The sequence below is a fragment of the Pelobates fuscus genome, chromosome 7, assembly GCF_036172605.1.
Source record: "Pelobates fuscus isolate aPelFus1 chromosome 7, aPelFus1.pri, whole genome shotgun sequence".
NCBI classification, from domain to species: Eukaryota; Metazoa; Chordata; class Amphibia; order Anura; family Pelobatidae; genus Pelobates; species Pelobates fuscus.
The window spans coordinates 210,001,827-210,146,005 of NC_086323.1; the positions used below are offsets into that span (position 1 = coordinate 210,001,827).

Below are 144,179 nucleotides of genomic sequence, written 5' to 3' on the forward strand. Positions count from 1 at the left end.
AGCAAGCCACAGCCTGCCAGCCGCAGCCAGCAAGCCAACAGCCTGCCAGCCGCAGCCAGCAAGCCCACAGCCTGCCGGCAGTAGCCAGCAAGCCCACAGCCTGTCAGCCGCAGCCAGTAAGCCCACAGCCTTCCAGCAAGCCCACAGACTGCCAGCCAGCAACAGTAATTAAGGTAAGAGGAGCCAACTTGGCCTAGGTATCAGCGAGCTATATTGTGTTGCTATATTGTGAATAGGAAGTGTTGGAGAGACCCCCCTCCAGGCCCCATTAGACTCCATTGTAGTCTCTAATGGGACCTGGAGGAAATTCTTTCTAACACACTCTCTAAAGGACACTGAGATAGCCTCTGCTAGAATGCTCCCCCCCTCCATGGCCCATTAGCCCTCAATTGTAGTCTCTACTGGGGCCTGGAGGCGACTGTTTCCAGCAGGGACACTGAGATGGCCTCTGTTAGAAAGACCCCCTTTCAAGCCTATTAGGCTCCATTGTAGTCTCTAATAGGGCCTGGAGGGTATTCTTTCTAACACACTCTCTAAAGGACACTGAGATAGCCTCTGCTAGAAAGACCCCCCTCCATGGCCCATTAGCCCTCAATTGCAGTCTCTACTGGGGCCTTGAAGGGATTATTGCACTTTTGTTCCTTGTGTCTAAAGATTGTGTAGGGTGTGGCTGGAGGCGGTGCATGGAGGCGGGACATGGGTGGCGCTTGCTGCGGAGTATGGGTGGGGCCTGTAAGGGGGCCCTTGATTTATTTTGCCCGGGGGCCCTGAGGGTTCTCAGTCCGCCCCTGGTAACAGCCAGAACATACAACCACAATGTATCTGGATTGTATACTGGGTTGCCGGTGAGTCCACAACCAAGTGGAGCAGAAGGCACCTCTGGACAATAGCATGCGGATGCCACAATACCAATACATCATATGTACGTTGACTGCTACTATCAAAGTTACTATTTATTGTGTCAGCATTAGAAAAATTCACAATACAAGATATATTATTCCTATGTTTATCCATAGATGCATTATAAAATCACCTCATCTGTGTATTTGATGTTTGACAAGATTTGTTTAAAAGAAAGCCACATTCAGAACATGAGAATGGTTTCTCTCCTGTGTGAGTTCTGTTGACGGACAAGCTCTGCATTGGTGAAAAAAAATATTTTTTTACATTAATAACACAAGAATGGTTTCTCTCCTGTGTGAGTGCGGAGGGGCACTATGTCCCCCCATTTTAGTTATATAAGTTCCCCACTTATTTTATGGGTTATATGGGTTCCCCCTTATTGCACTAGCGACTGGGCAGTAATACCTGCCCAGTCACAAGTAGTTTTAAATGACAGCGAGCGCTGTTTAGGCGACATTCCCCTTGTGGTAGAACTTACCACCTATTTGTATGTTTTTATCTTAGTTTGTGCTTTACCCTTTTTACATTCGGGAGTACTTAAAAATAACAAAATCCATTCGTCTCCAGAACGAGGACCACCCCTGTACCCCATTAGAATGTTCACACTAGTAACTTAAGTGTGAAACCGCAAGGGAACTAATTAATGAATGCTTTCCCTTGGTGGCCGCCATTTTGTATAACCAAACACGTGGCAGACAGAAGAATGGTCGCCATCTTGTCTCCCGAACATGGGCAGCGGTACTTTGTCCCCTCTGATGAGCTGATCCAGCGAAACGTGCGTCAGGGGCTTTGGGGCATTGCTGTGTCACGTTATTTGACTGCAGCCTTTAGGAACAATTACTATATATATTTTTAGTTCTGTTTTTTTCTTGACATCTTTTACTATTCTCTCGATTATCTTTATTTCTGGTTTTCTCTTTATTTACCAAGTGGGTAGTTTCTATTGTACTATAAGTTAGGGTCATTTATTAGGGGTAAGGGTTGCCCTCGAAGGCACAATAGCACAATAGGGATAGTTAACATTTTGGTCTCTCTCTCCCCCCCCCCCCCCCGTTTTTCTGCCCTATACCTGTAATAGCTGCAAAAGGTTATCTCAGTTTGTTTCCTCCAGCATCAGATGCTTTACAAAATAGGCATATATGTAAAGGCGAAGCCTGGAGTTGTGGGAGGGGCCAGTGCTGATATAAATACTCACTCCCTGCCCTATACTCCTCCTAGGCTTTCGTTTCATTTCGAGTGTGACGTCACTTCCGGGTATTCACCAGCATGCAAACAGACGCGAGGACCGCATTTGAAGCCTAGCAACCGACCGGACTTTATTTCCGTTCTACAGTACAGTGAGTTGTTATACGGGGGTAGGCATCATTCTTTTGACTACGTACGGTCCAAAGACTCAGTGCCTTCGTTATATTTTCCCTTCCACGTACTTTAGGGGCGCGAATTATCACGGAACCTTCTAGACTTTGCTTACGCACTCAAGCTACAAGTCTTACAGGTATGTTCCACGACATCATGTATACAAACCTAAGAAACCTACACGTTTTCCTTTTCTGAATGCCCTAGAAAGTAAGTTACTGGCTGTTCAGAGCAATAGGAGCCATATTTAGTTTCTATAGGCCTCTACGCCTTCTATTAGTGGTCCCGCGAGGCCAACACCCATCCTCATACTCGGAGGTATTCGGCCCTCGGTCCAACGCATAGCTAGTCGCCTCACATGTTGCATAGAGAGGGACTCACCCGTCACGGCCAATTCTATATTTCTTCTACTACTCACGGAGAGGCCAACACCCTACCGCTACGTTCTGTGGTATAGCCCTCGGCCCAACGCATAGGTAGAGCCTCTCAAGCCGCTTGACCAATGAAGCTAATTTCTTTGCCGCTTGGCACTAGTCTGCAGCCAGTACCTACAGGTAAACATTCTAAATCTCAATTTTCCTTTGTAGTATGTCTCAAGCTCCAGAAGGTGGAGACGAACTTTCACTCCCTATACAAAACACAAAGATAAAGCACTGCGCTTACAGCAGCAGTAGCTTAGTATCCAACAGCTTAAAATACATAGTAAAAACAAAGAGAACGTTACCTGCGCTCTGGCCTAAATCACCATGTGCGTTTAAACAAAATGGAGGCTCTTTAGTTGTATTCCAATGGCCATTTGAATATATAAGCTCACCAGCCACGTCAAGGCAAGCCTCAATAGGTGAGTCCTACACTAGCCATTAGATATGCTGATATCAGCCAAGAATCTCCAATAAGACATGAAGGGGTATTTTAAAAACCCTTTAACATGTAACCCTTTATAGGGCTTCTACACATACAATAAACGTTGCTGGTATCAGACAAAGTGAGACAGAAAGGGGTGTTTTATAAACCCATTAACATTTAACCCTTTATAGGGCTTCTACACATTCAATAAACTATGCTGGTATCAGACAAAGTTTAAACGTCTCTAATGAGACATGAAGGGGTGTTTTATAAACCCCTACATACTTTACCCTGAATAGGGCTGATGAGACAGGAAGGGGTGCTGCCCCTACATACTTATAAAGTCTTAATAAGACAACGTGGGGAGGCTAGCAGCAATGTAACATAGCTGTGTGATACAAAATTCATATACAAAACACAAAGATAAAGCACCGCGCTTACAGCAGCAGTAGCTGCTGTAAACTTTCACTCCCTCACTCCCCAACTAGGTCTGGTTCACCTTCCAGAGGATGAGAATCTGCCATTCCATCATCAATTAGATCATGGACCATTCCGCGCATACAGGCCGAACTACGAAGAAGGAGTATTCCATTCCCGGCTACTGCCAGGAAGGCGGAATTGTTCAGATTAATGTATACGAACACCGATAACACCGGAGCTGGGGAAGGGTCAAGTGGCACCAGGAACATGCCTGATTTACAAACCATGATGGACACTCTTCTCTCCTCCATGGGCCAGATAAGGGATAGGATTGATAGATTGGAGGCGGGACATACAACAACTGGATTGGAGGCGGGACCCACCTTTGACCAACGCCATGTCCCTAGCGGCCACTACGGCAATCTTACAGGGTAATGTTGTGTCCCCAGTATCACAGTTAGACACACTAATGATCACGCCTGCCCACATGGCCATGCCCTTCAGCTACGTAAAGATATCCTGGAAGGTAAGGATGTGAATCTTATATCACTCCTCATTGCTTCCCAGGATATAGTGGAGAACAAGACCTATGCTTATGGGGATCTATCAGTAGTCCTCAAGGCCAGGGATCCCAGGCTCAATAAAAAACTGACCATTCCTGAGTTTGTACTGGCGTTTGGGATTTACAGAGATGTGGTATGTACCAATTCTCCCCAGAGAAGAGAAGAATTGGATACATACATGCACAAGCTGGTTGACTTGGGGCACAAGTACGGCGGATATGCTTTCTATGATTACCATAGGTCTTTTTCAGCTAAGGCGGCAGCAACTCTGGTCCAGTTTAATACAGTGATTAATTGGAGTAGGCTGGATACAGAGTTGTTTTGCAGGCATTTTGCCGGCCTCAGGACACCAGCTTGTGCCTTGTGTTCATCTACCTCCCACAGTACCAACTTTTGCCCCGATGACAAAACCCTGGTGTGCCTGTAAGATCATAGAGGGTCATAAAGGATAAGCTTGGCAAGCCCATTGTATTTCTCGGGAAATCCCAGATATGTAACAATTTCAATGCTGGGGTCTGCGGGTTTAGTGCTTGTAGGTTGTTACATGTGTGTACTCAATGTTTCCGTGCTCACTCCAAAACCATGTGCCCTAATAAACTAAATGCTAAACAGTATTTCACATCTGTTGATATTATCCAGTTGTCTCAGCTATTAGCATCTCACCCATCACCACAGTTCACCAACTTCTTGGTCTCGGGTTTTTCAGAGGGCATTCACACGGGTATTGTGGTGTTACCATTTGGTATCTCTGAAAGTAAAAATGTGCTATCTGCTATCAACGACCCAAGTGCAGTTGATTCACTGTTAACACAGGAACTGAATCAAGGGTTTGTCATAGACCCCTTTTCCACACCCCCATTTTCTAGTTGGCGTACAAACACGATCGGTATTGTAACTGGGAAACACTCTTCAAAGAAGAGACTGAAAATTGATCTTTCTGCACCGCACTCCTCCACCATTCCCAGTTTAAATTCATTAATCCCTTCGGAAGAATTCTCATTGCAGTACACCACGATAGATGACGCAGTACAAACCATCATAGCGGCAGGGATAGGAGCATGGTTAAGCAAAACAGATAATTTTAACGCCTTTAAACTGCTACCTATACACCAGTCGCTGTGGCATCTGCATGGTATTAAATGGAGAAACCAGTACTATTTTTTCAACAGGCTGACGTTTGGGTCTAAAAGTAGCCCGAGGATATTCGACACCTTCGCGGAGGCCTTGTGCTGGTTACTCTTAAATTAATTTAGATGCCCATCAGTTCTACACTACCTGGATGATTTTCTCTTTATAGAGAGTAATCATAACCCACCTTCAAGTCTTCAGGCCGCCAAACAGCTGTTTGGGAGGTTGGGGGTCCCTATTTCCCTCTCCAAAACTATAGGTCCAGATACTACGGTCAATTTTCTGGGTATTGAACTGGACTCAGTGGCCATGGAGGCCAGCTTGCCGCATGACAAAATTCAACATATCCTAACAGAAATTGGTAACTACCTGCAACGAGGTTGTTGTAGTCGGAAGGAGTTACAGTCATTGTTGGGGTCGTTGAATTTTGCCATGAGAATCATCCCACAGGGCAGGTCTTTTATTTCTAGGCTTTTATGTCTATGGTTAAGACAACTGGAAACCCCTTTAGTTATCCTTAATGCCTGAAACCAACTTGCTATCGGGAATGATTCCTTCAAATCTCTTTCCCATTTTAGAGCATATTCCTGTTTCTTGGGTTCCCCTTGTGTCAAGAGAATATTGTAGCAAAAGGACAAAGCTTTAGTATTAGGCAGTCTCCCTGTACATTTTAGAGCAAATGGTGTTAATCGCTCGATTTTTTGAATTGTATTTATTTGCAGAATGTTCCTAATTCGTAGGTATGTAAATATTTCCCTAGGTGGTAAAGAATATTCTTTAACCAAGTCCGGAAATGATTTCATACCTGAATCATTATATAGTAACCGTATATAGCGTACCCCTAACTGTATCCAGTAATCTAGCTGCAAGTCTGAGGTAAAAGCAGAGAGAGTCTGCAAGGGTGCTGCAGATAATAAGTCTTGTCCTAAAGAAAGTTTAGAAATGGACTCTCTCCATATATGCAAAAGAATTTTTGTAGATGGGAGCAAATCTACTGCCTTATTATATACTTTAATCCCCGACCAGAGAATGGAGGTTAGTGAGCCTTGTGGGAACTGAAAGCTTTCTAATGGTAGCCATAGCGGAAAAGAAGCCCTTTCTAAAGTTGAAAGGCCTTGGGCAAGTATAGTAGCCTTATAATAAATTCTAACATTTGGGACTCCTAAACCACCTTTAACAAATGGAAGCCACAGTTGGTCTTGCGCAATTCTTGGTGGTTTCCTTTTCCATATATGCGCATTAATCAATAACTGGAACTTCCGAAGTATAGTATTTGGGATAGTAATTGGCAGTGTGTGAAAAAGAAATATACCCTATCGTGGCCGCAGCAGCAACTTGGGGACACTCCTGGGCGGGACACACGGTCCATTGTTACGCAGATAACCAAGCAACATGCTACATTATTAACAAAGGCCGGTCCCTCTCTCTAGTTATTATGAGTTTCATGAGGAGATTAACTTGGCTCGCGGCAACTCATCAGTTCTTTTGGTATTGCACACACGTACCAGGTATTCAGAACATAGCAGCTGACCATTTGTCAAGATTTCGGTTTCAGGAATTTCACCTACTCCATCCCTATGCCTCCTTGATAGCAACTCCGGCCCCCCAGTTTCAAGACCTCCTATTGGATTGAGTCAACTCCTAGAGCATGGCAGATTATTATCACAGAGAGCGCTGTCCGAAAACACCAGGCGCACATACAAAAGAACACTTAATGTTTTTGTAAAATTCACAAGGGACTTCCAGGTGGCAGACGTATTCGCTATGGAAACTTTGGTAGCATTTGCCTCTTTTTGCCACTTGAATTTACATCTGTCTTACAATACAATAAAACTCTAACTCACGGGCCTTCAACACCACATGTTAACCTTATTTCCAAACAAACATACCTTCCTCTCATCCTACCAAATCAAGACATTATTAAAAGGAATTCAGAGGAGCAGTACTACACAGGCACCACAAAGACCGCCTACTACAGGGAATGTGTTTAGATCACTATCAGACCTATTGGATAACTCTCCTTTCGAACCCAAAACAAATCAGACTTTAAAAGTAGCCATATATTTAGCTTTTTACGGGTTCCTTAGGCCCAGAGAGTTTACCACAATCCTTACTACCGACACTAGATCCTGTCTTAACGTTGGGCAGCTAATTAAACAGGGGGACCATTTCCTCCTCTCACTGTTACATACTAAAACTACGCAACCAGGGCAAACCGTCACAATACCCTTTTATCCCACCTTTAATAAATGGTGTCCAGTTAAGACTTTCGACACCTATCTGTTTACTTTACAAGCACCTGCAAATCTCCCGTTCCTCACCTTACAAGGCACCATCCTCACGACTAGCAAATTCATGCTATATATTAGAATCTTGTTGATGAGGCTAAGCCTTAACCCCTCACACTACTCAGGGCATTCTTTCCGTATTGGAGCAGCTTCAGCAGCATCACAACGGAACACACCCGTTCATATTATCAAGTCTCTGGGGCGCTGGAAGTCTACAGCATACTGTAGATACATACCCCAACCTGAGAGAGAAATCAGACAAGCTTTCAGACATTTGGCATTATGATGTTATGTTGTATTAAGTTATTGTTGATGGAATAAATCTTTTTGGCATACATCTTTTGCCCAATTTATTTACAGGTCTACCAATACGTTGGTTTCGGCACACCTCAGCCTAATTAGTCATACTCCTACTAGTATGAGAAGGTATCAATTATACTTACGGCTGTTATTGTCCTGACCACAAATGTAAAGGCGGAGCCTGGAGTTGTGGGAGGGACCAGTGCTGATATAAATACTCACCCCCTGCCCTATACTCCTCCTACGCTTTTGTTTCATTTCGAGTCCCACCCACCACTCCACCTTTTTAAAATTATTATTATTTCACTTAATCTACCTTCCTTGGTGGGCCCACTTTATTTACAGGTCTACCAATACGTTGGTTTCGGCACACCTCAACCTAATTAGTCATACTCCTACTAGTATGAGAAGGTATCAATTATACTTACGGCTGTTATTGTCCTGACCACAAATATTTATTTCACAATTGAAACGCCTGATACTTTTCGTTATACTTATTTTGGCTACATGTCCAGTTACCTTTTTGTTACATTTTGACTCCATGCCTGAAGATAATGAGTTACATAGATGTCAAGTTAAGTGAGAGTTATTATTAACTATTTAGCAAGTACCTATCAACAATCCTCTCCTAGTTGTCACTCTGCTACCAAATTGCCAATTGACATCATATTGAATAATCTGCATTAAAACCTTTTTTAGGGGTACTTACCATTAACTCTGCAGTGTGGACCAGCCTCTGCTATTTTAACTATATGTTCTGTATAGTAGTGTACAGCACTATCAGTTCTATGTTGTAGTTGGTCTCTTATGTCTTTTGAGACTTTTTAGTGATTATTATTTTGATTAAAAGTTAAGTTTTATCTCATTGTTTTTCTCTAGCATTCCATTATTGTTATACCAGACATTGTTACCTATACGAACAAAGTTCGGGAGATATGAACTACTTAACAGGGGGAGCATTCATATACCAAAATGAAGAGATTCTCTTACATGGGGTTCGCACAGGAACCTCACGAACAGAGACCGGTCAGGACACCTATTTTCCTGGAACTTTTTAAGACTAGCGCCTCATGTCTGGCCAGTCCACACTTTGGATGGCATTCACGTTTCACCAAACTGATCTGAGTGATCTTTGGATATGTTATACACTCAGATCGGGGCTATCAGGGGAAGTACTTTTTTGGGGGGCACTTTTGTGAAACTATATATTTTGTTGGATTTTCTGTACCTGAGAGAAAATTAGATTAGAGTTTTTTTTCTCATGCAATTATCTCTCAGGCACAGAGGATCCTGGGATTGAAACCACAGTTTTAGTGCATTGTAAACCCCATTTAGGGGACTAGGCATAAAAGCCATGTGTGGTCTGAATAAACTCAGTTGACTCCCAGAACTATGTTTCGTCTGGTTACTGGCAGAATTGATATCTACTTGTGTTAATGGTTCCAGAGTGGCTGAAGGAAGGTGTGACGAGACCAATCTCTCCACTGTGCATTGGAGGAGCCTGGTTGCCCGCCTGCTGCCTTTAGACTATGGCCCCATGTTGAAACGCTTGATTTTCCCCTGCAAAGACACGAAAGCTGGGTCATTCGGTGCTTGCCCTGTTTGAGCGGTGATACCCCGGATAGCTATGCCATGGAGCCCATTCGTATAATGAAAGACTATGGGAAAGACTTTGGCTCCATGGCAATTGAACTGTATATGTGTCATCTGAGCGCCATTCAGTAATAATGTGCGCTCAGATCTGAGCTATCTGGGGATATGTTGAATGTACCTGTTTTATGCGATGGCTGCACAGTTATATATTTTTATGTATTTTGTCTTTTGCTGCCATGTGTTCAATGGAGTTTTGCCTCTGTCCTTGGAGATAATTGGATTACTTCCCAATTGAATCCAGGATAGAAGACTCTGTGGAACTGTTTTTGGGCAGAAAAGCCATGCTTCATTTGGTCACAAAGGACTACGATCTATCTTTTGAACCACTGGACCAATTTGTATGATTTTGACATATGTTTGTATTTGGAGTATGCTGATGTTGATGTGGGATTATTTAAAAAACCTTATTGTATTTGTATTCAATAATTGCACTAACTCCATTTTAACTTTATACTGTGACAATCCTCCATTTTGTCCCCCTAACCTGACTTCTTCAATCCTCTATTTTGTCCTCATAACCTAACTTGTTTATTTTAAAATCACCTTACATGACAGAATTTCCCAGCACATCTAATACAATAGAACAAAGACTGTATTTTCTATAAAGATATGATTAACACAGGAATTGCTGACTTTTCCTTAGATTTGCAACAAAGTATAATTTGAAGGCCATGCGAACACAGTAGTAATGAAATGTTCTATTCATAAGAGACCTTGCACCTGGCCACGAGGCCTGAGATCACCGACCGTGTAAAATGACGCTCAAGACCCCTTGTCCCCCACCCGTGTCCAGAACAATCCCACCTCTTGGTGGGTGGACACGGGATTAACCACTTAGTCTTTTGAGCCAATTAATAATATTGATAGGTGGACACTAATCCCGACACTTGACAATTAATCCAATTAATGATGTTTATTTACTGATATTCTAATCAGCAATGATGACGTAAAATGTCTCTTAAAAGGACCTGCGTGTCCGCTTTTTAATCACTTGCCAATAAATTTTCTCGAAGTTATTTTAACCTGAACCTTGTGTGTCAGACTTAATTACTTCAGCGTATATACGCAATTTATTTTATTGATTTGGACAGGAACAGATAGACATTTAAACATTTTGGTTTACTGCTAAAAAGTACCATAACAACTTGGCGCCCAACGTGGGGCACCGGGCTATGTCTGGCCGGTGAGCCGTCCTAAGGAAGACGCTGTTGGACGGAGGAATCCAGGGGGAAGGAAGGGAGATTGATCACCTCCAGATACACGGTAGAGACTTCTGCAGAGCCACCGGTACGTTCCGGCCCCTTTGATTGACCCGTCCACGTGTCTGTGACTGCTTCCCGGGAGGACATCAAAGACAGGTAATATCTTGCCCGGTGTCTCGTTACTCATTTGTTTACCTGCATTTTAGTCTATCTGTTGCCTGGGTGTGTTTGAATTGTGTTTGAATTGTTTGCCTGTTTCCCCATTTTGAGATAAAGGGGGGGTGGACCTGCAGGGGATTTGCCTGGGGTTCTGTCTTGCTTGTTTTCCCCTTTTTGGGATAAAGGGGGGTGGACCTAAGGGGATTTGCCTGGGTCTTCAGTATATCTGTCTATCTGTTTGTATTTTGCCCCTTTTGGGATAAAGGGGGGTGGACCCGAGGGGATTTGCCTGGGTCTTCTGTTGCCTGTTTTACTCCTTTTAGGAACCACGGTGCCGTGGTTGTAGGGAAAAAGGGGGGTTGACCTGTGGATGCGTTCCTGGGGGTCTTCTTTGCCTGTTTACCTCTTTTAGGAGCCTCGTGGCTGTGGCTGTAAGGAAAAAGGGGATTGTTGGAACTGTGGATTTTGTGTAGACTCATAATTTCCTGTGATCCTTCTCGTGACACTCTGAGAGCTTAGCTAGCCTCATTGTGCACGTGGTAACCCACAGTTTCGAGTACTGGGGCTAGTGGAATTCCAATTTTGGTAACCACTGTCCCGAGTACCGAGGCTGGGGGGATTCCAGTTTTGGTAAACCTCAGCTTCGGCTGGGGGGATTCCAGTTTTCTCTTGGTAACCGCCGCCCTGAGCGCTGGGGGCTGGTGGAATTCCAGTTTTTCTGTTTATTTGTGGTAGTGAGGCTTATAAGTGGGTTTTATAGGGGCACTACAGGGGTTGAGGGAGGTGACTTTGGGATAAGCACATGAGTAAAGGAAAGGAATTACTGTTGATTTCATTTGAACTGTGATGCATACACTGTATTTCAACTGTATTGTTGTCTTGCTTGTTTAATGAGGAGTCTCATGTACTCCTGTGTCTGTCTCTAAGGATTTTTCCTTGCCTTTCATCTTTTCTACACTTTCTATATTATTATACTATCCACTCCCATTCCTCTTAAAAGAGAAGTGATTGGTCACACACTTCTCACCTCGCTCCAATCCGTGTCTACCACCCCGGGTAGGCGGATTAAGTGACTAGTCTACGTTTTGGGAAGACGCACCTGAGAAAGTCCCAAGATTCTCGGGTGGCAGTCGAGCATTGTAGACGTTCTTGTTCAAATTTCCCTCTCTCTCTCTATATCTAGGACGCTGGTATAGGGGTAAAGGGACTATGGGACAGGATTTAGATAAGCCCAGCAAGGGCTGGTTAGCATGTGATTTGGTAGAGAACAGAGAGGGTGAAGAGATGGTTAAAGGTGTTGGAAAGATTGCAAAAGTATGTAAAATTGCTGTACCGACATGTGGGAGATTGCAACCAGAAAGTTGGCGCAAGTTACTAGCAGAAATGAAAGGCAAGCTTACAGATAATGGTTTATTAAAGACTGCTGAAGCATGGTACAGAGTAGCGAAGGCTATTCAGTTAGAAGGTTGGGTTGAGGAAGAAGTAAATCACAAAGGTGTGAAATTGTTTGTGTATCATAAGAATTGTGTTGCTGGGGTTTATCCTCAGCCAGCGCCCCAAAATGGCGCCCAGGGGATGTCTATCCCCAAGGTTCAGTCAGCCATAGGTGATAGCCAGCTGACTATGTTCCCCACTCCCGATCCTCCCGAACCCCATCTCACCACCTCCCCTGTCTGCCCGGTCCTGAATTCTGATGGATCTTTCTTTACCCCTTCCCTTTCTCTAACGGTCCCATCATCCTCAGCCATCCCCACGCTCCCTTCCATGCCTAATCCTAACATCTCATCTGCCGCCTCCTCCCTGCAATCCCTCTCTATGGTTAATCCCCTTCCATCAGCACCCGTCCAGCTAACTACCCCTCCCTCCCATGCTACAACTCCTCTTTCTGCATCCATCCCCACTAATCCTGTCCTGTCTCCTCCGATAATCAGCTCCGCCCCAGTCCAATATCCTACCTCCTTAACCGTGCCTGCCCACCCTACTCTTTTGCCCTCCCCTGCCTGGCCCTACCCCTTCCCATATCCCATGGCCCTGCCCTACCCCGGTTACCCTCCCTTTCCCCAAGCCACTCCCCAGGTTCCGGTCATGCCCAGTCCGGCCCAATCTACCCCGGAAGTGCCCATATCAAATATGGCCGCCGCTCCTTCCCTTAATCCTGAAGCAACTCCTTTCCCCGCCTCCAATATGGCGGCTCCCAGTTCAGCCCTGATGCCAGTAATTCCCGGCGACTACCTGACCCCAGGTTACGACTCGCTAGCCACCCCTGCATCTGGGGCTCATTCCCAGCCACCGACCCTTTCACCTCACGCGGGACCTGCACCGCGTAGAAGAGTCAATATCATAGAATTCGATGATGACGAGATGGACAGGGTGTCCCATGTCTCATCGGAACTTGCTGCGGGAGCCCCATCTCATCGTTCTATCGATGATCCCTTCGGCCACAAGGGTCGGGGAGAACAGGCCCCTCCTAAATATGTTGCTTTCAATCCCACTCAAGCTAGTGCTCTGATGAAATCACTCCCGGACCCAGAAAAGCAGCCCATGCCCTTCTACCGAGGGATAGTTCAAATTCAAAAGACTTATTCAGCCGCATGGCGTGATCTATTGAGCATTTGTGCTATTAAAGCAGGGGATGCATATTGGCCAAGTATGGCCCGACACCTCAGTACAGATCAGCTCAACAGTGATGTTGATTACCCCTCTGGAGTAACTTTTTGCACCCAATTAAAAGAATGGGCTAAGGACAAACTTGCAGATCAGGCTGCTGGCCTTACTGATGTTATTCAAGATAAAGGAGAATCAGTGGAAAGGTTTCATGCAAGACTGTATCAAATGTTTACAGATTTGGGGTTTGATCTTACTGACAAAATTCATTCACAAATGCTGTCAGGTGCGTTTGTCCAAGGTGTTAAGGACTCTATACGCAAGGGAATCATTGCTGCACGCCCTGAATATAAGGTTGTTCCCCTGGACACCCTACTTTTAGTTGCTAGAGGTTTGGAATCCGCTCAGACCCCAAGAAGATCCACTTCAGCGCCTCTCATGGTATCCCGCTCCACCCCAGTCCCAAAAGGTACTAGACCGGAGGAGGGGGGACATTGTTTTAATTGTGGAGCCAAGGGGCACTTTAGAAGTGACTGCCCAGAACCTAAAAAGGAGCCAAGGGAGCCCAGAAAGCCCTCCAAACCTGCCCCAGCTCCCAAAGCCACCAAACAGGTTCCGATAATTGAGGAACCAGATGATTAGGAAATTGGCAAGCCTGTGTCTGCAACCCCTGTCATGGCAGTGTCTACAGGGGATAAAGGGGGGCCACTTGCCACAGTGACTTTGCCCATTGAAGGCCACCCTACCACATTTCTAGTTGACACAGGTGCAGCCCGTAGTGTTCTGCGAGAACAAGACCTGCCAGACCCATCCTTTCTGTCAAATATTGACGTCTCTTGTGTTGGAGTGGATGGCCAGCCAAGACATAGCCCTTTAACAACTCCATTACGAGTTGGCTCTAGCCTGCTTGCTCGCTTTGTGGTATCCTCCACATGCCCAATTAACCTATTAGGTGCTGATGTTCTCTCACGCCTGCAAGCATCCATCACCTTTACCCCGGATGGGCAGGTAGAAATGTCCACGCCTCTATCTGAATCAGACACCTCAGCCTTGTGCTCCTTGCCTCTAATGCTGCATTTAGAAAAGCCCCGTGAGAAAGCAGCAGAATTAAGGTCCAATTTCCCAGAGGCATTAAAAACACAGGTGCCCGCCAAGTTATGGTCCTCAGGCCCAGAGGACATAGGTCACCTAAATGTTCCCCCTGTGGTGGTAAAGCTTATTCCAGGGGCTAAATTACCAAGAAAACCACAATATCCATTAAAACCAGCACAGGCTGCTGCCATTTCTACCCACATCAAGGCACTCTTGGAGAAGGGTGCCCTAGTGAAATGCAAATCTGAATGCAACACCCCATTATTCCCTGTGAAAAAGAAAACTCCAAAAGGTGAGCCAGAGAAGTACAGGATGGTTCAGGATCTCCGTGCTGTTAATGAAGCTACCGTCCTGGACACCCCTCTTGTACCAAATCCCCATACTCTGCTCTCTGGAGTCCCACCATCTGCAAAATTTTTCACAGTCATTGACCTAGCAAATGCCTTTTTCAGTGTTCCACTGGACCCATCCTGCCAATACCTGTTTGCTTTCACCCATGAGATGCAACAGTATACCTGGACTGTCATGCCCCAAGGGGCACAAAATTCACCAAGTCAGTTTGCAAAGGCCATGGCCACCATCCTTGACCCATGGCAAGCCGAGCACCCAGAAGTTGTTCTGCTTCAGTATGTGGATGATTTGCTGCTCTGTGGAGATGATATACCCACTACTGAAAAGTGCTCAATTAGCCTGCTTTGTTATTTGGCAGAACAAGGATGCAAGGCTTCCCTCATCAAACTACAGTTCTGCCAACCCTCAGTAATTTTCCTTGGACATTGCCTATCTCAAGGTACCAGACATCTTACCCGGGACCGGGTAAGAGCCGTACTGGATATTCCAACTCCAAGAACTTCAAAATCTCTCCATGCCTTCCTAGGCCTTATTTCCTACTGCAGAGCATGGATCCCAGAGGCCTCCCTGCTCATGCAACCTCTCTATGACGCACTTAAGTCTGACCCTTTCTGTTTAACTAATGAAGCAATAGACAATTTCAATGCTCTAAAACGTGCCATTGCTTCTGCTCCTGCCTTGGGCCTGCCTGATTACTCCAAACCTTTCAAATTATTTGTCTCTGAAAGACAAGGCCATGCAACAGGAGTTCTCACCCAAACTAATGACTTAAGAGGCCGCCAAAGGCCTATTGGATATTTCTCATGTCAACTGGACATTGTGGCCAGAGGGACCCCTTCCTGTCTCAGGGCTGTTTTTGCTGCAAGAGAGCTCATAGAAAGAACCTCAGACCTGGTCCTTGGCCACCCTCTGGTTGTTTTGGCCCCTCATGACATCTCTGCCATCATCAACCAAGTCCAGCTCAAGCACGTGTCTCCTGCCAGACACCTACGCCTACAGTGTCATCTTCTTCTACCTGACAACATTTCCATCCAAAGATGTCAAGTTCTTAACCCATCCACTCTTCTTCCACTCCCTGAGGGGGGTATCTATTATGGATTTGTCACAGATGAAACCTACATTTACCTGCTTTGTGGATGTATCAAGAAAGTCATGCATCCACATTTGACATTTTATGAAGATGAGAAGCCTCTCTGTGAAGGCCCAGATTACGCCTTCTGTACCATGTGGTACAAACCAAACATTACTCCCGAACCTTGCTATGAAGATGAGCTTTACCACTGGACTGATGTGAAGCTCACTGCTCAAGATTTCTATTGTGACTCTGAAGGCAATAGCATGGTCTTGGTCCAACTACCTCAACAACTTATCTACCTCTACCGCCATTGGGATACTGCTATCCCACATATTCCTGTTACCAAATTGAAGACAAGGTCATGGAATGACCTTGGGCCCATGGCAAAGCTATGGGCCACCATGGATGAAGAACAGCTACAGGAAAATGGTATTGTCAAATACCCAACAACTGACCTTCTGGAAGCATGGCCGCGCCACTTCCTAGAAAAGGAATTCCAAGATCTGGTCATAGTGAATGATTATGACCCCGAAACACCTCATGACTGTTTTGAACAGATGAAAATGGAGACAGTACACCTACCAACTGTGCATGAGAATCCATTACAAGATCCAGATTTTACCCTGTTTGTGGACGGCTCAAGATATGCTGATGAAGAAGGAAGATATCATACAGGATATGCCGTAACCACAACAGACGAAGTTATCAAATCATCATCTTTACCGCCAGCAATGTCTGCGCAAGAAGCCGAATTACAGGCTCTGACTTCAGCATGCAAAATTTCCGAAGGAAAACGTGCCAACATCTATACAGATTCAAGATATGCTCTGGGTGTGGCACATGACTTCGGCCTAATTTGGAAGACAAGAGGATTTCTTACCACCGCCGGTACACCAGTCAAACATAGTACTGCAATTAAGGAGCTAATGGATGCCCTCCTACTCCCTGAAGAAGTGGCCGTTTTGAAGGTAAAGGCCCATGGGAAACTGGATACAAATGAAGCAAAGGGCAACCATTTGGCTGATCAGGCTGCTAAGCTAGCAGCCAGGGATCTGCAGGAAGTGGATGAAGAAGTGTCCGGACAAGAAGAAGAAGAAGAAGAAGTCCCTATTTTTGCTCTGCAAACTCTTCCTACTGATTTGCGAATTTTGCGGGAACAGCAAGCTGCAGTCACTCCTGAAGAAACCCAAAAATGGAAAAATAAAGGAGCTGTCCAAAAGGACGGAGTATATTACAACAACTTCAAATTTTGCCTTCCAAAAAATTTATATCCAGCAGTTGTCCAATGGGCACATGGGCCTGCACACCTGTCAAAGGAATTGATGGCCGCCCTCATACAGAAGTATTATGAAGCACCCGGAATCACAACATTGATCAGCAGCTTCTGTAAGGCCTGTGTTATTTGTGCAAAATGCAATCCAGGAAGACCAATCAAGGTGCCTGCAAAACACCTGGCAAAGCCCATGTACCCCTTCCAGCGAATTCAAATTGACCACATCCAAATGCCCAAGAGTGGGCCCCATGAATATGCACTAGTCATAGTAGACATGTTCTCAGGATGGCCAGAGGCCTACCCAGTGGCCAATATCACTGCGAAAACAACCGCAAGACGCCTACTTACAGAGATAGTATGTAGGTTTGGACTCCCAGAAGTCATTGAAAGTGATCAAGGCCCAGCCTTCACAGCAACAGTGACTAAAGAAATTTGGACTGCTCTAGGGGTGACCCTAGCCTTCCACACCCCTTACCACCCACAAAGTAGTGGTAAAGTAGAGCGCATGAATGGCACTCTAAAAGCCAGAATGTTAAAAATGTCGCAAGAAACAAAGATGCCCTGGCCAGAAAGCCTGTCAATAGCTTTATTTAGTGTTAGGCACACACCTAGAGGGAAGCATTCACTGTCCCCATATGAAATTCTATTTGGGACAGCACCCAGACTAGGTTGTTATTATCCGCAGCAGTTACAGCTCCAATCAGATGTTTTAGTAGATTATGTAACTGAACTTACAAGTGCCTTGAACAAAATACATGCCCAAGTTTTCTCTTCAATTCCAGATCCCGATTTGGATACAGGTACCCATAACCTGCTTCCCGGAGATTGGGTTCTGGTCAAGAAGTTCGTGCGGAAAAATACCCTGGAACCAAGATTTGACGGTCCATTCCAAGTTCTCCTGATTACCGCAACCTCCGTCAAACTGGCCGGCAGGCCAAATTGGATCCACGCTTCCCACTGCAAGAAATCTCCAGCCCCTGAGGAAGCAGATACCGCACAAGCATGTACCTCTGGTACACCTTCTCCTTAATCAGCCTTATAAAGGCCCAACAAGTAGCCATCACCAAAGATATTAGTGGGTATACCTTCTGGTACAATTCATCATGCACCCATGTGGCTACTTATACCTTTGACTATTGTGACATTGTAGAATGCCCGTTCCCCACATCACAAATCCAGAGTATTTACAGAGATATCCCTCATTCAAAAGACCCATATGTTTGTGTAGTTGACAAACAATGGGGGCACAATTGTAATCATTGGGGGGCAGCGGGATGGAATGCCGGGCCTGCCTGGGGTTACAAACCAAAAAGTGCCTTATCTAAAGTAGATGAACAAGGTAGATCCCTTCTCCAGAGAATGACTTTGAGAAAGCCTGGGGGAGGTACACCAATGAAATTAATCCTTAACATTGAGCATCCAAGCCCAACGGATGCCGACCAGTATGTGATGGGAATGTATTGGAAAAAGGGTTCCTACCGTAAATTAGGGCATTTCTTCCTAAAAGATATGTGCAACTCTTCCGAGTGGCAAGGGGCCACCCATATGGTCCCTAACCCATTAAAACCTCATATCCAGACCTTTCAAGACATGATGGCCATTGCTAACCCCACCTTTGAAGATACCATGGCCGCTGAAACAGGTTTTAATGATGTAAATTTATGGTTAGAATGGATGAAATATAATGCTAATAAGCATAATAAGACTGCATGTTATGTGTGTGGTGGTGCCCGGCCTCACCTGGGTACCGTACCTCTAATCCTGCCAGTAGATATAGAGGAATGTGTTTTAAGCCTTTTTGCCTATCACTATGATTTTAACAGGTCCATATGTAGTGCATGGACAAAGGAGTATCCTCTCCTAACCAAGGATGTCAAACCCCCAGACGGTATTACCGTGTATAAAGGTAATTACACTTGTTATGCTAATTATGATGGAATTGGTAGATTCTTGGGTAACTTCTCTAAGGGATATTGTGCTACCTACAGGAGTGTCTCTATGGACTTGTTGCAGTTTCACACCAGGTCATTAGGGGATATCTACTGGTTGTGTGGGGATTTACAGCTGAGATCCAGAATGGACAAGGAGTGGTGGGGGGAGTGTACTTTGGCTAAAGCTATTATGCCTATACATATTATCTCTGACACACACCTCGTCACCCATGAGTCCAGGCACACTAAGGTTAAGCGTGACGCCCCAGTAAAAGGAAGTTTTGATCCTCATGTCTATATTGATGCCATTGGGGTGCCTAGGGGGGTGCCCAATGAATTTAAAGCAAGAGATGAAGTTGCTGCAGGATTTGAATCACTTTTTGCCATAGTTACCACAAACAAGAATTTAAATTGGATAAATTACATTTATTATAATCAACAGCGTTTTGTTAATTATACCAGAGACGCCCTCCAGGGATTGGCCGAACAATTGCAGGCCACATCCCAAATGGCTTTCCAGAATAGAATGGCCCTAGATATGATCTTAGCCGAAAAAGGAGGAGTTTGTAAAATTTTGCCCGACACCTTGACATGTTGTACCTATATCCCAGAAAACACAGGCCCTAATGGTAAAGTTACATTAGCCATAGAGAAATTAAATGACCTGTCTATAGAGTTGAAAAGGAATTCTGGGATACAAGATCCCTGGGAAAGATGGTTTGGCTGGATGACGGGATGGCAAAAGGCTTTAATGCATATTGGTATGGCTATACTAATTTTTCTTTTTCTCTTTGCTCTTCTCTTTTGTTGTATCCTCCCATGTCTGAGAAAATCCCTCCTGAAGACTGTTGACCAAGCGGCACCCACTTTCACCCATCTCGAAGTTGATGACCAAGAGCTCCAAGACATCAACTCACCCTGTCTGCCGCTGCAAACAATCCCTTTTGTTGATAAAGTGCAGGAATTCTAGGAAGGGACTAACTTAGGGACAGCATCTGTCAGTGAATGGTAAAGACCCCGTGTTGGAGAAGTGGTGGGTTAGCTGCCATGGGATACCCATGGGTGTGAAGTGTTCGAGAGCCATACTGACGGATGAGTTAGCCTATCAGGGTCAGAACTAGGGACAGCCTTGCACTTTGCATTAACACCTAGCTAGCGGCCACAGGGTTTCTGTGCCTTTGGGTTAACACGTCTTCCTGGTACTAACTTAATAAAGTTTTTTTATCTCTTAGAATCTAACATTTCATAGGGGGGACTGATGTGGGATTATTTAAAAAACCTTATTGTATTTGTATTCAATAATTGCACTAACTCCATTTTAACTTTATACTGTGACAATCCTCCATTTTGTCCCCCTAACCTGACTTCTTCAATCCTCTATTTTGTCCTCATAACCTAACTTGTTTATTTTAAAATCACCTTACATGACAGAATTTCCCAGCACATCTAATACAATAGAACAAAGACTGTATTTTCTATAAAGATATGATTAACACAGGAATTGCTGACTTTTCCTTAGATTTGCAACAAAGTATAATTTGAAGGCCATGCGAACACAGTAGTAATGAAATGTTCTATTCATAAGAGACCTTGCACCTGGCCACGAGGCCTGAGATCACCGACCGTGTAAAATGACGCTCAAGACCCCTTGTCCCCCACCCGTGTCCAGAACAATCCCACCTCTTGGTGGGTGGACACGGGATTAACCACTTAGTCTTTTGAGCCAATTAATAATATTGATAGGTGGACACTAATCCCGACACTTGACAATTAATCCAATTAATGATGTTTATTTACTGATATTCTAATCAGCAATGATGACGTAAAATGTCTCTTAAAAGGACCTGCGTGTCCGCTTTTTAATCACTTGCCAATAAATTTTCTCGAAGTTATTTTAACCTGAACCTTGTGTGTCAGACTTAATTACTTCAGCGTATATACGCAATTTATTTTATTGATTTGGACAGGAACAGATAGACATTTAAACATTTTGGTTTACTGCTAAAAAGTACCATAACAATGTGAATGTGATGCATACATTTAAAGTTATGAATAATGTATTTCTCTGCCTGTGATAATTACATTACCCATTGTGTAAGGTAATTGTATCACAGGCAGAGGGGAGGATTTTATGTGGGAGTGTCTGAATGTATTGTACGTGTTTATTGGTTGTTTTACAAAACCCTGTGGGCGGTACTAATGTGTATATAAGAACAATAAACCCACAGCTCTATCAGTTCACTGCTTGATCCTCAAAACTGAGCCTTGTCTAGTTCTTGGGGGGGGATTTACTGTATGCTGTTCCAGTTCGACTGCTAGGAGTGTAAACCTTTTCATATGGTTTTTCCTATTCGGCTGTTTACAGCATTCGTATATTTGAGAGCATTCAATGCTTCTCCGGTTCGGTGTATTGGTGTTTACAGTAGCTGTGCCTGTGTCTCTGGAAGGGAAGATCTACTAAACGGCTTTTAACCCTCTTTTATGCCTGGGGGTGCCGTTACAGAAGGAATTAGTGGAGGTAATTAGTCCGGTTACCCGTGGTCCAAGTAGGGGCATGCAGGTGGATTATTTTTTATTAATATGGGTGTTATAGTGACCCTGTAGATTTTAATGCAGGTGGCGTAGGAATTGTTAATATTTATTACAAGGAGGGAGCTGGTAGCGCTTCCGGCTCCCTCCTTGCTTTATTTTTTTGTGCATGTGCAGTGCTATTTTTGTCCTAATGGACGAAAAAATATTTATTTTTACATAACTTTGTCCGAAAACTAATGTTTTACAGCTGAAATAATAAATGGACAAATTACATTTTTATTTAGTACAAATTATTTCGTCCAAAACAAAAATTTCACTGGTACAAATGTCTATTTTTCTCATTCAGATCACGAGAACGGTTTCTCTTCTGTGTGAGTACTCTGATGACGGACAAGCTCATTGTTGGTGACAAAACATTTTTCATATTCAGAACATGAGAACGGTTTCTCTCCTGTGTGAGTTCTCTGATGTCGGACAAGGTTGGCTTTGTTTAAAAAACATTTTTCACATTCAGAACATGAGAACGGTTTCTCTCCTGTGTGAGTTCTCTGATGATTGACAAGATCTGAATGTCGCAATATACATTTTCCACATTCAGGACATGAGAACGGTTTCTCTCCTGTGTGAGTTCTCTGATGACGGACAAGGTCGTTGTTGGTGACAAAAGATTTTTCACATTCAGAACACAAGAATGGTTTCTCTCCTGTGTGAAATCTCTGATGTGTAAGAAGTTGTGAATGTTGACTAAAACATTTTTCACATTCAGAACATGAGAACGGTTTCTCTCCTGTGTGAGTTCTCTGATGACGGACAAGGTCTGCTTTGTAGATAAAACATTTTCCACATTCAGAACATGAGGACAGTTTCTCTCCTGTGTGAGTTCTCTGATGACGGACAAGCCTTGCATTGGTGAAAAAACATTTTTCACATTCAGAACACGAGAATGGTTTCTCGCCTGTGTGAATTCTCTGATGACTGACAAGATCTGAATGTCGAATTATACATTTTCCACATTCAGGACATGAGAACGGTTTCTCTCCTGTGTGAGTTCTCTGATGACGGACAAGGTCGTTGTTGGTGACAAAACATTTTTCACATTCAGAACATGAGAATGGTTTCTCTCCAGTGTGAGTTCTCTGATGTCTTACAAGATTTGAATGTTGACTAAAACATTTTCCACATTCAGAACATGAGGACAGTTTCTCTCCTGTGTGAGTTCTCTGATGACGGACAAGCCTTGCATTGGTGAAAAAACATTTTTCACATTCAGAACACGAGAACGGTTTCTCTCCTGTGTGAGTTCTCTGATGACTGACAAGATCTGCATGTCGCACTATACATTTTCCACATTCAGGACATGAGAACGGTTTCTCTCCTGTGTGAGTTCTCTGATGACAGACAAGACTTGCGTTGGTGGCAAAACATTTTTCACATTCAGAACACGAGAACGGTTTCTCTCCTGTGTGAGTTCTCTGATGACAGACAAGACTTGCGTTGGTGAAAAAACATTTTTCACATTCAGAACACGAGAACGGTTTCTCTCCTGTGTGCGTTCTCTGATGACGAACAAGCTCTGCATTGTAGGCAAAACATTTTCCACATTCAGAACATGAGAATGGTTTCTCTCCTGTGTGAGATCTCTGATGTCGGACAAGGTTGGCTTTGTTTAAAAAACATTTTTCACATTCAGAACATGAGAACGGTTTCTCTCCTGTGTGAGTTATCTGATGTCTTACAAGATTTGAATGTTGACTAAAACATTTTCCACATTCAGAACACGAGGACAGTTTCTCTCCTGTGTGAGTTCTCTGATGACGGACAAGCCTTGCATTGGTGACAAAACATTTTTCACATTCAGAACACGAGAACGGTTTCTCTCCTGTGTGAGTTCTCTGATGACTGACAAGATCTGCATGTCGCACTATACATTTTCCACATTCAGGACATGAGAACGGTTTCTCTCCTGTGTGAGTTATCTGATGTCTTACAAGATTTGAATGTTGACTAAAACATTTTCCACATTCAGAACACGAGGACGGTTTCTCTCCTGTGTGAGTTCTCTGATGACGATCAAGCTCTGCATTGTAGGCAAAACATTTTCCACATTCAGAACATGAGAATGGTTTCTCTCCTGTGTGAGTTCTCTGATGTCTAATAAGAATTGAGTGATAGCGAAAACATTTTCCACATTCAGGACATACGAAAGGTTTGGGGTTTAGGTTTACTATCTTCTTTGAGAACATATAGGTATCTGATAAAATGCTTGATTTTTCAGAGTTAAACTCCTTGGTTCTGTTATTAAAAGATTTCTTCATAGCCTTGCTTTATGTATTTCTGTTCTTGTCACCTCTCCTGACAAATACACCTGAAAGAAATATACTGGGAATTAAAGGAAATCGGTCACTATAAAATTATTGTTTGCTATATTTCGAAAAACTGTCAATATTTGCCTAATAGATAAGAAATCCGACCTTCAGGTGTCCTAGTGATTTCAAAGAAATTAAGTATTTTGTGTGCTTTAACCCCTTCACTTGCAATATTGTGTATACTCCTTTTTACTTTAATTTGCAAAATTAGATTTAGTCCAAACAGCCTTACCTATCTGCATTTATGCTAGAGGAACAAATTACAGATACTGTGTATATCACATACATTCTAATCACATATATTCTAAACACATGCAGCACATAATTGCACTGTTGTCCCCACTACCTATACCACTGGAAGGCTGTGCCAAGTATCTTCTGCTCTCTGTATATCACTCCTAACCTCTACCAGTTATACTAGAAGGTTGTGTTATTGAAATTATAGTAGATACCTGGTTTGACCTGCCAGTGGAAACGTACTGGGAGTTAAAGAAAAACTGTCTATAAATTATTTATTGTTTACCAAACTTAGAAAAAATTACAATATTTTTATGAAAGAAAATATGACGGTGATTGAACCTTCATTATACATTATTTTATAGACTTTTTATTTGCCTTGCAAATTTACTTTTAGTCCATAAACCATAACTTACTTACATTTATACTTCAGAATTGGTTCACAGATTGTAAAGGAAAATTTTCCACAATTTTAATGTCTGAAAATATGGCTTTATAACGCTTGTAACTTGGACAGCTCATTTACAGCCTGATGTTTCACCGACTATGTCACCTCTGCCTAATGTACCTCCAGCTATATGTTACGGCTTCCGGCTCGCCACATGGCGCATCTGTGTCCGACCGCACCGACAAGCTGAGTTTACCTGCTCGGGAACCACTCCTCTGCGTCCTCTGGGCAGTGTGCCCAAAACAAAAATGGACGCCGACCATGCGGTCGTGCCCATCAATGGCTCCGCCTCCCTGGGTTATACGAACGTGCATCTGACGTCACGGCGCCAATGCACACTCACGTTCTGGGGTCAGAGGTCAAGCTCTGACCAATTACAGCCTAGAGAGGGATATTTAAATAACTGATTCACCCCAGTACCTTGCCCTGCCGTGGTTTCCTGTCCTAGTTCCCGAGAGTGCATTTATCCTTGCTGTATTTGTGATTTCCAGCATTTTGACCTTGGCTATTCCCGACTATGCTGATTTCTGGTTCCCCTGTCTTGGCTTGTTAAACGGTATTTTTGTATTTCTGGCTTCCTTGACCTCGGCTATCCCTTGACCATTCTCTGTCTCTAACATATTAGTCCGGTTTACCGGTTTACGTTCTATCCTTTTTTATTTCCTTTCTATTTTCTATGTAGATGTTACATAGTTCTGCGTGTTGGACCACACTAGCAGTCGTGACATTACGACAGGGCCATGGATCCTGCAGAACTATTTAAGCATATGATAGCCTGTCTTCACAGGGTGGAGGATATGGACCATAGGTTGGATCAATTTGCCCAGGCATTCCAAACCTTGCTTCAGAGAACAGCTTATCTTGAAGCATCTCCAGTATAACCAGTAGCTCCACCACCTGTGGCATATAAACCTCCATCTATAACCCTTTCTCCTCCCCCTTGTTTTGGAGGTGATTCTAAGGAGTTCAGAGGTTTCTTAAAACAAATTAAATATCACTTTGAGGCTTTCCCTGGCTCCTTCCCAACAGATAGCCAATCTTTGACCTATCGTATGAACCAATTAACGGGTAAGGCCTCAACTTGGGCCAATCCTTTATGGGAAAGCGGTAATTCCATTGCCCATGATTATAGTGCATTCTTTTTTTTTTTAATTTCTTTATTTTTGTTCCAGCATCCGTAACGGCATCAAAAAATACAGTAGATGGCCCACGCAGGGGCCTTTTATAGCCATATTATACAGTGTTTTAACAAGATGTATATCGTGCTGTCACATATAAATATAAAGGATTGTGCCGTTCGGCGCTGGTTTTCTGTTATCCGGGCGTTGGTAGCCCAAGTATCAAATTTAAACATACAATAAAAGAAAAAAAATAAATGACTATTGACATGGTCATGGGAGTTCAGTACTACATTTCACAGCATATTTACCAGTTAACATTACATGGGTCTGGGATTCTGTTGGTGGGCGAGGAGTTTCTGCGTTTACGAGGTGGTTCTCGTTACAGTAACACAGTTGCCTCTCGCCTTTTACATCTTAGCGTCCTATTCCACCCAGTCGAGGCTGTCTTGCTAGTCTGGTATGTCAAGCCAGCTGAGGTACTGAGCGGTCGTTCAGGTAGGGGGTAGGGTAGGGTAGGGTGAGAGTTACGGTTGAGGGGGGGGGGTAGTTATAGGAGGTGAAGGTATTTTGCCCGTTGGGGCGCCCGGCAGGCAGAAGCACGCCGAGCCGCAGCTCGCGATTCTCAGTTATTTTGGAATTATTCATTGGTGTAAATTTCCCATGGTTGCCAGATTTTTTGGAATGATTTTTCCGTATGTCTTATTTGGGCAGTCAGTTTGTCCATTAGATAAGTATCTTTGATTTTAACTATCACGTCATTGTCAGTGGGGACCGTGGGTTGTAGCCACTTTTGTGCCAGTGCCCTTCTAGCCGCCAGTGTAAGTTTGTTTAGTAGTTGTTGTTCTTTTTTAGAAAGGCAGTCATTTGGTCTGGATAGGAGGATCGCCCAGGGATCTAGGTCTATGTGTCGTATGAGGACCTCTTGGAGCAGTGATTGGATTCTTTTCCAAAATTTAGTCACCTCAGGGCATTCCCACCACATGTGGATGAAGGTGCCTTTGCCGCCGCATCCCTTCCAACATGTGTCTGTCGTTGTTTTCCCCATCTTATAGAGCTGGGCAGGTGTGGTGTACCACCTCATGAGCATCTTATATGCTTGCTCCTGATGTAGCACACATATTGATGTCTTCGCTGTTGCTTCCCATATGTCTACCCAGTCCTCTCCTTCTATCGCTCCCCCTAAGTCTGTTTCCCACTGGCGTATGTAATTTGGGTCTGCGGCTCCCCTTTCTGGGGCACTGAGCGGAGCATAAATTGTTGTAATCATCCCTTTTTGGATTGTTTCGGCGTCGCATAGCCGTTCATAAAATGTCATAGGGGTCTGGGGCTGCTTTCTTTATGTTCGGGTGTTTGGCAAAGTCACGCAACTGCATGTGTCGGAAGACGTCCTTGGTCGTTAGGGGTGCAGTAGTTTGTAGGGTTTCGAAGGATTTGAAGGAGTCCCCTATGTACATGTGTTTATATCTTTGCATTCCTGTGCTTTCTATCCCCCTGAAGTCTCGTGCGCTCAGCCCGGGCCCAAACGCCTTGTTCCGTAGGTACGGAGTCAGCGGTGAGGGTGTATGTTTCAGGGCGAATTTAGTGGCTGTCAAGTCCCAGATCCTAATGGAGTTAAGGATCGCTGGGCAAGATGTATGCAATGATGGTCGGTCTTGTTTAGGCACCCAAATCCAAAATTGAGGGAGGTCAGTGTGCATTAGTTTTGTCTCAAGGTCGACCCATCTATGTGCGCCCTCCGGTGTATGCCATGCTACTATCTGGGCCAGTTGGGCTGCGAGGTAATAATGGTAGAGGTTCGGGAGTCCCAGCCCTCCCCTCGCTTTAGGTCGGTATAAAGTCTGTCGAGCTATCCTGTGTCTTTTTTGTGCCCAGATGAAGTTGTCTATTTGTGTTTGTAGTGTTTGTAGGTTTTGCTTTGTGACTTTAGTTGGAATAGCTTGAAATAGGAACAATATACGTGGAAGCAGAGTCATTTTGACTGCATGCATCCTACCAATCCACGATATGGGCCTCTCATGCCATTTTTCTAGGTCCCTGCAGAGCGCCTGGATGGTGGGCGTGTAATTGGCGCTGTATAGCCTCTCTGGGTCTGCTGTGAGTTTTACCCCAAGGTATTTGAAATCTGATTGTGTAAGTTTGAGGGGGTAGGTGTTTTTTATGTTGTCCATCCCTGCCTTGTCCATTTCTATTGGCATGGCTACCGTTTTGTCTAGATTGATTTTGTAGCCTGAGACGCTGCCATATTCTTCCAGTATTGTCACCAGTCGGGGCAGCGATTGAGCAGGTTTGGTTAGTGTGACCAGGACGTCATCCGCATATGCGGAGACTTTGAACTCTTCACCTCCCACCTGTACACCCGAGATGTTCTCGTCCTCTCTTATCCTCTGCAGGAGAGGCTCTAATGAGAGGACGAAGAGTAGGGGGGAGAGGGGGCAGCCCTGTCTTGTGCCGTTGGTTGTCGTGAACGGGGTCGGGGTCGCACCCGGCACTTTGGTCTGCGCCCTCGGTTGGGTATAAAGGGCTTTGATGCCCCTTATAAAGGCTTCTGGCATCTGCAGTCGTTCGAGTAGTGTAAATAGGTAGTGCCATTGCACTCTGTCGAACGCCTTCTCCGCGTCCAGGGAAAGGATCAGAGAAGGCGTTCGAGACCTCACCGCCCACCATGTCTGCCCCCCTCCTGGTGTTTTCGTACAATTGCCTTGTTGGTACAAAACCGACCTGGTCCGGGTGGACCAGCGTGCCCAGGAGTTGGTTAAGTCTTGTAGCTAAAATTTTCGCAAAAATCTTAACGTCGAAGTTAATCAGGGAAATGGGTCTGTAGTTGGAGGGTTCAGTTGGGTCTCTCCCTGGTTTAGGTATAAGTGCTATGTCGGCCGTGAGCATATCTGAATTAGGGCACCCACCCTCCATCCACTCTGCGTACATTTTCACGAGGCTAGGCGTCAATACGTCCCTAAAGACCTTATAGTATGAGCCGTCAAAGCCGTCTGGTCCTGGGGCCTTGTTGCCCTTAAGGTCTGTGATCGCCTTATTGATTTCCCCCTCGTCTATTGGTTTCCCTAAGGTGTTTAGAGCTTCCGGGGCCAGTCTCGGCATGTTCGTCCCCGCTACGTAGTCTGCTACTTCTATTGTGTGGTCCTTATTGTCGCTGTTGAGTGTTGGGGAATGATTGTAAGTGTGTGCAAAGAATTCTGTGAATATCTGATTGATCTCCGTTGGGTGTTGGGTTATTTGGCCCTGTTTATTTTTAATGGCCGAAATGGTATGGTAGTTGGGTTTGGGGTTCAGTGCCCTAGCTAGCAAGGTGTCCATCTTATTGGAGCGTTCATAGTAGAAGCGTTTTTTGCGAACTAAATCTTTCCCCAGATCCTCTACTGCTATTGACCTAATTTTGTGTCGGAGTTCCCTGAGGTCTTGTAGCCCCTGAGATGTGGGGTCATGTTTGTGTTTGGCTTCTGCCCCCCTCAGCGCCTTTTGGAGCCCGAAGAGGGTTTCAGCTCTCTGTTTCTTCCGGCGGGTAGCAATTTTTATGAGGGTACCTCTCAGTACCGCCTTATGTGCGGCCCATATCGTGGATTGGGTTAGTTCTGGGTGGTCGTTCTCTCTAAAGTATGTCAGGATTTCGTCCCGAAGGAGTGTCTCTGTCTCTGGGTCTTTTAATAGTGTGCTGTTAAGTCGCCATTTCCAAGGTGGTTTAGGTCCTGGAATCCTGAGGGTCAGTTCTATGTCGGCGTGGTCCGACCATGTGATAAGGTTAATGCGTGCAGTCTGCACCCACGGGATCCCGGTTTGGTTCACCCTGACGAAGGTGCTCCTTTTTAGCACCGAAACGTACGTTGGGCAATTTGTTTTTTCCTCATATCACGGATATGAGCACTGGGCACTGGTGGTTTTAGCACCATGTTAATCACTTAATGTATATTTGATTTACTCTTTCTTTTCTATGCCTGTCTAGCTAGATTAACAGGGAGAGAGGCTTTATAAATTAAACCAGCAGTCCGAATTTGACTGTTATTATGACTGTTTACCGTCCTCAATCTCCCTTTACCTCTGTACTAGCTCCAATTGGAGCCTCTGTCTACTCTGTATCTATCATTAGTATTTTTTTGTAAGAGGTATTTATGGTTGTGATTTGGGGACCTATAATCCTTTTTGTACAGGATTTACAGGGAGAGAGGTTGTTTAAATTTAAAACTAGCAGTCCGAATTTGACTGCTATTAACACTGCATACCCTCCTCAATCTCCCTTCACCCCTGTACTAGCCTCATTTGGAGCCTCTGTTTACCCTGTATCTACTACTATCTCTATAGGAGGTATTTATGGTTGGGACTTGGGGATTTTTCTCATCTCCTTATAGTGCACTATATTAAAGCTGATAATTAGGGGTGAGTTGCTGTTGCCATTTGGCTCATTATATCCCTACCTATACATATCCTTCTATTGACAGGCGTGGAATCCTAGTACCACTGTATATACTTTATTTATTTTTTGCATTTAGCAGTAACTTTTTGTATATACTTCATTTTGGTATTTAGTAGCATTTTTTCTGCTCATGGGTCTATAGTGACACCCTTAGCGGTTCACAGCTACACCTGTTACCTACAGCCAGCATTATAATCCTAGACACTGCCGCTATAGTTATTTCCAGAGATGCGGTTAGTTTCATTTGATTTCTTGAATCTGACCACATCTGTCCTTTTTGTTGTTTGATCTTCCGGCGGGTAGCAATTTTTATGAGGGTACCTCTCAGTACCGCCTTATGTGCGGCCCATATCGTGGATTGGGTTAGTTCTGGGTGGTCGTTCTCTCTAAAGTATGTCAGGATTTCGTCCCGAAGGAGTGTCTCTGTCTCTGGGTCTTTTAATAGTGTGCTGTTAAGTCGCCATTTCCAAGGTGGTTTAGGTCCTGGAATCCTGAGGGTCAGTTCTATGTCGGCGTGGTCCGACCATGTGATAAGGTTAATGCGTGCAGTCTGCACCCACGGGATCCCGGTTTGGTTCACCAGGAACATGTCAATGCGAGAATATGTGGAGTGTGCGGCCGAGAAGAACGTGTAGTCTTTTACACCCGGATTCCGCAGCCTCCATGGGTCAAATAGTGTTGCCTGCTGTATAAATTGTGTTAAGAGTTTGTCCTGTCCCCTCGTGCTTTGCGCCCTCTGTCCTCCGGTAGGGGTGCTACGGTCCACCGTTGGGCAGTGAGCAGCGTTCATGTCGCCCCCTAGGATTATGATACCATGCGATAGGGCCTGAATTAGAGCGTGTATTTGGTCCCAGAAGCCTGGGTCTGGTTGGTTAGGTGCGTAAATATTAATGAGGTGGTATGTGGTAGCATGTATTGTCCCTGAGACGATGACATATCTTCCCGATGTGTCCGCGCTCGTCGACTGTACAATAAAGGGGCAATTTTAGTGTAGGAGGATTTCTACCCCGTTCTTTTTAACTAGGGCCCTGGAGGAGTATACCCTGGTGTATATGTGGTCCTTCAACTGGATCCGGGCTGAGCGCAGGAGGTGTGTTTCTTGTACGAAAGCTATGTCCGTTTTTTGTCGTTTCAGTTCCCTCATTAGCAAGCGTCTTTTGGTCGATGTGTTTAACCCGTTTACGTTTAGGGAGGTGAATTTTAGCGTCGTCATGTTGTGGAACCTTTGAAGTTACTATGTGTCACTAGTGCTGCAAGACTATGCTCCGCCCGCCGAGCGCCCCCCCGAGCCCTGCTGTTCCCTGGGTGTTACCCTTTGGGTCCACCAGACTCGGGCCCGCTAGGGGATCGGGCCGGAAAGGGGGGTGGGGGGTGGAAAGGTGAGAGGATGGGGGGGGGGGAGTAGGGGAAGGTAGCTTGAGGAGGGAGGGGGGAGGTAGTTGGTGAAAACTACTGTTTCCGGGGAAGCACCCCGGTCTTATCAAACAGTGCCGGGTGTCTCGGGGGGTGACTACCCGCCCTGCGGAACCTTGTGTTAGCGCGGAGGGGGCAATCAATCGCCGAGCACCCCGGTGTCGGTCCAAATAGTACAATTATTCGTCACCCATTCTTTGGTCACGCCTGCGTACGTGAGTCAGGTCGTCCGTGTGTTTCTCGTCACGTGTAACATTTATAAACAACATTATGTGCAACAGTTATTAAATCAGAAAGTTTAACAAAATCAGGTTAATAGCGAAAGCGAGAAAAAAAAGAAAAGAAATACAAAATACAGAGCATTCACCCCTTATCTTTTCTATGGGGGCTGCCTAGTCTGCCGGTCCCTGTTCGCCCCTACTAAGTGGTTTGCATAAAGGTACGTTATATGTGGAATTCCTGCCGTTGGCTACCCAGCAGACCCTCTATCCCGAGCATACTAGCTTGTCTCGAATAATAAGGGAATGGTTCCTCCGCACAGTATTATGTCGGTTGCTCTCGGGCCCCGCCAGGTTCCCATGCCCCTCTATGTTGGGTGTCCATATCTACTTAGGCATGATAGTGTACGGTTTCTGGTGTGGGTTGGGTGGGGCCCACTGACCCTACCACTTGCCTAATCTGCCCCCTCCCTCCCCATCAATATAGATATAAACATAAATACACAACACAGGGTGAAACTTGCGTGTCTAGTTGGGTGCGAGGTGGATATAATAGTCCGTTTTATACTCCGGTAGGGGCCATGTTCGTCGAGGAGTATACGGTCAGGTAGTCCTTTCAGTCCTTTTGTCGGTACTGCCTGTATAGTCTCGTGCTTCATTGCGATCCATGTACCGCACTTGAGTGCCTCGGTTCGTATTAGGCATAGGCAGATTCCTTTCACCTTGAGTCGTCGATCTGTGGCGGTCGGTCTCTTCCATAGGCGGTTCTTCTTGTGTATTAGTCTGAGAGTTCTGGTGAGAGGTGTTATTAGGAAATTGCCTCTTTCCTTCTTTTTCCCTTTTCCCCCCTTCTTTCTCTTTCCAATTTTTCTTTTCTTCCTGTTTTCAAACAATTTTTACAACAAAAAATAAGGGGCATCTTTGTGACCAGTCTTATGTCCATTTTCGTTTGGGTAAAGTTGATATATGCTAACAATGGTGGAGCATGCCATAATCTGGCTCCGGCCTGTATGGTTATTTTACTTTGTGATTCATGGTGGGGTTGCTTGGGTAGCTGGTGGTCTTCTAAAAGTCTCTGGTTACTTATACTGTGTGGATCAGCTTTGGATATGTTGCTGGGTTGAGGAGTAATATGGGGGGTTACGGTCTGCTGGTTGTGCAATGGGGGCGATGTGATGGGAAGGGGTCTGTTAGTGTCCATTAAGGTGCCATACCGTCCAGTGCTTCGCCTTCCCTGGGTAAGAGTCCTAGCGCCTGGATACCCCTCTGGGGGAGATGGAAGTCTGCCGGGACCTCAATTCCTAAGTCCCTCAAGAAGGCCCTGGGGTCCGCCGAGGGCAGTAGTACGGCTGGCCTTGGCCCGTTAAACACAAGCATTTTGAAGGGGTGCCCCCAGGCAAAATTCAGGCCCTTGGCTCTGACAAGATCCGCTATAGGCTTCCACTCTCTGCGCCTGGCAAGCGTTGCTGGTGCTATGTCTTGATATAAGTGGAGTGCGGTGCCGTCTAGGGTATACGTGTGGTGTCTGGTACTTTTGATGATGGCTTCTTTGGTGGAGAAGAAGTGCCACCTCATTATCACATCCCTGGGTGGGCCATTGGGGGGTCCCCTGGCCCTAAGTGCCCTGTGCGTCCTGTCTATCACCCACATATGATCAGGGATAGCTGGCAGCTGCGTTTTGAACATGTCTGTGAGTACCTTCTGGATATCTGTGTCTTTAATTCTTTCAGACAGGCCCTTTATCCTCAGGTTGTTTCTTCTCGACCTGTTGGAAGCATCCTCAATTTCTGCCACCAGTTCAGCTACTCTGGACAGCAGGGTGTTGGTGGTAGTGGCGGTCTCATTGTGGGCTGTTATTACCTGGTCCATCCGCCATTCCAGGGCTTCAGTACGTTGCCCCACAGCCTGTATTTCGGCCTTCACTTCTCTTGCCGACCTTTCGATCTCCCCTGCTAAAAAGTGTTTTACCTCTGCTAGTGACCGCATTATGTCCGAGATGGTGGCCTGCTGCATCGGGGCATTCAGGTCCCTGGTGCCCGGGGAGCTCGGGGAATCCGCGCTCGCGTGGCCGCCGCCATCTTTGTGCGCTTGCGGCCTGGGCGTTGTGAGGAGGTCGGCTACAGACGGAGTACCGCCTCTCCTTTTGTTTCCAGATTTTTTGTGCTGGGCCATCTCCGGAACCTTCTCTGTTGCTCTGCTAGCAATTTCGGGTGTTGGTGAGCGGGTGGTTTGCGTCTGGCGTGGTTTTTGAACCGTTCGGGGTGCTGAGCTCTCTGCCTAAGCGGCCATCACTTTCGGCGGTCAAGCCACGCCCACGGTTATAGTGCATTCTTAACGGAATTTTAAGCTGCCTTTGAACCAAAGGGAAGAGAGAAAAACACAGCTAAAGCCCTTATGAGAATAAAGCAAGACAGTCGTTCTGTAGCTGACTATACTATAGAGTTCAGGACATTAGCCTCTGAGGTGGACTGGACTAACAGTGGTCTGGTGGCTGCTTTTTCTGAGGGTTTGGCTGAAAATATACAGGATGAGAACGCAGCCAGAGACCTTCCAGTCAATCTTAATGATTATATAACCTACATGATTGACATTGACAATAGACTCAGGGAGAGAGAGAGGAACAAACAGCGTACAAGACGTACCAACTTCTCTATAGCCCCTTTTTTTTCCAACCCTGTTCCACTTCCAGAGGTTGAGCCCATGCAATTGGGCATTACTAAGCTCACTGAAGCAGAAAAACAGCATAGACATAATGAGGGGTTGTGTCTTTATTGTGGGAAGAAGGGACATCTAAGGCTCTCATGTCCGGCTTGGCCGGAAAACATGTGCACCTAAGGCACGTTCGGGGACCAACCTTAGGTGTGATGTATATGTCCCTCAAATTGACTAAAAAATGTTTCCTTATAAAAGTTACTCTGCATTGTAAGAAAACTACTATTCAGTGTGAGGCCATGATCGACTCTGGGGCAGCGGAGAATTTCCTTGACAAAGAATGCTCTGCCATTGAGGCAGAAAGATAGACCCATAGCAGTTGAGGCTATTGATGGGAGACCTCTTAACCAACCTCTCATCACTCAGGAAACTCTGCCAGTCACTGTCTCGGTAGGCATCTTACATTCTGAGGAATTGGTTTTCCAGATTATATCTTCCCCTTCCTGTACTATGATACTCGGTGTGCCGTGGCTCCAGAAACACAATCCACGTCTAGATTGGGTTAAAGGAGAAATTGTGGGTTGGGGAGAGAGTTGCAAAAGTCATTGTAAACACCAGATGCCACAACGTGTTGGTACCATCAATGTACCTACTGCACCTCCCTTAACCACAGAGATCCCACCGCAGTATTTAGACTTAAAGGAAGTTTTTAATAAGGTTCAGTCAGAGGTTTTACCACCGCATAGACCCTATGACTGTGCCATAAATTTGCTACCAGGCACTATGCCTTCTAAAGGAGGAGTTCATGCGCTGTCTCCTCAGGAAACTCTCTGATTAGAGGAATATATAAAAGATGCTCTGAGAAAGGGTCACATAAGGAGATCCTCTTCACCTGCTGGGGCTGGGTTCTTCTTCATCTCGAAAAAAGAAGGAGATCTACGCCCTTGTATCGATTATAGGGGTTTAAAAAAAATTAAGAATGCCTACCCAATCCCCCTTATAAAAAATCGGGGACAGACAAGCCTACCCCTGGTCTCACTATCGGCGACATGTGGAGGCAAGCAAGAGGCACAACTGGGTCCAACATGGCGGCCGCTCTGATTTTTCAGACAAGCACTCTGAAGACGCAGAAGATGAATACCAATCAGCCTTAACACAGAGGGCTAAGCCCAACAAGACTGGAACTGAGGCTGATTTAGTAACCACTGGGGTTCTAAAAACTCTGCTTGAAGAGCTGCAAAAGAACATCCTAACGGATGTAAATGCCCGAAGGGGAGAACTGCAGGGCCTGACAGGCCGCGTTAGCACATTAGAGACCTCCTCACAAGGCCACCGACAGAACATAACCTCCCTGCAAAAGGCTGTACAGGACTTACAGCAGGCGGAGCTATGCAGCTACGCAGCCCAAGAAGGCGCCAGGCGGAGACAAAACCTAAAGATTAGAGGGATATCTGACGAGATACCTGAGGCCGAGTTAGCGCAAGTTATAAGGCGCATGCTGGCGGCTATACTGCCACACGGACAGGCCAAAGCCATTACCCAACTGACCAATTTAGGGTCCCCAAATCCTCCAGGGCCCCACCCTCAGCCACAAGGGACACCATAGTCACTTTCCGAACTGGAAAAGACAAAACAACGGTCCTCATGGCCCTCCGGGACAAAACCCCCTCCAGTTCTAGAATATGGTGCTAACTGTCTTCGCCGACTTATCAAGCGGCACCCTGGCCTGGCGCAGGTCTCTCCGACCACTCACCTCCCTGCTCCAATGGAACAAAATCAGCTACCAATGTTGGTTCCTCAGGACGCTTCGCGTATAGCACGGAGCTGACTCCCACACAATCCACAGCATCCAGAACGCAGCAGACCTCCTGCAAACCCTGGGCATATCACATGACCCAGGAGAGAACCCTACAGCCGGCCACACCAGCACATAACTGGGACCTAAGGAAAATCAACCCATTTACCCCTAGAGGCTCGATACCTGAATCCTACGCTGCAGTCACCACCTAAAGACCTTCAGTTCACAGGACTGTCTAATCCCCAGAAACAGAACAGCGACCACCCCAGCAGATAGCCCAACCATACCCACAAGACCCAGAGGACTCCCAGCGGGTACCGATTATACAACACAACCGCTCATTATTCCGGTACCAGGCAACCACTGCAGCTGGACAGCCTTTGACAGGTTTAAACACTAATCGGACTCAAGAGCAGATTGTCTAGGCACTACTTCACCACGTTTTTTCACTATGTTTTAACACTGTTTAGTTAATATGTTTGAATAATGTTTAGGTAACAATAGGGTACCAATGCTAACACACCGCAGTCTCAGACCACAGTAACTCATACACGCAAGTGTAACCTGCTTGGACCTAGCTTGACACTTGACAAGCTTAGTTTAACTTATGTTCATATTCACTTAAGCGAGATCACCTAAGTGTAAATCTTACCATTTTGACGCAGGTCTTAGCCAGAAAACTGACCGATAACTCACTTAAGAACGTAATGTCACATATAATTAACTTTAGGAGTACTTAGGAATGTCACGTGCATGTCTAACTTCACATACTCATTAAAGGGACTCTCCAGCCAAGCCGCTTTACTCACCTGGTTCCAGCGCAGGGAGCCTCGTGAAGCCGCGCCCCCTATTTCGTCAAAATGACCAAATAGGCGGGCGCGAGCAGGGAGCAATCAGACGCTTCCATTTGGAAGCGTCATAGCTCCCTTGTGTGCATGCGCGGCTTCGCCACACATGCGCACATACTTAGTCCTTAGCGCACTACCACCCCCTTCTCCACTGACAGGCTGGAGAGAGAAGGTGCGCACACAGTGCCTTCTCTCTCCTGCACACGTCAGACGTATTTTAATATGTCTGACGTGTACAGGGCCTTTTTAGGGCCCTGCATGATAGGAAGTCCCTCTGGTGGCCGTCTAAGTGACGGCCACTGGAGGTATTTCTATCAATCAATGTAAACACTGTATTTTCCCTGAAAATACAGTGTTTACATTAGATTGCCTGCAGGGAGCTATAGATCATACCTGAACAACTACATTAAGCTGTAGTTGTTCAGGTGACTATAGTGTCCCTTTAACTACTACTAGAGAAGCGAAACTTGTTATGTTTAAAAAGAAAAATTTGCTGTATAATATGCCACTCACTGGAATGCTATGAATTTGCCTGCAGTCGCTTGTCTGTTACTTATATGCACATGCAAAAATAAAGAATTATAAAAAAATAAAAAAAATCCTGCTAAAGAATGGCTTATATTGTAAGCTCGAAAAGTGCCAGTTTGACCAGACTGAAATACAATTCCCTGGATATGTAATACCCCCTTGTGGCTTCAAAATGGACCCACGCAAACTGGAGGCAGTATTGCAATGGCCGTTACCCAAAGGCCTTAAAGCTATACAACGCTTTGCAGGATTTGCAAACTACTACCGCAGATTTATTAAGGGTTTTTCATCTGTTATTGCTCCTATCACCAGCCTTACCCAAAAAGGAGCCAACTACAATTCATGGCCCAAGGAAGCAAAATACTTGTTTGAGAAATTAAAATCTTTATTTGCTTCAGCACCTGTTCTGAGGCACCCCGATCCGGCTAAACCTTTTAATTTTGGAAGTAGATGCATCAGAGACAGAAGTAGGAGCCATTCTGTCTCAACGAGAGAGTCCTGATACACCTTTATATCCCTGTGGGTTTTTCAGCTCGAAAGCTAACCCCTGCAGAGAAAAACTATGAAATTGGGAATAGGGAATTACTGGCCATTGTTCTTGCCCTCAAAGAATGAAGGCATCTCTTAGAAGGTTCCAAAGAGTCACTTTTGATTTTTACCGATCACAAGAACTTGGCTTATATCACAAAGGCAGATAACACAAAGGCAGATGCGCTGTCTAGACAGTTTGAGACAGATGAGGTTCCTGAGCAAGAGGTATTCCCGATTGTACCTCCCGAGTGTCTTGTTGCTACTACGGTTTCCGAAGTGTCTTCTCCACTCTTATGTGCCATAATAGCAGATCAAACTCCCCGTGGAGAGACCACCGGAAAAAACTGTTTGTTGCACCATTATTAAGGGCGAAGGTGCTTGGTTTGTTTCATGATAATCTGACAGCCGGACATCCTGGAATACATAAAACCCTCTCTGCCATTTCTAGGAAATTTTGGTGGCCTACGCTTAGATGTGATGTCAAAGATTATGTAGGGGCATGTCAAATATGTGCTGTCTCTAAAGCCCCTCATAAATCTCCTCCTGGATTGTTGCAGCCACTTCCAATACCAGATGCTCCATGGACCCATCTAGCCATGGACTTCATCGTGGATCTCCCCAGTTCAAATGGGTATAACACTATCCTCATGGTTGTGGATAGATTCTCCAAGATGGCACATTTTATACCTCTTAAAAAATTGCCATCTTCTCAAGATCTTGTCCAAATATTCTTAAAAAGAAATCTTTTGGTTACATGGGGTCAGTGGCGTACATACCAGGGTTGCAGGGGTCGCGGCTGCGACCGGGCCCGGCCCACCAGGGGGCCCGGCCGCCCTGCGACCCAGGTATGTACCCACAGGGCCAGCCTCTTCTGCTGGGGGGCCCAGGAGCCGGCCACCTCCGGGCCCCCCGAGGCTGGCCCTGCTGTCACCCGGCTGGCTGGCGGGCGCGCGAGGGAGCACTGTCCCCTGGGTGCTCCCTCTTCAGCTCCCTCGCGCACCGCACTGAAACCGGAGCCGGAAGATGACGTCATCTTCCGGCTCCGGCGTCAGTACGCGGCGCGCGAGGGAGCTGAAGAGGGAGCACCCAGGGGACAGTGCTCCCTCGCGCGCCCGCCCGCCAGCCAGCCGGGTGACAGCCTGGCCAGCAACACCACTGGACCCCAGGGAATCCCCCCAGCTCTCCCACAGGTAAGGAGGCTGGGGGGATTAAAAAAAAACAAAAAAAACTTTGAGTGTGTTAGTGTTAGTGAGTGTGTTAGTGTTAGTGAGTGTGTGTGTTAGTGTTAGTGAATGTGTGTGTTAGTGAGTGTGTGTGTTAGTGTTAGTGAGTGTGTGTGTTAGTGTTAGTGAGTGTGTGTGTTAGTGAGTGTTAGTGTTAGTGTGTGTGTTAGTGTTAGTGAGTGTGTGTGTTAGTGAGTGTGTGTGTTAGTGAGTGTGTGTGTTAGTGAGTGTGTGTGTTAGTGAGTGTGTGTGTTAGTGTTAGTGAGTGTGTGTGTGTTAGTGAGTGTGTGTGTTAGTGAGTGAGTGTGTGTGTTAATGAGTGTGTGTGTTAATGAGTGTGTTAGTGTTAGTGAGTGTGTGTTAGTGTTAGTGAGTGTGTGTTAGTGTTAGTGAGTGTGTGTGTTAGTGTGTGTGTGTTACTGTTAGTGAGTGTGTTAGTGTTAGTGAGTGTGTGTGTTAGTGAGTGTGTGTGTTAGTGAGTGTGTGTGTTAGTGAGTGTGTGTGTTAGTGAGTGTGTGTGTTAGTGTGTTAGTGTTAGTGAGTGTGTGTGTTAGTGAGTGTGTTAGTGTTAGTGAGTGTGTGTGTTAGTGTGTGTGTTAGTGAGTGTGTGTGTTAGTGTTAGAGTGTGTTAGTGTTAGTGAGTGTGTGTGTTAGTGTTAGAGTGTGTGTGTTAGTGAGTGTGTTAGTTAGTGAGTGTGTTAGTGTTAGTAAGTGTGTGTGTTAGTTACTGAGTATGTTTGTGTGCGTCTGTCACTGAGTGTGTGTCTGTCAGTAAATGTGTGCGTCTGTTCATGAGAGTGTGTGTCTTAAGCACTTACCTTTCTCCAGCGCCGGACTCCCTTAACGCTGGGGATCTCTCCGTCCCCATCCGCCTCTCAGCTCCGAATGCACATGCGTGGCAAGAGCCACGCGCGCATTCAAACCGCCCATAGGAAAGCATTAGTCAATGCTTTCCTATGGACGTTCAGCGTCTTCTCACTGTGATTTTCACAGTGAAAATCGCAGAAAATCCTCTAGCGGCTGTCAATGAGACAGCCACTAGAGGCTGGATTAACCCTCAGTGAAACATAGCAGTTTCTCTGAAACTGCTATGTTTTCAGCTGCAGGGTTAAAACTAGAGAGACCTGGCACCCAGACCACTTCATTGAGCTGATGTGATCTGGGTGTCTGTAGTGGTTCTTTAAGTGTATGTGTTTATGCATGCACTGGCGTACATACCGCGGTTGCAGGGGTCGCAGCCCTGCGACCAGGTGCCCGCCGCCATGTGTTGCGGCCCCAGCCTGCGCAGAGTAAGCGCTCGCGCGAGGGGAGGGGGGGGGCCCCGGATCAGTTTTCGCACCAGTGCCCCATGGGTTGTGTGTACGCCACTGCATGGGGTACCGAAAAACATTGTCTCCGACAGATGTACCCAATTTATTTCTAGATTTTGGTGTGCTTTCTGTAAGAAATTGGGTATAGAACTTTCTTTTTCATCTTCGTATCACCCTCAGACCAATGGACAGCAGAGAGGGCCTGTAATGAACTCTGAAGTGGTAGCTATGGGTTTGTATGATTTGAGTTCTTCTTCTATCCGGTATTTAAATCCCAAAGACACGAAAACCTGTAGTGTAGCTTTACCAAGTAGCAATCAGATACCCAAACACCAGCCGAAACATGATGAAGGGTGTAACAAAAATTGTGTTTATTGAGACTGCAAGAGGACTGCAAGGACCCCCTGCAAGAGTACCTCCCACAGTACACAAACACATTAACCAATCACATCGTATAGTTACACTAAAACACACCCTCTCTCTGCCTTGGAGATAATGAGATAAGTTAAGGAATAACCCAATTATCTCCAGGAAGAGTGCACACATTTTCCCCAAAATTCAGAACACCCCTTTAACTGCAAGGTATCCCCACAAATGTCATATCCCCTGATAGCCCTGATCTGGGAGACCAACATATTCAAATTTCACCCAGATCGGTTCAGTTTTTTTTTTAAAAAGTGTGGATGTCTTAAGTTACTGACCACACACGAGGCTCCTGCCCAAAATAGTTCCACGAATTCAGTGTGTGCGGTCGGTCAATTACGAAAATGTCAAATAAACGAAATAATCCAAGAATGGAGCCTCCTGGCTCCTAGGAGTGATAGTTCCCCTCATCCGAATGAACAAAACGTACCGAACAGCGCTCTCCTAGCTGTTCGTGAAAAGGAGCTCCAGCGTTCGTCTGTTCGGGACCGGTGTTCAGGAAGTCGAGTGTCCAATTTTAGTTCCAGATACTCAACGACCCAGTCCCGCTGCCTTTGTTCGCACAAACAAGATGGCCACCGTTTTCACAGCTACCCTGAGAGAGCGCTTAATTGCCGGTTCCCCTTTGTAGTTAATGAGCCAGGAGGGTGGTCGGTGTGCGATAGTTTCTATCTACCGAACCAATATTACTGTAAAATAACTATGGAGTGAGAAATGCACAAATACACAGAGAAAACCATGAAATCCCTGCTGGTTTTCTCACAGGGCCAATCAGTCTTTAGAGTCCTAATTACGTTGTTTTATTAATGCCAATCAAACTGGTCTGAACTTTTACCCATGGCTGAATTTGCCAGGAATAATGCAACTCATGAATCCTCCAATCATAGCCCCTTTTTTGAAAATAATGGTTATCACCCCACTGTATTACTTTCAGATTTTTCGGGCACTGATATTCCTGCTTTGGACGCCCGTTTAGCTTCTGCCCGTGCCACGTGGCAGATTCAGTGCATAGGGCATTACAGGAAACTTCTAAACGTATCAAAACCCAGGCCGACAAGCGGCGTGGAGGCAATCCTGTCTATCAAAACAGAAGTGAGAGTAAGCGCTAAATCCCCAAAGGGCAGCAACCCTATAAGGGAATCTCTCAAAAACCCTTAAACAGATAGCGTAAAAAAGAAATGAAGAGAAGGGCTGCGCCACAAACAGTCAATATATAAACAGTCCGAATAAAAAAAGAGAGTCTTATCTAAAGCAGGTCTAGTAGGAGACGCAGAGTCTGTAGGTGTTAGTCCGGAGCGGGTATCCTCGTTCTCCTCCTTCTTTGGAATTCACTCGTATATGGGGAAAAATAAAGAACGAAAATAGTGCAATACGTCTGATAAAAGGATAAAAAAAGTCTAAAACTTCTCTGTGTCTCCTACTAGACCTGCTTTAGATAAGACTCTTTTTTTATTCGGACTGTTTATATATTGACTGTTTGTGGCGCAGCCCTTCTCTTCATTTCTTTTTTACGGAATCCTGTCTATCAGGTGGGAGACAGGGTATAGCGGAGAGCTGATTTCCCACAGCTGAACTCCACCAATATATCCAGAGGATGCAGGAACAAATACAAATCCACTAGGGTAAATAGCACGATCAGCAATATAATCCACAGATATCCCATCACCTTTCCCAATAACTGGACGACACACAGTATCAGGAGTAGAACTCAAGTTTAATGGCAACATTCCTGCTTTTATGAGATTCTCCCATGCAAGGGAGGGATTTACATTAATCACACATTGCACCAATCATACAGACGTTACCTCCCACACATCCCCCCCCCCCCCTTAGCTTAACAGATAAAACAATTATACTGCACATATTTTCTGCAACTTCTAGATGTACCCCAAATACATAGGGTACACCCCTAAATCCCCTGGGGTTTAAAAGTTAGGTGGATTTCCCTTTAGTTCCACTGAAGCATGGCTCTCCAGCCCAAACTTTCCAGCTCAAACCAGTTCCAATTAGTCTGGCAGTGTGCCTGGGACAACTCCCTGCTGGAGAACAATGGGACAGGAAACGGGGAGGGGTACACCTTCCTATTCACAATCTATACACAGTCAAATACAAATCCATCAGGCCCAAAGACTGTCTTTAAAGGGCAATACCCCCCAGGGCCATAATTACTGGGCAGGAGGTGAGCCATCAGCCCCCTCCAGGAAACTGGGGCGTACTCTGGTATAGGACCCAGTCTGCTACATGGTGCAATGTCAATCTGTATAATCCAGGCATGTAAAACCTCAGCAATGGTTACAAATAAACGATAAATGGGACAGCCAAAACAGGGGTTCCGCTACACAGGGTTTGGTTATCCACGCATCATATTAAGCTCAAGGTTCCTTCCAGGAAACTGTCTCCTCGATACATAGAGCCTTTCCGTGTCCTTAGACGTATTAACCCTGTGACTTATTCTTTGGCACACCCTGCACACATGAGAATTGTTAATACATTCCATGTGTCTCTGCTTAAGCCTCTCACTTGTAATCGATACACGAAACTGGTCGCTCCTCCTCCGCCTTTGATAGTCGGTGGTCAGGAGGAGTATGAAGTTCGCTCTATATTGGATTCCAAGATTTCTAAGTGTGTTTTGTCTGATTTAGTTGACCGGAAGGGATATGGCCGGGAGGAACGTAGCTGGGTTCCTGCAGACCGGGTTCATGCTCCCCATCTTGTCTGGTCGTTTCACAACCACTTTCCTCACAAGCTGGCTCCTTCCCACCCAGTGAGCGGTCTTCGAGTGGGGGTACTGTCACGGCTCCCGGCTCGTCGCGTTTGTGCCCGATCTGAGCTTTCCTGCTCGGCGGCAAGCCTGAAACCGCTCCTCTGCGTCCTCTGGGTAGTGTGCCCAAAACAAAGATGGCGCCGACCATGTGGTCGCGGGCCATAAATGGCTCCGCCCACCCAGGGTTATATGAACGTGCGTGTGATGTTGCAACATTCTGGGGTCAGAGTTCACCCTCTGACCAATTACAGCCTAGAGAGGGATATTTAAATCCCTGATTGACCCAAGTACCTTGTCCTGTCGTAGTTTCCTGTCCTGGTTCCTGAGAGTGCGTTTATCCTTGCTGTATTTGTGATTTCCGGTATTTTGACCTTGGCTATTCCCAACTATGCTGATTTCTGGTTCCCCTGTCTTGGCTTGTTTAACGGTACTTGTGTGTTTCTGGCTTCCTTGACCTCGGCTATCCTTTGACCATCTCTGTCTCTAACGTATTAGTCCAGCCATTCTAAGGACCGGTTTACGTTCTATCCTTTTTTATTTCCTTTCTATTTTCTATGTAGATGTTACATAGTTCTGCGTGTTGGACCACACTAGCAGTCATGACACTATAGTATATAAGGAACCTACTATCTCCCTGATGTGTGGCTATGTCACTGGCACCTCGTTTCTCCAAACCTGTTGTCCCACGCCTCTCTGTACAGTCTGAACCCGAACCTATGCAGTTAGGAGCTACTAGACTGCCAGAGGCAGAGAAACAGTATAGGAGAAAGGAGGGTCTTTGTTTATACTGTGGCAAAAAATGACATGAGAGATGCTTGCCCCATACGTCCGGAAAACTTCATCACCTAAGAACCTTAAGGGAATAGGTCTTAGGTGTGATGGATACTGTGGCGAAACCAACCTCGCCACTATGAGCTGGAGAAGCCTGGTTGCTCGCCTGCTTCCTTTGGACTATGGACCAGACTTTAAAAAGCTTTATTTTACCTGCAGAAAGGCATATTCGTGCCTTTCAGCCGGGGTGTTCGGTAGATTCCAGCTACCGAACAAACTACCGTATGAGGGACCACCTAGGAGATGGAGTGTGCCGTCAATTAACCGCCCAGAAGCTGCGGTTAACCGCAGCTTAATTGATGAACGCTGGGTGGCCTTTGTTCGTTTGCCGACCACGAGGTAGCGGCCATTTTAATCGTGCGAAAGACCAGCGGTGTTCGGTGAGGATTCTATGGAACTATAAACGGACACTTAATTGCACGAACACCGCTGAGCCGTCTGTCGCCTGGGTCCTAATCGTACAAGGTTAACCGAACACTGGAATTCGGTATTTCTATGGGAATTGTAGTAACCCAGATAGCTATACCATGGAGCCTATTTGTGTGATTAAAGACTTTGGCTCCATGGCAATTAAACTGTATTCGTGTAGTCTGGGTGCCATTCACCTAATAATGTGCACCCAGACCTGAGCTATCTGGGGATATGTAACATGTCTGTGTTGGGAGGAATAAAAGTGACTTTATATATTTTAAAGCATAATACTGTATTTAGATCCCCACATGTGTAATGGAGTCTTGTCTTTGTCCTGTGAGATAAGTGGATTACCTCTACAATTATCTCCAGGGCAGAAGGGAGGAAACCAGGATGCATTGTGGGAATGTTTACTGCTGTGTGTCTGTAATTGGTTTATGTCTGTCCTTTGTTACAGTCTTCCATTTGGTCCCCTAGGGGAGTGTCCACCAGGTGGGAGACCTGCATAAATACTGGGCAGGTAGCCCTGAGTAAAAGAGTTGCTGTTTAACCCTGAAGCTGGAGTGTGTCTCTTTCTTGGGGGGAAGGGGACTGTATGCCGATTGCCAGGAGTGTAAGCTGTTCGTATTGCTTTTCCTGTTCGGCTGCTTCCAGGGTTCGTGTGTCTGCTGTTCAAGAGTTGGTGAATGCGTGCAGTTTGGGAGTTCGGGAAGTTGGTGCTTATAGTAGCTGCTGGTCTATGGAAAAGGGGATTATCGCCTAAACGCATTTTTCCCCTTTTATGCTGAAACGGTCCGTTACAGATACGTCCTCTGGTAATAACCAAAGTAGATTCCTCCTTGACATCACTGCCCTTTGCAACAAGAATAGCTTTCCATGCAAAGCCCTGATGAACTCAGGTGCGGTGGGAAACTTTATTGACATGCATTTTGTTAAAAAACACTTTATTCCGATCAAGGAGAGATCATACCCTCTAGCCGTTGAGGCTATTGATGGGAGACCTCTCTCTCAACCTCTGATTACCCACAAAACCATGCCTATTAGCATTAGTATAGGAGCTTTACACAAGGAAAACATAACATTTCCAATAATTGCTTCCCCTTCTTGTCCCATCATATTAGGATTTCCATGGCTCATCAAGCACAACCCTCATATTGACTGGGCTAAGGGGGAAATACTGGAATGGAGTAAAGACTGTACTGAGAGATGCATGTTACCCATCACTAAGAGAATGTGCATCGTCACTTTGCCTACTGCGACACCTCAGACCTTTGAAATTTCCATACAGTACTGGGAGGTTAAAGAGGCGTTCAGTAAGAGCCAGACCAATATTCTACCTCCTCACAGATCATAGGATTGCTCCATAGATCTGCTACCCAGTGCTATGCCCCCTAGGGGGGTAGTATATGCCTTATCACCACAGGAGAGTAGAATCATGGAAGAGTATATCCGAGATTCTTTAATTAGAAGGCCACATACGTAAGTCATTGTAACGGACCGTTTCACTTACAAGAGGATAAAACCCAGTTTAGGCGATAATCCCCTTTTCCCTAGATCAGCAGCTACTGCAAGCACCAATCTCCCGGACTGCAAACTGTACAAATCTTCCAACTCCCGAACTGGAAACACACGAACCCTGGAATAGCTGAACAGGAAAAGCATATAATGCGCTTACACTCCAGGCAGTCAGCATACATTCCAATTCCCCCAAAAACGAGACGACACATCGGTTTGAGGGTCAAGCAGAATCTCAGGTCTGGAACACCCAGCCTGGTTTTTATTACAGTTATGTACATACAGGACACACCCAGGGGGAGGCATAAAACAACCAATCAAGCAACAGTACAACCCACACATCCCCTCCCCTCAGATAAGCAATTAACATAATTATTACATACAGTAAACATACAGTTTCCACACATACTCTGTAACTTTAAAACCATACATCGCATTCTCATAAAAATACATATCCACAATCAATCCATTCAGGGGAACAACATATTAAAAAATGGCATGAATCAGACCAGGGGTTCAAAAGTTAGTAAAAGTATCTTTTGTTCCCCCTGGCTGGCAGTATTTTAATCTGCTCAAACAGGAAAAGTAAAACATCCCCACAATGCATCCTGGTTTCCTCCCTTCTGCCCTGGAGATAATTGGAGAAGTAATCCAATTATCTCCCAGGTCAAAGACAAAACTCCATTACACATGTGGGGACCTAAATACAGGATTATGTTTTAAAATATATAAAGTTACTTTTTATACATGAAACACAGACATGTAACATATCCCCAGATAGCTCAGGTCTGCGTGCACATTATTAGGTGAATGGCACGCAGACCACACAAATACAGTTTAATTGCCATGGAGCCAAAGTCTTTCCCATAGTCTTTCATTATATGAATAGGCTCCACGGCATAGCTATCTGGGGGTATCACTGCTCACACAGGGCAAGTACCGAATGGCCCCACTGTGTTTAAAGGGCCAGAATGAGTGACATGCAGTCTGTTAGGGCCGAATACGTTTTGTAAAAGGGCCCAATCTCCCAGGGCCATAGTCCAAAGGCAAGAGGCGGGCAAGCAGCCCCCTCCAAGCACACGTGGCCAGGTCGGTTTCGCCACACTTCTCCCCTTTACCCCCCAGACTAACAGGGTATCTGACCTCCTGCCGGTCAGTGCCCTGGTTAGTCCAGCAACCCACCCACAAAACAGAAACAGCAGTACAGCCCACCCACAATAACTGGTTACTACACCTGGGTAGAGGAGAAATTTGTCCAGGTCCAGGTGTCTCACCACGGCTGTGTGGGGGACTGGTAGTCTGCCTTGGTGGGTTGCTGAGTGGGCAGAGACCAGCGGTACTCTGCCCTGGTGCCAGTACTACCGCGGAAGTAGCCTGGTTGGAGCCTGGTTGTGGGAGGGAGAGACCGACTGTCTCCCCTCTGGCTACACTGCTCTGTGGCTGGGGGACAGGACCGACCATCCCTACCCCTTGGGCTGTAAGTGCAGAGACTCAACATCTCCCCTTGGTGGGTTAGGCTGCCGCTGGAGAGAGGGTGTAACAAGCTCCTCTCTCTGGACTGTCAACTGCCGCTGGGGAGAGGGGTTAACAGGCTCCTCTCCCTGACACTCTCTCTGCTGGTGGAGAGGGGGACCAGCTGTCTCCCCTTTCATTATTTTGTCCTGCTGCTGGGGTGTGAGACTGACGGTCTCTGCTCCCTGCAGGACACACTGCCGCTGGGGAGGAAGGACGACACTGTAACGGATCGCCTGGCACCCTGACTGGGTACCTCCGTTGAAGGATGCTCCTAGCGCTCCTGAGGACTTCAAGCACTGCAGCAGACACCACAACCACTGACTCTGAGAAGCATAGAAATCCTCTCTAGCATATGAATGCTGTATACAGCCGAATAGGAAAAACCATATGATAGGTTTACACTCCTAGCAGTCAAACTGGAACAGCATCCAACGAATCCTTCCCCCCAATAACGAGACGACACATCACTTTGAGGGTAAAACAGGAACTCTCGACTGGCTCATCCAGCCTGGCTTTTATTACACTTGTACACTTACAGGCCACACCCAGGGGGAGGCATAAAATAACCAATCACATACATGGTTCCACCCACACATCCCCTCCCCTCAGATAACAGTAAACCCAATTATACGGCACACATTTTTAGCCAGGTTCTGGATGTACCCCAAAAACAGGGGGTACACCTTTAAATCCAGCATCGCTGGATAGCCCTTATTCAGGGGGACAACATATCCAAAAATCAGTTCATTCGGATAAACGGTTCGGGAGATATGGGGTTCCAAAGATTTGACCGACCGCATGGGTAAAGTATCCGAAAACAGTTCCATGCATTTTGGCCCTGCGGTCGGTCACAAACAAGGGAATGAAAACAGGCGAATTGCCTGTGTTATAGAGCCTGGAGAGGGTTTGAATGAATTCCCTTGTTTGTGGGGTTCTTTCTACCGAACGGCGGGTCATTCGGTAGTTTTTATACGAATTTCTGGAAGTATGGAGGTCTCAGCGGTGTTTGCCTAGTCAAGTGTCCGATTTTAGTTCCAGACACTCGACGGCAAAACACCGCTGTTCGGTAGTTGAATGCTGCGTACATATCCCAGGTAAAACTGAACACAGTATAACATATATAATATGAAAGGCAATATACTGAAATATGCTCCACAGTCTTAAAGGGACAGTAGTCCCAAAAGTCCCAATCTGTCCAAAGATGATTTTAAAGGGCCAGTAGCCGCCATATAAAGTACAATATGCCCCAAATAACCCAGGGGCCATAGTCAGTAGGTAGGAGGCTAGCAAACAGGCTTCTTCAGGGCCCAGTGGCGAGGTTGGTTTCGTCACATTTCTCCCCTTTTCCAAACAGACTAACAGGGTACCTGACCTCTTGCCGGTCAGTGCCCTTGTTAGTCCAGCAGCCCACCCACAAAACAGGAACAGCAATACAGCCCACCCACAATAAATGGTTATTACACCTGAGTAAGGGAAAAACTTGTCCAGGTCCAGGTGCCTCACCACGGCTGTGTGGGGGACTGGTAGGCTGTTTTGGTGGGTTGCTGAGTGGACAGAGGCCAGCGGTACTCTGCCCTGGTGCCAGCACTACCACGGGAGTAGTCTGGTTGGAGCCTGGTTGCTGGAGACCGACTGTCTCCCCTTTAGCTGCGCAGCTCTGCTGTTGGAGACCGATTGTCTCCCCTTTGGATACATAGTTCCGCTGTTGGAGGGGGAGACCGACTGTCTCCCCTTTGGCTAAGCAGCCTTGTTGCTGGGGGACAGGACTGACTGTCCTTACACCCTGTGCTGTAGGTGCAGAGACCGTAGTCCCATCTGCACAGTTGTGGGGCTTACAGTCTCCCCCTGGTACATTAAGCTGCCGCTGGGGAGAGGTGGTAACCAGCTCCTCTCCCATTAGAACACCCTGCCGCTGGGGAGAGGAGGTAACAATCTCCTCTCCCATGCATACTTTCATACTCTGGGGAGGGAGACCGACTGTCTGTACTCCCAATACATGGTCCTGCTGCTGGGGAAAGGAGACTGGGCTCTCTCTTCCCTGCGGGACACTCTGCTGCTGGGGAATGGAGACTAGGCTCCCAATTCCCGGCACCTCCCTCGGCCGCTGGGGAATGGAGACTGAGCTCTCTATTCCCTGCACATTACCGATCTGCCACTGGGGAGAGGTGGTAGCAAGCTCCTCTCCCATACATACTTCCCTACTCTGTGGAGGGAGACTGACTGTCTCTACTCCCAATACAGTGTCCTGCTGTTGGGGGAAGGAGACTGGGCTCTCTCTTCCCTGCTGGACCCTCTGCCGCTGGGGAATGGAGACTGGGCTCCCAATTCCCAAAAAATCATGCTGCTGCTGGGGGGGAAGGACGACACCTTTGGCCCCCTGGGGTTCACACTGCCGCTGGGGAATGGAGACTGGGCTCCCAATTCCCAACAAATCACACTGCCGCTGGGGAATGGAGACTGGGCTCCCAATTCCCAACAAATCACACTGCCGCTGGGGAGGAAGGACGGCACCTTCTGCTCCCTGGGGTACACACTGCCGCTGGGGAGGAAGGAGGGCACCTTCAGCTCCCTGGGACACACACTGCCGCTGGGGAGGAAGGACGCCACCTTCTGCTCCCTGGGATACACACTGCCGCTGGGGAGGAAGGACGGCACCTTCAGCTCCCTGGGGTACACACTGCCGCTGGGGAGGAAGGACGGCACCTTCTGCTCCCTGGGGTACACACTGCTGCTGGGGATCTGGGTTGGTTGCCCAGCATCCCTGTAGGGCTGGTAGAGAGACCTCGGTCCCATCTCTACCTGCCATCTGGAGGTCATCGCAGGACCAGTCAGTGAGGTCTGGTGTCACGTCTAAACATTTGTTATGAAGGAACACAACTGCAGATTTCTTATAGTTTGAATATTTATTATAAAAAGTAAAAGGTATTGACTTTAATTCCAATTTACAGGTACTGTAGCTTTAAGTAGTAAACAATAACTGAAGTCCACAATTATAGGCACTGTAGCTTTAAGTAGTAAACGATAACTGAAGTCCACAATTATATGCACTGTTGCTTTAAGTAGTAAACGATAACTGAAGTCCACAATTATAGGCACTGTAGCTTTAAGTAGTAAACGATAACTGAAGTCCACAATTATAGGCACTGTAGCTTTAAGTAGTATTAATTAATTAGGTGATAAGAAGTTACAATAGCTGTTCCATAGACTTTAACTGAAGTAAGACAGATGCAGCTAACTGAGACAAAGTATGAGTTGAAGTTAGCTGTAACGGGTTTGTTTTATCGAAGGACTTTGGAGACAGGAAATAACAGCTTTGAGATGCAACGCTTATCACAGAGGTTTTACTTAGCTTCCGGCACATAGAACACTGGTTCCCGAGTTCTCCTCAGAGGCGGTTTATCCTGAATGGTGAGAGTTCAGCTTTAGTCGTGGATGAGGAAAGGTGAAGGGAACTTGAAGTCTTCCAGTCCGGTCCGGTAACAGAGGCTTTCACAACGATGTTGCAGCCGGTTCGTGAGTACGGAACGTAGTTCATTAATCCAGCGTCGATCAGCTGGTGCGGTCAGATTAAATAGGGAGACCGTGTCATAAAGAGGTGTGGCTAAGCTCCGTGGAACCAGGAAGTAAGAGGATACCATAATTAAGGCATGACAGTATCCCCTCCTTAATGAGCAACCTCAGGGTGCTATTGACTTGGCTTAGAAGGGTAACGCTTGTGAAATTTGGAAATTAATTTGTCAGCATGAACGACAGAGGAGTTTTCCCATGTATCTTCATCAATTCCATATCCTTTCCATCTGATGAGGTATTGTAAGGAGCCACGATGGATCCTTGAATCCAGTATACTTTGAATTTCGTATTCTTCTTCACCCTGGACCAATATGGGATCAGGAGAAGTAGTGACATTTCTTTGGAAAGGGTCAGGATGATGAGGCTTCAACAAGGATACATGAAAAACAGGATGTAGCTTTAAAGTTGGTGGAAGTTTCAATTTAACAACATTACGGTTGATAACCGATATTATTGGAAAAGGACCAAGAAAAAGAGAACTTAACTTCTTTGATGGACGATTTGTAGAGATGTTCTTTGAGGAAAGCCAGACTAGATCACCGATTTTATAAGAAGGTGAAGGTTGTCTTTTTGTATCAAAAAACTTCTTTTGATTAGAGGAGGCCAATTCTAGATTCTCATGCAATTTCTTGAATAAAGAGGACATATGAGAGATTTGATTCGAATCGGAGAGATTAGATGAAGAAACAGTCTGAGCAGGAAATGAGGAAGGATGAAATCCATAATTGGATAGAAATGGAGTAATTTTACTGCTGGTATGAAAAGAGTTATTATATGCGAATTCTGCCATAGGTAACCAAGTTATCCAATCGTCTTGTAAGTGAGAGCAATAACATCGTAGATATTGTTCTAAGCATTGGTTGACTCAGTTTGTCCATCTGTTTGAGGATGATATGCAGATGATTGTTTACGTTGGATATGAAGAGTGGCACATAATGCATTCCAAAATTTGGAGGTAAATTGAGTTCCTCGGTCTGAAATGATTTCGTCTGGCAGTCCGTGAAGTTTGACTATGTTATCAAGAAATATTTTCGAAAGTTCAGAGGATGTGGGTAACTTCTTTAAAGGAATGAAATGAGACATTTTCGTGAAGCGGTCTACCACCACTAAAATGGTGGTATGATGATGAGAAGGAGGTAATTCTACCAGAAAATCCATAGAAATGGATTGCCAAGGTCGTTCAGGAATTGGTAAATTCAATAATTGACCAAATGGTTGATGATGGACATGTTTTGATCTTTGGCATACAGAACAAGATTTGACATAAGATTCAATAGTTTGGTCTTGACGAGGCCACCAATAGTATCTTTTAGACAATTCAAGGGTCTTTTTTATACCTGGATGACCTGCCATAGGAGAATCATGAATAAATTCGAGTACTTTAATTCTGAAAGAGGGAGGTACGTAAATCCGGTCTTTGAAATAGTAGAGACCGTTTTTCTTGGATAATTTAATTGATTTAGGAAGTTCGACAGCATCTTCACTGAGATCTTTAATGTCATCAATAAGAGAAGATAAGATTCCAATGACTTTAGGCGAAGGAGGTTCAATTTTAGTGTCTTTATGGATCCTGGAAAGGGCATCAGCCTTTTTGTTTCTAGACCCAGGTCTAAAGACGATTTGGAAGTTGAACCGGGAAAAAAAGAGATTCCATCTTACTTGTCGAGCAGACAGTGTTTTATTGGAGTGAAGATATTCGAGATTTTTATGGTCAGTATAAATGATTAGAGAGTTCTGAGCGCCTTCAAGAAGGTGTCTCCAGGTTTCTAAAGCCACTTTGATACTTAATAATTCTTTTTCTCCTGTAGGATAATTCTTTTCAGCAGGAGATAATGATCGTGAGAAGAAGGCGACAGGATGAAGAGGTTCTTGAGGAGTTTTGTGTTGAGAAAGGACAGCTCCAATTGCAATTTCCGAAGCATCCGTTTCAAGGACATAAAGATATGAAGGATTTGGAAGTTGAAGAATAGGAGCTGTTGTAAACTTTCTCTTTAATTCAGTGAAGGCAGTTTGAGCCTTCTCGTTCCAATTGAAGGGATGTTTTTTACTGTTAAGTTGATTGAGTGGGTGAGCTATCTCAGAGTAGTTTTTAATAAATTTTCTGTAGAAGTTGGCGAACCCTAGAAATCGCTGTAATTCTTTTACTGTAGAGGGAACAGGCCAGTTGATGATGCAATCGACTTTTGAATTATCCATACCTATTGAATGAGGGGAGATAACATAACCTAAGAAGGTTATTTCTTTGACGTGAAAAATACATTTTTCGGGTTTAGCGAATAATTTGTGGGTTCTGAGTCTGGATAACACCCATCTGACATGTTTTCTATGTTCCTCAGGAGTGTTGGAGTATATGAGAATATCATCTAAATAAATGATGACACAGACGTCCAATAGGTCTCTAAAGATATCATTTATGAAATGTTGAAAAGTTGCAGGGGCGTTGCAGAGGCCAAAAGGCATCACCAGATATTCGAAGAGGCCATATCTTGTTCGGAAAGCAGTTTTCCATTCATCATTAGCCTTTATCCTGATGAGATTATATGCCCCGCGAAGGTCAAGCTTAGTGTAGATGGTAGCAGTTTTCAATCGTTCAACCAGTTCATTGATGAGGGGAAGAGGATAACGATTTTTAACTGTTATTTTGTTTAAGGCTCGGTAATCAATGATAGGACGTATAGTCTGGTCTTTGTTTCTTACAAAAAACATACTTGAGGCAGCAGGTGAACTAGAGGGTCTAATGAACCCTTTCCGTAGGTTTTCATCCAGATATTCTTTGAGAATTTGCAATTCAGACTCAGAGAGAGGGTAGATGTGCCCAAAAGGTACGGGGGCACCAGGTATGAGGTCTATAGGACAATCGTAGGAACGATGAGGTGGGAGCGTTTCAGCTTCCTTTTTACTGAATACGTCTGAAAAGTCTGAATAACAAGAAGGTATGGTTGGTTCTTTGGAGATTTGAAGAATAGGAATTTGCTGTAAACATGTTTCTTTACAATAATGTGAGTTAAAGGTGAGAGAGAAAGGAGACCACGAAATTTGAGGGTTGTGGTTCCTTAACCAGTTGATCCCTATTATAACGGGATAGAGAGGTGATGGAATAACATCAAATACTAGAAATTCAGTATGAATATGATTGGTGGTTACCTTTAGAGGGATGGTTTCATGAAGAATCGGTCCCGAGGAGATAAAGGAGCCGTCAATCACTTTAATAGGAACAGAAATGGCTTTTTGAACACAAGGAATTTTATTCTTTGTTACAAAGGTTGAATCGATTAATACTCCATGTGCACCAGAATCGATGAGAGCTTCAGTCACAATTCTCACCTTATCCCACTGTATTACAAGGGATATAGGTGTGAACGGAGTGGTCGGTGTTGAGGGGAGTGCACTGAAGATCGCAGAGGTATAGGCTTGTCTACCGGCCCTTGTCCGTTTTAATAAGGGACAATCAGAAACCAGATGATCTTGAGAGGCACAATACATGCATAGGTTTAATTGACGTCTTCGGTTCTTCTCTGCAGGAGTGAGAGGACTTCTTATTACCCCTATTTCCATAGGTTCACTTGGTAAGGAAGTCTTTTCTGGAGCTTTTGAGGGAGTAAAAGGTTTTCGGTCTTTAGAATGTAAAAGGGCTTTTTCTGCCTTTCTTTCTCTTAATCTTCTGTCAATGCTGATTGATAAGTGAATTAGAGCGTTCAAAGTAGTAGGGAGTTCTGTTCTAGACAGTTCGTCTTTTACAGCTTCAGACAAACCAATTCGAAATTGGTTGCGCAATGTGATGTCATTCCATTGCGTTTCTACAGCCCATCTTTTAAATTCAGCAATATAATCTTCAACGGGTCTATTTCTTTGCTGTAGTGTTCTGATTGTTAAATCAGCTGTAGCTTGTTTGTTAGGATCTTCATAGAGAAGAGACATGGCTTCAAAAAATTCATCCAGTGAGTCTAAGATGGGGTCATCGTTTTCCAGGAAGGAATGGGCCCATGACATAGGTTCACCTCTTAGAAAGGAAATAACCGAACAAACTTTAGTTCTTTCTGTAGGATAAGATCTGGGTTTCAAAGCAATTAATAATTTGCAGGTGTTGAGGAACTCCCTGTATTTAGAACGATCTCCAGAGAATTTTTCAGGGTTACATACAGCAGGATCGCTAGCCGAGTGCAGAATAGTATGAGGAGTATGAGTCTGTAGATCTCTGACATAAGTGAAAATTCTTTCGTTAGTAACTTGCAGGTCTTGCACACCTTGGGCTAGTGTATCAACTCTTTGATTCAGCGTAGTTATAGTAGAATCGAAATCTGCTGGATCCATTACAAAGGCTGGATTAATCTGTCACGTCTAAACATTTGTTATGAAGGAACACAACTGCAGATTTCTTATAGTTTGAATATTTATTATAAAAAGTAAAAGGTATTGACTTTAATTCCAATTTACAGGCACTGTAGCTTTAAGTAGTAAACGATAACTGAAGTCCACAATTATAGGCACTGTAGCTTTAAGTAGTAAACGATAACTGAAGTCCACAATTATATGCACTGTTGCTTTAACCCCTTAAGGACCGGCCTGTTTTTGCGATGTTTGTACGTTAAGGACCAGAGCAGTTTTAACACTTTTGTGGTGTTTGTGGTGTTTGTGGTGTTTGTGTTTAGCTGTAATTTTCCGCTCTCTCATTTACGGTTCCCATACAAGTTATATATTGTTTTTTTCAGGACAAAAGGGGCTTTCTTTACATACCATTATTTGTATTATGTCATATATTGTATTTAAAAAAAATATGTTTTTGGACTTTTACTTGAAAAGTCTTTTACTTATCTACAAAAGCTAATGGGAAAAACTGCTAAATAGATTCAAAATTTTGTCCCGAGTTTAAAAACACCCAGTGTTTACATGCTTTATTGCTTTTTTTTTGCAAGTTATAGGCCTATAAATACGAGTAGGAAATTGCTGTTTCAATATATATATATTTTAAATGTATCAATAGTGACCTTGTAACACCGTTATCTGTCATAAATCCCCGAAACACACCTAACATATACATATTTTTTTAAAGTAGACAACCGAGGGTATTCAAAATTGGGTATGTCCAGTTTTTGTTAGTAGCCACCTAGTCACAAACACTGGGCAAAGTTAGCATTTATATTTGTTTGTGTGTTAAAAATGCAAGAAACGCTAACTTTGGCCGGTGTTTGTGACTAAGTGGCTACTAAAAAAGGCTGAACATACCCCATTTGCAATACCTTGGGTTGTCTTCTTTTGCAAATGGTATGCCATCATGGGGCTAATTCTCATTCCTTGGCTACCATATGCTCTCAAAGGCAACCTAACCAATCCGACAAATTTCAATAAAAAAAAAAAAAAGTAAAATCAAGCCTTATATTTGACCCTGTAACTTTCACAAACACTATAAAACCTCTATAAAACCTCTACATACTCAGGAGACTTCGCTGAACACAAATATTAGTGTATCAGAACAGTAAAATGTATCACAGCAATAATATCCTCAGTGAAAGTGCTGTTTGTGTGTGAAAAATGCAAAAAACTTCACTTTCACTGACAATATCATCGCTGTGATATGTTTTACTGTTTTGAAACACTAATATTTGTGTTCAGCGAAGTCTCCCGAGTAAAACAGTACCCCCATGTACAGGATTTAGGGTGTCATAGAAAGTTACAGGGTTAAACATAGTGCTAGCAAATTAAATTATCTGGACTTTCGGCCTGGGTTGGCAGGCAGGTTCTCAAATTGCAATCATTAAAATTACTTAATTAGGTAAAAATATTACATAAATACGCACGTAGAATTTTAATATATATATACATATTTATATATTTGACGTCTACGTGTATATTTATGAAATTATTTATGTAATTATGTATATGGACATATGTATATTTCGGATTGTTTTTATTTATTTATTTATACATAGATATATCATTACATTCTAAGTGTATTTTGATATAAATATATAAATATCAAAATACTGTTAGAATAAAATTGCATATATATATTTTTTTATAATTATTAAAAATTATTTTTATTTTTTGTTATTTATTTTTATTAACATATTATTTGTATTTTATAATAATATATATATATACCATATATATAGTAATTATATATATTGTATATATTTGTGTGTAATTTAAATATAAGTGTATTTTTATATTAATATACGTATATATAATATATAATATACGTAAATATAAAAATACACTTAGTATGACATATATATGATACATATACATATATTATATATAGGTATATATAGATATAATACATGTATATATATCATATATGTATATATATACATATTATAATTTTTTTACACTGATTGCTATTATTTTAACTTTATTTTATGATTTTCCACTTGCAGGGAGACTGCCTGTCAGCACAGACAGTCCCCCTGCAGGCAGACACATGGACCCCTATTGCGGTCATGTGATCGAGTGATCACATGGCCGTGGGGTCCTGATCTGCCGAGGGGGGACTGCCCGGGCAGACAGGCAGTCCCCCTGGACCGGGAGGAGAGCTGATCGCCGCCGTGGGACCGACGGCGATCAGGTAAGTAGCCCCAGACCGTTATGACGGTTCAGGACCGTCAGCGGTCCAAACGCACGTTTTACCGCTGACGGTCCTGAACCGTCAGCGGTCCTGAAGGGGTTAAGTAGTAAACGATAACTGAAGTCCACAATTATAGGCACTGTAGCTTTAAGTAGTAAACGATAACTGAAGTCCACAATTATAGGCACTGTAGCTTTAAGTAGTATTAATTAATTAGGTGATAAGAAGTTACAATAGCTGTTCCATAGACTTTAACTGAAGTAAGACAGATGCAGCTAACTGAGACAAAGTATGAGTTGAAGTTAGCTGTAACGGGTTTGTTTTAACGAAGGACTTTGGAGACAGGAAATAACAGCTTTGAGATGCAACGCTTATCACAGAGGTTTTACTTAGCTTCCGGCACATAGAACACTGGTTCCCGAGTTCTCCTCAGAGGCGGTTTATCCTGAATGGTGAGAGTTCAGCTTTAGTCGTGGATGAGGAAAGGTGAAGGGAACTTGAAGTCTTCCAGTCCGGTCCGGTAACAGAGGCTTTCACAACGATGTTGCAGCCGGTTCGTGAGTACAGAACGTAGTTCATTAATCCAGCGTCGATCAGCTGGTGCGGTCAGATTAAATAGGGAGACCGTGTCATAAAGAGGTGTGGCTAAGCTCCGTGGAACCAGGAAGTAAGAGGATACCATAATTAAGGCATGACATCTGGTTCTGCTTGTCGGGTAGGTTGGGGCTGCACGAAGCTGAGCAGGTGTTGGTAGTCCTGCTCCAGCTCCCACTCCCTTGTTACCAGGTGGGTCATGTCTTTGCTCACCTCGCATTCGTCAGCCCAGACATACATGCCCATCCGGTAGTCGTAGATGTCCCAAAACCTAGACCCCTCCGTGCTGCCAAGATCAATGTCGTCCTCCAAGGCATCCCATAATAAACCCGGGCCATCATAATCATCCCCCTCCGGTAAGTCGTGCTCGGCCGTCCAGGGGGTAAGTCGAATGGTATGCCACCAGAGGGCCTGGTATGCGTTGTCTAGCCAGATCTCTCGCCATACCAGGGTCTCTAGTCTTGTCACCCATTCATCCAGGGGCTGCTCTCCCAATAGAGACATCCGCATCGCCACACGCTTCTGTAGCCGCTGCTCATCACTGGGGAGACTCTCACCTCGCCGCCACTGGGCGTCTTCCAGGGCATCATACCAGACTTCCTTTAGGTCTGCATCCCTGTAGTCCGCGGCCGCCTCCTCCTCCTCATCATGGAACGCTGTCCAAAAACTAGCTGATTCCATCCTGCTGTAGCCAGGGGCGCTGTACGGATACTAGCGTTGCCCTCAATTTGTAATTCCAAACGTTACCAGTGTCTCTGAGCTGCTTCTCCTCGCACTAGGACGCCATCCCACCGCTACCACCAATGTAACGGATCACCTGGCACCCTGACTGGGTACCTCCGTTGAAGAATGCTCCTAGCGCTCCTGAGGACTTCAAGCACTGCAGCAGACACCACAACCACCGACTCTGAGAAGCATAGAAATCCTCTCTAGCATATGAATGCTGTATACAGCCGAATAGGAAAAACCATATGATAGGTTTACACTCCTAGCAGTCAAACTGGAACAGCATCCAACGAATCCTTCCCCCCAATAACGAGACGACACATCACTTTGAGGGTAAAACAGGAACTCTCGACTGGCTCATCCAGCCTGGCTTTTATTACACTTGTACACTTACAGGCCACACCCAGGGGGAGGCATAAAATAACCAATCACATACATGGTTCCACCCACACATCCCCTCCCCTCAGATAACAGTAAACCCAATTATACGGCACACATTTTTAGCCAGGTTCTGGATGTACCCCAAAAACAGGGGGTACACCTTTAAATCCAGCATCGCTGGATAGCCCTTATTCAGGGGGACAACAGATCCAAAAATCAGTTCATTCGGATAAACGGTTCGGGAGATATGGGGTTCCAAAGATTTGACCGACCGCATGGGTAAAGTATCCGAAAACAGTTCCATGCATTTTGGCCCTGCGGTCGGTCACAAACAAGGGAATGAAAACAGGCGAATTGCCTGTGTTATAGAGCCTGGAGAGGGTTTGAATGAATTCCCTTGTTTGTGGGGTTCTTTCTACCGAACGCCGGGTCATTCGGTAGTTTTTATACGAATTTCTGGAAGTATGGAGGTCTCAGCGGTGTTTGCCTAGTCAAGTGTCCGATTTTAGTTCCAGACACTCGACGGCAAAACACCGCTGTTCGGTAGTTTAAGATGGCCGCCGCCACGTGTTTGTTTCCCGAATGGCGGCCACCCAGAGGACAAAGAATACATTACACTGATTGCCAATTACCCGTTTGCAACATTGTTGCAAACGGTAATTGGAGGCACACTTAGTCCTGGGTGGTCTGGTTGTTCGGTAGTTTCACTCAATATAATGAATGGAGGGATTCTACCGAACAATCAGTTGAATGCGGCATACATATCCCAGGTAAAACTGAACACAGTATAACATATATAATATGAAAGGCAATATACTGAAATATGCTCCACAGTCTTAAAGGGACAGTAGTCCCAAAAGTCCCAATCTGTCCAAAGATGATTTTAAAGGGCCAGTAGCCGCCATATAAAGTACAATATGCCCCAAATAACCCAGGGGCCATAGTCAGTAGGTAGGAGGCTAGCAAACAGGCTTCTCCAGGGCCCAGTGGCGAGGTTGGTTTCGTCACAGACACCTTCAGCTCCCTGGGGTACACACTGTCGCTGGGGAGGAAGGATTGCACCCTCAGCTCCCTGGGGTACATACTGCTCCCGGGGAGGAAGGATTGCACCCTCAGCTCCCTGGGGTACACACTGCCGCTGGGGAGGAAGGATTGCACCTTCAGCTCCCTGGAGTACACACTGTCGCTGGGGAGGAAGGACGACACCTTCGGCTCCCTGGGTTACACACTGCCGCTGGGGAGGACGGACGACACCATCAGCTCCCTGGGGTACACACTGCCGCTGGGGAGGAAGGACGGCACCTTCAGCTCCCTGGGCTACACACTGCCGCTGGGGAGGAAGGATTGCACCTTCAGCTCCCTGGGGTACACACTGCCGCTGGGGAGGAAGAACGGCACCTTCAGCTCCCTGGGGTACACACTGCCGCTGGGGAGGAAGGACGACACCTTCAGCTCCCTGGGATACACACTGCCGCTGGGGAGGGAGGACGGCACCTTCAGCTCCCTGGGATACACACTGCCGCTGGGGAGGAAGGATTGCACCTTCAGCTCCCTGGGGTACACACTGCCGCTGGGGAGGAAGGATTGCACCTTCAGCTCCCTGGGACACACACTGCCGCTGGGGAGGAAGGATTGCACCTTCAGCTCCCTGTGATACAATCTGCCGCTGGGGAGGAAGGACGGAACCTTTAGCTCCCTGGGTTACACACTGCCGCCTCAGGGGAAGACGGCTAACCTCCTCGGATGCAGCCTCTACTCTGCTGCTGTAACACTCTTTCCGCTGAGCATACTCTCCGTCCATCCTTGAGTTTTGCTTAGCCATGACCTGGTTCCAGATCCCCTGGAATATCTCCATGGATACATAACCCCCATACTGGGCCACTCGCTGCCTCACCTCGGCCAGCCCATAATCTTCAGCGTCAGAGCCTTCCATACTTGTCTGCTCCAAGTCGCTGGATACCTCTGCTGCCAGGGGCGCTGCACGAGTGCCAATGTTGCCCTCAATTTGTAACTCCAAGGAATTGGTGTTCTGTAGCTGTCCTTCTGGCTGTAGGAACGATCCCACCGCTGCCACCAGTTGTAACGGACCGTTTCACTTACAATAGGATAAAACCCAGTTTAGGCGATAATCCCCTTTTCCCTAGATCAGCAGCTACTGCAAGCACCAATCTCCCGGACTGCAAACTGTACAAATCTTCCAACTCCTGAACTGGAAACACACGAACCCTGGAATAGCTGAACAGGAAAAGCATATAATCCGCTTACACTCCTGGCAGTCAGCATACAATCCAATTCCCCCAAAAACGAGACGACACATCAGTTTGAGGGTCAAGCAGAATCTCAGGTCTGGAACACCCAGCCTGGTTTTTATTACAGTTATGTACATACAGGACACACCCAGGGGGAGGCATAAAACAACCAATCAAGCAACAGTACAACCCACACATCCCCTCCCCTCAGATAAGCAATTAACATAATTATTACATACAGTAAACATACAGTTTCCACACATACTCTGTAACTTTAAAACCATACATCGCATTCTCATAAAAATACATATCCACAATCAATCCATTCAGGGGAACAACATATTAGAAAATGGCATGAATCAGACCAGGGGTTCAAAAGTTAGTAAAAGTATATTTTGTTCCCCCTGGCTGGCAGTATTTTAATCTGCTCAAACAGGAAAAGTAAAACATCCCCACAATGCATCCTGGTTTCCTCCCTTCTGCCCTGGAGATAATTGGAGAAGTAATCCAATTATCTCCCAGGTCAAAGACAAAACTCCATTACACATGTGGGGACCTAAATACAGGATTATGTTTTAAAATATATAAAGTTACTTTTTATACATGAAACACAGACATGTAACATATCCCCAGATAGCTCAGGTCTGCGTGCACATTATTAGGTGAATGGCACGCAGACCACACAAATACAGTTTAATTGCCATGGAGCCAAAGTCTTTCCCATAGTCTTTCATTATATGAATAGGCTCCACGGCATAGCTATCTGGGGGTATCACTGCTCACACAGGGCAAGTACCGAATGGCCCCACTGTGTTTAAAGGGCCAGAATGAGTGACATGCAGTCTGTTAGGGCCGAATACGTTTTGTAAAAGGGCCCAATCTCCCAGGGCCATAGTCCAAAGGCAAGAGGCGGGCAAGCAGCCCCCTCCAAGCACACGTGGCGAGGTCGGTTTCGCCACAGTCATCCTCGCCTGCTGGATCATGGTTCTTTTTTGTATCAATAAAGATGGAGAATTACGCCCATGCATCGATTACAGGGCATTAAACAAGATTACCATTGTAACGGCACCCCCAGGCATAAAAGGGTTAAACCGCTGTTTAGTAGATCTTCCCTTCCGGAGACACAGGCACAGCTACTGCAGAACACCAAACTCCCGAACTGGATACAAAGGAATACTCCAAACTCCCGAACTGGAACCTCGCGAGTAGCTGCTAGCAGACGAACAGGAAAAGCACCCAAGCGGCTTACACTCCTAGCAATCAGTCTCTAACAGCATACAGTAAATCCACCCCCAAGAACGAGATGTAATGGCACCCCCAGGCATAAAAGGCACCAGGCACCAGGTGGACTCTCCCCTAGGAGACCTGATGGAACACTGGGATAAGACTTGTACATTAACCAATCACAAATATACACAGTCAAAACACTCCCACAATAACCAGCAGAAATCCTCCCCTCTGCCTGTGATATGATTACTGAACACAATGGGTAACGTAATTATCACAGGCAGGAAAATACACTGTTTTACACAATATTCATAACTTTAAAAGTATTCATCACATTCACATAAAATACATACATTTTCAGAATCAGCATACTCGAAATACAAACATACGTAAAAATCATACAAATTGGTCCAGTGGGTCAAAAGTTAGTGGGAAATCCCTTTGTGACCACTGCAAGCATGGCTTGGGTGTGGTAAGCCAATTATCTCCAGCATACAGAAAATAGCTCTATTCACAACAACGGTAAAAAACACATAAAAATACATAATTCCTATCATACTGAACAGAACCCCCACATTCAACCTATCCCCAGATGGCTTGGATCTGAGCGCTCAATATATCCAAACAGCGCTCGGATCCCACAAACACAGTCAAATCGCCATGGGGTTTAAGTCTAGCATCAAGTTCCAACTGGTCATGCCGTGTCCCTGGGACAACGCCCTGCTAGAGAACAATAGACAGGAAACAGGGGAGGGGCACACCTTCTCATGTATTCAAAGGGGAATAAATACATGAATAGACCTTTCTGCATAGGAAAATAAAGTATTTAAATGCCAGTCCACAGTCAAAAGGCAGTAGGCAGGCAACCAGGCTCCTCCAATGCACAGTGGCGAGAATGGCCTCGTCACAGAGACAAGACTCCGTGTTGAGGGTCAAGCAGTGGACTACAGCTACTCTTTGGAGAAGTTTGACCGTATGATGTGGTTGCGGCTGAACGTCTACTTAACTTCTGAACTTAACCCCGCCCTCGCCTCAGTTTGACCCCGCCCCTGCCGCATGTTGAGCCCCGCCCCATGTGTTGTTTTTTTTTATAATCCCTGGTGGAGAATTCATTATTTTCCACTAAGGATTATTAAAAAAACAAACATTTCCCTTGATACAGTCCATGCACACACAGACACACAGACTGCTGAGTCCATACACACAGACACACAGATACACAGACTGCTGAGTCCATACACACACACAGACACACAGATACACAGACTGCTGAGTCCATACACACAAAGGCGAAATGCGTCACGTTTGACAACAGAGAGAGGTGGTCCTAGCGATCACCTGACCAGAACTCGGAAGTGTCCAAGCTTGATTGTTTTTATGTGTATATTCCTGCTTATCAAGTTGTGGGTTTGTTGCAGGCAAACCCACTACTTCCAGTAAGAGTTTTTAACCTTTTGTCTTGTGGCGAAACCAACCTCGCCACTGGGCATTGAAGAAGCCTGTTTGCCCGCCTCCTTCCTGCTGACTATGGCCCCTGGGAGATTTGGCCCTTTAAATACAGTATTTGGGCATATTGTATTTTATTATGCTGCTGCTGGACCTTTTAAGAACCATCTGGGGACATACTGTGGAGTTACTAGGTGGCCGCCATTTCATGTATCAGAGGCACATGGTGAGAACAATGGATGAAGCACATGGTGAGAACAATGGATGGCAGCCATTTTAACTCACAGACACTGTTTGGACTTTTCTACACAGTGCCATCTCGCCGGTATTTGGTGCACAAAGACATTGTGCAGTAGTTTTAAACTATACAACAGGGGACACATTAATGCAGATTCCACAGAACATATACAGGCTATATGAAAAATAATTACTGTATAAACTGTATCTTCTAAACTACTGAACGGATCTGGGTGAATTTTGGATATGTGCATGTTTTGGGGTCCATGTGATATGTTTTATAAAACTATTTCTCTGCCTGTGATAATTTTATTACCCACTGTGTTCAGTAATCATATAACAGGCAGAGGGGATGATTTTGTGAGGGAGTGTCTGTGTGTATTGTACGGATTGATTGGTTGTATTTCAAAACCCTGTGGGCAGTACTATGTTTGTGGATTGTGAATAAAAGAGGCTGTATGTGCCAGTACAGTCAGTTCTGCTTGACCTCAAAACGAAGTGTCGTCTCGTTATTGGGGGAATTGGATTGTATGCTGATTGCCAGGAGTGTAAGCTGATTGTATGCTTTTCATGTTCAGCTGTTTACAGCATTCATATGCTTGAGAGCATTAATATGCTTCTCCGGTTTGGTGGTTGTGGTGACTACTGCAGTGCTTGGAGTCCTCAGGAAGCGCTAGGAGCATCCTTCAACTGAGGTACGCAGTCGGGGTTCCAGGTGATCCGTTACATGTCTTAAATAAATACTGTGTTTGATACTATTCAATTTGGGCCCCCGCCTCTCTGTTTGTACTGCCTAGATATTACATATGATACAGAAGAGTATCCTGTCTTGCTATATTGTGTGTAGCAGATGGTACCAGGGCTGTCCTAAAAGACTGTAATACTATTGCAATTCGTGTGTTGTTTCTGATTCTATGTTTAAAATGTATGTGGGATTCGTATGATTGTTCGGTAGTTTCCATCCGTACTCCATACGAATGTAAACTACCGAACCAATAGACCACCCCAGAGAGAAGTGTGTACCTTATTAAGCGTTCACACTTCTCTAACCGCAGGTTAATAAATACTTTAGTGATGTATCTGGGTGGCCGCCGTTCGGTATATGAACACGTGGCGGCGGCCATCTTACGCACGAAAATCTCAGCGGTGTTTGGTCGTCGAGTGTCTGGAACTCAAATCGGACACTCGATTACCCGAACACCGCTGAGACCTCCATGGCTCCGTAACCCCCGAATGGTAAGGCTAATCAGCCTCCCGTTCGGTAGGTTCAAAGTACCGAACAAGGGGATTCATACGAATACAAGATTAATTGTGGATGGCAGTATTTGATGTGTGTTTTACCTCCCGAACGAAAACCGACCGCAGGGCCAAAACCCATTGAACTCTTTTCGGATACCACCTCGTGTGCGGTCGGTCAAATTACACCCTCCACCTAACTCCCGAACCCCTGGCCAGATCTGGGTGATTTTTGGATATGTTAGTCACCCAGATCAGGGCTACTAGGGGGTACCCCCAGTATTATTGTAACTGCTTGTTTTGGGGTACATTCAGAACTGGGGGAAAACTACAGTATGTATAATGGGATTAAGTGTCATACTGAGGTGAGGAGATGTGTGGGAGGTAACGGTTACACTATTGGATACTGTCCTAATTAATGTGAATCCCTCCCTTGCATGCGAGAATGCTTTATAAGGAGACTGTGTGGATTAAAAGTCAGTTCTGCTCCTGATGCTGTGTGTCGTCCAGTCATTGGGATCTGTATGGGGATATTCGTGGATTACTTTATTTGCTGGAATTACTGCTTTATGGTGTTTTTACTACTTGTTCCTGAGCCTCACTGGGATCTATAGTGGAGTTAACCTGTGGACTATCAGGCCTCCACTACATTGTGGGTTTATCCCTCTCCATTGGAGCAATTCAAACCCAGAGCCAGGGGTGATAAGGCTCTAGTCCATAGTACTCAGAGAATACCCTGACTCCATTGCAGTTGCTAGCGCTCTCCAACTTTCTGGTATCTATTGCTTTGTGTCACTTGTGTGTCACTGTGTGTCACTTGGAGGTAGTGCAGCAGCACTGCAGATATTCTTAGGCGCTTTGACTCCATCTGGTTTTTCCCTTTATGCACTGTTTACTGTTTGTTGCACATTATTTGCACTTTATTGTCAATTATATTAGTTGTACACTATTTTGCACCTTATGGTCAATTAACGATAATTATATTTTGTCAAGATTGCTGAGAATTTAAATAGGTCTATTTTTGAAGCACGTACCAAATATTGCTCCAGTTTGGACGATATTTTTAATGAGGGATTACAAAGTGTACCTGCCACAATTCCTAAAAAAATACCAGATTTATGTAAAGATTTACAAAAATGACTCACTAGGGAATTAAAAATGAAGTGGGAAATTGCCACGTTAGGGCAATATATTAAAGAAGGAATGGCATCTAGGGGATTGAGATTCCACAAGACCCTACTTTTGATAGAGATAGTGAGGAATTTATGGGTGAGTGGGATAACTATTTAAATGATATATCTGTTGGTCTGTTACGTATTATAATCAAAAGGAGACACATTAACCTAAGGGAATTGGACTCTAAGATCAAAGAAATGAAGGATTTATTACAACCTTTTCTAGAGTCTAGAGAAATGACAAAACATTCAGAGGAGATCATTGAAGAAATGAATAAGGTAGAGAAAGAAGTCATTTCAATCAAAAATAAAAAGTACCTTAGAGATGAGAGAGACTATCAGGAAAACCAGGTACACACATTCTCTAGGAGAAGGCCTGATAGTGATAGATGGAAAGATACATCAAGACCAAATAAAGGAAGAAGAAGATTTAGTGAGAGTCAAAATGGAAATAAGAATAATAATATAAGAAACATCAAAAGAGAGATACAGAGACCGAATAGCTATAGAGAAAGAACAGAAGTCAGAAAAGAAAGTGCAGAATACCAACAAAAAAGATATTATAAAAATCCAACTCCTAAAAAGAGGAATATGTCAATCAGTGGAAAAAGGGATTCAAATGAAGAATACTATAAAAAAATCCCAAAGATATAACCAACAAGAAGTAAGAAAAGGTACAATATCTCCACCGCCAATAGATTTGAGGTGTTTAATCAGAGAGAAGAGTCCAATGGTTTTTTAGAGTGGGAACAAAAAAGAAAAGAAAGGATAAGACTAAATGTCCCCAATTCCCCCATAAAAAGAAGAATAGAGCTAGACAAAGAGGAACAAGGGGTGGAAAAGAGGTTCAGAGAAGGAAAACAAGGAAGACAATAGAGATAGTAGGTATATACACAATCTCTCTAAGAAAATTGTCACTCCAATACAGAACAGGGTTTTGGCAAGGGGACTAAAATTCTGCCCCACAGCCAACCTAGATCATTTTTCCACTTTTATGGAGTTAAAAAAATTTGTCCACAAACTATGCCTCAAGAGATTTTTTAGAGATAAGGCAGAATTGCCTACTGTAGTACAAGATAATAGTAATAACTTAGAGACGGACAAGCATACCAAATTAAGGAAAAAGTCCACATTTTGTCCAAAGAATTGTAAAACAAACTCATTGAGGGCATTTGAAGATCTTGTAATGAGAGAGGTGGAGAGAATAAAAAGAATTGATAAGAATCGGATGAACCTTAAAAAGGAAGAACAAAGAGCCCTCAAAGAACTTAAGGAAGATAAAGAGGTGATTATTAAACCTGCTAACAAGGGGGGAGGGATCGTAGTAATGGATACATCTTACTACATTGAAGAATCCTTAAGACAACTAGATGATTGAGTCACATACAAGAAGTTAATAGCAGATCCAACCAAAGATATGAAGAAGAAATTCTCAGAATATCTAGATAAAGGTCTAAGTATGGGAATACTGACAAAACAAGAATATGAATAAGTATATACAAAACAGAGAACTGAACATATTAAGTGCTAAAATATTTCTAATAATTTTGTGTCAACTTTTTGGCGTGGAAATGAAGGGCGGCTACTCCATAGGAGCACATCTATCACTTGATACGTGTGCAGTTAAACATATCATTCAACCTACAACGTCAATAATCTATTATTTTTTTCGACAATTATACAAGGATTCAGGGTGATAACTACATTTATCTAAAGACATATGCGTTACCGCGCTTAGAATCAAATAAGTTTGTTCATTATCTTTATTTCTTTCTTATGATGACTCATGGTAAATCCTTAGATACTTATACCATCTATCACAGTAAGGCTTTGTATCAAGTGTGATTTGGTTATTCTTTATAATTTATTATTTTTTATTTTTAGCGGGTTCACTAGGTAGGATCATATCCATTACAAGATACAAGTTTAGCTATTCAATCTATGAGATAGATATGTAGGGTATATTCCTTTTTCATCAGTATGGGGTATAAAAGTCCGACAACTATCTCGTATATGATACATGCATTGACAGACTCAGGTTTCATCCACTTAGCACTCGGTGTCATGATTTAAGGCACAGCCTCGTATTGGCATACATCTTCCATCTCTATTATTAACGTAATATTATCATCTCCTCATTACAGGAGAAATCATTTGGACAAAAAATCGGAGTCCAAATATTTTCATCAGCGCTCATATTAGGGTGATATGGAAGTCTCTCTCTCATCATTTATGTGAAACAAAATACCCACCATAAATATATGTATTGTGATAACTACATTGCGTATATATGTAATAATTATATTAATCTAAGACACATGCATCACCACACTTATAATCAAATTCATAGGTTAGTCTATCTTTATCTTCTTTCCTATCATGGTAAAGCCTTTGACATATATACCATTCATCACAATAAGTCTTTGTATCAAGTGTGATTTCTTTATACATTTATCATTTTTTATTATTTACTTCTTATTTTTATCGGGACTACTTTGTAGGATTGAAAACTGCTCAACCAGTATGCAACGAAGCGTTGCTGGTTATAGAGCATTTTTGGAACTACAAACATAATTCTTTATTAATCCCTCTTAGGGGTAAAATAACTTGTGAAAAAAGGGGTGTATATACAAAATAAAGTGAGCAGTACCAGAAAAAGTGTTTTAAAAGAAATAAAGACCTCCAGCTATTCTGCTAACTATATCCATTACACATCATCTTGGCTGAATAATGAGACAGTAACAATGTACCAATGTCTAGGTGGCCGATGTTGTTGAGGTGTAAAGTTAGAGGATATCCTATTATGACCCACATATAATTGCAACAGGTGTGTTTCAGTGAAAAGTGGGGAAAAAAGGACAATAAGGACTATTGATGTAATCTCTTTGAAATAAGTTGAACGGGGGTTTAGAATCCTCAAGGAAGTGTGGAGATGTACCAGAGCATATGGGAGAAAAAGAAACGGCAGCGTGCTTAAACCAGAAGATAATGTCGAAATGCTAGCCGGAAAACATACCCCCAATTACAATACTCTGTAGATCCCCCCCCCTCCCCCTCCTAAGCACAAAAGGTAATAAGAGGTAGCCCAGGATCTATATGTGCAGAGAGATCGGTCCTTGTATATAGACAGATCTCGTCCAGTATCTATGTAGCACAACACAGCACAGCGCAGTACAGCTAGCTAAGTGCTATTATCTGGAGCATAATCCTTGCACTCCTTAAAAACAGTGCTATGATATCTCAAATTCATTAACCCCTCCCTGTTACAGGTGCCTCCTTCCAGGACCCTATTTAACCTTGACTTGCAGAGAGTCCCAGTAAGGAAGTATTTTCCAAGTAAGTGGATTAATCTCATAAGAGCAAGCATTAGGCTGCTATTAGGATAGAACCTGCCAAATATAGAAACATAGAATGTGACGGCAGATAAGAACCATTCGGCCCATCTAGTCTGCCCAATTTTCTAAATACTTTCATTAGTCCCTGGCCTTATCTTATAGTTAGGATAGCCTTATGCCTATCCCACGCATGCTTAAACTCCTTTACTGTGTTAACCTCTACCACTTCAGCTGGAAGGCTATTCCATGCATCCAGTACCCTCTCAGTAAAGTAATACTTCCTGATATTATTTTTAAACCTTTGTCCCTCTAATTTAAGACTATGTCCTCTTGTTGTGGTAGTTTTTCTTCTTTTAAATATAGTCTCCTCCTTTACTGTGTTGATTCCCTTTATGTATTTAAATGTTTCTATCATATCCCCCCTGTCTCGTCTTTCCTCCAAGCTATACATGTTAAGATCCTTTAACCTTTCCTGGTAAGTTTTATCCTGCAATCCATGATCCAGTCTAGTAGCCCTTCTTTGAACTCTCTCTAAGGTATCAATATCCTTCTGAAGATACGGTCTCCAGTACTGTGTACAGTACTCCAAGTGAGGTCTCACCAGTGCTCTGTACAATGGCATGAGCACTTCCCTCTTTCTACTGCTAATACCTCTCCCTATACAACCAAGCATTCTGCTAGCATTTCCTGCTGCTCTATTGCATTGTCTGCCTACCTTTAAGTCATCAGAAATAATCACCCCTAAATCCCTTTCCTCAGATGTTGAGGTTAGGAGTCTATCAAATATTCTGTACTCTGCCCTTGGGTTTTTACGTCCAAGATGCATTATCTTGCACTTATCCACATTAAATGCCAGTTGCCACAACCATTTTTCTAGTTTACCTAAATCACTTGCCATTTGGCTTATCCCTCCTGGAACATCAACCCTGTTACATATCTTAGTATCATCCGCAAAAAGACCTCACCATCAAGACCTTCTGCAATATCACTAATAAAAATATTAAAGAGAATGGGTCCAAGTACAGATCCCTGAGGTACCCCACTGGTGACAAGCCCAAGCTTCGAATATACTCCATTGACTACAACCCTCTGTTGCCTGTCACACAGCCACTGCCTTACCCATTCAACAATATTGGAATCCAAACTCAAAGATTGCAGTTTATTGATAAGCCTTCTATGTGCAACAGTGTCAAAAGCCTTACTGAAATCTAGGTAAGCAATGTCTACTGCACCACCCTGATCTATAATTTTAGTTACCCAATCAAAAAAATCAATAAGATTAGTTTGGCATGATCTCCCTGAAGTAAACCCATATTGTCTCTGATCTTGAAATCCATGTGTTTTTAGATGTTCAACAATCCTATCCTTTAACGTGGTTTCCATCACTTTCCCCACTACTGAAGTAAGGCTTACTGGCCTATAGTTGCCCGACTCTTCCCTATTACCATTCTTGTGAATGGGCAGAACATTCGCTAACTTCCAATGTTCTGGGACTACTCCTGTTAACAATGATTGGCTAAATAAATCTGTTAATGGTTTTGCTAGTACGCCACTAAGCTCTTTTAATAGCTTTGGGTGTATTCCATCAGGTCCCATTGACTTATTTGTCTTTACTTTTGACAGTTGAAATAGAACCTCTTCCTCTGTAAACTCACGTGTAATAAATAGCTCATTTATCCTTTTTCTTAACAGAGGTCCCTCTCCTTCATTTTCATCTGTAAATACCGAACACAAATATTCATTGAGGCAGTCAGCTAGACCTTTATCATCTTCTACATACCTTCCTTCTTTTGTTTTTAATCTAACTAATCCTTGTTTTACTTTTCTTTTCTCATTAATGTATCTAAAAAAAGTTTTGTCCCCCTTTTGTACTGACTGTGCTATTTTCTCTTCTGTGTGTGATTTGGAAGCTCTTATAACTTGCTTAGCCTCTTTCTGCCTAATCTTATAGGTCATTCTGTCTTCCTCACTCTGGTTTTTTTTTATAATTACTAAATGCTAACTTTTAGTTTTTTACTATTTTGGCCACATCTGCGGAGTACCACAGTGGTTTCTTGAATTTTTTGCTGACAAGCCTAATGCAATTTTCTGTTGCCTTCAGTAGTAGTGCAGCTTTTAAATAATCCCATTTATTTTGGACTCCATTTAAGTTGCTCCAGTCTGATAATGACTCCTTTACACATATTCTAATTTTAGAAAAGTCTGTTTTTCTAAAGTCTAAAACTTTTGTTTTTGTGTGGTGTGACTCAGTCACTGTTCTTATATTAAACCACACCGACTGATGATCACTGGATCCTAAACTTTCACCTACAGTAATATCTGATACCAAATCTCCATTTGTTAACACTACATCTAGTATGGCCTCTTTACGAGTTGGCTCCTCAACGACTTGTTTTAGAGACAATCCCAGTAGGGAGTTTAGAATATGTGTGCTCCTGGCACAAGTAGCTATTTTTGTTTTCCAATTCACATCAGGAAGATTAAAGTCACCCATGATGATAACTTCCCCTTTCATTGTCATTTTAGATATTTCTTCAACTAGTAGATTATCTAACTCTTCAATTTGTCCTGGGGGGCCTATAAATCACACCTACACGAATTACTGTGTGATTACCAAATTCTAACGTAACCCAAACGGACTCTATGTTCGTCTCACTAACCTTTATTAGGCTAGATTTCATGCTATCCTTCACATACAGGGCCACCCCTCCCCCTTTCTTGCCTTTCCTGTCTTTTCTATATAAAGAGTACCCTGGTATTGCTATGTCCCAGTCATTTTTTTCTCATTATACCATGTCTCAGTAACAGCGACTAAATCTACACTATCAGTTGCCATTATTGCCACAAGTTCATGGATCTTATTCCCTAAACTGCGAGCATTTGTAGACATGACTCTAAGCTTATCATTTTTTAACACACTTGCTACAGGCACCTTCTGTCCTTGTTTTGGGGGACAATTGGATTGATGTTTTATCACCCTTTTGCCCCCCCTCCTAATTTAAATACATCCTAGTAAAACCTCTAAACTGCTCACTGAGAACATTTGTTCCCTTTTGAGAAAGATGCAAACCATCTTTTTTGTACAGTTTATTTCCGTTCCAAACAGAGCTACCATGAGAAATAAAGCCAAATCCTTGCTCCCGACACCATTCACCAAGCCACAAGTTAAAGTCCCTAATACGCATCCGCCTGTCGTTCTGAGTGTTATGCACAGGCAGAACTTCAGAGAATGACAGTGTGGAAGCAACCTGCCGTATATCATTGGCAAAAACACAAAAAACGTCCTTAACCTCTGAAACCTCATTGCAAGCCAAGTCATTTGTCCCTAAATGGACAAGTACATCCAATTCCCCTTCCTGCTTTGCTTGCTTAACTGTGGTGGAATCTCGGTAAAAATAAATTTAGTAGGCCGAGATTACCACGTGGCATGTGTACGTGCATATGCTGACGTATCGATCAGTTGGTTGCACGAGGCAAGATACGATCAGTAGTGTACGGAGCATGTGCAAGAATACAGGATGTAGTATTCCCCTCCTCCATTGTGCTGGACAGGCCATGCGGTCAAGCAGGAAGTTAATTCTCATTTGTATTGATTGGTCAAGAGAATGTGCGGGTGGAGCTTAATATGGGAGGAGTTATGTGTCTATATAAGGAGCCTGCACTATTGTCCGGGACTCAGAACTTGCTGTATTTTGGTGACGTTAGTCCCTCTGAGTCCCGATCGGTGATCCAATAAAGAATCTCTTCCTTCCTGAAGAAACCTGTGTCCATCTCTCTGTGCTTGGCTTCCGTCAGTTTCTCCGGTATCATTTGGTGCATTGGCCGGGAAGCTCATCGTTCAACGGTAGCTGAGAGGCAGAGGCGTGAGACGGTCTATCTTTGCCCACGTTCTCTACGGCTGCACCCCTGAACTTCTGCGTGGACCTACCTTCGTCTCGGCGCCACTGGTCTGTTGTCCAGGAGATCATCGGCTTCTACGTAAGAAGTGCTGGGGTGTCCCCGTCGATGAGTGTGAACTCAGGTTCAGGAACGAGGAGGTAAGACAACTGCTGTTTTAGACGGCAGACCCACTAGGGGTATACCGATTGTGCGGTAGGCCCAAAAGGGGTTTGAATTGTGTATGGAATCTGCCCCCTCTGTCGGAGGGAAGGAGCGAAGGCGCACCGCTCGATCGAACGCTCTTTAGTCAGACCGTTTGATTTTGTTAGTCAGGCGGGGTTCTGGTGTAAATAGCCCTAGCCGGACACCGGTGTCTTGTCTAGACTAGCGTTCTAGGGTGTATATTTTGTTCGCTAGGTCGGAGGGACCGGGAGACTAAGCGGCGTCTGTGTAAATTCGGTTCGCTAGCTCTCAACCTATCTTGGCTAAGTGGGAAGGCGTGTAAATTTGGAACCCACTAGATTTTTGATAGTAATCGACTAAGAGGCGTCTGTGTAAATTCGGTCCTCTAGCTCGCTATATGTGGTGCTTGGGCAGTGTGGCTAACCAAAACGGGTGTACATAGTTTTAGGTAGTCCATTCAAGGTACTGGCCAATAGTTTAGTTGGGAATTGTAAATGTGTTAAAGATTGTTTAGTAAAGTATTTATCTTGTTAGATAGCGCGAGCTCAGCCGTCTAGCGAGAGTGTTAATAGTGTGTTGCTGTATTATAGTGCACGGTATCATAACCCTGTATATTTACTGACACTGTATATAAGTACTAATAATTGTCGTCCATTGCATGTTTAACACCATAACCACTAATAATTGTATTGTGACCTTAACTTGTGCTTTGACCTATGCTAACCGTACTGTAACCGCTATTTGTAAAAGACGATGTTACTGGGGTGTGTTATAGACGGGTAATTCGTATATAGAGAATTATAGCGTGGGTGACTGTATAGTTTCGCCAAAGGGCATAATATTGATTATCTAGTGACTGGTGTAACAGCTGTGTGTGTACGGGAATTCCCTGAGTGTTTATTGTGTTATTGTGTACGTTTCACTTGGTAACCGTACCACGTGGTGCTGTTGCCAGAGGAAACGGGTGTGACTGTTGAATAGTACGCGTGCATAGTATTCGTTGTCAGCGACGTTCCATTGATAAGTATGGGTGCGTCGCAGTCAACGATTCCGGATCCCTTAGGTTGTATGGTGAAGAATTTTAAAAAGGGATTTAAAACCTGTGATTTTGGGGTTAAAATGTCTCCTGTACGTTTGGTCACTTTGTGTACTAGGGAGTGGCCTACTTTGGTTGCGGCATGGCCGCCACGTGGCAGTTTGGATCCAACTCTGGTACAGCGCTTACACGTGGCTGTATCGGGTAGGCCTGAACTTTACGGGCAGTTTCCTTATATTGATTGTTGGAGACAGGCCGTAAATGACTCGCCAAAATGGATCCAGACGTGCCACGAGGAACAATGTCGCCTCATGGTGGCTAGGACTTGTTTGTCCACTAGGACTGGTGTTAGGCCCTGTAACGGAGCTCCGTGTACTCCGACCGAGTACCCTCCGTTGATGGATGCTCCTAGCGCTCTCAGAGAACTCCAAGCACTGCAGACGACACCACAACCACCGCAGGCTCCACAACCGCCGTAGCTTAACTGGAGCCGCGCCGTCTTCCTTCCACCCTGGATCGGCTTCTGTCCTCCAGGACCGTGTGGGGAAGACCTCTCCTCCAGGAGAGCGTATCCGGAACAAGCTCTTACAAGAGCTAAGTGATTAAGAGCTCAGGGGAATATGCAGCGCATAGCAATCCCCAGTGTGATATAGCAGTTCCCTCCAATAACGAGACACGGCTACGTATTGAGGGTCAGAAGAGGTCTGAGGACTGGAACACCCAGCCTGCTTTTTATTAGGATAAGGTACACACAGGACACTCCCAGGGGGAGGATGAAATTAACCAATAACAGCATAGTACAGCCCACAGGTTCCCTCCCCTCAGATAAACAGTTAAACCAATTATTACATACAATAAAAATACAGTTTTTACACACACACTGTAACTTTAAAACCATACATCCAATTTCAATAAAAGTTGCATATTCAGACTCAGCATACATCAAACATAAACACTTCCAAAAATCAGCCAAATCCCTCCAGTGGATCAAAAGTTAGCTGGAAGTCCTTTATGACCGACCGCAAGCACAATTTCCTGCCCAAAACAGTTCCATAGATTTGGGCTGTGCGGCCGGTCAATTTCATGTCGAAAAAACGACTAAGTCCCATTTCGAACGGGACTTAGTCTCTGGAGCTGCAAGTTCAGTATGGGAGAAGGTAAGGGACAGCGGTGTTCGGCAAAATGTGTAGCCGATTTTGGTTCCACAGAATCTTTAGCATACACCGCTGACCGCATTCGAATGACTAAAATGGCCGCCGCCACGTGTTCGGCTGCCGAATGGCGGCCACCCAGCGCTCGGCAATTAACCTGCAGTAACCTCACAGCCTGGGAGGTAAATTGCCTGCACACTTTAGCTTCTGGGTGGTCCGCCTGTGTGGTACTTGGTTCAGTAAGCCCTATTTACTGAACCAAGTGGGAGAAAGCCAGGGGCAAGTTATTTTACAGGTCTGGGGACATAGTCTTAAAGGGACATTGTTCAGCAAAGTCACAATATGTCCCCAGACGGTTCTTAAAGGGCCATACACACCCAATAAATGTTAATAAGTTTTCAGGGGCACAATCTTCCAGGGGCCATAGTCATGAGGCAGGAGGCTGGCAAACATGCTTCTCCACAATCCAGGGAAGCAGGGCAATTTCTCATTTAAAGGGCCAGTTACAAATAGCGATTTGTAACAGGCCCATTTTGGACACGCCCCCTGAGTCCGAGATCCCTTTTCCGCCCCCTTACTTTCCTTTAAGAGGAAGTGACGCAAATGCAGGAAGTCCTGCAACCCTTCCCTCATTGTCCTCATCCACTTCCGCTTCCTCCTCCAGTACAGAATCCACCCCCTCTCGTACTAAATCTCCCCTTCCGGAATCAGAGCCAACCCCCATTAGATCTGAATATCCTGATTTGGCGCCACTTCAAGCCTATAGAGACGCTATAATTGCTGGCATGAAAGCCGGAGGAAAGAAAGCCATTAATATGTCGAAGACAGTTGAGGTGATTCAGAAAAGTGATGAAGCGCCCAGTGTCTTTTATGACCGATTATTGGAGGCATACCGCTTGTATACCCCCTTTAATCCGGAAGACGCAGATAATTCCCGAATGGTGAACTCCGCCTTTGTCAGCCAAGCTTACGGAGATATTAAGCGCAAGCTACAAAAGTTAGAAGGGTTTGCAGGTATGTCTATCACCCAACTAATGGAGGTAGCGAATAAAGTATACATGAACCGGGAAACAGAAAGTAAGAAAGAGGAAGAGCGCAAGATGCGTAAAAAGGCTGATATGCTAGCGGTAGCGATCGCAGGCGTAGATAGACGGGGCCCAGATAGAGGCGATAGTAAGTGGAATGAGGAACCACTAAGTAGAAATCAGTGTGCATACTGTAGAGAAGAAGGGCATTGGAGAAATGAGTGTCCGCGAAGAGAACAGTATGAGAGAGACAGACCTAGGGCAGGATACGGAAACTTTAGAGGCAGAGCGAGAGGTAGAGGAGGCCCCGGAGGGAGTAATGGTAATAGAGGGAGCAATGGGAACAGAGGAAGTGTTAGGGAAGATAGGTATTTCCCAGCAGCGCAAAGGTCCCGCGATAGAGAAGGTAGGGACTTTGTAGGATTGGCTGACACGGTCATGGAGGACTATTGATACCGACCGGGCTCCATCCCCCTTGGTCGAGCGGAGCCTGTGGTCGATGTATCAATAGGGGGAAAAAGGAGTGCGTTCATGATCGACACTGGTGCTGAACATTCGGTGGTGACTAATCTAGTTGCTCCTCCATCTGGAAGGACTATTACTGTAATAGGAGCAACTGGAAGAAGTGCTGAAAAACCGGTTCTTAAAAGTCGACTCTGTACATTGGGAGGCCACGTAGTAAAACATCAATTCCTTTATATGCCTGAATGTCCAGTCCAATTGCTGGGACGTGATATGCTATCTAAATTACAAGCGCAGATTACGTTCCTACCAAATGGAACAACATCCTTAAAGTTTAATGGACCTTCAGGTATTATGACATTATCCGTACCAAAGGAAGAAGAGTGGCGACTTTATACAGCGTTGACTAGCCAAAACCCTAGGAGTGATGAGTCTTTATTCAACATACCAGGAGTTTGGGCAGAGAACAACCCACCAGGACTGGCCCGCAATATTCCACCTATTAAAATTGAACTAAAACTTGGGGTTTATCCAGTGAGCCTAAGACAATATCACATCCCGCAGAAGGCTAAGAAGAACATACAATCTTATCTGGATAAGTTCATACGGTATGGTATCCTAAAATTCTGTACTTCCCCCTGGAACACCCCATTGCTGCCTGTTCAAAAGCCCGGTACAGATGAGTATCGACCTGTGCAGGACTTGAGAGCAGTCAATGATGCGGTTGTTAGTATACACCCAGTTGTACCCAATCCATATAACCTGCTCGCTTTAATTCCGGGCGGGGCTACATACTTTACAGTCTTAGACCTCAAAGATGCCTTCTTTTGCCTCCGAATTGCCGCAGAAAGTCAATGTATTTTCGCTTTCCAATGGGAGAACGCTGTAACGGGCTCAAAACGCCAAATGACCTGGACAAGACTGCCCCAAGGGTTTAAAAATTCACCTACCCTATTTGGTTCAGCTCTAAGTCAAGATCTACTGGATTTCGAGTCCATCCCAGGAGAGTGTGTATTGTTACAGTATGTAGATGACTTGTTGATAGCAGCAGTTACAAAAGAAATATGTCAGCAAGCAACGCACGATCTACTACACATTCTCTGGAAGGCAGGATACAAGGTGTCTAGAAAGAAGGCTCAGTTGTGTTTGCCAACTGTCAAATATCTGGGATTCCATATCTCTGAAGGTCAAAGAATTATGGGGCCAGAGAGAAAAGAAGCTGTGTGCCAAATACCGATACCCAAGTGTGGCGAAACCAGCTTCGCCACTGTGAACTGGAGAGGCCTGGCTGCTAGCCTCCTGCCCTGCGACTACGGCCCATGGACATATTGCTCTATAAACACTATATTTGGGCATGTAATAATTTATATTGCTGCTACTGGCCCTTTAAAATCAGCGATGGACATATTGGGACTTTTGGGACTAATGTCCCTTTAAGACTTTGTAACATATCACAGTAATACTGTCTTAAATATTATGTAGGTATTTATGTGTTCAGTTAAACTGGGGATATGTAGAAATGTGTGTTTTATGTGTTAAATGTATCAGTATGTAATTTTATGTCTTTTACTGTCTTTTTGCAACCATGTGGTTAATGGAGTCTGACTCTAGTCCTAGATAATTGGATTACTTCTCCAATTATCTCCAGGGCAGAAGGGAGGAAGCCGGGATGCATTGTGGGGGATGTTTTACTTCTGTTTGGGCCAGATTGTGCCATGCTGCAAGCAAGGGCCCAAAAGATACTTTTAGTAACTTTTAAACCCCTGGTCGGATTCATGCCATTTTTTAATATGTTGTTCCCCTGAATGGATTGATTGTGGATATGTATTTTTATGTGAATGTGATGTATGGTTTTAAAGTTATGAAAGTTGTGTAAAAGTATATTTTACTCTGTATGCATAATGGGATTATGTGTCACACTAAGGGGAGGGGATGTGTGGGAGGTAACATCTATGTCATTGGTTCTTTTATGCCTCCCCCTGGGTGTGGCCTGTATGTGTGAGTTGGAAATAAAAGCCAGACTGGGTGTCCCAGTCTAGAGTTCTTGCTTAACCCTCAAAGCGATGTGTCGTCTCGGTCTTTGGGGGAATGGGATTGTATGCTGACTGCCAAGAGTGTAAGCCGATGTCTGCTTTTCTTGTTCAGCTGTTCCAGTGTTCGTGTGGTTCCAGTCGGGAGAATGGTGTTTGCAGTAGCTGCCTGTGCATCTGGAAAGGGGATTATCGCCTAAACTGGGGTTTATCCTCTTGTAAGTGAAACGGTCCGTTACAATTGGTGGCAAGCGGCGGGATCGTTCCTACAACCAGAGGGACAGCTACAGACAACACCATTTCTGGATTACAAATTGAGGGCAACGCTAGTATCCGTACAGCGACCCTATCTACAAAGGAACTCAGAAAATGGAGGAGGAGTTTCAAGTTAGATTGAACGATTATGTCCCGGAGTCTGGAGCAGTCCCAGAGGAGTACATGTTGATGTACAGAGAGGTGGTCAGAGCCGGGTTGTGGGGCGAAGCCCTAGAGGAGGTACAGTGGTCACGAGGGGATCGGCACCACAGCAGAAGGCAGCGAATCCTGGCTAGAATGACAGAGCGGATGCCCCTCCTGAGAAAACAGACCACAGAAAAGTGGGTGACTAGACTCGAGATTCTAGTATCCGCAGAACTGACGCATGACGACTCATACCAGGCGCTACAGTGGTACGCAGCTCAGTGTGTCCCCGGGAGGGCAGAGTATGAGTTCCCAGAAGGCGGAGATTACAATGGCCCCGGCCTATTTTGGGAAAATAGTGGCGATGAGGACTTTGGGAAAGTGACCGACTCTCGTTTTTGGGACCTGTACTACGTCCGAGAGGACATGCTGGGTCTCCCTAGCGCTATTGACCTCGAGGCAGACCTACTGTATTTGGTTACCCAGGAATGGACCCTGGAGGGGGATTACATGCGACTCATCCATGCGGCCTGGGAGGAGACAACCGGTTCTCCTTCCCAACAGCAACCAGCAGTACCCGAGGTAGCAGATCTCCTAGACTGGTCCTGTGAGCAACCCCAGGGAGCTGATGGTGTCGTCCTCCCTCCCCAGCGGCAGTGTGTGTCTCCGGGAGCTGATGGTGTCGTCCATCCTCCCAAGCGGCAGTGTGTTCCCCAGGGAGATGAAGGTGTCGTCCTTCCTCCCCAGCGGCAGGCTGAGTTGCAGGGGGCAGAGGTTGTTGTTCCTGCCCCCCAGCAGCAAAGTGATATGCCAAGAAGGCAGTGTGAAGTGAAGGGAGAGGAGAGCAGCGTCCTTCCTCCCCAGCGGCAGTGTGTAACCCAGGGAGCCGAAGGTGCAGTCCTTCCTCCCCAGCGGCAGGCTGTGTTACAGGGGGCAGAGGTTGTTGTTCCTGCCCCCCAGCAGCAAAGTGATATGCCAAGAAGGCAGTGTGAAGTGAAGGGAGAGGAGAGCAGCGTCCTCCCTCCCCAGCGGCAGTGTGTGCCCCAGGGAGCAGAAGGTGCAGTCCTTCCTCCCCAGCGGCAGTGTGTGTCTCCGGGAGCTGATGGTGTCGTCCATCCTCCCCAGCGGCAGGCTGTGTTACAGGGGGCAGAGGTTGTTGTTCCTGCCCCCCAGCAGCAAAGTGATATGCCAAGAAGGCAGTGTGAAGTGAAGGGAGAGGAGAGCAGCGTCCTCCCTCCCCAGCGGCAGTGTGTGCCCCAGGGAGCAGAAGGTGCAGTCCTTCCTCCCCAGCGGCAGTGTGTGTCTCCGGGAGCTGATGGTGTCGTCCATCCTCCCCAGCGGCAGGCTGAGTTACAGGGGGCAGAGGTTGTTGTTCCTGCCCCCCAGCAACAAAGTGATGTGCCAGGAAGGCAGTGTGAGGTGAAGGGAGAGGAGAGCAGCGTCCTCCCTCCCCAGCGGCAGTGTGTACCTGTCATGCCTTAACTATGGTATCCTCTTACTTCCTGGTTCCACGGAGCCTAGCCACACCCCTTTATGACACGGTCTGCCTATTTAATCTGACTGCACCAGCTGATCAGGGCTGGATTATTGAACTACGTTCCGTACTCACGAACCGGCTACAACTTCGTTGTGAAAACCTCTGTTACCAGACCGGACTGAAAGACTCTGCAAGTTCCCTTCACCTCTCCTCATCAACAACTAAAAGCTTAACACTCTCCATCCAGGATAAACGCCTCTGAGGAGATCTCGGGAACCAGTGTTCTATGTGCCGGAAGCTAAGTAAAACCTCTGTGATAAGCATTGCATCTCAAGCTGTTATTTCCTGTCTCCAAAATCCTTCGATAATACAAAACCGTTACAGCTAACTTCAACTCATACTTTATCTCAGTTAGCTGCATCTGTCTTGCTTCGGTTAAAGTCTATGGAACAGCTATTGTGACTGCTTATCACCTAAACCGTTGATTCTACTAAGAGACTCTTTATTGATTCAGTGTCTGCAATTTACTATCGTTTACTCCTTAAAGCTACAGTGCCTGTAATTGTGGACTTCAGTTATCATTTACTACTTAAAGCTACAGTGCCTGTAATTGTGGACTTCAGTTATCATTTACTACTTAAAGCTACAGTGCATGTAATTGTGGACTTCAGTTATCATTTACTACTTAAAGCTACAGTGCCTGTAATTGTGGACTTCAGTTATCATTTACTACTTAAAGCTACAGTGCCTGTAATTGTGGACTTCAGTTATCATTTACTACTTAAAGCTACAGTGCCTGTAATTGTGGACTTCAGTTATCGTTTACTACTTAAAGCTACAGTACCTGTAAATTGGAATTAAAGTCTTTACCTTTTACTTTCTTTAATAAATATTCAAACTATACGAAATCTGCAGTTGTGTTCCTTCATAACAAATGTTTAGACGTGACAGAATAATCCAGCCATTGTAATGGATCCAGCAGATTTCGATTCTACTATAACTACGCTGAATCAAAGAGTTGATACACTAACCCAAGGTGTGCAAGACCTGCAAGTCACTAACGAAAGACTTCTCACTTATGTCAGAGATTTACAAACTCGTACTCCTCATACTACTCTGCTCTCGGCTAGCGATCCTGCTGTATGTAACCCTGAAAAATTCTATGGTGATCGTTCCAAATATAAGGAGTTTTTTTATTCCTGCAAACTATTGATTGCTTTAAAACCTAGAGCTTATCCCACAGAAAGATCTAAGGTTTTTTCAGTTATTTCCTTTCTAAGAGGTGAACCTATGTTCTGGGCCCATACCTTTTTGGACAATGATGACCCCATCTTAGGCTCACTGGATGAATTTTTTGAAGCCATGTCTCTTCTCTATGAAGATCCTTCAACTTCCAAATCCTTCATATCCTTATGTCCTTGAAACGGATGCTTCGGAATTTGCAATTGGAGCTGTCCTTTCTCAACACAAAACTCCTCAAGAACCTCCTTTGCCTAAAGTCATTGGAATCTTATCTTCTCTTATTGACGACATTAAAGGTCTCAGTGAAGATGCTCTTGAACTTCCTAAATCAATGAAATTATCCAAGAAAAACGGTCTCTACTATTTTAAAGACCGGATTTATGTACCTCCCTCTTTCAGAATTAAAGTACTTGAATTTATTCATGATTCTCCTCTGGCAGGTCATCCAGGTATGAAAAGGACCCTTGAATTGTCTAAAAGATACTGTTGGTGGCCTCGTCAAGACCAAACTATCGAATCTTATGTCAAATCTTGTTCTGTATGCCAAAGATCCAATCAATTGTCCTTGTTGAAGCCTCATCATCCTGACCCTTTCCAAAGAAATGTCACTACTTCTCCTGATCCCATATTGGTCCAGGGTGAAGAAGAATACGAAATTCAAAGTATACTGGATTCAAGGATCCATCGTGGCTCCTTACAATACCTCATCAGATGGAAAGGATATGGAATTGATGAAGATACATGGGAAAACTCCTCTGTCGTTCATGCTGACAAATTGGTTTCCAAATTTCACAAGCGTTACCCTTCTAAACCAAGTCAATAGCACCCAGAGGTTGCTCATTAAAGAGGGGGTACTGTCATGCCTTAACTATGGTATCCTCTTACTTCCTGGTTCCACGGAGCCTAGCCACACCCCTTTATGACACGGTCTGCCTATTTAATCTGACTGCACCAGCTGATCAGGGCTGGATTATTGAACTACGTTCCGTACTCACGAACCGGCTACAACTTCGTTGTGAAAACCTCTGTTACCAGACCGGACTGAAAGACTCTGCAAGTTCCCTTCACCTCTCCTCATCAACAACTAAAAGCTTAACACTCTCCATCCAGGATAAACGCCTCTGAGGAGATCTCGGGAACCAGTGTTCTATGTGCCGGAAGCTAAGTAAAACCTCTGTGATAAGCATTGCATCTCAAGCTGTTATTTCCTGTCTCCAAAATCCTTCGATAATACAAAACCGTTACAGCTAACTTCAACTCATACTTTATCTCAGTTAGCTGCATCTGTCTTGCTTCGGTTAAAGTCTATGGAACAGCTATTGTGACTGCTTATCACCTAAACCGTTGATTCTACTAAGAGACTCTTTATTGATTCAGTGTCTGCAATTTACTATCGTTTACTCCTTAAAGCTACAGTGCCTGTAATTGTGGACTTCAGTTATCATTTACTACTTAAAGCTACAGTGCATGTAATTGTGGACTTCAGTTATCATTTACTACTTAAAGCTACAGTGCCTGTAATTGTGGACTTCAGTTATCATTTACTACTTAAAGCTACAGTACCTGTAAATTGGAATTAAAGTCTTTACCTTTTACTTTCTTTAATAAATATTCAAACTATACGAAATCTGCAGTTGTGTTCCTTCATAACAAATGTTTAGACGTGACAGTACCCCAGGGAGCTGATGGTGTCGTCCTTCCTCCCCAGCGGCAGTGTGTACCCCAGGGAGCAGAAGGTGCCATCCTTTCTCCCCAGCGGCAGTTTGCCATCCAGAGAGAGGAACTTGTTACACCCTCTCTCCCACGGCAACCAAACCCACCAAGGGGAGATGTTAAGCCCCACAACTGTGCAGATGGGACCGTAGTCTCTGCACTTACAGCACAAGGGATAGGGACGGTCGGTCCTGTTCCCCAGCCTCAGTGTGATGGATCCAAAGGGGAGACAGTCGGTCTCCCCCTCCGGCAGTCGAGCTGTGCACCTAAAGGGGAGACAGCCAGTCTCCAGCAACCAGGCGCCCACCAGACTACTCCCGTGGTAGTGCTGGCAACAGGACAGAGTACCGCTGGTCTCTGCCCCCTCAGCAACCCACCAAGGCAGCCTACCCGTCTCCCACCCAGATGTAGTAACCGGTTAGTGTGGGTGGGCTGCTTTGTTATTTCTGTTTCGTGGGTGGGTTGCTGGACTAACCAGGGCACTGACCGGCAGAAAGTCAGGTACCCTGTTAGTCTAATTGGCAAAGGGGAGAAATGTGGCGAAACCAGCTTCGCCACTGAACTGGAGAGGCCTGGCTGCTAGCCTCCTGCCCTGCGACTACGGCCCATGGACATATTGCTCTATAAACACTATATTTGGGCATGCAATAATTTATATTGCTGCTACTGGCCCTTTAAAATCAGCGATGGACATATTGGGACTTTTGTCCCTTTAAGACTTTGTAACATATCACAGTAATACTGTCTTAAATATTATGTAGGTATTTATGTGTTCAGTTAAACTGGGGATATGTAGAAATGTGTGTTTTATGTGTTAAATGTATCAGTATGTAATTTTATGTCTTTTACTGTCTTTTTGCAACCATGTGGTTAATGGAGTCTGACTCTAGTCCTAGATAATTGGATTACTTCTCCAATTATCTCCAGGGCAGAAGGGAGGAAGCCGGGATGCATTGTGGGGGATGTTTTACTTCTGTTTGGGCCAGATTGTGCCATGCTGCAAGCCAGGGCCCAAAAGATACTTTTAGTAACTTTTAAACCCCTGGTCGGATTCATGCCATTTTTTAATATGTTGTTCCCCTGAATGGATTGATTGTGGATATGTATTTTTATGTGAATGTGATGTATGGTTTTAAAGTTATGAAAGTTGTGTAAAAGTATATTTTACTCTGTATGCATAATGGGATTATGTGTCACACTAAGGGGAGGGGATGTGTGGGAGGTAACATCTATGTCATTGGTTCTTTTATGCCTCCCCCTGGGTGTGGCCTGTATGTGTGAGTTGGAAATAAAAGCCAGACTGGGTGTCCCAGTCTAGAGTTCTTGCTTAACCCTCAAAGCGATGTGTCGTCTCGGTCTTTGGGGGAATGGGATTGTATGCTGACTGCCAAGAGTGTAAGCCGATGTCTGCTTTTCTTGTTCAGCTGTTCCAGTGTTCGTGTGGTTCCAGTCGGGAGAATGGTGTTTGCAGTAGCTGCCTGTGCATCTGGAAAGGGGATTATCGCCTAAACTGGGTTTTATCCTCTTGTAAGTGAAACGGTCCGTTACACCAAGAATAGAAGACAAGTGCGATAATTCTTGGGGGCAGCAGGCTTCTGTAGGATATGGATTCCCAGCTACGCGATACTGGCAAAACCTCTGTATGCAGCTATCAAAGGTACAGAGCACGACCCCTTCTTATGGACTCAAGAACAGCAAACGGCATGTGAAGATGTGAAGAAGGCTTTGATGAGTGCCCCAGCATTAGGTCTACCTGATCACACACGACCATTCTACCTGTATGTACATGAGCAAAGAAGAATGGCTGTGGGAGTATTGACACAGTACTTGGGATCATGGCAAAGACCTGTTGCCTACATGTCTAAGCAACTGGATGCAGTGGCCAGTGGACTTCCACCTTGTCTAAGAGCAGTAGCTGCAGCCGCCCTGCTAGTAGCTGAAGCCGATAAACTCACTCTGGGTCAAGAACTTTATGTACGAGTCCCACATGCAGTACAGACGTTGTTGGATTACAAAGGAAATCATTGGTTTAGTAACAGCCGTATGACCAAGTATCAAGCAATGTTGTGTGAAAACCCAAGAGTGCATTTAGAGACTGTAAACACCTTAAATCCAGCTACCCTTTTGCCACAACCTACTGAAAGTCAACATGATTGTTTGAAAGTAATGGATGAAGTATTTTCAAGTAGACCAGATCTTCGTGATTTTCCCATCCAGAACCCCGATGTTCAATATTACACCGACGGCAGTAGTTATGTGAAAGAAGGGATCCGCTATGCAGGATATGCAGTAACAACAATAGACAAGGTGATAGAAGCTCGGCCACTGGCGAAAGGAACATCAGCACAAAAGGCAGAATTGATAGCACTGACACGAGCGTTACAATTGGCTGAAGGTTTAAGAGTGAACATCTACACGGACTCCAAGTATGCGTTTTTAACCACTCATGCCCATGGAGCTTTGTATAAAGAAAGAGGACTATTGAATTCAGAAGGCAAAGAAATCAAATATGCAGCTGAAATCCTACAACTATTGGAAGCAGTGTGGGAGCCGAAAGAAGTCGGTATTATACATTGTCGAGCGCATCTGAGAGGAGATGGTGATGTAACTAAAGGAAATCGGATGGCAGACAGTACAGCTAAGCGTGCCGCTGAATCGGGAAGACAGGAGTATGTGGGGCATATAGCTGCTCTTATACCAACTCCACTGTCTCAATGGACTCCAGTTTATACAGCTCAAGAAGAGGAGTGGTTAAAGACTGAATCTGGAAAGTATTTGGAGAACAAATGGTATCAGTTAGAAGATGGAAGAATAGTCATTCCAGCATCACTAGCGGTAGAAATTGTCCAAAACTATCACAACGGGACACATTCTGGGAGAGATAGCACAGAAGAATCTCTCAGAAAACATTTCTACATACCAAGATTGTCCAACTTGACTCAGGCCATTGTACGAAGATGTGTAACGTGTGCTAAAAATAATGCAAGACAAGGACCAGTAAAGCCACCAGGAGTCCAGTTTATGGGGGGACTCCCCATGTCCGATTTACAAATTGACTTTACAGTGATGTCTAAATCGGGTGGACATCGTTACCTGCTGGTAATTGTGTGCACCTATTCAGGCTGGGTAGAAGCATGTCCTACTCGTACAGAGAAAGCAGGAGAAGTTGTGAGATTCCTGTTACGAGAAATAATACCCCGATATGGACTACCCTGCTCTATAGGATCGGACAATGGTCCAGCTTTTGTTCATCAGTGCCTACAACAACTGACTCATATGCTTGGTATAAAGTGGAGGCTTCATACTGCATATAGACCCCAGAGTTCTGGTAAGGTAGAGAGAATGAATAGAACTATTAAGAATCAGTTGGCTAAAATGTGTCAGGAAACCCAACTTAAGTGGAACGTTCTCTTACCCATAGCTCTATTGCGAATCCGCAGTACCCCTACCAGAAGGATGGGCCTCTCTCCTTTTGAAATCATGTATGGGCGACCACCTCCCGTACTTGGTAACTTAAGGGGGGATTTGAGTCAGTTGGGAGAAGGAATTACCCGGCAGCAGGTTGTAGAGTTGGGTAGGACTATGGAGGAGGTACAGAAATGGGTACAAGATAGATTACCTGTGAATATTTATCCCCCAGTTCATAGTTACCACCCAGGAGACCAAGTGTGGATTAAAGAGTGGAATAATGTACCGTTAGGGCCCAAGTGGAGAGGTCCTTATGTTGTTCTTTTGTCTACCCCTACAGCGATAAAAGTAGCCGAAGTGACTCCGTGGATACATCACTCCAGGGTTAAACCAGCAGCAGTCGATTCTTGGCAAGTTACAGCAGATCCAGAGAATCCCTGCAAGATCCGGTTAAAACGCACGACTCAGTCGGAGTAACGAGGAACTTTGTGGATTACAAAATTTTATTGTTACAGAGATTTGGTGAAGTGAGTGTTTAGACGGCCATAATAAAGCCTGTCCGCTCACCGACGTATAGTGTATAAGTCAGGGAAAGTCTCGAAGGGACTCCTGTGAAGACGAGCAGAACTCCATTCCCTGCAGCCCTTACATCCTGGAAGCTGAGGTGCCTTCGCACGGACGAAGACTGAGGATGACGGCGAAAGATGTGTTTTTGATAATGTTTATTTATGTGTATTTTTATATTCAGGAAGGTAGAGGTACCGACACTCCTAGCTGTGAGGTATGCATTAAGACTACAAGAACAGGTAACCATATTTCCCAAACCCTAATTTGACATTCACAATACGAGTGTAAAGGAGATGTATCAAGATGTAGATACCTTAATATAGAATATAGTGTGTGCCATTTAGGAGTAGGAGAACCTAAGTGCTTCAGTCCGGAGTATCAACCTCGTACAATTTGGTTGACTCTCAGGAATGGAGATCCTCAGGGGACCCTAATTAACAAGACAGTATTAGAATCCGTATATTCTTCGGGTGTACTGCTATTTGATGCATGTAAGGCGATATCAAGTGGTAGAAAGCCGTGGAATGTATGTGGGGATCTTAGATGGGAGAGGACGTATGGGTCTAACGATAAATATATTTGTCCCAGCAGTAAAAATAAATATGTGAGTCCTAGATGCCCAAATAGAGATTATAACTTTTGCCCATATTGGTCTTGTGTGGGGTGGGCAACTTGGGGACAGACAGTAGACAAGGACATGATAGTGACTAAGTTGCCTACCAGCCCATATTGTAAGTCTATGGAATGCAATCCAGTCCATATACTTATAAATAACCCCGACAAGTTCTTAGACAAGTATGGTAATTTATTTGGGTTTCAAATATATGGGACGGGTTTAGATCCTGGGACAGTATTGTTTATAGGGATAGAGACTGATACGGTATCCTCCCAGACTCATCAAGTATACCATTCCTTTTATGAAGAGATGAGTATAGATAATAAGATCCCCCATAATGCTAAAAACCTGTTCATCGATTTAGCTGAAAGTATTGCCGGTAGTCTTAATGTTACCAACTGCTATGTGTGTGGAGGTACTAACATGGGAGACTAATGGTCTTGGGAAGCAAAGGAGGTAATGTCCGGTTCTGAGGCAGTTGACCAATTAATATCTACACAAGCCGATTATCATATGAGTGTTAGAGGTAAATCTGAGTGGAGATTAAAGACCTCCATCATAGGTTATGTTTGCATAGCAAGGAAAGGAATGATGTATAATACTTCTGTAGGAGAATTAACTTGTCTAGGGCAAAAAGCTTATGATGATGATACTAAGAATACAACTTGGTGGTCGGCTTCAAATGTCTCAGAACCATCTAACCCGTTTGCTAGATACGCCAATTTAAAGGATGTGTGGTTTGATCTATCCATCACATCTACCTGGAGAGCCCCAGCAAATTTGTACTGGATCTGTGGTAAGAAAGCCTATTCAGAGTTGCCACAGGACTGGGAAGGGGCATGTGTGTTGGGTATGCTCAAACCATCCTTCTTCTTGTTACCTATTGAAACAGGTGAGACTTTAGGTGTTAAAGTGTATGATGTGAATCATAGGAAGAAAAGGGGACCCATAGAAATAGGCACCTGGGAAGATAATGAATGGCCTCCCCAGCGTATTATAGATTATTATGGGCCAGCCACGTGGGCAGAAGATGGTACCTTTGGTTATAGAACCCCTATTTATATGCTCAACCGTATTATAAGATTACAGGCGGTGGTTGAGATCATTACTAACGAGACATCACAAGCGCTCAATCTTCTAGCGAAGCATAATACCAGGATGAGGACATCAGTCTACCAAAATAGATTAGCCTTGGATTACCTTTTGGCAGTAGAGGGAGGTGTATGTGGGAAGTTTAACCTGAGCAATTGCTGTCTTCAAATAGATGACGAAGGGCAAGCAATAGCTGAGCTTACTAGCCATATGGTTAAACTAGCGCATGTGCCTACTCAGGTATGGAAAGGGTACAATCCAAGTAGTTGGTTTGGTAGCTGGTATGAGTGGTTTGGAGGGCTTAAGGCAGTGGTAGGTGGAGTCCTACTGATTTTAATGTTGTGTCTACTCCTGCCGTGTCTTATACCCTTAGTAGTTAGGTCTGTGCAAAGCCTGATAGAAAATATAGCAGAGAGGAAGGCTGCTGCACAGATAATGGCAATTTATAAATATGAGGCTCTAGATCAGGGAGAACCAATGCAGGAAGATGAGTGTTGAAGATTCACATCATAAGATAAGTCTGGTCTGGTTCAAGGTAACTTGCGGTGTATGCAAACTAAGGTTAAGTGATGCCTCAAGTAATTGCGAAATATCAAGAGGCATCAAAGGGGGGAATGTGGTGGAATCTCGGTAAAAATAAATTTAGTAGGCCGAGATTACCACGTGGCATGTGTACGTGCATATGCTGACGTATCGATCAGTTGGTTGCACGAGGCAAGATACGATCAGTAGTGTACGGAGCATGTGCAAGAATACAGGATGTAGTATTCCCCTCCTCCATTGTGCTGGACAGGCCATGCGGTCAAGCAGGAAGTTAATTCTCATTTGTATTGATTGGTCAAGAGAATGTGCGGGTGGAGCTTAATATGGGAGGAGTTATGTGTCTATATAAGGAGCCTGCACTATTGTCCGGGACTCAGAACTTGCTGTATTTTGGTGACGTTAGTCCCTCTGAGTCCCGATCGGTGATTCAATAAAGAATCTCTTCCTTCCTGAAGAAACCTGTGTCCATCTCTCTGTGCTTGGCTTCCGTCAGTTTCTCCGGTATCATAACAATATTACAGATACGTCTCCTGTCTCTGTGAGCAGTAGCTCCGGGAAGACACCTCACAAGACCACCATTGTCCATCTCCACACCTCTTATGATGGAATCCCCCAACAACAACTGCTTTCTATTAGGCCTCACAATAGTCTTCAAGCCTCTCTGCACAACGCCACTAGCCTCAGTGCCTCTCTGCACAACGCCACTAGCCTCAGTGCCTCTCTGCACGTCCGTTCGTCAGAATAACATGCATATTGTACAAGTGGTGAATTTAAATGTAAAATGCCGGTTCTGCTGCACGGAGGGATGATCCACTTAACGGTAAATTCCAGTGGGAGTATCCCTCTCGTGCAGCAGTGCCTGATGGGAGAAATGCTCCAAATGTTAAGTCTCCCATGTAGTCCCTTACTGTATTACCCCTGCTGTGTCAGTTAGGAAACCCCTTGCATGGGGACTTGCATAAATAGTGGAAGCTGTGAATAAAGACCTCAGTTGACTCCCAGAACTGTGTTTCGTTCGGTTACTGGGGGATTTGGGATATTGCCTTACTTTTCAGCGCTGACTGTGGATTACCTTTACTACTAGCGGAGATCCTGGGATTTAATATTGCCGCTCCACTACAGACCTAGTTGGCGTACTTGGGATAGAAATGTCAACTCTTTCTTTTGGAACTCAGAACATACTGAAATTATATATGTAGGGATCATGAGTTCCTCTTGAGGATGTATACAGTTGTTTTAACTAGTGCCGAAGTGGTTAAATAATTTGTTAGGCTGGTGACAGGTGAGTCCCTACTAGTTGCCAAGTGGCCGGGTCGGCTCTATCTATGGTTGGCACGAGGGGGTGATCTGCTGGATGTGGGTTTACAAGGGATGAGTCTTTGATCTGCGGAGGGGGTGTGATGAGTGATTCCCTTGCTATGCAACATGCAAGGCGACTAGCTATGATTTGGCGCGTGGGCGTTATTACCTCTCTCGTGGAGGATGGGTGTTGGCTTTGCAGGACCTCTATCTCTAAGGCATAAGGTGCCTGGGAGAAATACCTAGGTGGCCATACCCACTCGTTTCTATGGAATGGGTCTTTATGCTAAATCAGTGTTTAAGGAACCGGGGAGCAAAGTGCCTGTATGAACAATGTATGCTCGGTGTTCGGCAGTATTCTGAGATTCTGCTAAGGGGGGAGGCCACACCCAGATGGTAAATGACAAAATGGAAGGCCTTGGGTACATATGAGTTCGTACTGACATGCCGCTGCTGAAAGTCCCCCACGCTCGTATTGGTTGCGTATAAAATGGACGCCTACCAACACCTTTGATGACGTAAGAATTGTTCTGGTAAGTCACATATACTGTAGGATTAATGAGCCAAGTCTGTCTAAGCTTGGCGTGTGGGGTCTGTAATATACGTCAGAATAAGTTATGGTAGTATAGTAGATGTCTGCTCGGTACTGTTGGTACTTAGCGAACCCAGGGCCGGATTAAGAGCCCAGTGGGCCTGGTGCTGATAATTATGATGGGCCTAATTACAAAATCTTATTGACCAAAAACACTAAAACAGTCCTACCTCCTAAGCGTCATGTATCTGATGGAGATGATGCTGTAGGGAAACTCATAGGATGCAACTATGAGAAAACACATACCCTTTGCTAATCTCATGCTTTCATCTTTCAAGTAAACCCATACCCCCTAACAGCAGTGTCCAGTAAAGCAGGAAGTCTATAGATGCGGCAAAAGGGTGGGCTACTGACACAAATCACATAACCAGAACGGCCGAAAGGACGAACATACACAAAAAGGGGGAATGTCTGTGTCCCTATGTCTCCCAGTCCCTTAGTGTTTGTGTCCTCATGTCTCCCAGTGTCCCCATGTCACTAGGGGACATTGAGAGACATTGGGACACTGGGAGACATGGGGACACAGATACTAGGGAACACTGGGAGACCTGGGAAATCTGAGACTCTTGGGGGCACTGGGTGACAGACACGAGGGGACACGGGGAGACATGGGGCACTGAGACACTGTGATATATAGGGGACACTGGAGACTTGATAAAAACCTGGGTACAGGACAAAATGTTGCGGTGTCCAATAAACCTGCTTAAAGCTATCATAGTGAGTGCCTGAGATTTTTTTCTTTTATACTAGGGGACACAGAGACACTATGGGCACAGATACACTATGGGCACTGAGAGACATGGGGCACTGAGACACTGATACATAGGGGACACTGATACACAGGGGACATTGGAGACTTGATAAAGACCTGGGTACAGGTCTAAATGTTGCGGTGTCTAATAAACCTGTCTAAATCTATCACAGTGAGTGCCTGAGATTTTTTCTTTTATACTAGGGGACACTGAGACACTAGGAGACATGGGTGCATATAGAAAGAATCCCAGGCACTCACTGTGATTGTTCTTCAAGCAGGTTTATTGCAACGTTTCGACCTCAATGAGGTCTTTTTCAAGCTAACACCACTGTGACAAATTTGAGCTTATATACACACACAAATTAATGAACAGATAATCCATCAATTAGATGATCAATTACAAGATTTCATTAAACAAACATATGTTAAAAATAATTCAATTAATAGATCAATTTAATACATAAAAGTAAACAAAGACATGTTGTGGAATAAATAAATACATAGCTGTAAACAAATAGCTGGAAGTAAAGAGAAAAATCCCGGTTTTGGAGATAACCATATACACATTAGTTCATGCACAGATCCTTCAAATCAAGCTTAATTATTAAACTTAAATTGTATGATTAATACTAAAGAGTTGTACCTGGGAGGCAATCAAACCTATCGCACAAACCGGAAGAGACCGGGACGCCTAACCCACGTGACTTGATGCAGCAGCGTCATCCGCTACGTTACAGAGTACGGTGGCCGCAGAGGGTATACAGCGTCTGGCACTCACGGCGCATGCGCGACAAGAAGCCCAATCGCGCATGTGCGGGAAAAGACTCAGTCACGCATGCGCGCGAGACACAGCATGTATAACCACGGCGGCAAACAGTACAATCTACACTCATATGTGAAACCTATAAGGATGTTTTGCTGACCCTTGCCCAGTAGCACCCTGTGTTTAAATTGATGTGATTGAGTGCAACCCTATCTCCTTTTTTCACTAGGAGACATGGGGACACAGAGACATTGGGAGACTAGGGGACTTTAGGAGTCTAGGGAACACTGAGACACTAGGGACACTGGCACACTACAGACACTGAGAGACACCAGGGACACATGGGGATACTGAGATACTAGGGACACTGGCTGGGAGACATGGGGACACTGCCATGTCTCCTATGTCTCAAAGTCGCCCAGTGTCCCCATGTCTCCATGCCTCTCAGTGTCCCCATGTCGCCCAGTGTCCCCTAGTGTTTGTATCCCCATGTCTCCCAGTGTCCCTTAGAGTCTGTGTCCTCATGTCTCCCAGTGTCCTGATGTCACTAGGACACTAGGGGACACTTAGAGACATGGGGACACTGGGAGACATGGGGCCACTGAGACACTAGGGACAGTTTATCCTTGCCTCTCTCTCATGACTGAAACCGCAGGGGAGCAGCACAGAGCAGGTAAGTGAGGGATGGGGGGTAGGGGAGACCGCATAGAGGAAGGTAAAGTAGAAGGAGCAGAAAGGTTCTGCAAGGGGCAGGAGGGGTCAGCAAGGAATAGAAAGGGGCAGCAAGAAGCAGGAAGGGGTCGAAAGGTTTTCAAGGAGCAGGAGGGTAAAGTAGAAGGAGCAGCAAGGACCAGGAGGGGTCAGCAAGGAGCAGGAGGGGTCAACAAGGAGTAGAAAGGGTCTGCAAGAGGCAGGAGGGGTCAGCAAGGAATAGGAAGGGGCAGCAGGAATGGGAAGGGACGGTCTGCAAGGAGCAGGAGGGGTCACCAAGGAGTAGGAAGGGTCTGCGAGGAGCAAGAGGGGTCAGCAAGGAGTAGGAAGAGGCAGCGAGGAGTAGGAAGAGGCAGCAAGGAGCAGGAAGGGGCAGCAAGGAGTAGGAAGGGGCAGCAAGGAGTAGGAAGAGGGAGCAAGGAGCAGGAGGGGTCAGCAAGGAGTAGAAAGGGTCTGCAAGGGGCAGGAGGGGTCAGCAAGGAGTAGTAAGGGTCTGCTAGGAGTAGGAAGGGGCAGCAAGGAGAAAGAAGGGGCAGAAAGGAGTAGGAAGGGCCTGCAAAAAGCAGGAAGGGTCTGCAAGGAGCAGGAAGGGTCTGCAAGGAGCAGGAAGGGGCAGGAAGAATCAGAAGGAACAGAAAGGATCAGTAAGGGGCTGCAAGAAGCTGGAAGGGGCAGAAAGAAGCAGGAAGGGTCTGCCAGAAGCAGGAAGGGCCATCAAGGAGCAGGAAGAGCCATCAAGGAGCAGAAAGGGATCAAAAAGAGAAATGAGCAGAAGGGCGCAAAATAAGCAGAAAGTAGCAGAAAGGTAAAGGAGCAGAAGGAGCCTCAGAAGACAAAAAAGACTGTGTCAAATGAAGGAGAAGAAAATGAGATTGGAGCACTTCCTTCGGGACACCACATCATAAGGCGTTGGTACCTGGGCCTGGCAGGGAAACTTTGGACCTTCTCATCTCCCCAGGTAAAAACAAACAATATCAGTGTTAATGTGTTCACTTTTATTTACTGAGTGTCAGGAAACACAGAGGGCCGCTGGGTAGGGGTGCCGCTGATTGACTAGATGGGTCAGCTAGCACTCTAAGCCAATCAGTAGCTCCCCATTCATAAAAACGTAAAACATTTTTATGAACCGGGAACTAGCGATTGGCTTAGAGTGTCAGCTGACCACTCTAGCCAATCAGCGGCACCCATGCCCAACGTCAATCTGCACTTCCTGACACTCTGTTTCAGAAGTCGAATACCACTGAGCGACCTGGAGATCTGGAGCTGAAGGAAGCCTTTGGGGGAAGCACCCAGGGGCCTCCTTGCATCACAGCATTTTCATTTAGATAAAGTTGTTATGGTGACCAGAATGTTCCTGTAATTTGATGAAAGAAACACTATAGTGTCAGGAATACAAACATATATTCCTGACACCATAGTTGTGAAAACGCTATTCATCCTTGCTTTATGTGAAAATGACTATGCTCCTTCCCTTTCATGACACTGTCAAAAAGGTGCCAAGCTTGGATGTCATTACAATTATGCAACCTCTCCCCGGAAAAATTCCTGCGGACGTCCATGCTCAGGGTCCCCATGTTCCCCAGTGTCCCAATGTCTCAGCGTCCCCATGTCTCGGAGCTGCTGTCTGGACTCTCTGTGCAGAGCTGCTCCCCCGTGGATCAGTGAGTAGAGAGAGGCAGGGAGGGAGATACTGTAACTTCTTATCACTGCCTCTCTCCACACAAACAGCGACCCCTACTGGCCGGCGCTGCTATTGCAGAATAATCTATGTTTATACTGAGACAGACATTTGTATTGCCGGTATTACTGCAATACCGGCACCGGCTAGGCAGCCTCAAATACCTGAGAAATACTTCTGAGAAATACCGGGCAACCCTAAGAAATACATGAGAAATACCTGGCAACCCTAAGAGTAGTGTGTAAAAAAAAAAAATGTAAAAAAAAAAATTTTTTTTTTTTTTTTTTTTAAAACCAATGGGCCTATTCCATGGGCCTGGGCCTGGAGCTGCAGCTCCATCAGCCCCTATGTTAATCCGGCCCTGAGCGAACCTTATGTGTTTGTGCACTTGGTGCCATATGAATCTGAGTAATAAAAACGTATGATTTGTAACGTATTGTGCGCATATTATTGGAAGAAAACACAATACGTCTGACTTGTCTAGGACTCTGAATCCTGTAAGCAGATTCAGAGATCAAATGACAAATACTGAGTTTAACATATACTGTTGCATGTCCCCCATGTAAGATTTGAGACCTAGTGCTTGATACCCAATGCACATACCAGTTATGTGACTTGAGAATTGTAAGTATGTGACATGGGTAGGCTACAGTAATGCACCAAATACAGTCATGCCGAAGATACATTTATTATATGACAGAGGCTATGTGCATCAAGGTGCAGCCCTTAACCTGGTAACCCTCGTGGGATGTGTGGGGTTGTTAATCAATTGTTTGAAACTTAACTGGCAGAGTATTTGAGTAACGAGACCGTACAGCCCGATTATGTTTTTAAATACTAATGAAGATGTTCTAAGCAACCTGACCCTTAAATTACCCTAGAAAACACTGGATCTAAGTATATGTGTTATGTAAATTATGAACCATGTAAGACCACATGTGGGATGGTATCAGGTGTGAAAACTCAGGACTCTTTTGAGACAGCAGGATAACTGATGCAGACAAAGGTTATACCGTACTTTCCCCTGACACGGAGAAAAAACAAAAAACCTTTAATAAATATCATATCTAACTTTACAACAATTGTGCCCCATGTATGTAAAACATAATTCATTCTTATTAACAAATTGTATGGGAACGCTGTTACCCTGATAGGTTTGTTGTTACTCACTTTATGTGGCCTTGTGTGGCTGTGCATGATGGGACTGAGCTGACCTTATCTATACACTGATAATTACATGTCGCTCTGTATAATGATACTGAGTATCTATACACTGATAATAAACCTGTCGCTCTGTATAACAATACTGAGTATCTATACACTGATAATAAACATGTCGCTCTGTATAATAATACTGAGTATCTATACGCTGATAATAAACATGTCGCTCTGTATAATAATACTGAGTATCTATACACTGATAATAAACATGTCGCTCTGTATAATAATACTGAGTATCTATACACTGATAATAAACATGTCGCTCTGTATAATAATACTGAGTATCTATACACTGATAATAAACATGTCGCTCTGTATAATAATACCGAGTATCTATACACTGATAATAAACATGTCGCTCTGTATAATAATACTGAGTATCTATACGCTGATAATAAACATGTCGCTCTGTATAATAATACTGAGTATCTATACACTGATAATAACCATGTCGGTGTATAATAATACTGAGTATCTATACACTGATAATAAACATGTCGCTCTATAATAATACTGAGTATCAATACGCTGATAATAAACATGTCGCTCTGTATAATAATGCTGAGTATCTATACACTGATAATAAACATGTCGCTCTGTATAATAATACTGAGTATCTATACGCTGATAATAAACATGTCGCTCTGTATAATAATACTGAGTATCTATACACTGATAATAACCATGTCGGTGTATAATAATACTGAGTATCTATACACTGATAATAAACATGTCGCTCTGTATAATAATACTGAGTATCTATACGCTGATAATAAACATGTCGCTCTGTATAATAATACTGAGTATCTATACACTGATAATAAACATGTCGCTCTGTATAATAATACCGAGTATCTATACACTGATAATAAACATGTCGCTCTGTATAATAATACTGAGTATCTATACACTGATAATAACCATGTCGGTGTATAATAATACTGAGTATCTATACACTGATAATAAACATGTCGCTCTGTATAATAATACTGAGTATCTATACGCTGATAATAAACATGTCGCTCTGTATAATAATACTGAGTATCTATACACTGATAATAAACATGTCGCTCTGTATAATAATACTGAGTATCTAAACGCTGATAATAAACATGTCGCTCTGTATAATAATACTGGGTATCTATACACTGATAATAAACATGTCGCTCTGTATAATAATACTGAGTATCTATACACTGATAATAAACATGTCGCTCTGTATAATAATACTGAGTATCTAAACGCTGATAATAAACATGTCGCTCTGTATAATAATACTGGGTATCTATACACTGATAATAAACCTGTCGCTCTGTATAATAATACTGAGTATCTATACACTGATAATAAACATGTCGCTCTGTATAATAATACTGAGTATCTATACGCTGGTAATAACATGTCGCTCTGTATAATAATACTAAGTATCTATACACTGATAATAAACATGTCGCTCTGTATAATAATACTAAGTATCTATACGCTGATAATTAACATGTCGCTCTGTATAATAATACTGAGTATCTATACGCTGATAATTAACATGTCGCTCTGTATAATAATAACGAGTACCTGTTATGTTTGACGATAGCTGACTATTGTGCAGAGAATTCCTCCCTCCGTATACAGACAGATACTCGGCACTCTCCTATAGCTGCACACAGTTGATCAGCCTGGGGGAGAATTAGATTAGGGAAATGACTACTAATTGTATTGTGTTAACTGATAGACAGAAAGCAACAACACATGGGGGAGGGCAAACAGAGAGGGAAAAGGAACCTTGAAAATATACAACATCCGGAATGTAACGGGGGAGGGATAATACAGAGACTGCCGTACAATACAGAGACTGACGTACAATACAGAGACTGCCATACAATACACAGAGCTGGGTACAATACAGAGACTGCCATACAATACACAGAGCTGCATACAATCCAGAGACTGCCATACAATACACAGAGCTGGGTACAATACAGAGACTGCCATACAATACACAGAGCTGGATACAATACAGAGACTGCCATACAATACACAGAGCTGGGTACAATACAAAGACTGCCATACAATACACAGAGCTGGGTACAATACAGAGACTGTCATACAATACACAGAGCTGGGTACAATACAGAGACTGCCATACAATACACAGAGCTGGGTACAATACAAAGACTGCCATACAATACACAGAGCTGGGTACAATACAGAGACTGCTATACAATACACAGAGCTGGATACAATACAGAGACTGCCATACAATACACAGAGCTGGGTACAATACAAAGACTGCCGTACAATACACAGAGCTGGGTACAATACAGAGACTGCCGTACAATACACAGAGCTGGGTACAATACTGAGACTGCCATACAATACACAGAGCTGGGTACAATACAAAGACTGCCATACAATACACAGAGCTGGGTACAATACTGAGACTGCCATACAATACACAGAGCTGGGTACAATACAGAGACTGCCATACAATACACAGAGCTGGATACAATACAGAGACTGACGTACAATACACAGAGCTGGATACAATACAGAGACTGCCGTACAATACACAGAGCTGGATACAATACAGAGACTGCCATACAATACACAGAGCTGGGTACAATACAGAGACTGCCATACAATACACAGAGCTGGGTACAATACAGAGACTGCCATACAATACACAGAGCTGGGTACAATACAGAGACTGCCATACAATACACAGAGCTGGGTACAATACAGAGACTGCCATACAATACACAGAGCTGGGTACAATACAGAGACTGCCATACAATACACAGAGCTGGGTACAATACAGAGACTGCCATACAATACACAGAGCTGGATAAAATACAGAGACTGCCATACAATACACAGAGCTGGATACAATACAGAGACGGCCATACAATACAGAGACGGCCATACAATACAGAGCCTGCCATACAATACACAGAGCTGGGTACAATACAGAGACTGCCATACAATATACAGAGCTGGGTACAATACAGAGCCTGCCATACAATTCACAGAGCTGGGTACAATACAGAGACTGCCATACAATACACAGAGCTGGGTACAATACAGAGACTGCCATACAATACACAGAGCTGGATACAATACAGAGACTGCCATACAATACACAGAGCTGGATACAATACAGAGACTGCCATACAATACACAGAGCTGGGTACAATACAGAGACTGCAATACAATACACAGAGCTGGGTACGATACAGAGACTGCCACACAATACACAGAGCTGGATACAATACAGAGACTGCCATACAATACACAGAGCTGGATACAATACAGAGACTGCCATACAATACACAGAGCTGGATACAATACAGAGACTGCCATACAATACACAAAGCTGGGTACAATACAGAGCCTGCCATACAATACACAGAGCTGGATACAATACAGAGACTGACGTACAATACACAGAGCTGGGTACAATACAGAGCCTGCCATACAATACACAGAGCTGGATACAATACAGAGACTGACGTACAATACACAGAGCTGGATACAATACAGAGACTGCCGTACAATACACAGAGCTGGATACAATACAGAGACTGCCATACAATACACAGAGCTGGGTACAATACAGAGACTGCCATACAATACACAGAGCTGGGTACAATACAGAGACTGCCATACAATACACAGAGCTGGATAAAATACAGAGACTGCCATACAATACACAGAGCTGGATACAATACAGAGACGGCCATACAATACAGAGACGGCCATACAATACAGAGCCTGCCATACAATACACAGAGCTGGGTACAATACAGAGACTGCCATACAATATACAGAGCTGGGTACAATACAGAGCCTGCCATACAATGCACAGAGCTGGGTACAATACAGAGACTGCCATACAATACACAGAACTGGGTACAATACACAGACTGCCATACAATACACAGAGCTGGGTACAATACAGAGACTGCCATACAATACACAGAGCTGGGTACGATACAGAGACTGCCACACAATACACAGAGCTGGATACAATACAGAGACTGCCATACAATACACAGAGCTGGATACAATACAGAGACTGCCATACAATACACAGAGCTGGGTACGATACAGAGCCTGCCATACAATACACAAAGCTGGGTACAATACAGAGCCTGCCATACAATACACAGAGCTGGGTACAATACAGAGACTGCCATACAATACACAGAGCTGGGTACAATACAGAGACTGCCATACAATACACAGAGCTGGATACAATACAGAGACTGCCGTACAATACACAGAGCTGGGTACAATACAGAGACTGCCATACAATACACAGAGCTGGATACAATACAGAGACTGCCGTACAATACACAGAGCTGGGTACAATACAGAGACTGCCATACAATACACAGAGCTGGGTACGATACAGAGACTGCCATACAATACACAGAGCTGGTACAATACAGAGACTGCCATACAATACACAGAGCTGGATACAATACAGAGACTGTCATACAATACACAGAGCTGGGTACAATACAGAGACTGCCATACAATACACAGAGCTGGGTACAATACAGAGACTGCCATACAATGCACAGAGCTGGGTACGATACAGAGACTGCCATACAATACACAGAGCTGGTACAATACAGAGACTGCCATACAATACACAGAGCTGGGTACAATACAGAGACTGTCATACAATACACAGAGCTGGGTACAATACAGAGACTGCCATACAATACACAGAGCTGGATACAATACAGAGACTGCCGTACAATACATATATATATAAGTTGAGATGTTTGTTTGTCACATACCAGTTTTCTTATCAAATCGAATCAGAGTATCTTGCAGCTAAAACCGTATATTTATTTCAACATACACATCATACGGTAATAACATATGTCATTAACAGTCTTTGTCCAATACAGAGCATTGTTCCAGGTGTTATCCATTTTTGATGTTAAAGGTATTGACCACGAATTCTAAGCTACAATCAGTTTTATGGGTTTTTAAAATTCAATGACAGAGGGGAGTATACATAACATTGCCTTACTTTAACCCCTTAACCCCTTCCCGCCGTTACGACGTTCTATGCCGTCACGGTTTAAGTGGGCTTTAAAGCCGTTGTAACGGCATAGAACGCCGTAACGGCTTTAAGCCCTGGAGCGCCTGGGATACTTACCTTCCCGGCGCTCCGCTTCGGGAGGACTGCCTCACAGCCAAGGCAGCCCCCCCCCCCACGGCAAATCAGGCCCCCGGGGGCCATGTGATTGCTCTCAAAGAGCGATCACATGGCCACCTATAGCTGGCTGTGGATCTGCCAGCAGGGGGCCTGTCTAAAATATTAGACAGTCCCCCTGCTGGTAGGAGTTGTAAAAAAAATAAATTAAACATGTTATAAAATAAAATAAATATTTTTATATATATATAATATATGTATATATATTATATATATATAATATATATGTATATTATATATATTTAACGTCATACATAGTGTATTTTAATACTAATATAAGTACATATATTAGTATTAAAATACACTTAGAATGACGTTACATATATATAATATACATATATATTATATATATAATTTCAATAATTCATTTTTACTATATATAATAGATATATACACATATATTATATATATATAAATACGTATAATTACAATAATAAATAAATAAAATAATAAAATTAATAAATAAAATATTGAAACAAAATTTAATATAAATTATATATCCATATGTAATTTAATTTAGAATTTAAGCACCAACTAGCCTCACTCAGATGTGTTGCCATTGAGCATGTTCCAATATCTGCCAGAGGGGGAGATAGAGCTAAGCTCTTATTACAAAGAGAGACCTACTGGATTTGCCAGTTGGGAACCTTAGCACCCCGAGGCCTCAATGAGAAATGCTCTTTTGTTCCTTTCTGTAACGGACCGTTTCAGCAGACAAGGGGTTAAAATCCATTTAGGCGATATGCCCCTTTCTGAGAGACAGGCACAGCTACTGCAGAACACCAAACTCCCGAACTGGATACAAAATAGCACTCCAAACTGGAACCTCACGAATAGCTGCTAGCAGACGAACAGGAAAAGCATACATCAGCTTACACTCCTAGCAATCAGTCTCCAACAGCATACAGTGAATCCCCCCAAGAACGAGACAAGGCTCCGTGTTGAGGGTCAAGCAGTGGTCTCAGGTCTGGAACACCCAGCCTGCTTTTTATTACAGTTGTGCACATACAGGACACACCCAGAGAGAGGCATAAAACAACCAATCAAGTAACAGTACAACCCACACATCCCCTCCCCTCAGATAAGCAATTAACATAATTATTACTGTGGCAAACCTAGCCACTTCTGAACTATATTGACTGTAGGTTGTCCATAGGCTGAATGCATACTGTGTGTCTTTACTTGTATATGTGCTGTGTTATGGCCGTTCGCATGCTGGCAGCCGTACGCTGCCAGCATAAAAAGCATTCGTTCGACAAAACACGGCTATCCTGGCCGTTCGCCGTACGAATGCGGGCTCCCCAGGTAGACCACCCATTCACAAGTCGTGTGGCACCAATTAACCGATTGTAACAATGTTGCAATCGGTAATTAAGGGCTCTCCTAGGTGGCCGCCGTTCGGCTACCGACCATGCGGCGGTCGGCCATCTTGGATCCTTTGTCTCTGCAGCGGTGTTCGGTCGTCGAGAGCCTGGAACTGAAAACGGCTACTCAATGATCCGAACACCGCTGGACTTCCAGAGCGTTCGGGAGTCCCGCGTTCGGCACATTCTGTTCCCCTTAGTTGTTCGGTACTTTTAAACCGAACTCGATGTTTTAATGTGTTTTGTGCGGCGTTCGGTCAATTCAGCTGGGATCGAAGCGGTATTCCCACGAAGTATGCGCTTCGACCCCAGCTATCTACCGAACGTTCAGTCATCTTAAAATACCGAATATTGTGGAAAATATGTATTTTAAAGTAAATTGTCAGTTCTGCTGCACGAGGGGATAATCCACTTAATCGTCCATTTTAGTGGGAGTATCCCTCTCGTGCAGCAATGTCTGCTGAGAAAAGAACAATGCATGTTGGGAGAAATCCCCTGGATTATCTGTGAGGAAACCCCTTGCATGGGGAACTGCTTAAATATGCCAGCCTGTGAATAAACTGAGTAGTTGACTCCCAAACTGTGTTTCGTCCGGTTATTGGGAGGATGGGGAATATTGCCGTGCTTTCTGCTCTGACTGTGGATTTCCTGAGGATACCAACGGATATCGTGGACTAATGTACTGCATTCCGTTACAAGTGGTGGCAAGCGACGGGATCCGAACCTTACAGCCGAAAAGCAGAGTTCGTGTAACTGGAACTACCGAACAAGGAAAGCAAGGGCAATTCGTATGGAGCTTGATTATACCATACTGAAACGACAGACTTTAAAAGAACTACTGGAAGCCAGGGGGAAAGTAGCCAGCAGCAAAACCAAGGTGGTACTAATTGCCGAGCTGATGGAGGGAGACCAAGCCCGCAGCGCTACACCCCCAGTAGTTATGGAAGAAACGCTCTATGAAAGAGAGATGAGGACCAGGCTAGCATTTTTGCCGCAGCCGATATCGGATGCCATGTTGAATATGGTGATGGCCAACGTGCAGGAATACGTAATGGCACACAGCCCGCAGCACGCCTTGACTCGAACCGAGTCCAACACAGGGTCCCTTTACAACCCGGTAAAGCCCAAGCTCCCGTACCAGGCCTTCAGAGCCTTTTGCGAGGAAAAGGACGAAATCGATGGGTACTTGCAGGACTTTGAAAGTCTGTGTGATCTGCATGAGCTAGAATGGTCAGTATGGGTGCAACTGCTAGCAAGCAAACTAGCAGGTCGGGCAGCTGAAGCTTACCGTGCTGTGCCCAGTGAGGACAGCAAAGATTACGAAAAAGTAAAGCGCGCAATCTTGGAGAGGTATGCCATTACCCCAGAGGCATACCGGCGCAAGTTCCGATACTTACGCAAACCAGAGCGAGATTCGCATGCCGAACGGGCACACAAACTGGATCAAGCCTCCCAAGGGTGGATACAGGCCAGCAACGCCACCACCATGGAGGAATTGCGTCAGATGATGTTGCTGGAGCAATTTTTTAATGGATTATCCCCGGAGACTCAAGAATGGGTGCGGGACAGGAAACCCCTCACCCTACCTGAAGCAGCTAGATTGGCTGATCAACACTTTGATGCCCGGAGGCACCAGGGACCTGTAGCCAAAAGCTACTCCCAACTCACAGGACTACCTAGCGCTCCAACACCTCTAGCGCCCACAGCCACCCCGTTCCGTCCTTCGCAAGGACATGTACCGCCCCCTTCCAGATACAACGGGCGGGCCAACATCCAGTGCCATTCCTGTAAACAATGGGGGCATATGGCCCGAGAATGCCCCCAGAATCGTGGCAGGCCCACCTGGAATCAGGGGCGTCCAAACCCCGTACCCAGGGCGGCTGCTCACCATTACCAGAGGGAACCAGCCACTCAGGAGTTGTGGAGTGTTCATGCGGAGGAGCCCCTGGGTATCTTGCACGAGGTAATGTCGGTCCGAGCCACCGACAACCGGCAACATCACCGGCAGCTGGTAACGCTTGAGGGGAACGAGGTTCAGGGACTGCGGGATTCGGGAGCTACCTTAACCCTGATAGCACCCCATTTGGTATCGGAGGGCACGCATACTGGTGGATCTGTGGCCGTTCGGGTAGCCGGGGGAGCCGTATACCGACTACCCACGGCGAAAGTACATTTGAACTGGGGTGCGGGAGAGGGGACAGTAGAAGTGGGACTAATGCCGAACTTACCAGCAGATGTTGTGCTAGGGAATGATTTGGGCCAGATGACCTCTGCCTTTGTTCCACAGGCTCCCTACCAGGAAGCCCATCCCGTAACCACACGGCAACAGGCTCGCACCACGGCTACACCGATACACTCTGAGGCTCAGGTAAGAAACCATGACCCCCACCCGACTCCCATGTCCTGGGATACCCGACTACCTTTGTCACTGAAGTACAGACCGATCCCACTCTACAAGTCTATAGGGACCGGGCACAAGCTGACCAGACAGGGCTAGAGGGGGAGCATTACACGTGGGAGAAAGGGTTATTGTACCGTGTCACGGCCAAGGACGTGGGGGGATCTGTCACCTTGACTAACAAACAGTTAGTAGTACCACAGAAGTATAGGCAGGAGCTGCTTAGAATTGCTCATGATATCCCCTTGTCGGGACACCTAGGGATGACCCGTACCCGATACCGCCTGACGCATGTGTTTTTCTGGTCCGGAATCTCACAGGATGTGCGACAGTATTGCACCTCCTGCGACGTTTGCCAGCGAGTAGGTAAACGAGGGGATCGCCACAAGGCCAAGTTATGCCCCCTACCCATTATTGCCGAACCCTTCAGCAGGGTAGCGGTAGACATAGTAGGGCCCCTGCCAAAACCCAGTCCCTCTGGCAAAAAGTATATTTTAACCGTGGTGGACTACGCCACCAGGTACCCCGAAGCGGTGGCCCTCACTAACATTCATGCGGAAACCGTAGCTGAAGCCTTAATGAAAGTGTTTTCCAGGGTAGGATTCCCCCAAGAAATAATATCCGACCGGGGCACCCAATTTACTGCCGAGGTCACCCAACATATGTGGAAGGTATGTGGCATTAAGCCAATAGTCAATTCCGCCTACCACCCCCAGTCCAATGGACTATGTGAGAGATTCAATGGGACGCTGAAGCAGATGCTTCGGACGTTCGGGGAAACCCACAAAGACTGGGAGAGGTTCCTGCCTCACCTGCTCTTTGCGTATAGAGAGGTTCCCCAAGAATCGACCGGGTTCTCCCCATTTGAACTATTGTTTGGGAGGAGGGTACGGGGACCCTTGAACTTGATTAGGGAACACTGGGAGGGGGAGAGTACGGCTAGCGAAACCCCTATCGTATCATATGTACTGGAGTTCAGAGACCGTCTGGAGGCGCTAACTCAGGCTGTGCACACCAAAATCCAGGCGGCGCAGCAACGTCAGCGACGCTGGTACGATAGAGGAGCCAGGGACCGCAGCTTTCACGTGGGGCAGAAGGTTTTGATTTTAAAACCTGTCCGCACAGACAAGCTGCAGGCCATCTGGCAAGGCCCAAACCAGGTAGTAGAGCAGCGATGCGACACTACCTATGTGATCGGCCCCTGCTCCGGGGTAGGGAAGAGACGCATGCTCCACGTAAACATGCTCAAACCCTACCATGAGAGGATAGAGGATGTGACAGCAATCTGTGCCTCCGCCTTAGAAGATCAGGAGAACTTGCCACTACCTGATCGACTAGAACCGGAAGAACCGATAGAGCCCTCCCGGGGAGTCCAGCTGGGGGAGCGGCTAAGCCATCACGAGCGTGCCCAAGTACAGGCGCTGATCGTAGCTAAAGGGGCTACCTTCTCCAATTTACCTGGGTACACTCCGCTAGCCACCCACCGAGTCGAAACCCCGGGACAGCTACCTATGCGACAGGCTCCATATAGGGTTCCGGAATCAGTCCGGACACATATGAAGGCCGAGCTAGATGAAATGCTGCAGCTAGGGGTTATCGAACCCTCAGATAGCCCCTGGGCATCACCGGTAGTCCTGGTGCCTAAAAAGGGCGGCACTACCCGATTTTGCGTTGACTACCGGAGGCTGAATGACAAGACAGTGTCTGATGCCTACCCGATGCCTCGGATAGATGAGCTGCTAGATAAGATGGCACGGGGTCAGTATCTCACTACCATTGACTTGTGTAAGGGATACTGGCAAATTCCTCTAGCCGATGATGCCATTCCCAAGTCGGCGTTTGTCACTCCGTTTGGCCTGTACCAGTTTAAGGTCATGCCCTTCGGAATGAAAAACGCTCCGGCTACTTTTCAGCGGATGGTAGATCGGCTACTGGACGGCTTCCAGGAGTATGCCTGTGCCTATCTGGATGATATAGCCATCTTCAGCCAGACCTGGGAAGATCACCTACACCATATAGGGGCGATCTTAGACCGCATTGGGGAAGCCGGGTTAACTTTAAAACCGAGTAAGTGCCACGTAGGTATGGCCGAGGTGCAGTATCTGGGACACCGAGTAGGGTGTGGGCAGCAGAGACCCGAGCCAGCCAAAATTGAGGCCGTAGCTAAGTGGCCTACCCCAAGGACCAAAACTCAGGTGCTAGCGTTTCTAGGGACTGCAGGGTATTATAGGAAATTTGTACCCGACTACAGCACCCTGGCCAAACCCCTGACGGACCTGACCAAAAAGAACCTTCCCCGACTGGTTGTCTGGGCCCCAGAGTGTGAGCAGGCATTCCAACAACTCAAGACAGCTCTAACTAATGCTCCTGTGTTAACTGCTCCTGATCCAACTAAAAGATTTCTTGTCCACACAGACGCTTCAATGTTTGGATTGGGGGCAGTGCTGAGTCAAGTGGGAGCCGATGGCGGAGAACATCCCGTAGCCTACTTAAGCCGCAAGTTGTTGCCCCGTGAAGTGAGCTACGCCGCCATTGAGAAAGAATGCCTGGCCGTGGTGTGGGCCCTTAAAAAGTTACAGCCGTATTTGTATGGACAACCTTTTTCCTTGCTCACAGATCACAACCCGTTGGTGTGGCTAAACCGTGTGTCTGGAGACAATGCCAGGCTGCTGCGCTGGAGTTTGGCGCTGCAGCCCTTTGACTTTACCATCCATTACCGGCCAGGAAAACAAAACGGTAACGCCGACGGGTTATCCAGACAGACTGAACTCGAGAAGTGATCTGTGAGTACTCTCCCGGACATCCCCAAGCCGATCCGTTGGGATCAGACTGTGTATGCCGGCTTGGTTCTGGGGGAGCATTGTGGCAAACCTAGCCACTTCTGAACTATATTGACTGTAGGTTGTCCATAGGCTGAATGCATACTGTGTGTCTTTACTTGTATATGTGCTGTGTTATGGCCGTTCGCATGCTGGCAGCCGTACGCTGCCAGCATACAAAGCATTCGTTCGACGAAACACGGCTATCCTGGCCGTTCGCCGTACGAATGCGGGCTCCCCAGGTAGACCACCCATTCACAAGTCGTGTGGCACCAATTAACCGATTGCAACAATGTTGCAATCGGTAATTAAGGGCTCTCCTAGGTGGCCGCCGTTCGGCTACCGACCATGCGGCGGTCGGCCATCTTGGATCCTTTGTCTCTGCAGCGGTGTTCGGTCGTCGAGAGCCTGGAACTGAAAATGGCTACTCAATGATCCGAACACCGCTGGACTTCCAGAGCGTTCGGGAGTCCCGCGTTCGGCACATTCTGTTCCCCTTAGTTGTTCGGTACTTTTAAACCGAACTCGATGTTTTAATGTGTTTTGTGCGGCGTTCGGTCAATTCAGCTGGGATCGAAGCGGTATTCCCACGAAGTATGCGCTTCGACCCCAGCTATCTACCGAACGTTCAGTCATCTTAAAATACCGAATATTGTGGAAAATATGTATTTTAAAGTAAATTGTCAGTTCTGCTGCACGAGGGGATAATCCACTTAATCGTCCATTTTAGTGGGAGTATCCCTCTCGTGCAGCAATGTCTGCTGGGAAAAGAACAATGCATGTTGGGAGAAATCCCCTGGATTATCTGTGAGGAAACCCCTTGCATGGGGAACTGCTTAAATATGCCAGCCTGTGAATAAACTGAGTAGTTGACTCCCAAACTGTGTTTCGTCCGGTTATTGGGAGGATGGGGAATATTGCCGTGCTTTCTGCTCTGACTGTGGATTTCCTGAGGATACCAACGGATATCGTGGACTAATGTACTGCATTCCGTTACAATTACATACAGTAAAAATACAGTTTCCACACATACTCGGTAACTTTAAAACCATACATCACATTCACATAAAAATACATATCCACAATCAATCCATTCAGGGGAACAACATATTAAAAATGGCATGAATCAGACCAGTGGTTCAAAAGTTAGTAAAAGTATATTTTGTTCCCCCTGGCTGGCAGTATTTTAATCTGGCTCAAACAGTAAAAGTAAAACATCCCCACAATGCATCCTGGCTTCCTCCCTTCTGCCCTGGAGATGATTGGAGAAGTAATCCAATTATCTCCCAGGTCAAAGACAAAACTCCATTACACATGTGGGGACCTAAATACAGGATTATGTTTTAAAATATATAAAGTCACTTTTATTACACCAAACACAGACATGTTACATATCCCCAGATAGCTCAGGTCTGGGTGCACATTATTAGGTGAATGGCACCCAGACCACACGAATACAGTTTAATCGCCATGGAGCTAAAGTCTTTCCCATAGTCTTTCATTATATGAATAGGCTCCATGGCATAGCTATCTGGGGGTATCACCGCTCACACAGGGCAAGTACCGAATGGCCCCACTGTGTTTAAAGGGCCAGAATGAGTGACATGCACTCTGTTAGGGCCGAATACGTTTTTTAAAAGGGCCCAATCTCCCAGGGACCATAATCACATGGCAAGAGGCTGGCAAGCAGTCCTCTCCAGGCCCAAGTGGCGAAGGGCACTTCGTCACACTTTCCTATAAGGATTTGAGCCCTGACCTTCTTTCCTATGGGTTAATGTCCATATGAACACATATATCTATACGGTATAGGATTAGTATCCTCCACATCCATTATTTTGTTATTTATATGTTCATCTTTTTCATCATTATCTGCTTAATTTTATATTATATTTTTGTGTTGTTCATTATTTTGTTTATTATTTCATTATTTTCATTTTTTATTCTTTATACTATATATATTTTTGTATTACTGATTTTTTATTTTTTTTATTTTTTTATTTTTATTTTTATTTTTATTTTCATTTTTATACTTAAATTCATTTTTTGTTTACTTTATCTCCTATTTGATCTTCACTTCTATGCTTGCTCATTTTCATTTTTTGTTTATGTTTCAGTACTGCTGACTATTCTTTTAATTCCATATTAACCTTCCTATTATGTTATATGTAATAAATATACTGTTAAGGGACCTACCCCAGGTGCATAATTACCTAGCATTATACATGCATCTCATTTTCACATCCAAGGTTTTATATAAACACTAAGGAGTAAGATTATTTCTTTACACACATTGTTCACTTTTTAGCAGCCTTTGGGCCTTCCTCCACTTATCACTTTATATACTTTACATATCAATTTGATTTTTCTACACATGCTTCAATGTTTGCTGTTTCACAGAACCTATATGTATTTCTATTCAATCGATCACTAGTACTTTTTATTACACTGACACATTTATTTACATTAGTTCACAGCTACAATCATTCACATTTCTTTATATAATATTGTATGCAGGATTATGTCTTGTTGATGTTCCACCTAGATCCGAGCATTTCGGCATGTCTGCCGGAAATGTGTCTTGATCGCCATGACAACGTTTAGTGTTACGAGGAAATTTGTCCCTCGCCGGCTCTGGTGCTTTTGGGAGTGTGAAGGACTTTTATGCAATTGCCTATATGCTTCAGTTTAATTCTCTCCCTGCTATTTTAACCCCTTAAGGACCAAACTTCTGGAATAAAAGGGAATCATGACGTGTCACACACGTCATGTGTCCTTAAGGGGTTAAGGTCTATATTGTTCGGTTCCAAATGTCAAGAATGAATGTATTTTAAAGTGTTTTATGTCTTTTTGTAACCATGTGGTTAATGGAGTCTGCCTCTAGCCCTGGATAATTGGATTACTTTCCTCTTTGTCTCCAGGATAGAGGGCCTCTATAAAATCTGCTTAAGCCAGATTTAGCCATGCTGACGGGGGTTTTAAAAGATACTTTACTAACTTTTGAACCCCTGGTCTGATTCATGACATTTTTTAATATGTTGTTCCCCTGAATTGATTGATTGTGAATATGTAATTTTTATGTGAATGTGATGTATGGTTTTATAGTTATGAATGTTTGGTAAAAAGTATGTTAAACTGTAAATGTTCTGGCCAGCAGATAATTGAGCTATGTATATTGCTAAAACTCAATTATCTAGCCTGGCCCAGAGGAGGAGTTTTGTGTTGCATAAATTGTGAGTTCTGTGTGCCAGTAAATCAGTCTTGTTCCAGCATTAAGTTTTGGCTCATGTGTGGATTATTCGGCGATTCCAGGGATATTTCTACTTGTGGAATATTGGGTGATTTTACTTTTATGGGAAGAAGGGAATGCTTGACGGGGATATTTTCTACTACCATCACAGGGAGCAACCATCTGATATTGTTTATTGGGGTTGCCCCAGCAACGGGCAGAGTCCGATCCAATGAACACGTCCTAGGGGGTCACATGACCGTAAACCCGGAAGTATGGTTGTCTGTGAAGGCGGTCTCGGCGATTCTGGCGGCAAGCGCAAATGCAGAGCACCTGGGGGTAAGTACCCATTAACAGTAATTGTATGTCCTATATAAGAGTGTATTCAGTGTTGTGATATCTTGTCTCCTGTGAGGAGCTGAAACGTCGATCTCTAACTTCGAAATAAATGAAGATTTGATGTGTTGTCAACCCTTGAGTGCCGGTATCTTTTGTATCCTGTATTGTTGGGCCACCAGAGCACCAGGTATTTTTTCTCATTGTTTTGGTTGGAGTGCAGGGGCTATCTAGTTTAATATACATATATTATATATATAATAGATATATACACATATATTATATATATAAATACGTATAATTACAATAATAAATAAATAAAATAATACAATTATTAAATAAAATACAATATTGAAACAAAATTTAATATAAATTATATATCCATATGTAATTTCATTCTAACTGTATTTTGTTATTAATATATATATATTGGTAACAAAATACACTATATATAAAATGCAAATAACCGCAAATATATATATATAGATAAATACATATAATTACATAAAAGATTACATTAGTATACACGTAGAATTTAAATACCTATAAATGCATATATATTAAAATTCTACGTGTATATTTAAGTAACCTTTTAACATAATTAGGTGATTTGATTAATTAAAATTTGATTGACATACCTGACAACACAGGGAGAAAGTGCAGAGAATTTAATTTGCATGCACTATATTTGACCCTGTAACTCTCCAAGACAACATAAAACCTGTACATGGGGGTTACTGTTTTACTCGGGAGACTTCGCTGAACTCACATATTAGTGTTTCAAATTGGTAAATTGTATTACAACGATGATATTTTAAGTAAAAGTGACGTTTTGTGCATTTTTTACAAACGAACGGCACTTTTATGAACTATATTATTGTTGTAATATGTTTTACTGTTTTAAAACACTAATATTTGTGTTTAGTGAAGTCTCCCGAGAATAACAGTACCCCCCATGTACAGATTTCATGGTGTTTTGGAAAGTTAGAGAGTCACATATAAGGCTTGCATTTCATTTTTTTGACATTGAAATTTGCCAGATTGGTTATGTTGCCTTTGAGACGGTATGGTAGCCCAGGAATGAGAATTACCCCCATGATGGCATACCATTTGCAAAAGTAGACAACCCGAGGTATTGCAAATGGGGTATGTCCAGTCTTTCTTAGTAGCCACTTAGTCACAAACACTGGCCAAATATTAGTTTTTTGCTTTTTTAACACAAAAACAAATATGAATGCTAACTTTGGCCAGTGTTTGTGACTAAGTGGCTACTAAAAAAGACTGGACATACCCCACTTGCAATACCTTTGGTTGTCTACTTTTTCAAATGGTATGCCATTATGGGGGTAATTCTCATTGCTGGGCTACCACACCGTCTCAAAGGTAACATTACTAATCTGGCAAATTTCTATTTGAAAATGGAATGTTCTATATTTGACCCTGTAACTTTCCAAAACACTATAAAACCTGTACATAGGGGGTACTGTTGTACTCGTGAGACATCGCTGATTACAAATATGTGCATTTTTTTTGCAGTAAAAGCTAACAGTATTATGACATTCACAGCTAAAATGTCAGACGGAAATACAAATTTAAAAAAAAATCTTAATATAAGGCTCCTCCTAAGCCACCATTTCCTCTTTCACGCTGCGACAACAAAACGTACATAACAATGACAACAGCCAGATGCAGAAAAATTTTACAACATAACAGTGAATGCCATCTGGAAAAACTTCGGATAATGGATGAACTTGATCTTCATCCTGTCGAAGAGCCGATTCTATGAACTGAAGTCGAACCATTAAACTGAAACGAAATAAACAGAATCGAAAACACGGATTAGTGAGCGAAATGTACTGATAAAACATAAATCCCACGATCCAGTACTGATAGAATAAAGACACGAAATCCATCACTAATGACCGTCAATACAATAAACATGCACTTCCCACAACATCACCCCAGACTAACCAACCTAGCCCAGATAATCAGACAAATCAACAGAACTACCAACAAAGCAATCCATCCAAAACAAGGGAGGGAAGAAATCAAACTGGGTGGGAAATATTCGCCTCCTGTCATTAATAAAATTAAGATTATAGTTACACTAAAGCTAGTATAATCTACAATTTTATAGCATGACAGGAGGCTTCATATTTGCTGTTTTAACGCTCCGACAGCAAAGCAAAAGAAGCATGGTCCGACGGTCTAAAGTAGAATTGACGAAAAGTCTCTTCCAGTCCGCTGAACGCAAAATGTCCTGAAGGGCAGCACCCGCCAGAAAAGCTCCGGAAGCCGCGGCGCCCCTAACCGAATGCGCTCCGAAGGTCGCATTCACGCCCGCCAGAGTCAGAAGCCATCTTATCCATCGAGCCAGCGTAGGGAACGAGACCGGTTTATGGGGCCTGACATACGAAATCAACAACTGCTCAGAATGAGAAGAGCGCAAAGGAGCGGTGTGGCGAAACCAACCTCGCCACTGGGCCCTGGAGAAGCCTGTTTGCTAGCCTCCTACCTACTGACTATGGCCCCTGGGTTATTTGGGGCATATTGTACTGTATATTGCTGCTACTGGCCCTTTTAACAGCATCTATGGACATATTGGGACTTTTGGGACTACTGTCCCTTTAAGATTGTGAAGCATATTCAAGTGTACTGCCTGTAATATTATATATGTATTTATAGATGTGTTAAGTTTATCCTGGGTGATTTGTATGCAGCATTCTGATTGTTCGGTAGAATCACTCCATTCAGTATATTGAGTGAAACTACCGAACAACCAGACCACCCAGGAATGAGTGTGCCTCCAATTACCGTTTGCAACAATGTTGCAAACAGGTAATTGGCAATCAGTGCAGTGTGGTCTTTGTCCTCTGGGTGGCCGCCATTCGGGAAACAAACATGTGGCGGCGGCCATCTTAAACTCCCGAACAGCGGTGTTTTGCCGTCGAGTGTCTGGAACTGAAATCGGACACTCGACTAGGCAAACACCGCTGAGACCTCCATACTTCCAGAAATTCGTATGGAAACTACCGAATGACCCGCCGTTCGGTAGAAAGAGCCCCATAAACAAGGGAATTCATTCAAACCCTCTCCAGGCTCTATAACACAGGCAATTCGCCTGTTTTCATTCCCTTGTTTGTGACCGACCGCAGGGCCAAAATGCATGGAACTGTTTTCGGATACTTTACCCATGCGGTCAAATCTTTGGAACCTCATATCTCCCGAACCATTCATCCGAATTACTTGAATTTTGAATATGTTGTCCCCCTGAATAAGGGCTATCCAGCGATGCTGGATTTAAAGGTGTACCCCCGGGTTTTGGGGTACATCCAGAACTTGGCTGAAAAAGTGTACCGGATAATTGAGTTTAATGTTATCTGAGGGGAGGGGATGTGTGGGCTGAACCATGTATGTGATTGGTTATTTTATGCCTCCCCCTGGGTGTGGCCTGTATGTGGATTATTGTAATAAAAGCCAGGCTGGATGAGCCAGTCCAGAGTTCCTGTTTTACCCTCAAAGTGATGTGTCGTCTCATTATTGGGGGGAAGGATTTATTGTATGCTGTTCCAGTTGACTGCTAGGAGTACAAGCCTATTCGTATGGTTCCTATTCAATGGTCTACAGCATTCATATGCTTGGGAGAATTTAAAAGGTTTCTCGGATTCGGTGATTGTGGTGTCTGCCAGAGTGCTTGGAGTCCTCAGGAAGCACTAGGAGCATCCATTAACGGAGGTACCAAGTCGGGGTGCCAGGCGATCCGTTACAAGCGGTAACCGCAACATAACGAGCCAGTGCCCTCGCTACACACAGCTTAGGCGAGTCCTTGAAGTAAGGGTATGATACCACCGTCGAATCCGACTTGGTACGTCTAACCACCTTGAAGGAGACCCCCTCCGGAGAAAATGAGAAAGCGTCGACATCGAAGGCCCTGACATCCGAAACACGTCAGAACGAAACCAGACACAACAAAAGGGCAAATTTTGCCGAAAGCTGGTGAAAAGAGAGGTCCTGGTTATCAGACCAATCTTGAAGGAACGTCAAAACCGAGCGTACGTCCCAGAGGGAAGAATACTTGGGCGCCGGAGGGTGCGCCAGTCTCATTCCACGCAGGAGTCTGCAGACTAGCGGATCCTGGGCGATGGGAAAACCTCGAAGCGGAACATGCGCCGCTGAGATAGCTGACCTAGCCACGTTAACCGAGCGATACGACCGACCCAGATCAAAGAGGTGAGACAAAAAAATTAATACACTAGATACAAGACCCGTAAAGGGATCGGTATCCCGTTCCAAACACCAGCGACACCAGGAACCCCATGCTGAAAGATAACACCTCCTCGTCCCAGGAGCCCAGGAATCCCAGAGGAGGTCTCTAGCCGATTGCGATAACTCCTCGACATTCCAGGCACCCCTGAAAGAGTCCAAGCCACCAAGAGTAGGTGGCCGTCTCCCACCAGCGGGTGAGGGTTGCCCCGGGGGTCCGAGAGGAGCAGTCGAGATGACGGTAACAGGAGAGGGTCCTGACAGGAGAGATCCAGGAGCTCCGGAAACCAGGCCTGACTCTGCCACAGCGGGGTCAGCAACACCAAGGACACACGTTGACGTCGAACTTGTAGTAACACCCTGGGAATCATAGCGAATGGAGGAAACGCATACGCTCCCTGCAAGGCCATTCCTGGAGAAAAGCGTCCACCGCTGTGCACGCCGGATCCGGGAGCCAACTGAAGTACCTCTGGGTCTGGTGATTCGTCCTGGAGGCGAATAGATCCAAAATGAACGGGCCCCTCTGGGTCTCGAGTTCGAGGAAGACCGATCGTAGGAGTTTCCAGTCGCTGGCATCCCGCCAATGTCTGGAGAACCAGTCCGCCGTCAGGTTCGACTCCCCCGGGAGATACTCCGCCTGCAGGGTGATGTTGCGCTGGAAACAGAAGTTGTAAATCTCCTTCGTCACCTCCGACAATGCTCGAGATCGAGCGCCCCCCAAGCGGTTGATGTATTGCACCGCCGAGATATTGTCCATCCGAAGGAGAACGCAGCAATCCGACAGGTGGTTTGCCAGGCTCCGAATCGCAAATGACCCCGCAATCAATTCCAAGCAATTGATGTGGAAGTCCGATTCCTTGTCCGACCACGGCCCTCCCGTGGACCCAGTCGCGCATGTGGCACCCCAGCCCCACAGACTCGCATCTAACTCCAGCACAAAGTCCGGGGTTGGTCCGAATATCGCCTTGCCGTTCCAGGCGGACATATGCAGGAGCTACCAGTGCAGTTCGGTCCTGATATCCGGAGACAGGGATATCATCTGGTCGTAAGAGGGTCTCCTGCGCAGAAAATGAGCCTTCAGCCGTTGCATGGCCCTGTAATGGAGCGGACCCGGGTAAATCGCCTGTATCGAGGCCGAGAGGAGACCCACCACGCGTGCCAAAGTCCGTAGGGGAATCTGGTCTTGACATAAGATCCGCCGTATCTCTTTTCGAATGGTCGCTAACTTCGCCAAGGGCAGTCGAAGAACGCACTCCTTCGCATCGACTTCGAAACCCAAGAATTCCACCGTCTGGGAAGGCTCCAATGCCGATTTCTTCAGATTGACCACAAACCCCAGATGTTCCAACAAGGAGATCGCAGAGTGAGTCTGATATCTGAGCCTGGAGGGGTCCTCGCAAAAGATCAGCAAGTCGTCCAGGTATATTATGCATCGGACACCTTCCGATCTGAATCGGGCGACCACCGGTTTTAGGAGTTTGGTGAAACACCAAGGGGCCAAGCTGAGGCCGAAGGGGAGGCATGTAAATTGGCATGGAACGCCCTTCCATCGGAAGCGAAGAAACCTGCGACAGTCCTCGTCCACCGGGACGGAGAGGTAGGCGTCCTTTAGATCCAGCCTCGTGAACCAGTCTCCCGGTCTGAGGAGGTCCCGCAGAAGATGAATTCCCTCGATTTTGAAGTGGTTGTAGACCACGAAGGCGTTCAATTCCCGTAGGTTGATCACCAGCGGAACTCCCCGGACTTTTTCCTCACGAGGAAGATTGAGCTGAAGAAGCCCCCCGAACCTGGGGCTCGTTGGACCGCGCCTTTGGCGAACAGCGCCCGAACCTCTGCATCTATCAGGGACTGTTGTTCTCTGGCGATGACGGGGACCCTCGGGGGTCCAACCTGTGTTGGAGGGGAGTGGAAATCTATGACATTTCCCCGCACAGTCTGAAGAACCCAATCGTCTGAGGATACCTCCCGCCACCTGTCCCTGCAGTGAAACAGTCTGCCCGCATGCAAAGAATGGTGAACGAAAGTGGAAGGAGGTGTACTCACCAGCAGGAAATCTCGCCCGTCCTCTGGCGCGGTATCCACGACCTCTATCCGACCTCTGAGCGAAGGGGGTTCTGGGTTGGTAGGATGGGAAGAAGGACGGACCACAGGATCTGTGGCGGCCTGAGGACTAACCGCGGCTGGAGACACGACCCCGCTGTCGTCCAGCCCGCCCAAAAACCCGGGAGGTCTGCGGCCGAAAAACCTTCTTTATGGAAGACTGGGCCTTGTCCAGGGAGGTAAACAGGTTGACGTGCTTCTGCAGTTCCTTAATGAACGGCTCCCCGAACAGCAGACCTTTAGCCATGGGGCCCAATTCTTTGGAGCCCAGTTCCGACAGTTTGTTGTCCATACGGAACAGAGCAGTCTTCCTGCGTTCAGTGCAGAGGGCCACGTTGGCATTGCCCAGCAGGCAAATGGAGCGCAACGCCCAGTCCCGCATGGTGGCCGGATCCAGGGTCGTACCCTCCGTGTAGGCTTCGTCCTCTAAGGCCAACATCCTGCATAGAGGTCCCAGCACGTCCAGCTGCTTATCCTGCGCGGACCGGAGGCTTCACTCCACCCCTTTCTTGGGGTCTCGACCCGTCCGGGTCAAATACGTGGCCACCAAGGGGTCAAATTCCGGGGTCGTTGCCACCTTGTCCGGCAGGACGGGTCTTGGGCATTCCGCCCTCAATTTCTTGCGTGCATCCCCGTCGAGGGGTCTGCGGACCCAGTAGTGCACAAACTGTGCCAAGTGGTCGGGCAGCGACCATTCTGAGGACCTGGGGTGTCGGATGGACCGAGGATCAAACAGGGGTTCCCCCGTAGCATCCAGAAAGGAGTCGCCTTCCGGGGCCGCTGAGGGGGTCTCAGTCCTTGGCGCATCTTCGTCCTCCCAGCGCCAACTGTGGTCCTCCTCACGGTCCTCGTCCCAATCTCCATCTTCCTCCGAAGGGGACTGGTCTGCCCGCCACTCATCCAACACAGCCATATTAGGGGGGGTAAGGAGGCCTCCTCCCCTGCGCCCGACCTACGACGGCGCCTGGCCGGCGAGGTTGATAACCTCGCACTCTGTTGCTTCGCCGGAGCCTTGCCCTTCCGGGAGCGTGGTTCAGGGCCTTCACCCTTCCAATAGCACATTTGCGCACTTGCCTGATCTCTATCCTGAGAGTCTGACTCAGCCGAGTCGTCTGCCACAAGGGGGGATCCTCTTGCGCCCCTGTCAGTATGCGGTTGAGGTAGAGCCCTCGCCAGGGCCTTCTCCACCGAGGCGGCCACCGCTGCATTAATCAGTGCCTGTAAGTTTTGCTCCTGTGTAGTAGCCTCCATGATGTTTGAGGCACGGTACGTGATACCTAAGGAGACAGAGAACAGGTATCAGTAACAGGCAGTAGGGGCAGCACCCCTAGTATGGCAGAGGCAAGTAATAACGCATGCAGGCTCAACAAACCTTGTTCCAGGGGGAGGAGCCGTCAGGTCAATAGCATGCGAAATATGGCACAGACAAAGCAGGCCAATCACGGGGCACTGACAAAAGCAGGCCAATCATAAGGGCACAGACAAGGCTGGCCAGTATAAGGGCACGGGTAGTGCCGGCACAGTGATAAGTGTAGGCAGGAACGTAAATCACCACATGCGACATGCAATTAAATCTTGAGAGAGTGCATGCAGGGCAGGGATGTAACTGATCCCCAGGACAGGCCCAACTCTGTGGGGGTAAAGTCACCAAGCAGGGTCCCACGCAGGAGCATGCAGAAAGGATGCACAAATCAATCCCCAAATAGTCCAGGTAGCAAGCATGGAAAACAAAATGATACAGCATCCATGCACTGAAAGAGACTGCTGTCAGTAGAGAAAAGTAACATGCAACAGCTGCTACATGCATAGGGGAGAGGAACATGCACAGGACAAAACCTATTAACTTTAAATGGCACCCTGCAAAAGAAACGATGGACACATATACAGAAAAAGCATATAAACTGGAAAGAGACTCTGTGCCTTTAAGGCAGAAGAGCCGAGAGCCGCGCACCCCCGGATCCGACCATGCGGTCACGGGGGGAGGGCGGCTAGCGAACACGAGGCAAAGAGGCAACGGAGAGGCTTCCTGATCCCTCCCCACGCCGCCCGAGAGGAAAGTGTGAGCGGGGAAGCGGGAGGGACAGGAAAGCGACAGGAAAGAAAGGAGAGGATTCCCGTACGGCACCAAAAGGCGGCGGGTGGGAACCAGCAAGTGGGGCCGGCGGAGTCTTTCTCCGGGGCCTGACAGCCGGCACGGGAGGCGGTCGGGCGACCGCTTCCCGGCAACCGGACAACAATTAAAGGCAAAGGGACCCGAAAAAATAAGTCCCAAGCATACAAAAATAAAAAGGCAAAACGGCAGACAGGCAAAACTGTCAAAGAAGGAAAAACCTACAAACACAGAAGTAGAAAAAAGGAAACCGTAATAAAAGTACAGAAGGACACACTAAGAATACAGTAATTAAACACACAGCCACCCATATAAAACAGGAGGCAGTGGTACTCTGACCTGTACTGTTCTGCGGAGCAGCAAAGAAAGAGGAAATGGTGGCTTAGGAGGAGCCTTATATAGATACCTTATGTTTTTGTCTTTGGTGTTTATCTCTCTGTTAATGTGCTGCTGTGGAGTTCTAGTAAAGAGAGACTTAAGCAAATATGAAGCCTCCTGTCATGTTATAAAATTATGTTTCATAGCTAAATATTTGATATGAAAGGAAAGCCCCGTTCCCCCTGAAGAAAATGATATATAATAAGGGGGGGTGCATTTAATATGAAAGAGGTGAATTACGGTTGGACAGACATATAGCGCAAATGCCAGGTTTTGTTTACATTTTGTTTCGTTCACAACTTGTACATTTGGCTCAGTCCTTAACCCCTTAAGGACCGGACTTTTTTTGCGATGTTGTACATTTGCGACCAGGCATCTTTTTGACACTTTTGTGGTGGTTGTGTTTAGCTGTAATTTTCCGCTCTCTCATTTACTGTTCCCATACAAATTATATATTGTTTTTTTCAGGACAAAAGGGGCTTTCTTTACATACCATTATTTATATAATCTCATGTAATTTAATTTTTAAAAAATTAAAAAATATGATGAAAAATTGAAAAAAAATACATGTTTTTTGACTTTTATGTAAAACATCTTTTACTCATCTACAAAAGCGAATGAAAAAAACTGCTAAATAGATTCAAAATTTTGTCCTGAGTTTAAAAATACCCAGTGTTTACATGCTTTTTGCTATTTTTTTGCATGTTATAGGGCTATAGGCACAAGTAGGATATTGCGGTTTCAAAACCTATATTTTTAAAATGTATCAATAGTGACATTGTAACACTATTATCTGTCATAAATCGCTAAATAACACCCCACATGTACATATTTTTTTTAAAGTAGACAACCCAGGGTATTCAATATGGGGTATGTCCAGACTTTTTTAGTAGCCACTTAGTCGCAAACACTGGCCAAAGTTAGCGTTCATATTTGTTTGTGTGTGAAAAAAGTAAAAAACTAAATTGAACGCTAATTTTGGCCAGTGTTTGTGACTAAGTGGTTACTAAAAAAGACTGGACATACCCCATTTGCAATACCTTGGGTTGTCTACTTTTGCAAATGGTATGCCATCATGGGGGTAATTCTCATTCCTGGGCTGCCATACGCTCTCAAAGGCAACGTAACCAACCTGGCCATTTTCAATGTAAAAATATGACCCATATATTTGACCCTGTAACTTTCAAAAACGCTATAAAACCTGTACATGGGGGGTACTGTTATACTCAGGAGACTTTGCTGAACACAAATATTAGTGTTTCAAAACTGGAAAATGTATCACAACAATTATATCATCAGTAAAAGTGCTGTTTGTGTTTGAAAAATGCAAAAAAAAGTCACTTTCACTGACAATATCATCGCTGTGATATGTTTTACTGTTTTGAATCACTAATATTTGTGTTCAGCGAAGTCTCCCGAGTAAAACAGTACCCCCCATGTACAGGTTTTAGGGTGTCGTAGAACGTTACAGGGTAAAATACAGTGATAGCAAATTAAATTCTCTGGACTTTCGGCCTGGGTTGGCAGGCAGGTCCCTTAAATTGCAATCAATAAAATAACTTAATTATGTAAAAATATTACATAAATACGCACGTAGAATTTAAATATATATGCATATTTATATATTTGAAGTCTATGTGTATATTTATATAATTATTTATGTAATTTTGTATATGGACATATGAATAGTTCGTATTCTTTTTATTTATTTATTTATATATACATAGATATATATATACAATTTCATTCTAAGTGTATTTTGATATAAATATATATATATTAATATCAAAATACAGTTAGAATAAAATTTCGTATAGATATATAATTTTTTTTTAAATTTTTATTATTATTTTTAATTTTTTTAGTTTAATTTAAATTACTTATTATTTGTAGTTTATAATAATATATATACAATATATATAGTTATTATATATATATTATATATATACACGTGTGTAATTTAATTATAAGTGTATTTTTATATTAATATATGTACATATTAATATAAAAATACACTTAGTATGACATTATATATATGATATTTAGACGTATATTATATATATATAATATACGTCTATATATCATATATATATATATATATATACACATATATAATTATTATTTTTTATTTATTAACTTTAAACTTTATTTTTTTTATGATTTTACACTAAGCAGGGAGACTGCCTGTCAGCACAGACAGTCCCCCTGCAGGCAGAGACTAGGACACCTATTGTGACCATGTGGTCGCCCTGTTGGGCGATCACATGGCCACAGGGGTCCTAATCCGCCATGGGGAGACTGTCTGGGCTGCAGACAGTCTCCCCACAACGGGAGCACCGCCGATCGCCGCCGGGGGAACGACGGCGATCGGGTAAGTACATTGGACCGTTAGGACGGTTCAGGACCGTCCTCGGTCGGCAATGCAAAAATGCCGATGACGGTCCTGAACCGTCCTCGGTCCTTAAGGGGTTAACCCCTTCAGGACGGAGTCAATAGTGCACGTTCTGATCAAAACAAAACGTAAACAAAAACTGGAATTTGCGCTATATGTCTGTTCAACCGTAATTCACCTCTTTCATATTAAATGCACCCCCCCTTATTATATATCATTTTATTCAGGGGAAACAGGGCTTTCATTTCATATAAAATATTTAGCTATGAAACATAATTTTATATGAAAAAAATGGGAGAAAATAAGATATTTTGTTATTTTTTTTAGTTCTACATGACATTTTTTTTTTTAAATTCTTTATTTTATTAGTGCATGTAAAATCACATTTAGCATACCATGCCACAACAGCAAGAGCACGCGGAGTCAAACAAAGATTTGCAATAATTAGGCAGTGGTGAAAACTTTGCACGTTTTTTAGGTTATTATCGCTTGACACCGAGTTATATCCAAACTGATTATTAATAAAAGTAGGAGTAAGAAAAACGATCAGGGTAGTTAAACTTAGCAAGCTGAGATACATTATCCCAGCCTAGACAGTTACAATATTGTAGCCAAGTAGTAGTGGGCTAACCAGGTAAGACAATTATGGACTCTTGTGTCTGCTAGAGAGACAGAACATATAATAGGTAACAAGCTTATCTCACATCTAAGCATTGGTTAGTGCTAGTACGGTTGTATGTGCTACGGTAAGGTTATAGATTATAGATTATAGATTATAGATTAACTATAAACACGTGCATTGTTACTTTGTCATACAGGCTAAAACATTTGGAAGTGGGGTACACATGAGAAGAAGGATTAAGCATTTAGCTAGAGTGTACTCCTATGGGTTTCATAGTGTAAAACTTAACATTAGTAGATTATTGTCAGGAACGGGACAGGGATCCAACACGCAGAGTACAAGGAGTAGTAGGTACGTATACCGGACCTTAGAATGGCCGGACTTAACGTAAGTAGAGAATGGTCAGAGACAAGCCGAGGTCGAGGGAACGAGAAGACAGGTAAGCGAGAGATAAGCCGGGTCAAGGGATAACAGAAATAAGCAGAGTAATACAAACGAGCCGGGTCAGAACCAAAGAGACAATAGACATACAGGAGCACTGAGTGACTAGACTGGCTAGAACCACGACAGGGCAATGAGCAAAAGCGAGAAGCTCTAATAAATACCCTGGTTCTAGGAGGTAATCACGCCCCCGACGAGTCCTGGTTCGTGTTCAGGGTTTGAGTGACAGGTCGAGCAGGCTTAGCGTCATGACGTCGGCTAGTGAGCGTCGCGTCATAAAAGGACGTGGATCCCTCGCGGCCGGCGTGTAAACGACCGAGGGGACCGCGAGGAACGGAGGAAACAGCCCCCTTTTGACCGGGAAAACGTCTAAGTCTCTCCTCTTATCAGAGGTAGAGACTACAGGTACCCTGACAATTATAAGATTTAGAAATGCCAGTGAGAAGATAAGCTAATGTGAGACAATACAAGACAGCCTTGTGTGTCAGTTGAGCTCAGAGTTTATGGGCTAGACATCAGCCGATTCCACAGTCCTGGCTCAGTGAGACTCCGGCACCGCTGTCAGGCAAGGGGGTTAGGTGGGCTCCGTTGCAACTCTCCAGCCTGTCGTGGGTACCTTGTGTGGCGGGCGTACGTTGTCGTCTGTGTGCCGACCTCATCTCACGGCTTAGTATTGCCGCCATTTTGGGTCTCGTTTCACGCCTTCTCCGCTGCCGATCAAGCGTCACTATGTTCCTGCTGGGTCTATAGCCGGACACGGCTTGTCGGTGTGTAGGGCTTGAGTGTTCCGTCTTGGGCACTCTCTTGGCCTTGTGGGTCAGTTTCAGGCTGCCTCTGTAGGTATTGGGTCTCCCTGAGTGTGTTGTCAAGATGGCGCTCCTTCGGCGCCGGCCTTTCGGGCGCCTGGAACCTGTGAGAGCGTCGGCTGTCCGCTGTGCGGTCACCTGGTCTGGGCTTGGTAACTTGCCTTTAGTCTGAGTCGTCAGGTGAGGTGGTCGCATGTAGGCCTCCAGTTTCACCCAAAAGGAGTTGAAAATTGCGGCCAGTCGGGACTCCGTGTCCGGTGCGACGTGTGAAGCCTCCCAGGTCGCCGCCATCTTGGAGGCATCGTGTGCCGAGTTGCCCCTCTGTTTTACAGGCTCGGTCTCGCAGTGAGGCTTTGCTGGGCTGCCCCTGTTGTCCAGGGGGGACCGGGATATCCCCCGCCGGTCCATAGGGGGTTAGAGGCAATTGTGTTGAGGGGTCCGCGTGCGTTGTTGCTGTCAGGGTGAGCGGCCGCCTCACCCCGGCGTGGTCTCGAGCAGGCCCCAGTGGCTTTTGAAGGTTCCCGAGGGATGTTCGTCTCTTTTTTGGGGTCGTTGCATACCCCCAGGTTTCACCTGCCTGCATTGTGCCTTTTTGCCGGTATTTACTCCAATTTTCGGGGTGTTTGTCCCCCAAAGAAGTCAATTTTAGTCAGGAGCTTGTACGGTGTGCGGCTTTCCTGCTCGGCAGTTAGGCTCCGCCCCCTCTACATGACATTTTAACTGTCAATGTCATAATAATGTTTGCTTTTACTGCAATAAAATACACATATTTGTATTCAGCAAAGTCTCAGGTGTAAAACAGTACCCCCTATGTACAGGTTTTATGGTGTTTTGGGAAGGTACAGGGTCAAATATAGCACGTTACATTTGAAATTGAAATTCGCCAGATTGGTTACATTGCCTTTGAGACTGTATAGTAGCCCAGGAATAAAATTTACACCCATAATGGCATACCATTTGCAATAGTAGACAACCAAAGGTTTTGCAAATGGGGTATGTCCAGTCTTTTTTAGTAGCCATTTGGTCACAAACACTGGCCAAAGTTAGCGTTAGTATTTGTTTGTGTGTGAAAAATGACAAAAAACGCCAATTTTGGCCAGTGTTTGTGACTAAGTGGCTACTAAAAAAGACTGGACATACCCCATTTGCAATACCTTGGGTTTTCTACTATTGCAAATGGTATGCCATCATAGGGGTAATTTTCATTCTTGGGCTACCATAGGGTCATAAAGGCAACGTAACCAATCTGGCAAATTTTAATGTGAAAAAAATTAAACACAAGCCTTATATTTGATGCTGTAACTTTTGAAAACACAATAAAACCTGTACATGAGGGGTACTGTTGTACTCGGGAGACTTCGCTGAACACAAATATTTGTGTTTAAAAACAGTAAAAAGTATTGCAGCAATAATATCGTCCGTGTAAGTGCTGTTTGTGCGTGAAAAATGCAGAAAACGTCACTTTTACTGGCGATATCATCACTGTAATACATTTTACTGTTTTGAAACACTAATATTTGTTTTCAGCAAAGTCTCCCGAGTAAAACAGTACCCCCCATGTACAGGTTTTATGGTGTCTTTGAAAGTTATAGGGTTAAATATAGTGCTAGCAAATTAAATTCCCTATACTTTCGGCATGGGTTGTCAGGCAGGTCTGGCTAATTGTAATTAATTAAGATACCTAATTATGTAAAAATATTACATAAATATATGTGTAGAATTAATATATGTGTATATATACGTATGTGTATATATATATGTATATATATATATAATTATTTTTTATATTTTTCTATATATAGGTATATATATAGTGATATATACGTATATATTTATGTATATAGATATATATATTATTTCGTTCTATGTGTATTTTGATATATGAATATATATATTAATATCACAATACAGTTAGAACGAAATAACACACATCCATATATTTTTTAATTATTTATTTTTAATTATTTTTTTAATTTTATTTTTTAACGTATTTAGATATTTATTTATTTTATATTATATATAAATATATATATATACAATATATTATATATACATTTAATCAGTATCAGTCTACGCGTGATTTGATATTAATATATATATATAATTATATACATATTAATATTAAAATACACCTAGACGGTGTATGTGTGTGTGTGTATATGTGTATATATATACTTAGATCATATATTTATATTATATATATGATCTAAGTATATAATTATTATTTTTTTACACTGATTAACTTTTTTTTATTTGATTTCAGCCAGCAGGGGGACTAACTGTCATTACAGGCAGTGGGATCGCCGGCGTCCGGGTAAGTAACAAAAGACCGGAGGGCGTACTATTACGCCCGGCGGCGTTTAGAGCCGCTTAAAATAGGGCGTAATAGTACTTAAAGGGTTAAAATAATTGGCTATCTTAGAAAGAGGGGAGTGACTTAGCATCATTTGAAATCTATGATTAAAGTCATACGTTATATTTGGCGGAAAGATGTGTAAGACAAAGAACTTCTATATACATGATGTAATGAATAATTGCCTGTAGAAATGTGAGTCTTCAAAGGAATTCAGGCTTTCAAGGCTAGGTCAAAGGTTACTATAAACAGGCCCTTCAACATCACTCTTAAAGTGAACCAGATGTGGTCTCCATTCCTATACAATGAAAGTCTGTAATACTCTATAGGCCAGTGATGGCGAACCTTTTTGAGCCCGAGTGCCCAAACTGCAATACATGCCAACTTTTTTTCCCTCAAAGTGCCAACACGACAATTAAACCTGAATACTGAGGTTTACGTTTAGAAAAAACTACTCGTACAGTTAACAACTTTTGTTTTAAAAGAAGAACACAACGTAGAGTTAAATTATACAAATTTTAAATAATGATATAAATTAAGCTTATATTAGTATCTCCAACAAATGCAATACATACACACAGACTGCTGAACACATTCACACACCGAGACATAGACAGACTGCTAAATACACACACAGTCCGCTAAATACACGCACACTGCTGAGTACGCAGTCTGCTGAATACACGCACGCAGTCTGCTGAATACACACACACACACTGCTGAATACATAAAGACTGCTGAACACACACATATACTGCATTGAGGGGTGCAGTGTATGTGTCTGTGTGTAATGTGTGTGGGGTGCTGTGTGTGGGGGGTTGGGGTGCTGTGTGTGGGGGGGGGGAAAGGGTGCTGTGTGTGTGGGGGGGGAAGGGTGCTGTGTGTGGGGGGGAAAGGGTGCTGTGTGTGTGGGGGGGAAAGGGTGCTGTGTGTGTGGGGGGGAAAGGGTGCTGTGTGTGTGGGGGGGAAAGGGTGCTGTGTGTGTGGGGGGGAAAGGGTGCTGTGTGTGGGGGGGGAAAGGGTGCTGTGTGTGGGGGGGGGAAAGGGTGCTGTGTGTGGGGGGGAAGCGTGCTGTGTGTGGGGGGGAAAGGGTGCTGTGTGTGGGGGGGAAAGGGTGCTGTCTGTGGGGGGGAAAGGGTGCTGTGTGTGGGGGGGAAAGGGTGCTGTGTGTGGGGGGGAAAGGGTGCTGTGTGTGGGGGGGGGGAAAGGGTGCTGTGTGGGGGAGGTGAAAGGGTGCTGTGTGGGGCAGGGGAAAGGGTGCTGTGTGTGGGAGGGGAAAGGGTGCTGTGTGTGGGAGGGGAAAGGGTGCTGTGTGTGGGGGGGAAAGGGTGCTGTGTGTGGGGGGAAAGGGTGCTGTGTGTGGGGGGGAAAGGGTGCTGTGTGTGGGGGGGAAAGGGTGCTGTGTGTGGGGGGGAAAGGGTGCTGTGTGTGGGGGGGCGGAAAGGGTGCTGTGTGGGGGGGGCGGAAAGGGTGCTGTGTGTGGGGGGGCGGAAAGGGTGCTGTGTGTGGGGGGGCGGAAAGGGTGCTGTGTGTGGGGGGGGAAGGGTGCTGTGTGGGGGGGGGAAGGGTGCTGTGTGTGTGGGGGGGAAGGGTGCTGTGTGTGTGGGGGGGAAGGGTGCGCTGTGTGTGGGGGGGAAGGGTGCGCTGTGTGTGGGGGGGGAAGGGTGCGCTGTGTGTGGGGGGAGGAAAGGGTGCTGTGTGTGGGGGGAGGAAAGGGTGCTGTGTGTGGGGGGAGGAAAGGGTGCTGTGTGTGGGGGGAGGAAAGGGTGCTGTGTGTGGGGGGAGGAAAGGGTGCTGTGTGTGGGGGGAGGAAAGGGTGCTGTGTGTGGGGGGAGGAAAGGGTGCTGTGTGTGGGGGGAGGAAAGGGTGCTGTGTTTGTGGGGCGGTAGGGGTGCTGTGTGTGGGACTGCTGTGGGTAGGGGTGCTGTGTGTGGGGCTGCTGTGGGTAGGGGTGCTGTGTGTAGGGGGTGGGGGTGCTGTGGATAGGGGTGCTGTGGGTGCGGGGGTGGGGGTGCTGTGGATAGGGGTGCTGTGGGTGCGGGGGTAGGGGTGCTGTGGGTAGGGGTGCTGGGGTAGGGGGGGGTAGGGGTGCTGGGGTAGGGGTGCTGGGGTAGGGGTGCTGGGGGTAGGGGTGCTGGGGGTAAGTGGGGTAGGGGTGCTGGGGGTAAGTGGGAGTAGGGGTGCTGGGGGTAGTGGTGCTGTGGGTAAGGGGGTAGGGGTGCTGGGGGTAGTGGTGCTGTGGGTAAGGGGGGTAGGGGTGCTGTGGGTAAGGGGGTAGGGGTGCTGGGGGTAGGGGTGCTGTGTGTAGGGGGAGTAGGGGTGCTGGGGGTAGGGATGCTGTGGGTAAGGGGGGTATGGGTGCTGTGGGTAGTGGGAGTAGGGGTGCTGGGGGTAGGGGTGCTGGGGGTAGTGGGAGTAGGGGTGCTGGGGGTAGGGGTGCTGGGGGTAGGGGTGCTGAGTAGGGGTGCTGTGGGTAGTGGAAGTAGGGGTGCTGGGGGTAGGGATGCTGTGGGTAAGGGGGTATGGGTGCTGTGGGTAGTGGAAGTAGGGGTGCTGTGAGTAGTGGAAGTAAGGGTGCTGTGGGTAGTGGAAGTAGGGGTGCTGGGGATAAGGGGGTAGGGGTGCTGGGGGTAAGGGGGTAGGGGTGCTGGGGGTAAGGGGGTAGGGGTGCTGGGGGTAAGGGAGGTAGGGGTGCTGTGGGTAGTGGGAGTAGGGGTGCTGGGGGTAGGGATGCTGTGGGTAAGGGGGGTATGGGTGCTGTGGGTAGTGGGAGTAGGGGTGCTGGGGTAGGGGTGCTGTGGGTAGTGGGAGTAGGGGTGCTGGGGGTAGGGATGCTGTGGGTAAGGGGGGTATGGGTGCTGTGGGTAGTGGGAGTAGGGGTGCTGGGGTAGGGGTGCTGTGGGTAGTGGGAGTAGGGGTGCTGGGAGTAGGGGTGCTGGGAGTAGGGGTGCTGGGAGTAAGGGTGCTGTGGGTAAGGGTGCTGTGGGTAAGGGTGCTGTGGGTAAGGGTGCTGTGGGTAGTGGGAGTAGGGGTGCTGGGGGTAGGGATGCTGTGGGTAAGGGGGGTATGGGTGCTGTGGGTAGTGGAAGTAGGGGTGCTGGGGGTAGGGGTGCTGTGGGTAGTGGGAGTAGGGGTGCTTGGGGTAGGGGTGCTGGGAGTAGTGGGAGTAGGGGTGCTGGGGGTAGGGGTGCTATGGTAGGGGTCTGTTGGTAAGGGGAGTAGGGTGTGCTGTAGCTAAGGGGGGTAAGTAATTAAATCAGTATCCCCCCCCTTCCCTTCTTGTTACCTTTAGTGAAGGGGAGGGGGGGAACACAGCCATCCCTGGTGGTCCGGTGGTGTTATGCAGGACAGGACAGGTCCTGCAGCTCTCCTGTCCTCCCGCGCGATGCTGTGTGGAGCGTTGCCATGGTAACGCGCGGCAACGCTCCACACAGCTCGAGGGAGGACAGGAGAGCTGCTTCCTCGATCCCTCCCCCCTGCTTCCGGTCCTGCCGACATGGAAGCAGAGTAGGCGCCTGCCGTTTCGGGTAGGCAGGCGCCTACTCTGCAGTGATGGCAAACCTATGGCCGCGTGCCCACAGAGAGGGCCCGGCGTGCCACCTGTGGCACGCGTGCCATAGGTTCGCCATCACTGCTATAGGCCAAGGTATGGCTTCTCAATTTCAGTGTTCTGGAAGCAATCTGAATAAAACTTATAATATTTTTACCAATTACTTATGGGATTTTAATTTGTTCTCTGATCTTGATCTAAGTATCAATTTACAAGGAAAGGCCTTTTAACACAGCCATTTCCAGTTGTCTGTATTGCTTTTTACACTCCAAGAGGGAGAAGCAAGACATTTTAACCCTTTCATTTCTGAACTCCTAAGAACAAAATTCTTGTTACAATTACCTTTACATTTTTCACTAATTCATTAATTTACCTTGGGCATTGATTTTACCTAACATTAATAATAACAGTATCATAGTTATTATGCTGTGTAATTGTATACAGTTTACATTAACCAGAAAACACAATCGGTTTGATTTAGTCCATGAAATATTGTCCTCTCCAATCGAATCCACAAGCACAGTCTCTTTGAAAGTCCATAATGTCCTTTGAAAGTCCAAACAATTTGTCCTTTTATTTAAAATCATACAGGTTTTTGTCCATGTAAAACTGATACCGGAGAAACTGACGGAAGCCAAGCACAGAGAGATGGACACAGGTTTCTTCAGGAAGGAAGAGATTCTTTATTGGATCACCGATCGGGACTCAGAGGGACTAGCGTCACCAAAATACAGCAAATTCTGAGCCCCGGACAATAGTGCAGGCTCCTTATATAGGCACATAACTCCTCCCATATTAAGCTCCACCCGCACATTCTCTTGACCAATCAACACAAATAAGAATTAACTTCCTGTTTGACCGCATGGCTTGTCCAGCACAATGGAGGAGGGGGAATACTACATCCTGTATTCTTGCACATGCTCCGTACACTACTGATCGTATCTTGCCTCGTGCAACCAACTGATCGATACGTCAGCATATGCACGTACACATGCCACGTGGTAATCTCGGCCTACTAAATTTATTTTTACCGAGATTCCACCACAAAACAGTATTAGTTATGTAATGAAAAACAGATGGCAGTTTACTATTCTTATACCTTAGTACATTTCTTATAGCTTAGTACATATCTTATACCTTAGTACATTTCTTATACATTAGTACATTTCTTATACCTTAGTACATTTCTTATACCTTAGTACATATCTTATACCTTAGTACATTTCTTATACCTTAGTACATTTCTTATACCTTAGTACATTTCTTATACCTTAGTAAATTTCTTATACATTAGTACATTTCTTATACATTAGTACATTTCTTTTACATTGATCACTAGACACAAGAATTGATTTATTACACTTTGTACCAATGTTTGCTTTTTAAACCTGTAACACAGTTTGTCCTCATTTTTATTCTTAGACCAACATAAGGACCATAAGGACCTTCCCAACTTGCTTTTCATAGACCTGGTGTTTTAAATGATTTACCATTGCCTTGTAACCTGGCTTAAACATATCTGCATAATTCCCCTGTGTTACTTCTTTATATTTATTTAATTTATTTATATAGCGCCATCAGATTCCGTAGCGCTGTACAGCTTTAACCCAGAGTTTACCATAAGGGACGACATTTAAAGTAGCAAACTTCAAATCTAACAGCAGATGTTCCTGTAATACTTTCAACTATTGAGCATGTTCTGCTGTAACTTGGAACAAAAGGTTCATTAGGGAAAGTGATTACCTAGTTCTACATGTCACTAACTCATGAGGTGACACTTGAGTTTGGATTTGCAGGAATAGACATTAATACTCCTGGTAAATATGTTAACCAATTACTCTTATCTTAAAGCATTTTTATTTCTATTTTATTATTTTAATTTAGAAATTAATTTATATAGAGTCCCATGGTCTTTTTGCCAAAGGAACTCTCTGCAATTTTGGTTTCTAGTATTTAGGTCTTGGATTAATTGAACACATATGAGACACTTCTGCAATATATTTATACACTTTTTGTTTTAAATTAGGATGATACAATTTATTTTGCAGGACCTTAAACAGTTTTCCTGTACCCAAATGTACGATGATTGAATACAATCAGCCCTTGTAATAAGCCACTAGGTATAAATGTTTGTGTTTCATTGTGTTTAACCCTGTACGTGCCAGTTTCAGTATCTAGACCAGGGGTAGGTGTCAGGATCGGGACAGGGATCCAACACACAGAATACAAACAGGAGCTAGGTACGTATACCGGACCTTAGAATGGCCGGACTAACGTAAGGAGAAAGCAAAGAATGGTCAGAGACAAGCCGAGGTCGAGGGAACGAGAGAACAGGTAAGCGAGAGACGAGCCGAGGTCAAAGGACACGAGAGGTAAGCAGGAACGAAAATACAAGCCAAGTCAGAACCAAAAAGACAAACAGTAATAAGAGCACTGAGTGACCAGACAAGCTAGAACCTCGACAGGGCAATGAACCATTACACACATCCCTATTTTATACCTTGGCTCATAATTGATGACTCCGCCTGTAACGGACCGTTTCAGCAGACAAGGGGTTAAAATCCGTTTAGGCGATATGCCCCTTTCTGAGAGACAGGCACAGCTACTGCAGAACACCAAACTCCAGAACTGGATACAAAATAGCACTCCAAACTGGAACCTCACGAATAGCTGCTAGCAGACGAACAGGAAAAGCAGACATCAGCTTACACTCCTAGCAATCGATCTCCAACAGCATACAGTGAATCCCCCCAAGAACGAGACAAGGCTCCGTGTTGAGGGTCAAGCAGTGGTCTGAGGTGCTGGGGCACCCAGCCTGGTTTTTATTACATGAGTACACATACAGGCCACACCCAGGGGGAGGCATAAAATAACCAATAGTATCACGGGTGCAACCCACACATCCCCTCCCCTTAGTGTGACACATAATCCCATTATACATACAGTAAAAATACAGTTTCCACACATACTCTGTAACTTTAAAACCATACATCACATTCACATAAAAATACATATCCTCAATCAATCCATTCAGGGGAACAACATATTAAAAAATGGATCATGAATCAGACCAGGGGTTCAAAAGTTAGTAAAAGTATCTTTTGTTCCCCCTGGCTGGCAGAAAAAACATCCCCACAATGCATCCTGGTTTCCTCCCTTCTGCCCTGGAGATAATTGGAGAAGTAATCCAATTATTCAGGACTAGAGGCAGACTCCATTAACCACATGGTTGCAAAACGACATAAAACACTTTAAAATACATAAAGTCACATTTTACACATAACACACAGACATTTCACATATCCCCAGATAGCTCAGGTCTGAGTGCACATTATTAGGTGAATGGCACTCAGACCAACCGAATACAGTTTAATCGCCATAGAGCCAAAGTCTTTAATCACACGAATAGGCTCCATGGCATAGCTATCTGGGTTACCACAGCTCACACAGGGCAAGTACCAAATGACCCCACTGTATTTAAAGGGCCAGAATGAGTGACATACACTCTGGTATGGCCGCATACTGTTTTTAAAGGGCCCAATCTCCCAGGGCCATAGTCCAAAGGCAGCAGGCGGGCAGCCAGGCTTCTCCAATGCAATGTGGCGAGATTGCTCTCGTCACACCGCCCCTGCCGAGCCCTGATTCGTTGTTCGGAACTAGATTGACAGGTCGGGACGTGATTGCCGTCATGACGTCGGCTCCTGAGCGCCGCGTCATAAAAGGAGGCTGGGTTATCGCGGCCGGCGTGTAAACGGCTATGAGAGCTGTGAGGATTGGGTGAGTCAGCCCCCCTGAGAGGACGGCCGTCTGAAAGTCTAACCTCCTCCGAGGTAGAGACTTCAGGTACCCTGACAGTAGGCAACTGCCATTCTGGGGTCAAGAAGGAATTTTTTGTCCTAGCTTGTTGCAAAATTGTGCTTCAAACTGGGTTTTTTTTTCCTTTTGGATCAACAGCAAAAAACAGGTGTGAGGAAGGCTGAACTTGATGGACGCAAGTCTCTTTTCAGCTATCTAACTATGTAACTATGTAACTATGTAACCTTTTAGCAGCACTGTGCCGATATAGGGTTGTGATGTCCCGTAGCGTGCCGATCCTATTTTTTTATATTGAGGTGTGTATGCTGCCGTATTCTGCTTGTTATTGTTACTGTAATTGCTTTGTATCGTTGTATTTGTGCGTATATGAGCTATTATATTGTATATGTTCATTACTAGTTTATGGTATCGTGTATGATAGGGCTGCGGGCTGAGGGCTGCTTGTGGAATTGTCAGTGTGGATGGATATGTCACATTGTGTGTTAGGTATTGTGTGGGGGCTGTTTGGGGTATTGCATGTGAGAGGCTGCATGTGGGATTGTGTGCATGTATGTGGATTGTTAGTGGTGTTGCGTTTGTGGGGATTGTGTGTTGTGTGTGTGTGTGGGCTGTTCATATTATTTGTATGAGGGCAGGGTTATTCTTTTGTTTAATCGTCATATATGACATAACCTGTGTGATGTGATCCATCAACATAAAATCTTGTTCATCCACATACAAACTAGAAATCCCTTGTATTATTTGCTTCTCAAAAGGAGATCTGCATTATATTTCCATTTCCTTCTGACATCAAATCAGGAATAACATAGCTTTTACTGGTTTCTACCCTGGGTGGTTTATTTTGTAACTGGCTATGTCCTCCTAACTCAGAACAATTTAGTAACAGTTTTAGATATTTGGGGGGTTTGTAAATTTATCTGTCCAAATCCTGCCATGTGTTGTGTTGCTTCTAAAGCCCATCATACAGCCATGAGCTGTTTTACACAGGAAAACATTCCCCTTTCCACTGGATACATGATTTTAGGAAAATATCCCAGCATTCGTAAAGAGCCATGTTGCCTTTGCATTAAACTGCTATTAATGAAGAGACACCTGCGTAACATTGAACAATATATGGTACTGTGTCAATGGGAGCAGCTAGCACCGGCGCTTGAGTGAGAGCATCTTTTTATTGGAGTTTTGAGGCTCAAAATACAACATTATCATAGTATGTATACATTTTAACAACTTCTTGTGTGTATCAACAGTTCTGAAACAACTTGTCTGAAACGTCACCTAGCCAGTGTATAGTACAGATTTCACCTTCCTTGTGAAGTACTTGGGGTTGGCTAAGAACTATGAACTATAAACTGTGCCCTCTGTGATGTACAATGCCAGGGAATAAGGGATAATGGGTCATAGTGTTAGGGAGTAACATCTCGGGTATCAGGTTTCTGGGGCTGCGATGGTATGGGGCTGCGATGGTATGGGGCTGTGATGGTATGTTTTTGCTGTCAGCTTGGTACTTCACTTTGTCTTGCGGTTCTCAGAGGCTGTGTTAGTCTCTTGGGATGGGTGCTGCGGTACCTTACTCAGGTGCGGGGTTGGCTTTTCAGTGAGTGATAGCCCTTTGTTGGCCCCGGATTTGTCTGTGGGTGTCTTTGCGTCTGGCCGCTTTCTCCTCTGGGTTCTTTGTTTCCAGTCTCATACTGCCTCAGTTTGTGGAGGAATTGCTTCTGGTCGTCCATGGAGGTCAGGGTGAACACCCGATCTCCCTGTGGCACTATGAGGGATCCGTCTGCCCTCACCTGTATCTTATTTTTTCTTTTCTTAGCTTTTTGGCCACTGGTGCTAGCTGTCTCTGTTCTGTCAGGGCTGCGAACGGGAGGTCCCCATAAAATGTCACTGTGCTGCCCTCCAGCTGCATGCTGCCCAGTATCCAGGATCGGGCCATGAGAGCAGAGCGGGTTGGTATGTCTTTTGTGACCGCTATCACATCTCTGGGAGCTTCCGCTGGTGCCGTTGCGGCTTTGCGGATCCGTAACGTGGTGAGGATTCTGTCGAGCTATGCCATCCCCTCGACTCCCATTCCCGCGATTAAGCGGGATATGTACTGCAGCAGGGTGTCATCCCTCACGGTCTCTGGTATGCCTCGGATGCGGATGTTTAGCCTCCTATGTCGTGCCTCCAGCGTTGTAACCGTCCGCGTGAGCTTCTGGACTTGCGAACAAAGGTCCCGCACTGTGCCACTTGAGGCCTGTTGTTGGGCGTCTCTGGTGCACTCCCTGGCCTCCACCTCAGTGTGTAACGATACCTTACCTTTCCTCCACGGACCCGCGCAGCAAGGCACCCTCTTCCGGTGAGCTGCACAGCCCTTCTGACGCCGGCCGCTCACACCGCTCGTTTTTTAATAATACGGCGCATGCGCGCCGTAGCCGGCAAGTAAATGCCGACGTAATTCGGACCCGGGGCATAGTTTAAAGCAATATACCCCACACTATAAAAGGGTGTCCCTGACAGTTATAAGGCGCCCTAGTGTGGTTCTTGTTGGTTCCTCTAGTGCTGTTAAGCTTCTTAAGTGATTGTTTCCTGGTTATTGACTTTTGGCTTTTCTTTTTGACTATTCTACTCTCTGGTTCCCCGTACTTTGGCTAGGTTATGTCGTTTATCCATCTTCCGTACTCCCTTGATCTCTGGCTTTCTTTGTGGCCTGCAGGTCCGCCTTCCACACCTCCCGCATTTCTTCTAGGAGGTCTCTAATGTCTCTCTTCCTCCGATTCAGATGTTTGGTAGTGGGCCCCATCTTTTGCCTGATGCAAGGTATTGCTGTCTCTGTCCTCGTGTGAGTCGTCTGAGGCTTCCTCCTTGCTGGGCGCCATCTTGGATGGTGCTGGCAGACTAGGCCTCGTGAAGGAGAGCTTTATGTCGGGCATTTTAGGTGGCTCTGGCAGGTTTTACTTTTTTTCTCCCCATTACTGTCTCTGTGTGGGGGTTTCGTTTGTTGCCAGTTGAGGGTCCTGTTTTCGGGATTTTAGTCTCTTATTTTAGGTCTCTGGTACGGAGCTTCACATGGACGCGTCCGTCCGGTTAGCTAGTCAGCCACGCCCCCCTTAGGGCATTCTTCAGCAAACTTTGCGTTGTCATGCAGTGTCGTGAGAGCATCTTTTAACAGATTTAACTCTTTTCAACTTCCCCTGTCCAGATGATCTTATCTTTTTATATTTCAGCATATTGCATAAGGGTTTTGCTATCCCTGCCATATCATATATAAATTCTCTGCTAACATTTATCAAGCTTAAACATTTCCTTAGATCATCAGACACTGTCATTGGCCTTGGCAATTGCTGCAATGCTTTAACCCTTGCTGAACGTGGTGTTTTACATTCTGGATCTATATTAACTCCTAGGAAAGAAAATCTTTCCTTCAAGATCTGCACTTTGAATGTGTTCAGTTTTAAGCCATTATCTGTCAGTGCTTGACATGCTCTTCCCTTGTTACTGTTTGAACTAACAGATCATTAACATATTACAAAATCTTATTCCCATACCCCAGGGGTTCCAATACTTGAGCCATTGCGTTATGAAAGTAAGCTGGCGAGGATTGGAAGCCCTGTAGCAACACCTGGAACAGATATTGATGATATTTAAAGGTAAAAGCATAGCGATACTAGCTATCTGGATTGAATGGTATAGAAAAGAACCCATTGGCTATATCCAGGACAGAGAAAAGTACTCAACTTAATACTTGTGCCATGATATCTGCTGAGATTTACTTATTCACCACACGCGTGTCCACAATGAAACTATAAGTGTCATCGGCTTGATTATTGGCCAAATGGTGAATTACATTTGGAATTACTCACACTCAACACTCCTTGAGATACTAATGCTTTTATCCCCTGATTCACACCTTCTTCTTATTCTTTGGGATCTTATATTGTTTTACTGCAGGGGGGAGGGGGGGTCTAGAACTACAATTACAACTTGTAAATTCACTATCCCACAATTTTGTTTAGACTTAGAGCACACTGTGGGGGATTTTACATAGAAGGTGACACTTCACTCTGTTTTACTATTATCATGGCTATACTATCTTAAATCATTAGGTTTAACCACTCAACCTGTTTTGCTCTCACCTAAAGCTTGCCATAAAACCAAATTTAATAAATCCACTGTAACGGACCGTTTCACTTACAAGAGGATAAAACCCAGTTTAGGCGATAATCCCCTTTCCAGATGCACAGGCAGCTACTGCAAACACCATTCTCCCGACTGGAACCACACGAACACTGGAACAGCTGAACAAGAAAAGCAGACATCGGCTTACACTCCTGGCAGTCAGCATACAATCCCATTCCCCCAAAGACCGAGACGACACATCGCTTTGAGGGTTAAGCAAGAACTCTGGACTGGGACACCCAGTCTGGCTTTTATTACAAACAAGTACATACAGGACACTCCCAGGGGGAGGATGAAATTAACCAATCACAGGGATGTACCTCCCACACATTTCCTCCCCTTAGATTAACACTTAACATAATTATACCGTACACCCTTTTTCCCAATTCCTGGATGTACCCCAAATACAGGGGGTACACCTTTATTTGGGTGGACAACATACTCAAAATTCAAGTCATTCGGATGAATGGTTCGGGAGATATGGGTTTCCAAATATTTGACCGACCGCATGGGCAAAGTATCCGAAAACAGTTCCATGCATTTTGGCCCTGCGGTCGGTCACAAACAAGTGAATGAAACAGACGAATTACTGGTGTTATAGAGACTAAGGGGGATTCGCATGAATCCCCTAGTTCGTGAGTTTCTTTCTACCGAACGGCGGGCCGTTCGGTAGTTTCCCCACGAAATCCTGGAAGTCTGGAGGTCTCAGCGGTGTTTGCCTAGTCGAGTGTCCGATTTCAGTTCCAGACACTCGACGGCAAAACACCGCTGTTCGGTAGTTTAAGATGGCCGCCGCCACGTGTTCGGCTCCCGAATGGCGGCCACCCAGAGGACACAGAATACATTACATCGATTGCCAATTACCTGTTTGCAACATTGTTGCAAACGGTAATTGGAGGCACACTTATTCCTGGGTGGTCTGGTTGTTCGGTAGTTTCACTCAATATACTGAATGGAGTGATTCTACCGAACAGTCAGATGAATACTGCATATCTATATCCCAGGTTAGCTCAACACATAAATACATACAGGGTATTAAGCAGGGTTAAAGTACCATGTTCTACAGTCTTAAAGGTACAGTATCACAAAAGTCCCAATAAGTTCACGGATGGCCCTTAAAGGCCCAGTAGCAGTAATATAAATCATTACATGCCCAAATATAGTGTTTATAGAGCAATATGTCCAGGGGCCGTAGTCGCAGGGCAGGAGGCTAGCAGCCAGGCCTCTCCAGTTCACAGTGGCGAAGCTGGTTTCGCCACATCCACGTACAACTTTTTTTTTTTCATTAATACACCATCAGTGGATAGAGTTGCATGTGCATGTGTTCCATTAAAACTTAGAAGGGATTTGTTGATATGCTTACATTTTTCAAGGCAAGCGTGTTTTATTAGAGTCATTCCTGCTCCTGTTTCTAATAAAACCCTGTTATTTTTCCCTCTAGTCTTCCATAAATATATGGTCGCCCATCTTCACTTCGTTATCAGCAAGATAGATCTGATAATAGCTAGGGGTTACACATCCCTATTTATTGGTGGGTTTAGGCAGATTTCACTTGCTGAATTTCAATGGCATTTAATATCAGTATACACTCTTCACATGAATTTGATATGTGAGGGGGGGTTGGTTGAAGATGTATGCTCTGTTTTTACAGCTGCCACTCTCTGTAGATTCTTATGGTCTGGGAAATTCAATTTTCTTTCCCTTTCACTGGGTAAGTTTTTTCTTCATATTTAGGACAATATCTCCTAACATGACCTTATTGGTTGCAATTATAGCATACCATAGAATTACTCTAATAAAACCCTATAATATCTATCTTGGGGTGTGGCCGAATAGTTTTTAGTACCCTGGTAATTTTGTTAATTTTGTGGTCTTTCCTTAAACCTCACTCTAAAATTACCATATTCAATTAATAACCTCATTTCTCCTTCTACCTTCTTCAATAGACACATTTTTAATAGGGGCCAGTCCTGCTGAAGTATCCCTAGACAAAAGTGTGTCTGTGCAACATTTTAGTTATTCCTGTGTTTTTCCTTTTTAACAATTGCAAGGATTTCATAATTTCCATAGCAGCAAAATCTCTTAATCTAGCTCATTTGGTTACCCTGATATTCTAGAGACATATTCACTAACACTCTGCCTGTGTTACTCTTTAGACATAGTAAACTGTTTTGTGTCAGTAATCAAATTCCATGCCTTATTCCTTAAATTAGCACAAACATGTATATCATAATTTTCTCCATTTAAATTAATCAAAAATAGAAAATTCTAAACTATTCAAACCAGTTTCACACTGTACAACCATTAGCAATATATTTGGAAACAATTCTTGCAACTAAACTCTGGGCTTTTCACATTCCTTATCCTCCAACACATCAATGAGTTAATTTTTAACCCATTCACTTAATGAGGCTGGCAGCCAGATCAAACGACATCTGGTGGCTACCACATCACTAAATTTTATTTTATTCATTTCACCTTCAAAAACCCTCATATTGTAAAAAGGTCCTCTCTGCTCATCATATTTAGTCCCATATTTCATCAATCTGGCTAATCTTTTCTTCTCTCCTGCCCTGTTCTCATTATCAACTTCCACTTTCAAAGTAAAGTCCACATTTTTCAGATTTTTCCACAAAATATCTGTAACATTCCCCAGACTAGCAATCTTTGCAATTTGTCAAGATTAGTAACAAAGTCTAATATTAGACATGTGAGACAACGTTTTATGGGTTCCATCTAACAGATCAGTCTGATTCTTAAGCATTCCTTTCCTTATATTAAAATCTTCCTTTCTTTGACTAAATCCTTTCAACAAATGCCGAGAGTCTTCTATCTGAGTTTTTGTTTCAACTAATCTAATGTTGCATCCAATGCACTCTCAAAAGAGAGCCAGGGGGGGCGATTTCCTTCTTTTAACACTTTTAAGGAGATTTACAGTTTAGCCAGGGGCTAGGTAAATTACTAGACCTTGCAACAACACATATATT

General features: G+C 44.9%; 1 protein-coding gene across 1 annotated transcript; it reads right to left on the bottom strand.

The window, feature by feature from the left end:
- Window positions 1-21,902: 21,902 nt before the first annotated feature.
- LOC134568501 (oocyte zinc finger protein XlCOF7.1-like) lies at window positions 21,903-100,580 on the bottom strand. The gene is made up of 2 exons (XM_063427131.1): window positions 100,403-100,580; window positions 21,903-24,041 (listed from the first exon to the last, which is right to left on the bottom strand). Exon 2 carries the CDS (start codon window positions 23,989-23,991, stop codon window positions 22,024-22,026), a length of 1,968 nt encoding a protein of 655 aa, XP_063283201.1. The 5' UTR covers window positions 23,992-24,041; window positions 100,403-100,580; the 3' UTR covers window positions 21,903-22,023.
- Window positions 100,581-144,179: the final 43,599 nt, after the last annotated feature.

Excerpts from the sequence above, each read along its gene's own strand:
- LOC134568501 (XM_063427131.1), bottom strand. The coding sequence starts at position 23,991 with ATGAAGAAATCTTTTAATAACAGAACCAAGGAGTTTAACTCTGAAAAA.